Below are 143161 nucleotides of genomic sequence, written 5' to 3'. Positions count from 1 at the left end.
GAAGAGAAACAAGTGGTTCATGGGTAAGCAAAGGAAAACACAAACTATGGTAGAAAGTAGATTAAAGTTTATGAGAAATAGAAGGAAAATACGTTGTGCGTCATAGTAAGTTGTCTAATTGGATGAGCCTAGAGCAACTTCAGTCTTAGGCTTGGCAGTACAGTGGTGCAGTGGTAAGCTCTGCTGCTTCAAAGTACAAAGCTATTGGGTTCAAATCCAGTCGGGGACCTTTTGCATAGTGTTTCTATCCTCTCACTGGGTACTCTGGGTTCCTCCCACACTCCCTGAATTGAATAAGTGATGGCATTGTTTTTGAATTTTATTAAGGATTTAGAGATGGTGAGAAAAGTTCATTTAAAAAAAAAAAGATTTTCTTTCAGGAGTCACCAAAACAGGTTCTGTGCCTGAACTTGCCACAGTGTTTATTTATTAGGAACGAACTGGAAATACAGCAACAGCTTTTGCATTATGAGTTTTAATGACAATGAAGTATATCACTGTGTTCCATATAACATAGCATTTCATAATGTTTTACCTGTGTTGCTGTCCTCTCTCTGCAGCATCCGTTCCAACTCTTACTCTGTCAAGATGTCTGGAGACCAAAGTAACACAGGAGAAGACCATTGTATTCCTGAAGACAACAGCTTGGTCTTCACTCTAGTTCCACCCTACATCCTGGTCATCAGCGTGCTTGGAATCATCTTTAATGTGTTTGTGCTGATGGTTTTCTGCCTCCACAAGAAGGCCTGCACTGTGGCTGAGATATACCTCAGCAACCTGGCTGGAGCTGACCTTGCTCTGGTGTGCTTTTTGCCCTTCTGGGCTGAATATACAAGAAAGGGATTTGACTGGCCTTTCAGTGAAAGCCTGTGCAAAGTGACATCAGCTGTTATCTACATGAATGCGTTCTGTAGCATTTACTTCCTTGTTATGGTTAGCATAGATCGTTATGTGGCACTGGTGCACCCACTTTCCCATGAGAGGATACGCCGGCCGTTTTATGCCAAACTGGGATGTCTGTTTGTGTGGGGTCTTGGCTTGGTCTTTGCTCTCCCCATATTCATCTACAGGAAGTTAGAATTCAACTCTCAGTTAAATCTTACTCACTGTTCACTTAACCTAACTTTTCCAGAGCAATATCTGGCATCTGAGGTGACAACCATAACATTCAGCTTCATCGTCCCTGTTATCATTATTTTGTTCTGCACTGTCAAAATTATTCAAACTCTGAGAAAGAGGCTAATGGAGGTTTTAAACATTCAGAAAACGGATCAGAAGGCCACCACTCTCATCCTGGCAGTTCTCCTGGCATTCCTGATCTGCTGGGTGCCATTCCACGTGACAAAGATACTAGATGTGCTCCGAAACACTGGCATTCTGAAATGCCACATCACACTGACCATCGTCCAACAGATCTCTACGTACTTTGCCTTCTTCAACAGTGTCCTTAACCCCATTCTCTACGTCTTAGTAGGGAAAACTTTCCAGAAACGAGCAAAGGAACTCTTCATATTGTGGAACAAGACTCAAACAGCATCTTTCAGCCGACTGTCCACACGCCTGACAAGTTTTAAAATGTGATCATAGCTCAAAGTGATATGCGGGACTGCGATCTTTTGGATGTGTGCTGTGATGGTTTACCCAGTTAAATGGACAATTATTTACTCAGGCAAGGAGAAAAATGTTGTTTTTGTAATCTGAATGTTTGTTTGTTTTTTTGTTTAACATTGTGCATGCATTACTTTTTCTTCAGAAAGGGATATTTAGCCATAACATGTTTATTTCCTAGAGGTGATACTGAAAGGCTGTCAGTCTGACTCTGCTTGGTGTAGTGAAGTCTGAGCGTTCTTTGACCGTTTCTCCAGTTGGAACATAACTCCTGGCTTTGGCTAAGAGAAAGTAGCATGCAGAAGACAGCTGGCATGGATGAAAGGCTAAAGATAACAAGCAAGTCGCCTGAAATGTGATTCATGCAACACTCCTGAAGTTAAAGAATGAAAATACACTGTTAGAAGAAAAGTCACCTTTTTATTGTCTTGGGCTTTGTTCCATGTTTCGTCAGACTCTGACAGAGGAGTGAATAACAGGAGACATTACCTCATACCTCAAACAAGTTTTGTTTTACCAACCGTCCATGAACCCGTATTTGTTTAGATGTCACATTTTGAAAAATATAATTATAAAACTATAATTACATTTAAGGCCATATTTGAGCTTTTGTTTGTGCTAAATTTCAATGAAGTTAAAATTCAATGGCAAGTAAGGGTGTGGTTGTTCTTCAAAACCAGTGATCCAGTATAGCTTTCTCTTGACATCCTGTTGACATTCGTAGCATGACAGGATATGAGGCTCAAATTTCAAATGTGTCATTCTACTGCTCATCCTCTAATTGATATCTATTAGACACAATTTCAGATTTAATGCCATAATAACCCTGCTTCATAATTGAATAGCATTCCCACCTTTATTTTATATTGCACATGTGATAAACACAAGCTGAGATAATGAAACAAATATGCAAAAGAGACGGCAACAGTTTAACAGTGTTTATACTATTAACATAATATTTGCATGGTTAGATTTTCCACTTCACTTGTGGGCATGGTTATGTAGTTGGAGTGCTCTGTGCTGTGGCATGATGCAGATTTACTGCTACCAACTTGGATTGTTTCAGTGATGAACTTAAAGTTCAAAGAGGGATTTTTTTTCTTTGCATTATATTAAAGTATTGTGCTTCTATTCCCATTGCATCAAAAAGAAACTCTGCGTGTATATATGTAAGGGTTTTAACCTCCTAAGACCTGAACTCTTTCATGGCATGCATTTTTAATTTCTCTTTGGGCTGATTGGGACCTGATGATTGTAAAAAAACAAAACAAAGAATTATGTGATTTTTTTTTTACCTGATTTTCATTTCTAAGAAAAATGAGATCCACATATGAGGACATTCGCTTTAAATTTTGATAGAACAGTAGCAATATGTACTCGCAAGTGGATATTGGGCCCTTGTAGAGAAAAAAAACGTAGTATTGTGGTCTAGACAACCCTAAAATGTGATGTCCTAAAATGTATGTGGACGCCAGGTCCTAGGAGCTTAAATTTACAGTTTAAATACAATTAACAATGCTTTAAGTAGTTTATTTATGGTTTAAAATCACAGATCACTGCTGGACACTGAAATGCATACCTCTTTTTCACAGCACTTTTAATGTAACACTCAATATTAATCACTTGTAGACAATAAATTAATAAAACGCTCCAGACTTTTGTTGTCCCCTGTGGTGTGGTTCTTTGTTACTTTTAATGCTTCTTTAAGCTGTCCATCACGAGTCTTACACTTTTTAAAAACAAGTCTGTATCTTCTATACTTCAGGTTCAGTGAGCTGCTAAAAGTAGCTGTTCTCAATCTGTGGCATGAGCCCCCCCTGGTGGGCCAGTGACCCACTACAAGTGAAGATGTGGACAAAAAGTATGGAATTAAAGCTTGAGTAGGAAAAATTAACATTTTGCAGATTTATAAGCGGTCTGCAGTTACTTTATATCTGTGCAATGTCAAATTCTATTAGAAACCACCAAAACATTTTAAATAAAATGCACTTCCTAAATTTTGCAACAGTTAAATGTCTGTGTTCCACTACATGGGACATTTAGAGCAGATCTGGCCACAAATCAGAGATGGCATGAGTTTTATACACTGGACAGCAGCAACTCCAACAAGCCTTTATTTGGTAAGCAGGAACCAGCTCTCTATGCAAGATATGTGGTTAGTGGGCTGTCCATGCCTGCTTTGTCTCAAGAGTGCACATTGCAATATCCAGAGGTGGGAAGTAACGAAGAACAAAATATTTCATTACTGTACTTAAATTTTTCAGGAGGCTGTACTTCACTTGAGTATTTATTTTTCTGACAGCTTTTTACTCCTTACATTTTTAAACAAATTTCTGTTCTTTCACTTTTTACATGTTCACAACAGGCTCATTACTTTTGGTTTAACAGATTTGAAGGCAGTTATTTTAGGTCACTGTGGGCCTTCGAACAGGAAAGAGATTAAAGCCTAAACAGTAACACATGAAAGGCAGTCCTGTTCACCTATTAATCAACAGGGTATGTGGCACACAAAGAGATGAAAAGGGGAACGCTGCATGCCATAATCAACGGTTAAAGTGGGCTGGCGTTTTTATTTATTAATTTCTTATATTTATGTTTTGTGGCACAGCACCATGACAACTGCAGGTGTCCACAAGTTGTGGTTGCAGAACTTCAGTATCCAGCTGGCCCTGCAGGGGCCAGTTCAGAGGGAACTGTGGTGAATTCAAAGTAAAGTGCAGTGTGTGACTGCCGTGTGGCTGTGGTTTCATGGTCAGAGTTAAGTTGCATCAAGTGTAGCAGAGATGAATTTGAAGTTAAGCTGATGATGCTTAGATTCAATCAATGATTCCAACTTCATGCCACCTAGAAAAAAAAAAAAAAAAAAAAAGACAGCACGTAGTGTACGGTCAGTGTAGAGAATGGAAATACAGGACAACTCATGAAACATCTGCAGACATCTCGCTGTCACGATGCTACCCTAGAACAATAACTGCTCAATAAAATAACTAAACAAATAGTGGAGAACGACCACTTGAGGAGGCAACCTACCTCAAGTGCCCAAGGGTGCCACCAATTACTGACCCGTATAGTTCCACTGCAAACCTCACTGTCACTCACACTGAAATCTAAATGGTGCAGTCTACCTATGCCCGGTGTGTACACTCTCACACATCGGGGAGGGGATTCCACCTCACGTGCCTAGCCCCTCAACAAGCGGCCGCACCTCCACTAAAGCAACAAAACAAAGCATAAAACGTTAAACAAATTAATAAAAGAGATAAATAAAACAAACACACCCTAAGATACAGTTCTTTATAAACACAAGATTAAAATATATCAAACAATTCCGAGTAAAAGACTATAAAGCCAGGAGTCAGTCAAGGCCAGTCCATAAGATGACAACAGGCCACAACAAGACAGAATAAAAGCGAACAAGACAGAACAAGGGACATGTATGTATATATATATATGTGTGTATGTATATATGTATGTATATATATATATGTGTGTATGTATATATATATATATGTGTATATATATATATATATATATATATATATATATATATATATATATATATATATATATATATATATATATATATATATATATATAAAACACCCAGCACGCCCCTGCGGGCGGTTTATCCTTCAAGCTCGGGTCCTCTACCAGAGGCCTGGGAGCTTGAGGGTCCTGCGCAGTATCTTAGCTGTTCCCAGGACTGCGCTCTTCTGGACAGAGATCTCCGATGTCGTTCCCGGGATCTGCTGGAGCCACTCGCCTAGCTTGGGAGTCACCGCACCTAGTGCTCCGATTACCACGGGGACCACCGTTACCTTCACCCTCCACATCCTCTCGAGCTCTTCTCTGAGCCCTTGGTATTTCTCCAGCTTCTCGTGTTCCTTCTTCCTGATATTGCTGTCATTCGGAACTGCTACATCGATCACTACGGCCGTCTGCTTCTGTTTGTCTACCACCACTATGTCCGGTTGGTTAGCCAACCACCATTTTGTCCGTCTGTATCTGGAAGTCCCACAGGATCTTAGCTCGGTCATTCTCCACCACCCTTGGGGGCATCTCCCATTTTGACCTCGGGACTTCCAGGTTATACTCGGCACAGATGTTCCTGTACACTATGCCGGCCACTTGGTTATGGCGTTCCATGTATGCCTTGCCTGCTAGCATCTTGCACCCTGCTGTTATGTGCTGAATTGTCTCTGGGGCATCTTTACACAGCCTGCACCTGGGGTCTTGCCTGGTGTGATAGACCCCAGCCTCTATGGATCTTGTGCTCAGAGCTTGTTCTTGTGCTGCCATGATTAGTGCCTCTGTGCTGTCTTTCAGTCCAGCTTTGTCCAGCCACTGGTAGGATTTCTGGATATCAGCCACCTCCTCTATCTGCCGGTGGTACATACCGTGCAGGGGCCTGTCCTTCCATGATGGTTCCTCGTCTCCCTCCTCTTTCTTGGGTTTCTGCTGCCTGAGGTATTCACTGAGCACTTGGTCAGTGAATACCTACATATATATATATATATATATATATACAGTATTTTGTCCACATCATCCTCTTCATGCATGTTGTCTTACTCCAAGCTGTATAGGCTCGAAAGCCTACTACCAATTAAGCATATTAGGTGATGTGCATCTCTGTAATGAGAAGGGGTGTGGTCTAATGACATCAACACCCTATATCAGGTGTGCATAATTATTAGGCAACGTCCTTTCCTTTGGCAAAATGGGTCAAAAGAAGGACTTGACAGGCTCAGAAAAGTCAAAAATAGTGAGATATCTTGCAGAGGGATGCAGCAGTCTCAAAATTGCAAAGCTTCTGAAGCGTGATCATCGAACAATCAAGCGTTTCATTCAAAATAGTCAACAGGGTCGCAAGAAGCGTGTGGAAAAACCAAGGCGCAAAATAACTGCCCATGAACTGAGAAAAGTCAAGCGTGCAGCTGCCAAGATGCCACTTGCCACCAGTTTGGCCATATTTCAGAGCTGCAACATCACTGGAGTGCCCAAAAGCACAAGGTGTGCAATACTCAGAGACATGGCCAAGGTAAGAAAGGCTGAAAGACGACCACCACTGAACAAGACACACAAGCTGAAACGTCAAGACTGGGCCAAGAAATATCTCAAGACTGCTTTTTCTAAGGTTTTATGGACTGATGAAATGAGAGTGAGTCTTGATGGGCCAGATGGATGGGCCCGTGGCTGGATTGGTAAAGGGCAGAAAGCTCCAGTCCGACTCAGACGCCAGCAAGGTGGAGGTGGAGTACTGGTTTGGGCTGGTATCATCAAAGATGAGCTTGTGGGGCCTTTTCGGGTTGAGGATGGAGTCAAGCTCAACTCCCAGTCCTACTGCCAGTTTCTGGAAGACACCTTCTTCAAGCAGTGGTACAGGAAGAAGTCTGCATCCTTCAAGAAAAACATGATTTTCATGCAGGACAATTCTCCATCACACGCGTCCAAGTACTCCACAGCGTGGCTGGCAAGAAAGGGTATAAAAGAAGAAAAACGAATGACATGGCCACCTTGTTCACCTGAGCTCAACCCCATTGAGAACCTGTGGTCCATCATCAAATGTGAGATTTACAAGGAGGGAAAACAGTACACCTCTCTGAACAGTGTCTGGGAGGCTGTGGTTGCTGCTGCACGCAATGTTGATGGTGAACAGATCAAAACACTGACAGAATCCATGGATGGCAGGCTTTTGAGTGTCCTTGCAAAGAAAGGTGGCTATATTGGTCGCTGATTTGTTTTTGTTTTGTTTTTGAATGTCAGAAATGTATATTTGTGAATGTGGAGATGTTATATTGGTTTCACTGGTAAAAATAAATAATTGAAATGGGTATATATTTGTTTTTTGCTAAGTTGCCTAATAATTATGCACAGTAATAGTCACCTGCACACACAGATATCCCCCTAAAACAGCTAAAACTAAAAACAACTTCCAAAAACATTCAGCTTTGATATTAATGAGTTTTTTGGGTTCATTGAGAACATGGTTGTTGTTCAATAATAAAATTATTCCTCAAAAATACAACTTGCATAATAATTCTGCACTCCCCTGTATATATTTAAATACACACACACACACACACACACATATACATATAATTTCCGTTGAATTAATGACAAAATTATTTGCTGAAATGTTTATTTATTTCATTTCGGTGTTCTGGGAATTTCTCCTACCCTGTAAACCATAGGTGTCAAACTCTGGCCCGCGGGCCAAATTTGGCCCGCAGCCTACTTACATTTGGCCCGCGAAGCCATACCAAATTACTATCAGAGCTGGCCTGCTGGTATTATACAGCTAATATATACATTGTTTAGTATTAAGCTTTGCTTCTTCCATATTCAGTTTTTCAGCAAAATGTGTTTGAGTCCATAAGAAAAATTCATTCTTATATCTGGAGGAATAAATATATTTCAATAAATATTAACGTTAGCCCGCAACTTTGTTCCAGTTTTGAATTTTGGCCCACTGTGTATTTGAGTTTGACACCCCTGCTGTAAACCGTCCTCACCGTTGTTCCTGAGCATGTGCGCGCATGCGCACAACGCAAAAAGGGAAGCTAAGCGCATCCGGCTGTGATTTCACGCTACTCCGTTGTCATATTTGCAGGAGAATAGGTAAGTAATAAGTTTTAGTATTTTTTTATTGACGTTGATAATTGATTTTTTAAGCCTTTGTGATTGTTTGTCAATATTAAACTATCTGCTTTCTGAACAAAACTGTCAAATTTGCAGCTTCGGTGAAGTCTGCTGTCAAGTTACTGGACACGTGGTATTTGCACAACACTGTTGAGTCCGCAGCTTCTGTGTTTTAAGGCTGTTTCGGTAATGTCGTTATTTAATAAGTTAAATTATTTGCATTGTTAACTGCACATATTGAAGCTCATAAGAAAATGTTTACTTACATTCCTAGATATGGAGAAGAAGTGGGAAGAGATTTACGCGTTTATTTCTGCGGGCTCCTACCCTTCAGGATATGACAAGGCTCAGAGGCAAAACCTCAGACGATATGCCTCAAAATTCAAACAAAAGGGTCAGTAATTTATTGTTAATACTAACAACTCATATATGTGGTTAAATTAATTCCTAAATATATATTGTTTTACTGCAGATGGAGAACTCTTTGTTGGAACCAGGAGAGTAGTACAAACCATGGATGATGCCAGGAAGATATTTCATGAGTTTCATTCATCTCCAATTGGAGGACACACTGGCACACACAAAACGCTAAATGCAGTGTGTTCCAGATTTTACTGGTTTGGTATGACAGTTGACATTAAAACATGGGTATGTATTAACTGTTTGTACTGTTGTTAAACAGCGTTTAAAATAAGCAAATTTTTTGATATCAGTTAAAAGAGAAACTGTACACTTGCAAAATATAAATAAATATGGTTAATTAGTGATATTACAGTAATAACCTGTAGGCCTGGCAGAGATTTGAAGACGCACACAAAGTATTGTTGCTAAATTGTTTGTTCGTTAGAGAATATGTCATTAAGTGTTTTTGTTTGGTTTTTGTTTGGGTTTTTTTACAAATGAGAATGTTGAACATTTACGTGAACTCCATAAATATTTTTACCTTAAAGATTCAGGAATGTGACCAGTGTCAAAAAGTTGGGAAACCGCTGACTGCTGTGCAACCGTTGCAGTGTATTCAGGTAAATATTATGTCCCGTTTACCCATCAAACTATGCTTGTAGCTCATATTCATAACGGCAGGAGGGTTTGCCAACTAATTTTAACCATCAATGTTAATGTGTACATTATACAAATTGTTATTCAAATTATTAATTTGTCCTTGATGGGTGTCTGAAGTGTGAGAACTTATTGGTATAGATCTTACTGGACCTCTTCCTAAAACTTCAAGCGGCTTCCAGTATATACTTACTGCAACTGACTACTTTTCAAAATGGGTTGAAGCTTTCCCATTAAAAACAAAATCTGCATCTGAGGTAGCCCAGCACTTGTGCTCCATTATATATAGACATGGCTGCCCCAAAAGGATTTTGTCAGACCAAGGCAGAGAGTTTGTGAATGAAGTAAGTGTTAAATAATTTTCAGTTACATTTTGTAACTTTACTTCACTGGGGTCAAAGATTTTTTCTTGTGTGCTTGTATAAGAAGTATAACCTTGTCCTTATCTGTTGAAGCTCAACTCTGATCTTTCAAATTATTGCAAATTGAAAGAAGTGTCACAGCAGCATACCATCCACAGACCAATGGTCTAGATGAAAAGACCAATGACAACATAAAAAGGTATGCCTAATTTTTATCTATCAGTTTTTAATAACATTACTTATGTTATTCAAACTTAATTGTTACTTAATAATTTATTAATTTTTTTACTTCTAATTAAACTTTCTGTCTTACTTACTGTCTTTACATATTTCTATGCCTGCATTTAGAGCCCTCCGAAAACTGGTGAATGACCAGCAGAATAACTGGGATCTGTATCTAGATCCCACCCTGTTTTCACTCCGGTCAAAAGTACACACCACAACAAAGTAGTGATGGGATTTCCGGATCTTTTTTAGAGATCCGGCTCTTGAAAGAGCCGGATCTCTAAAAAGATCTCTAAAAAGATCCGGAAATCCGGAAATCTCTTTCGGCTCTTCGGGTTGTTTTGTTGCTTTAATTAATTTATTATTAACAATAATAAAAAATTATGCACAAAAGGAATTACTAACGTAAAAAAAAGTGGTTTTATTTATATATGTTTATATATAAATATATGCGGTGGCCCCTAGAGACAAAACACGTACAAACTCCAAAACACATTTCTAGCATGAACTGAACTTCCAAAGCAGAGCTACTAGATCACTTAAATTACACAATTGAAAGCATGTGTGCATTGTTTGTGTATACACAGGCACTCATATATATTCAAATAATTTAAAAAAAATTAATTTACCTGTTACTACCACACACCAAATCCGGTCGTTGGTACTTGCTGGCTTGTGTAGCCACAAGATAACAAAAGCTCAACACTGCGCCTAGCATCCTAGAGCACTTCTGTTGTCTTTTGTACGTGTTTTGAGTGTTTATGTGCTTCTGAGTTTTTACGTGCTTCTGAGTTTGTACGTGTTTTGGAGTTTGTACGTGTTTTTACGTGTTTTGGAGTTTGTACATGCTTCAGAGTTCGTACGTGATTTGAAGTTTGTATGTGCTTTGTCTCTAGGGGCCACCGTAAATATACTTTTATTTATTCACTCCACATAAAATGTAATAAATAAATCATATAATACAAAAATCAACTATTCACATTTCAACATTTAACTATTTGGTCCTAGTGGTGGTCTGTAAAAATAATCTTTTAATCCAAACAGGTCATTGATGCATACCTGCACTGCCTCATTAGGAAACAAAAGGCAAGTAAGAACGTATGCCGGTTATTTCACAAAGGTATTTTATACAATTTTGTAATCTTTTTTAAAAAAAAAAAATCTTGCATTTTTCAGAAACCCGTGTATCAGTTGTCTTGCGTTGTTGCAACCTCTCTGTTTTCTGGGAAGTTTAAATGTGTCAGCAAGGTAATGTAGATGTTATATTGGTTATATAGTGTATGTTATGTAAATAAATCTAAACCTTTATAAACTTAAAAATATTCCACAGATGTTGTTTCCGGCTGAGGACATTTGGTTGTGCCCACTGAACTCTGGTGCACACTGGATCCTTGTGGTACATGTTCACACCTCATGTGTTTTTTCTCTTTTTTGTTTTACTGTTCTTTTTAGCAGCATATTCTTATTTTGAAAATGCTTACAATTGATTATGTTTACTTAAGTGAGTGTAATACACATATTCTACTAAATACAATTTTTATTTTAGGTTGTCAAAATCTCCTCACAATCTGTACTGCTGTTAGACCCTCTTGGAAATGAAGGTTGTTATGAAAGGAAAGTTATGCGTAACTGGAGGTATTCATCATTCATAAATTTTCTGTCATGGTCCTGGGTCGAGTGACCCAGTGTTTGAGTTTTATGTATCTTTTGTATTCATTTGTGCCCTGTTATGGCCCTGTCCATAATCTGTTTTGGTGGCTGTTGTTGTCTGTGCCTTTAAGTCTTTGCAGGTCCCGGAGTGGATGAGCTGACGGCTGCTGATTGGTCCCCTGGCCATGTGATCTTCTTCAAATCCCTCACCAGCAGTTGTCCCGGGGCAGTCACTGACAGCAGCAGCAGACCTGACCCTGTATGGCGTTATTTTTGTGCCACTATTCTGAGCGCACGTAAAAAAGGTTTGCAGGTGCAAGTGTTGCATTTTGAGGAGAAATTTATTTTGAGCGAAGAAAAGCTGAATTTGAGTGAACAAAATTCATTGCTGCGTGCAAAAAATTTATTTCAGTGTTTGCTATTATCCACACGCACAATAGCAGCCCCTCTCGCTCAGTTTTTGCATTTGCGCTCGCTCGCAATGTGTCGCTCACGCTCTCAACATTTCTGCCCGTGCACGCTCAACTCTTTCTGTACACCGTTATATTTGTGATACAAAACCAGCCAATCACAGACTTGGATGCAAAAATATCTGATTGGCTGTTTTTGTCTCCAATCAGCTCGAAATGACGAAATGCAATATCCCAGAATCCATTTCGTCCAAAGCTCAAACGAGGCAGTAGCGGAGGAACACAGAGTGGCGGAGTTTGAAATATTACTCTTTCTGGGACACAAAATAAACTTTTAAGATATTTTCATGTTAGAATGTAGCTGTGTGAACTTCAAATATCTGCTCGATTTATCAAGACATCACATATTTGCATAAGTGCTCCAACGTTTTCGGAGATGCCTGTTACCCACCAGCTGACCGGGTGGGAACTCGGGTTAAACATAATATATAAGGCTGAACTGACAAAAAAATCACCGACTACACCACCAGGTATTATTGGAAAAACCATAAAGCCTTTGAACGAAAACAAACGCTGTTGTGACAGTGATGTGCACTGTTTTGTTGGTATATATGTATGATTTGTATCACCTTCATGTTTCCAGCTTTACAGCTGTGGCTCCAGCAAATATCAGCTGATACTAGAAATTAATTTTAAATAAATTCTAACAACAGCTGATCAATTTTGAACGTGCTGCTGTTGTTGTTTAGCGCAACATCCGCTGGTTTCCTGTTTCTGGCGCAAAGTGGGAGATAAACAAACGAGAGACGATCAGCTGATCATTGATCAGTTTCATGATTGAAGTAGCAACAGGAGAGGGAGGGAGAATGAGGAGAGAAGAGGCAGCTAAGACACAGAATAACTCCAGCTTTGTGTCTTTTTTATTCTCGCTGAAGTCTTTTCCCCTCAATACGGATGTATTGTAATTGGTCCAGCCCAGAGTTGATTATTACCAGCTGGCTAATCCACCACCTTTCATTGTTTATACCATTACAAAAACAAACAAACTAACATAAAAATGAAAAATCACCATTGGCCCACCGGGCAAATGCCGGGTAAATGCCCAATGGCCAGTCCAGGTATTCGGTCAGCTGGTGGGTAACAGGCATCTCCAAAAACGTTAGAGCACTTATGCAAATATGTGATGTCTTGATAAATCGAGCAGATATTAGAAGTTTACACAGCACCATTCTCGCATGAAAATATCTTAAAAGTTTATTTTGTGACCCACAAAGAGTAATATTTCAAACTCCGCCACTCTGTGTTCCTCCGCCACTGCCTCGTTTGAGTTTTGGACGAAATGGATTCTGGGATATTGCATTTCGTCATTTCGAGCTGGTTGGAGACGAAAACAGCCAATCAGATTTTTTTTGCATCCAAGTCTGTGATTGGCTGGTTTTGTGGCACAAATATAACGGTGTACAGAATGAGTTGAGCGCGCACGGGCTGAAATGTTGAGAGCGTGAGCGACACATTGCGAGCGAGCGCAAGTGCAAAAACTGAGCGAGAGGGGCTGCTATTGTGCGTGTGGATAATAGCAAACACTGAAATAAATTTTTTGCACGCAGCAATGAATTTTGTTCACTCAAATTCAACTTTTCTTCGCTCAAAATAAATTTCTCCTCAAAATGCAACACTTGCACCTGCAAATTTTTTTTACGTGCGCTCAGAATAGTGGCACAAAAATAACGCCATAACCCTGGCCTTCAAAACTTGAGACTTTTGTGCTTGTGATTTGTGCGGCTTCTCTGAGTTTTGTATATAGTGTGTATATTAGCTTTCATTGTACATAGCACATTGTAAATAGCACTGCAACAGAAGGGGTGAGCTGCCGTATTGTTTTTCCTTGCACTGTTTTCTCCTGTTTATTTCAGTTAGAGAGTTAGGTGTAGCGCTTGTCTTTTGTTTGATGTTTGATTTCACATAGGGTTTTAGATAGCACCTCCTCCTGACTTAGCTTGTTTTGTTTGTTATTTTGGCCTTTGTTCACCCTGGAGCTTCATTTTTGCAGTGTAGATAATAAAACACGATTCACTAAGGAATTGGTTTCCCTCTGTGTATGGTTTTGGGGACCAGGGCGGGGCAGTCTTTTCAAACTTATGTTGCGTTCCTATACCCCTAGACTGGGGCGTAACATGCCCTAGTTTAGCTCACCTAGTTAATTTCTAGATTGCTGTTTAGTCTTGTTCCTTAGTTGTTTATGTCATCTCCCCCTGTACTAAGTCTCCCTGGTTCATGCGTCATGTCTGCGTGGTTATGTTTAGTTCATGTCATGTCTAATCTCCATGTTTCCTGTTTTACTTTGTAAGTCTGTATTCAATGTCAGTGTATTTAGTTTCACCTCTCCTGTCCTGTCGTTAGGTTCATGTGTGTCAGCTGTGCTCCCATGTGTGGCCACTTCCCCTGATCATCCCTCATGTGTATTTAGTCTTTGTGTCAAAATCAAACTCAAAATCTCCTCACAATCTAGACCCTCTTGGAAATGAAGGTTGTTATGAAAGGAAAGTTATGCGTAACTGGAGGTATTCATCATTCATAAATTTTCTGTTTTGGGTTGTTTGGTTTGTGGGGGTTTTTTTCTTTTTATTTAGAGCAAAATGCTGGCTACATTTTAAAAACTTGTTTTATTTTTATTAGGAATTTTCTGAGGATGAAAGGAAAGGAGGAGTCCCGAGTGGACCATATCAATATCAAGTCATTCTGATTTTGCTTTCAAAAATAAAAGCCCTTTCAAATTGTCCACAATTTACCTAACTTTCTGTGATTTCAAAATGCTCTAAAATGGAAAATTCCTGTTTCCACAGGGTAATTCCACTTTAGATCAACAGTATACAGACCCACAGTGATACCATATCAATATCAAGTCATTCTGATTATGCTTTCAAAAATAAGTCTTTTAAAATTGCCCATATCTGACTTACTCTTGGAACAATTTCAAAATGCTCTTAAATAGAATTTTGCTGTTTCCACAGGCTAATTCCACTTTAGATCAACAGTATCCAACCCCACAGTGATACCATATCAATATCAAATCAGTCTGATTTTGCCTTCCAAAATAAAAGACTTTTCAAATTGCCAAGATACGACCTACTCATTTAAAGATTTCACAATGCTCTAAAAATGAAAATTGCTGTTTCCACAGGATAATTTCACTTTAGATCAACAGTATACAACCTCATAATGTTACCATATCAATTTCAAGTAATTCTGATTTTGCCTTCCAAAATAATGGCCTGTTGAAAATGCCCATAATTTACCTAACTTTCAGTGATTTCAGAATGCTCTAAAAAGGAAGGTTTCAGTTTCCACAGGGTAATTCCACTTTAGATCAATAGTATCCAACCCCACAGTGATACCATATCAATATCAAATCAGTCTGATTTTGCCTTCCAAAATAAAAGACTTTTCAAATTACCAAGATACGACCTACTCTTTTAAAGATTTCAGAATTCTCTAAAAATGAAAATTGCTCTTTCCACAGGATAATTTCACTTTAGATCAACAGTATACAATCTCACAATGTTACCATGTCAATTTCAAGTCATTCTGATTTTGCTTTCCAAAATAAAAGCCTTTTAAAATTGCCCATATACGACCTACTCTTTTAACGATTTCAAAACGCTCTAAAAATGTAAATTGCTGTTTCCACAGGATGAATCCATGTTAGATCAAGTGTACAACCACACCATGGTACTATGTCAATTTCAAGTCATTCTGATTTTGCTTTCCAAAATAAAAGCCTTTTTTTTAGTCCTGCTACGTGACTCAGCAAGATTGAGCAGTGACATGTACTTTACTGTGGCAAAACCATCAACTTATATAAGTCTTGTAGAAAGTAAAAAAAAAGAAAAAAAAATCAACTTATATGAAGACATGAAAACCTGCCCTGTCATGATTTGAATCCACTGTTGTGCCAAAAACATTTACCTAGCCAAGATGAGCTCTATAAACTCTCTATAGTCTGCTCTTGTTAGCCAATTTACTTTTTTATGTAGGAAAAGGTTTTTACTTTAGTGTTTATTTATTTATTATCATTAGTAATATTAATAGATGTATAGTGTACAACCAGAGTTGAAAGACAGGGTAAAAAGACACCTGTCTGTTACTAAATACTGCTGGGATGCATGAATAATGAATAATAATCAAATGAACCTTTTAACATAAATGACATGGAGTACACAGTATTTGCATCCAAAATAAAGGTTCGCACAAGGAATGGACCCAAATCCCGACACAACACACCAGGGAACTTTTTACAAGAGTCTTTATTGAACCGTGAAGGCTACAGGGAAGTAAGGATCTGGGTAGGGATGGCAATGGGAACAATCACGATGGGAACTGGAGAGAGGGGCGGGGGAGACTGCAGCGATAAATGTAGGAACGAGAGAGAGGTGCAGGTCAGGCCGGGGGCAGCCAAGCAGGCAAGGAGGGGAGATAGATGTTTACAGAACGGAGGAATGAGAAGTCAACTCCAGGTGAGACCAATCACAGGAAGCCACACCCTTTGTACGCAGGGAAGACAACATTACATGAGGAAAACAGGTAAAACAATTTCCAAAAAGAGCTGCCTAGTTACCACCGAAGAGTGCATAACGAACTGGCGAGGAGTGGCAGGTTGCCCTGTTTTAAGAAACCCTCCTGCTGATTACTTGTAAAGGCCCAGCACTGTGAATCTGATTGCTAAACCAGCAGCGGGGAATCTGATAGACTAGCATTCCCATCCTGCTTCCCAATAATAATAATTCCCTACTGCAACTTCATCTGTCATAATTTTTTTTCTTGTTGCTAACCATCTTCTCTGCTGTTATGTTTTAGGTAAATACAGAGAAGGCAATGACAATAAAATAAGCCCAGCTCCCCACCTGACATGTGACAGTTTCCCAGATGCTGTTGAACACATCCTGCAGAATCTGCTTTGAGCATCAAATAAAAATAACCTTCCGGTTACATTTGCACAAGTAACACTGCTAATGTTTCAACAGTGGAGAGACTTAAGATTTGAAATTATTCTCCGCAGAACATCCTGATGAATCAAAAATAGTCATGCTATAGTAGTTTGACTCAAAGTACCAGTCACCAAAGTTTTATTGTATTAGGTTGTATACTTTTTGTTTTCAAATAATAAAAAAGAAAACAAATGATCAATGAACAAATATTTCCTCCATGTCAAAAAGAGTTTTTCAAAACTCCGCAGTGATTAAAATGTACACCGTTCCAACCTGCAGTAGCTTGTCACAAATATCCAAAGTATAGGAAACATTTTACGCAAATATATAGTCATTAGTGTAAATTATTAGTATAGTGCAGGATAAATTTGTAACAGTAAAAACAAGTTATCATCACTTTTATTGCGTTAGTATGACAGTCTTTGCATTCATGTTATGTGTACTAGCGTCAGACAGATTGGTACTCTCTCTCCCAGGCTGTGTATCTGTCCATCAGGTTTCGTGCTGAGGGTTTGGTGTGTTCAATCACATTCAGGAAATCAGCTGTTGTTACAGTTTCCAGTTGGATGGCGGGCATGTCTGTGTCATCTGTAAAAGAGAATCACAGTAAGTCAGAGAAGATGGCTGTTGTAGGGGTCAATCTTGACATTGTGTGTGTGTTGTCCTACCATCCTGATGTGACTCCAGAGCATCAAAGATCTTTCGAACTGGTCTCATGGTAGCTTCCTTACATGCCAATCTTATATCTGAGCCAGAGTAGCCCTCCATCTCCTGGAAATAAAACACACAAATATACAGATGCACATGAGTGAACACATTTCCTTCCAGATAACATATATGATTTATGAAATTATATTAATTAAAGAAAAATTGTTAAGCATAACGATTAAACACTTGACAAACTCCATACACACTTTTGCCAGTGCTTTGTAGTCTAGCACAGTGCGTAGCTCCATCCCTCCTGTGCAGCTGAGAGGAGGCAGCCAATGAGAAATCATGGCTTGGCGAGCTGGTGAAGAGGGAAGACTCACTAGAATCCGCTTCTCTAACCTCCTCAGCATTGCGTGGTCCAGTTCCCTGAGAGATTTATTAGAAACAAACAAAGGCAGATTTAACTGTCATAATTTTATAGCTGTCTTAGTAGTCATCTTTTTTTATTTAAACAGCTATGACATCATAACATCATAATCTTGTGTTTGTCAAGAAAATGAAGGGTCTTTTTCAAATGCATTCAATGCAAGAAAAATAAATGAATGTTAAAATCAGGCTGAGATGATGCTGGCAATAAATGTACGAGGAGGGTTGAAACAGCAAAAATAGTGAGTTGTATTTTTCTGTCTTCCCATTCATTTGTAAATGCAAAAGAAGGTGTCCCACCACCTCTTCTGCCTGAGGTGCCACCTTTCCCTTTTACACAGCTGACTCGCGTCAGTAATCAAGGAGATTTAAGCCCAGGGAAAGGTGAGCTCTGGGCCAGAGTGTGGTTACAGCTAGTGAGCTGTATTTTTTTTGGTGGGTTTCTGCACGCGCGTGTGTGTGTTTTTGGTGGATTTCAGCGGATTTCAGCTAGTGAGCTGCTCTTTCTTTTTGGCTTATGTTTTACTTTATTGACCAACGCCTGAGTTTTGTTTTCTTAAATGGTGATAGCGGCTTGTCCGTCTCTTTTAGTTAGTATTAATAGAAACTTTAAAACTCTTTAATTTAACCCTTTTGCCTCCTTGACTCCTTTTTCCTGCTTCTGCTATTCTTCTGATAAGTTTGGGATACTTCTGGAATTTGACGTAGTGGTAGCTCTCATACTCCCTCAACACCATCTCCAGATCGATGTTATCGCTAACCTCGAACCTACTCACACCTCCATTTATCTCTTGATCCAAGGCCACTGCTGCAGCTACATAGCTGGTGGACCGACACATTGCAAGGAACAGATTTTTGATGTGCTTGTCTTGATGAATTGCACTTCACTTTTTCTATACAGTGTCGAGGAGGGAAATTATTTTACTGCTATTGTTAAATAATTGTTATTGCATTAATAATATAATTTGCAGCATGGATATTGCATTCCAAGGTTTAGACAGTGTCTCTTTCAGAAAGACTGAGTTGCAGGCTGACAGGAAGTTGTATGCAGAAGTGAAACCAGGAAGTTATTTTGAGCCGCAGGCTAAGACGAGGCTTTAACAATGTAACAGATAGCTTTAAGAAGGCCTTAAGATCAGATCATTTTATATTAAGGTTTTAGTAGAGGTTCTTGATTAAAACATTTATTTAGTAGAAGACATACACATAGTCTCAGTGAGCTTCTGGTCTGGTAAAAGGTCAGAAGTGCAACAGGTGAATTGAGAAAGAGCATGTGAGGTCGTGACACACACACATAGAGTTAAATTTATTTAGAGGAACCGTCCTTGTTGTCTCAGCAAGAAAGAGGAACAATTCATTTTAAGATAAGAACGGAAAGTACCACGCCATGAAAATAGGAGATGATTTTCTAGGTGAAAAGTCATGATGATGTTGATCTGATCTATGTATAAAATGTACTGGTGACGTATGAAGGGGCGTCAGTAAATAAACCCTGATGCTATAAAATATCTGTTCATGCTTTGATTAAGTCGAAGACTACTTCCTGTCTGCGTACAGAGTTCTCTTCCCACGCGTGTATTCATTAAAATCTTCGTTTGACTTCACCCGGCCGGACCAGTGTGGTTATTCTTCGATCACCTCTTGTACCCTTCCTCAATATTGAATCTTAACATTTGGGGGCTTCGTCCGGTTATTGGGGAAGGAGAGTTGGAGGTTTGGACGGAGAAATCCGGGGTCTTGGGTGGTCTGACGGGCAGACGTGAATTCCAGTGGTCTAAGTGAGTGGGCATAAGCCGGCTTATCCAAAAGGTAAGGCACTACCTGTTGAATTATTTCCAAAGTGTGCCAAATTGGATATGATAAAATTTAAGTCTACTCACTGAAGTTACTGGTGGATGTCTGTTTTGATTTTGATGAGAATGTCATGACAGTACTGAGGATTTAAAGCAGTTGGACTGCTGGTAATGATTGAATGCGGTTGGACCGTTTAGTATGTTAGGGAATCTGGTTATTTTTTGGTTATAAGGTTGGACCTGCTTCAGTCTTACACTTTGTTGGGTGTTTTATTGTTGTTCCAAAGTATTATAAATTACTCAAGAACGCCAGTTGGACTGGTAGGAAGCGCAGTGCTCAGAGGTAACGCTTGCCAATGCAAAGGACGCTTATGCATTGTCCTCGAAGAGGGATAGTCAGTTGGTCACTGTGGAGCTTGGGGCACTCCAGAATAACTAGGAGTTAGAATCTCCTTACCGTTTGGAACGGTATCTGCGCTTTTTTGGGCAGCAAAGGTTGGACCTTGGGTGTTGGACACTTTTAAATTGAGTTAGGGACTTTAGAGATGAGGCCAGAAACTGTTGGACAGATACTGGTTAATTGATTACAAAAAAGTTGGACTTTTATCGGTTAGACCGTTAACTTAAATTTTTCGAAATTCGGTAGGTGTTAAAAGGCATAAAATCTGTGCAGTTGTAAATATAAGACGTCTCTGTATTAAAAAAGATCTCTGTGGGTCGAGTCAGCAATGCACTGACTGCCTGCTGCTATTCTTAGATGAAGAGTGTGTGTGCATGCAAATGAGGCAGCTGATGCAGAGCGCATGAGAGGACTATGCTTTCGGTTTTGTGTGTCATTCAGCTCTATAACTATTGTTTGCAAATGTGGATAAATGTCTGCAGTTAAAATGCTGGCTTAGTAAATAACAACATTGTAAATATATGAATGGTGACAGCGTTTCAAAATAGAATATAAGAATTGTTTGTGTTTAAAACCAACGGTTAGGTAAAGAAGATTTAAGGTGGATTTGAAGGCATAAACAAAAAATAAAAGGGTTACAGTCTGCAAGGGTTGTTAATTCATGAGCTGACTGGATGCAGAGTAAGTGGAGTGGTCATCCTGAGAGGATTGAATGATGCTCTAACTCTGTGGTCAAGTCAGACATAGGCTTTAAGCAACCATGAGCCACTAATAAGCGTGACAGATTAATGAGTATGTGTAAATTGAACTTGTTAAATAGTTTTGATAGGAGTAACTCAATGAGCACGCAATAAAGTGGACTTTTTAGGGGCAGTTTATCACTGACACCATAAAAAGCAACTTAATTAGTAGTTCAATAACAAATTGTAAAGATAACCTTTGTTATTTGATAAGAGAGAGAAAATTCAGGTTACATATAGTGAATAAATAAGGAAATGTTAATCTCTGCGTCATTCCACACTGAAATTTCAATTGTAGGGGATCATTTGGAGGTGAATTGTGTAGGACACGGGGAGACAGAAGAATCTCCCCATGAGTTTTCAGTGTGCATAGAAATTGAGGAGGCTGAACTGGAAGCCTGCCTGGGTCGTTGTTTTTGTTTATTTGAGGGTCTGCTGGAAGTTTGTGAAAACGACCACCTTGATATGTGGGAGCCTTCTCGGGCAGCGATTTTTTGTTAGACCTGTGGCAGGCTGTGCAACATGGAGAAAGCTTTGACATAATGTCATAAAGGTGATTTCTTGGTTTTAGATTTATTAGTACGGGATGCTTGAGGGTGTGTTGCTGTAAAGTATATAAGGGACGCGCAGCGCAGTTAATGGGTTTAAAATAAATGAAAAACACTAATCCGAGGAACTATTGGAGAGGTAAGTATACGGAGATGAGCGCGTTGCGCATAAGGGTTGCTGGTGTCATATATTAACACTTTGAGGGCGAATAATTTTGATTGAGTGTCAACGCTTGAGAACGCGAGGACAGCGTCTAAAGGGCTGGGTTAAACTTTGTGTATCACCAAGCAGGGGAAGAGGAGCCAGTGGTTGCGAGAACAGCGAGACGAAGACTGAAACTGAAAGTTAAGCGTGTCTGGGTGACCTAGACCAAGAAGGTGGAGTCGACCAACGCCATTGGAAGAGGTAAGTCTGTGTTTCAGAGGATGGCTGACAGCTCGGGTGCGACACCTAGTAGGAAAAGGGGATGCAAACCTCTGAAGGATCAGCTCGAACAGCTTAAGAAAGCTGTTCGCTTGGCTTCCCCTGGAGTATCAAAATCAGCAGAGAAAGAGTGCCAAGCGATGGAGGTTGAGGTAAGTAAACCTATTATATCCCAACAGAAAGGGCTGGGTGATAAAATACCTCTGAGCTTGGTGTTAAAAACTGAAGGAGAAGTGTATGGACAAATGCATGAGGCCCTACGTGCGTCCATAGAGGCATTAACGGCATTGGAGGTTATAAAGCAGAGAGTGTTTAGCTAAAGCAAAGGAACAATGGTTGTTAGGAACAGGAATACATCCGGGGAAGGAGGGTGAAAGTGGAGCGTGGTGTCGTTCGGCAGTGCTGGCAGGGCTGCCCAATCAGGTTGCAGTTGACTTGGAAAAGAACCCAGATTTTGCCGTTGCAGACTCGGTGCAGTGGGAGAGACATGTGACCCACAGACTTCAGCAGGAACAGGATTTGACGAACAAACAAAAGAAAGAGTTAGATGAAGCACAGGCGCAGCTGCTTAGGCTGCAGCTGGGTGAGGCTCGCGAAAAATATAATGCGAAGAAAAAAGAACCGAAAGAACTAAATAAGACTATAATGGTGGCAAGGCCTCAGCCCGATCCTGTGCCTGACTGGCCAGATCAGGATCCGGGTCTCTACCCTGATGACCGTTGGCCCGCCAATGCACCAAGGCAGCGTCAACCAGTAGGGAATTGGGGGACCGGTGGACCGCAGAGAGGGCGTGGTGGATCCGTGAGGGGAGGACAAAGGGCTCGGAATCCGGGGAATCCTGGCAGAGTGTCTCGGACTGCGTGTCTGAGATGTGGAGCAGAAGGACACTGGGCCCGAGATTGCCCTGAACCGCCGCAGAACTATCAGGGGCGAGGCTATCAATCCCAGGCACGAGGAGGCCCAAGACAAAGAGCTGCTTACAGGGGAGCACATCAAGCTCCAAACCCGAATGCAGCACCAGCCCCCCAGTACCCAGTAGCCGACTGGGGCTGGGAGAGGGAGCAATACTGACGGAGCCCGGAGAAACTGAACAGCGTGGGGGCGGCAGAACCCATGCTGTCGATGACCGTGGAAGGCACTGAATTGCCCTTCCTGGTGGATACTGGAGCAACATACTCAACATTGAAAGACACACCAGACAGTGCAACACTCTCCTGTCACACAGTTAATGTGGTAGGCTTTTCCGGGATTCCAATGACACTGCCATTGACAAATCCAGCATTGACACAGCTGGGAAAACAGACTTTGAAGCACCAATATGTGGTGTCCTCACAGGTGCCTGGAAAATCTCATGGGCAGGGACCTGCTTGTGAAACTGGGATCACCTTCAAAGACTCAATATTTAAGTCCAGAACTCTGAACAACCCACTGCCAAAATCTACTGGGGAGGCTAGTGGAAGAAGGTATTCTGAGACATTATCAGCTGTGGAAACCCTGGATAATGAGCCTGGCCGTCTATTCCCCTCCGCGAGATCCTTTCCACGTTACACTCTTTTATGATAGGGAAGATAACGATATCTATCGGGAACAGTTCCAGTCTGATCTTGAGGGACAGACGTGGAATGTGCAAACACATAACATTTATGTTGGACCAGAAGGTGTGGCCGCGGCTGTGAAATTTACTGATGAACAACTGCCTTGGTACAATGTGGGAGAGGATTCAGCCCCTCACATTACATTGGCGGTCCACGAGGGTCATGGGCCAAGGGATCTGGGACCAATGGTTAAGCGGGCGCTGGACAACGCATGCTGGCAAGGCACCCAAATTCCAAACGTCTGGTATGCACCAAAATGTAAAATATATCGCATAACTTGTTTGTCCAACGATGTAGTGATCTTAGAACATAAAGAAATCTCCAGAATACATGACAGGGAAAGAATGGATCATCCTGATGCAGTAGCTGAGCTCTCAAAATTGCCTGGTACTTTGTGGTCCGCAGGGCCCACAGATGTGGGTCTAGCTAACTGTTCGCCTGTCCTGTTCCGGCTGAAGTATGACATACCATTTAACAGACCATAATAGAAGCACAAAACTGAAGACCAAAAGTGGTTCACATGAATTGACCTAGCGAATGCATTCTTTTGTCTCCCACTGCACGAGTCACTCAGAGACATTTTCTCATTCACATACAGAGGCCGCAAATTTAGGTACACACGCCTACCACAAGGCTTTGCACTCTCACCAGGAATTTTTAATCAGGTGTTGAAAGAGGCATTGTCCCCATGTCAACTGCCAGGGGGCTGTAAATTAATACAGTATGTTGATGATCTTCTTATTGCAGCCCCGTCAGCAGCGGCCTGTACGGCAGCATCGCTCGTGGTGTTGAACAGATTGGCGGAGTGTGGCTTCAAAGTGAGCAAAGAAAAACTGCAGTTGGTCCGGCCAGAGGTAACATTCCTGGGCCGGGTGATCGTACACAGATCAGTGGGGTTAATGAACACACACAGAGACCAAATTCTGACACATCCAAAACCAAGAACTGTGAAGGAGTTGCTTTCCTTTCTTGGCTTGACAGGTTACAGCAGGCAGTTCATTCCGAACTATGCGGGTAAAACGGCCCCTTTAAGGGACTTGATCAAGAAAGTTGGTGTTCGAAATCTGAAGGCTGAATTGCCTTGGACGCCGGACACAGAGACAGCGTTCATTTCACTAAAACAGGATTTGTCAAGAGCCACAGATCTGGCCACACCTAACTATGATGAGGCATTTTATCTTGATGTTTCAGAAACAAAGGGAGTTGTGAATGGTGTGTTGTTTCAGAAAAAAGGGGGAGGTAGGGATGTACTTATGTATGTCAGCATAAGATTAAATTCAACAGAAGTAAGGCATCCCACATGCACACAACACGCAGCAGGAGTAGCAAAGATAATTCAGAAAACAGCACATATAGTGAGGGAACACCCACTGAAAGTGCTTACTACACACAGTGTAGTGGCCTATGTGAACTCACAGGCATTCACAATGACTCCACTGACGCAACAAAGGTTCAGCAAAATTTTAGAGGCGCCAAATCTGATATTCACACATGAAGGAATAAATATGGCGGACCTAATGGGGTCAGGAGAACCACATGACTGTATTAAGAAAGCCCAGGTTGAAGGAAAAATCGAGGGACAACAGTCGGCCCAGAGAGCTGAAGTGATAGCCCTAACTCGAGCCCTGAGGTTGGCTAAAAACATGAGAGTGAACATCTACACTGACTCAGCATATGCGTTTGGAGCAGCTCATGTGGAACTGGCTCAGTGGAAGAGAGCCGGGTTCAGAACGGCCATAAATGCACCCATCTGTCACAAAAAGGCCCTGGAGGACCCAGACGAGGTAAGTATTATAAAATGCAAAGGCCACTCACAAGCAGACAGTATGGTGGCAAGAGGAAATCAGAAAGCTGACGAAGCCGCAAAGGAAGCAGCGGGCTACAAAGGACAGAGACAACTGGTGCAGGTAACCCCAGAAGAGGAGGGTAGCACTAATAGCATGGGAGAAGTTAGACAGGCTCAGGAGGAGACATCCCCAGAGGAAAAGGGGGTGTGGGAAAACAAAGGAGCCTGGCAAGATGGCGGTTTGTGGAGGGGGCCAGATGGGCGTCCCGCTTTAACGGCCAAAATGGCGGAACAAAAGGTGAATGAGGCTCACGGGCTTGGTCACGTGGGAGTGAAACAGATGGAGAGAAATTTGTGCCGATGGTGGCATCCTGATTTGAGAAGGATGATACTGGAAAAGGCCAGAACGTGCCTAATTTGTGGGGCACACAACCCAAAGCCAGCAGTAAAACCTGAAGCTGGTAAGGTTCTCATGCCAGGAAGGCCAGGAGAAGAGGTCGTGATTGATTATACCGACATGATTGATACAGGCCCAGGTGGGGTGAGGTATTTGTTGGTGGGTGTGGATGTTTTGACTGGGTGGCCCGAAGCATGGGCGACCAAATGTGAAGATGCGAAAAGCGTGATTAAGTGCTTAATCATTACATTCCAAGGCATGGGTTTCCCAAGAGAATTAGATCAGACAATGGTACTCACTTCAAGAATAAAGATTTGCAAGAGGTAGAGAGGATGAACCTAAATTTGAAAAACAAGTTGGCTAAAATTTGTGCGCAGACAGGGCTAAATTGGGTCGCAGCCCTGCCCATTGCTTTGATGACCATAAGATGTTTATGATGATGTTAACTTTGTATTTCAGGTGCAGTTATAACTATTTTATACATATTGCATTTTGTGCTTTAAAAGGAGTTGTGGCTCAAATTTGTCTCTGGAGGGTCATGAGCCTTTGGCTAGCGCTATGATTAGCCAATCTACTGTGAGGATAATATGAGTTCATGAAGGATTGCACACGCTTACAGACACAGAGTTAAGAAACACACATGACAGTATTGATTCCAGGCAAAAGGCCCTAAATTCATTTAGCTTTTAACTGAACTTAAGAAGGACCAAAGAGGAAGGAAAGCATATATTTTGGTTAAGTCTGATAAATTAGAATTAGAAGGTATTGTTACATTAAGGGAGCAAAATGAAATAAAAAGGTTATACCAAAACAGGTGATAACATAGGAAATGTGAGGTTTTAAAATGAAGTTAGTGTTAACACATAGGAGTTGTTTCAAGGCAGCATTTAGCTATGATGAAATGTATACAGGAGTAATTGCTTATATGCTTAAACTTAATTGATTGAAGTGGTTGTTTTCTTTTGGAGTAGATTAACTTGCAGCAGCGACAACTTGTGCATAGGATGTTGATGATCAGATAAGGGAAAATAGAGCGAGCAACTGGACGTGAAACCAGCGCTTAAAAGAATTTTAAAGTGATGAGTAACGTTGAAGAGTATACATAAATACAAGTCAATAAGTTAAGAAGATAATTAGGATCAGGCTTTTAATTAAAGAGTCCCAGATAGGATAAGTTAGGGAGATGCAAGAAAAGGTGTTTTGTTTCCTTTGCAGAAGACCGATCTCGGCGACCACAGGAGGGGCGAGGATCCTGGAGATCTCGAGGTTCGAGACCACCAGAGAAGGGTCTGCGTGAGGACACAGTGTATTGTGACCTCTGGTTTTCAGAGGTCAAAAGGGGGAGTGTCGAGGAGGGAAATTATTTTACTGCTATTGTTAAATAATTGTTATTGCATTAATAATATAATTTGCAGCATGGATATTGCATTCCAAGGTTTAGACAGTGTCTCTTTCAGAAAGACTGAGTTGCAGGCTGACAGGAAGTTGTATGCAGAAGTGAAACCAGGAAGTTATTTTGAGCCGCAGGCTAAGACGAGGCTTTAACAATGTAACAGATAGCTTTAAGAAGGCCTTAAGATCAGATCATTTTATATTAAGGTTTTAGTAGAGGTTCTTGATTAAAACATTTATTTAGTAGAAGACATACACATAGTCTCAGTGAGCTTCTGGTCTGGTAAAAGGTCAGAAGTGCAACAGGTGAATTGAGAAAGAGCATGTGAGGTCGTGACACACACACATAGAGTTAAATTTATTTAGAGGAACCGTCCTTGTTGTCTCAGCAAGAAAGAGGAACAATTCATTTTAAGATAAGAACGGAAAGTACCACGCCATGAAAATAGGAGATGATTTTCTAGGTGAAAAGTCATGATGATGTTGATCTGATCTATGTATAAAATGTACTGGTGACGTATGAAGGGGCGTCAGTAAATAAACCCTGATGCTATAAAATATCTGTTCATGCTTTGATTAAGTCGAAGACTACTTCCTGTCTGCGTACAGAGTTCTCTTCCCACGCGTGTATTCATTAAAATCTTCGTTTGACTTCACCCGGCCGGACCAGTGTGGTTATTCTTCGATCACCTCTTGTACCCTTCCTCAATATTGAATCTTAACAACAGACATACAAATATGACCTTTTGGTTGGTTTGTTACCACTTATCCAATAATAAACCAGCAATGCCATTTTGCATTATGCCATTCTGTTCTGAAGTAACAAAGAGTGAATTTATGTATTCTACCTGCTCTGATCAAAGAAACTCAGCCACCTGTTTTAAAAGTCCGTATCTAAACCTGATGCTAAAAATGTACTTAAAAGAAAAGTTAATCTTTTTGATCACCACTTGATGCATCCACACACACACAATTTTATACTGACCCTTCCCCCAGCAGGTGGTGATAGATAAGGATGAGGAGACTTTTCTTCCTCATCTCAGTCTTCTGCTCATCCTGTTGGACAGCAACAAGAACAGCAGCAACAAGAGGACAAAAGGGGAATTCAAATGGAGCTGTTATATGAGAAATAACTACCAAATAATATTGTTCAATTTGTCACAGGTGTCATGAAGAACAGATATGGTCTAATAAAGACCAATACAGTCCCCCCAAAAGCAACATATTTTAGAAGAATATTCCGATTTTTTTAACAGAAGGATATGAAGTGTCACAACTTATGGATAAACAAAACCTAACGCAGGGCTAACACATTCCTATCTTATGATCAAGTTAAGAGTCATTGATTCAACTAATGTCCATGTGTTTGAATTGTGGGAGGAAGCCAGAGTAGCTGAAGAGAACCCACACAGACACGAGGAGAACATCCAAACTCCACACAGAGACACTCCAGCTGGCCTGTGGATAGACCTCTTTGGGAGGCAAAACTCTTTACCACTGTGCTACCCATGGGCTTTAACTGTATGCCTAATTTCAGTAAAGATGGAAGTCTCAAGAACTGTACTTCTTTAAGCTTGTGAAAATTCCCACTATTGGTTAAATACCTTGCACCCTCCACCTGTTGTTTTTAGAACTTAAGAAACCTCTTGGGTGAAAGATGAAAAACATCATCAAACTTAAAGAAGTCCAACTGCTTTTCTTTTTTTACAAGTTCTTAAAGACTGCCATGACCTGGATGACTAAGAACCTGCACAGACAATAAAGATGGAAATGACACTCCCTAAAGTATTTATGTCTGTGGTCTAACTAAAAGTAGCCACTAATTATCAACTAACGAGTTAGCCTGTGCTCATTAATGCTTCAGTTCTCTTCTCTTCCCTGGTTCAAACATGTGGAGGAGGAATATTTTATATTGGGCTGGAAATAAAGGGAAAACACAGTTGCCAGCAGAGGGGGCCAGTCAACAACAAACAACAACCAGTTGAGCTGTCTCTAGGCAACCAGTGGACGCAGCCGCTTTATTGTCACACAGTGCATGGAGAACTTAACGATTAGCTCGACGGCTAACTACCACGCTCGTGAAAGCGACAATATAGAAATCCCATCACATGTGCAAAATAAATCGACCAACACCTGGATACATATGCCTTTAGCTTAACACTGCTTACAGTACCAGACAGTTCGGTGCCCATCTGTTCACTGCCACTGCTTGTTAGATAGCCACAGGCTGATATCTGAAAACAGTTGTGCGTCAAATTTGCGTAAAACAACAAGAAACAAAAGCCCGTGTTCACTCACCGCCTCTCGGGCCTGGTGGGCGACTTTCACTGATTGATAATTGGGCTCCATTAAGTGATGGTGAAGTTGGTCCACCGCGTAGTTCGCGTTCCCCTCGGGGGCACGTTAGGCCCTCCGTACCACAACGGTACTTAAACAGAGAAAAGGGAGGGATTGACCGAAGTGTGTGGCAGCAGCGCGAGCCATCGGTTTACTTTCCCCTCGAAGTCAGCGACAGCCACAGTCAGTAGCACAAGGTGTTGGATGTGTATAGTTGATTTTTGGGACGCTTTCTTTTTTACCTAGAGGACAGACTCTTGCGTACAAGGTATGAACAAACTTGTTTTTTACTTTTCTGTCTGTGTTTTTTTTGTTTTTGTTTTTTTTTAAACCTTTTTTCTTCTGCAGTTTAAGGTTAATTAAATCACAACTACAACTTAACAGTGTGCATAATGATTTATAATAAAAAGTGTTTTCTGCTTTATATCATTACTTGTGACAAATAACAACAAAGTTTTGAGTTAATATTCTGGCTGTGCAGGTTATGAACTCTGTCAGGTGTAACTGCAGATTCTTAACTGGATTTGTCTCAACGCGTTTAGCGTTTTGAGAACCTTTAACCAAAACGAGTAAGTACGATTAAACATTTAGACTAATACAAACACACACACATGATAACGAGTTTTTGTTTTTTGCCACTTTTTTTTGTTTTTAAGCGTTCATGCATTTCAGTTAAAATTGTTTTAAAGCTGCTGAGAAAACATACAGAAACTGTGGATGCCCCGCAGTTATACAGTGGAGGCGACATGCAGGCAAAATGTTGTTGGATTGGTGCTGATAACCGTTAATCATCCTTTTGTGCAATTGCTTTTCATATTATGCAGCGTTAAGTGACAGATATGGAAAAGTTCTGCATTCAATGTGGTTTCTGTTTTGCTGAACCGCAGTAAGTTCAAAATGTGAATACCTTTGGGTTGTTATCGTTTATGTGCAAAAACAAATACAAAATACTACATAGGCGTGGGGGACAGGGGGGTGTTAGAATTAAGTACTTTTAATACCAAAAAAAGTTTTTAAAAGCAACAAAAACAAAGAAAATTGATTTTCTATGAAAGATTGAGGTGTTGTTGGTTTTTTTTGAGGAGGGTTTTTTTTTTTTTTTTTTTTTTTTTTTTTTTTTGTTTACTATTTTAAATGTCTAGGCAAGGGGAAAAATCAGTTGATTTTTATTTATTTAGCACCAGTTTGCACAAACTGTTCCCTTAAGGTCTTTATAGTGAAAGATGAAGACTATGATAGAGAAAAACCTGACACGCATACAAGTCCCTGGGGGGAAACACTTCTTTGAGACAGGAAGAGGCCTTTGGCAAACCCCGATTCAGGAAGGGCTAGCCATCTTTACTGTGAATAGTTGGGAGATGAGTGGAAAAAGAAGAGAAACAAGTGGTTCATGGGTAAGCAAAGGAAAACACAAACTATGGTAGAAAGTAGATTAAAGTTTATGAGAAATAGAAGGAAAATACGTTGTGCGTCATAGTAAGTTGTCTAATTGGATGAGCCTAGAGCAACTTCAGTGTTATGCTTGGCAGTACAGTGGTGCAGTGGTAAGCTCTGCTGCTTCAAAGTACAAAGCTATTGGGTTCAAATCCAGTCAGGGACCTTTTGCATAGTGTTTCTATCCTCTCACTGGGTACTCTGGGTTCCTCCCACACTCCCTGAATTGAATAAGTGATGGCAAAAAAGTATGAATGGTTTGCTGTCACCTGAACCAACCCTAATCGCAAGGGTTGTTTTTGATTTGATTTTTTTTTTTTTTTTTTTTTTTTTTTAAAAGAGAGGCTTTAATCCTAATAACAAAACTAAGAAAATTAACTCTTGTCATTGTTTTTGAATTTTAGTGAGGGTTTAGAGATGGTGAGAAAAGTTCATTAAATAAATAAATTTAAAAAATGATTTTCTTTCAGGAGTCACCAAAACAGGTTCTGTGCCTGAACTTGCCACAGTGTTTATTTATTAGGAACGAACTGGAAATACAGCAACAGCTTTTGCATTATGAGTTTTGATGACAATGAAGTATATCACTGTGTTCCATATAACATAGCATTTCATAATGTTTTACCTGTGTTGCTGTCCTCTCTCTGCAGCATCCGTTCCAACTCTTACTCTGTCAAGATGTCTGGAGACCAAAGTAACACAGGAGAAGACCATTGTATTCCTGAAGACAACAGCTTGGTCTTCACTCTGGTTCCACCCTACATCCTGGTCATCAGTGTGCTTGGAATCATCTTTAATGTGTTTGTGCTGATGGTTTTCTGCCTCCACAAGAAGGCCTGCACTGTGGCTGAGATATACCTCAGCAACCTGGCTGGAGCTGACCTTGCTCTGGTGTGCTGTTTGCCCTTCTGGGCTGAATATACAAGAAAGGGATTTGACTGGCCTTTCAGTGAAAGCCTGTGCAAAGTGACATCAGCTGTTATCTACATGAATGCGTTCTGTAGCATTTACTTCCTTGTTATGGTTAGCATAGATCGTTATGTGGCACTGGTGCACCCGCTTTCCCATGAGAGGATGCGCAGGCCGCTTTATGCCAAACTGGGATGTCTGTTTGTGTGGGGTCTTGGCTTGGTCTTTGCTCTCCCCATATTCATCTACAGGAAGCTAGAATTCAACTCTCAATCAAATCTTACTCACTGTTCACTTGACTTGCCACAAAATCAATATCTGGCATCTGAGGTGACAACCATAACATTCAGCTTCATCGTCCCTGTTATCATTATTTTGTTCTGCACTGTCAAAATTATTCAAACTCTGAGAAAGAGGCTAATGGAGGTTTTAAACATTCAGAAAACGGATCAGAAGGCCACCACTCTCATCCTGGCAGTTCTCCTGGCATTCCTGATCTGCTGGGTGCCATTCCACGTGACAAAGATACTAGATATGCTCCAAAACACTGGCATTCTGAAATGCCACATCACACTGACCATCGTCCAACAGATCTCTACGTACTTTGCCTTCTTCAACAGTGTCCTTAACCCCATTCTCTACGTCTTAGTAGGGAAAACTTTCCAGAAACAAGCAAAGGAACTCTTCATGTTGTGGAACAAGACTCAAACAGCATCTTTCAGCCGACTGTCCACACGCCTGACAAGTTTTAAATTGTGATCATAGTTCAAAGTGATATGACTGCGATCTTTTGGATGTGTGCTGTGATGGTTTACCCAGTTAAATGGACAATTATTTACTCAGGCAAGGAGAAAAATGTTGTTTTTGTAATCTGAATGTTTGTTTGTTTTTTTGTTTAACATTGTGCATGCATTACTTTTTCTTCAGAAAGGGATATTTAGCCATAACATGTTTATTTCCTAGAGGTGATACTGAAAGGCTGTCAGTCTGACTCTGCTTGGTGTAGTGAAGTCTGAGCGTTCTTTGACCGTTTCTCCAGTTGGAACATAACTCCTGGCTTTGGCTAAGAGAAAGTAGCATGCAGAAGACAGCTGGCATGGAGGAAAGGCTAAAGATAACAAGCAAGTCGTCTGAAATGTGATTCATGCAACACTCCTGAAGTTAAAGAATGAAAATACACTGTTAGAAAAAAAGTCACAATAGGACCTTTTTATTGTCTTGGGCTTTGTTCCATGTTTCGTCAGACTCTGACAGAGGAGTGAATAACAGGAGACATTACCTCATACCTCAAACAAGTTTTGTTTTACCAACCGTCCATGAACCCGTATCTGTTTAGATGTCACATTTTGAAAAATATAATTATAAAACTATAATTGCAAATAATTACATTTAAGGCCATATTTGAGCTTTTGTTTGTGCTAAATTTCAATGAAGTTAAAATTCAATGGCAAGTAAGGGTGTGGTTGTTCTTCAAAACCAGTGATCCAGTATAGCTTTCTCTTGACATCCTGTTGACATTCGTAGCATGACAGGATATGAGGCTCAAATTTCAAATGTGTCATTCTACTGCTCATCCTCTAATTGATATCTATTAGACACAATTTCAGATTTAATGCCATAATAACCCTGCTTCATAATTGAATAGCATTCCCACCTTTATTTTATATTGCACATGTGATAAACACAAGCTGAGATAATGAAACAAATATGCAAAAGAGACTGCAGCAGTTTAACAGTGTTTATACTATTAACATAATATTTGCATGGTTAGATTTTCCACTTCACTTGTGGGCATGGTTATGTAGTTGGAGTGCTCTGTGCTGTGGCATGATGCAGATTTACTGCTACCAACTTGGATTGTTTCAGTGATGAACTTAAAGTTCAAAGAGGGATTTTTTTTCTTTGCATTATATTAAAGTATTGTGCTTCTATTCCCATTGCATCAAAAAGAAACTCTGCGTGTATATATGTAAGGGTTTTAACCTCCTAAGACCTGAACTCTTTCATGGCATGCATTTTTAATTTCTCTTTGGGCTGATTGGGACCTGATGATTGTAAAAAAACAAAACAAAGAATTATGTGATTTTTTTTTTTTTACCTGATTTTCATTTCTAAGAAAAATGAGATCCACATATGAGGACATTCGCTTTAAATTTTGATAGAACAGTAGCAATATGTCCTCACAAGTGGATATCGGGCCCTTGTAGAGGAAAAAAAAAATGTAGTATTGTGGTCTGGACAACCCTAAAATGTGATGTCCACATATGTGGACGCCAGGTCCTAGGAGGTTAAATTTACAGTTTAAATACAATTAACAATGCTTTAAGTAGTTTATTTATGGTTTAAAATCACAGATCACTGCTGGACACTGAAATGCATACCTCTTTTTCACAGCACTTAATGTAACACTCAATATTAATCACTTGTAGACAATAAATTAATAAAACGTTCCAGACTTGTTGTCCCCTGTGATGTGGTTCTTTGTTATTTTTAATGCTTCTTTAAGCTGTCCATCACGAGTCTTACACTTTTTAAAAACAAGTCTGTATCTTCTACAGGGAGAGCAGAATTATTAGGCAAGTTGTATTTTTGAGGAATAATGTTATTATTGAACAACAACCATGTTCTCAATGAACCCCAAAAACTCATTAATATCAAAGCTGAACGTTTTTGAAAGTAGTTTTTAGTTTTAGCTATTTTAGGGGGATATCTGTGTGTTCAGGTGACTATTATTGTGCATAATTATTAGGCAACTTAACAAAAAACAAATATATACCCATTTCAATTATTTATTTTTACCAGTGAAACCAATATAACATCTCCACATTCACAAATATACATTTCTGACATTCAAAAACAAAACAAAAACAAATCAGCGACCAATATAGCCACCTTTCTTTGCAAGGACACTCAAAAGCCTGCCATCCATGGATTCTGTCAGTGTTTTGATCTGTTCACCATCAACATTGCGTGCAGCAGCAACCACAGCCTCCCAGACACTGTTCAGAGAGGTGTACTGTTTTCCCTCCTTGTAAATCTCACATTTGATGATGGACCACAGGTTCTCAATGGGGTTGAGCTCAGGTGAACAAGGAGGCCATGTCATTCGTTTTTCTTCTTTTATACCCTTTCTTGCCAGCCACGCTGTGGAGTACTTGGACGCGTGTGATGGAGCATTGTCCTGCATGAAAATCATGTTTTTCTTGAAGGATGCAGACTTCTTCCTGTACCACTGCTTGAAGAAGGTGTCTTCCAGAAACTGGCAGTAGGACTGGGAGTTGAGCTTGACTCCATCCTCAACCCGAAAAGGCCCCACAAGCTCATCTTTGATGATACCAGCCCAAACCAGTACTCCACCTCCACCTTGCTGGCGTCTGAGTCGGACTGGAGCTCTCTGCCCTTTACCAATCCAGCCACGGGCCCATCCATCTGGCCCATCAAGACTCACTCTCATTTCATCAGTCCATAAAACCTTAGAAAAAGCAGTCTTGAGATATTTCTTGGCCCAGTCTTGACGTTTCAGCTTGTGTGTCTTGTTCAGTGGTGGTGGTCTTTCAGCCTTTCTTACCTTGGCCATGTCTCTGAGTATTGCACACCTTGTGCTTTTGGGCACTCCAGTGATGTTGCAGCTCTGAAATATGGCCAAACTGGTGGCAAGTGGCATCTTGGCAGCTGCACGCTTGACTTTTCTCAGTTCATGGGCAGTTATTTTGCGCCTTGGTTTTTCCACACGCTTCTTGCGACCCTGTTGACTATTTTGAATGAAACGCTTGATTGTTCGATGATCACGCTTCAGAAGCTTTGCAATTTTGAGACTGCTGCATCCCTCTGCAAGATATCTCACTATTTTTGACTTTTCTGAGCCTGTCAAGTCCTTCTTTTGACCCATTTTGCCAAAGGAAAGGACGTTGCCTAATAATTATGCACACCTGATATAGGGTGTTGATGTCATTAGACCACACCCCTTCTCATTACAGAGATGCACATCACCTAATATGCTTAATTGGTAGTAGGCTTTCGAGCCTATACAGCTTGGAGTAAGACAACATGCACGAAGAGGATGATGTGGACAAAATACTCATTTGCCTAATAATTCTGCACTCCCTGTATACTTCAGGTTCAGTGAGCTGTTAAAAGTAGCTGTTCTCAATCTGTGGCATGAGCCCCCCCTGGTGGGCCAGTGACCCACTACAAGTGAGGATGTGGACAAAAAGTATGGAATTAAACAAAGCTTGAGTAGGAAAAATTAACATTTTGCAGATTTATAAGCGGTCTGCAGTTACTCTATATCTGTGCAATGTCAATGTCAAATTCTATTAAAAACCACCAAAACATTTTAAATAAAATGCACTTCCTAAATTTTGCAACAGTTAAATGTCTGTGTTGCACTACATGGGACATTTAGAGCAGATCTGGCCACAAATCAGAGATGGCATGAGTTTTATACACTGGATAGCAGCAACTCCCACAAGCCTTTATTTGGTAAGCAGGAACCAGCTCTCTATGCAAGATATGTGGTTAGTGGGCTGTCTATGCCTGCTTTGTCTCAAGAGTGCACATTGCAATATCCAGAGGTGGGAAGTAACGAAGAACAAAATATTTTGTTACTGCACTTAAAATTTTCAGGAGGCTGTACTTCACTTGAGTATTTATTTTTCTGACAGCTTTTTACTCCTTACATTTTTAAACAAATTTCTGTTCTTTCACTTTTTATATGTTTACAACAGGCTCATTACTTTTGGTTTAACAGATTTGAAGGCAGTTATTTTTAGGTCACTGTGGGACTTCAAACAGGAAACAGATTAAAGCCTAAACAGTAACACATGAAAGGCAGTCCTGTTCACCTATCAATCAACAGGGTATGTGGCACACAAAGAGATGGCACAGCACCATGACAACTGCAGGTGTCCACAAGTTGTGGTTGCAGAACTTCAGTATCCAGCTGGCCCTGCAGGGGCCAGTTCAGAGGGAACTGTGGTGAATTCAAAGTAAAGTGCAGTGTGTGACTGCTGTGTGGCTGTGGTTTCATGGTCAGAGTTAAGTTGCATTAAGTGTAGCAGAGATGAATTTGAAGTTAAGCTGATGATGCTTAGATTCAATCAATGATTCCACCTTCATGCCACCTAGGAGAGGAAAAAAAAAAAAAAAGACAGCACGTAGTGTACTGTCAGCATAGAGAATGGAAATACAGGACAACTCATGAAACATCTGCAGACATCTTGTTGAATTCAGTTGTGTACATCCACAAACAGCAGCAGATCAGGTTATCAGAGCCTGTACACTAAGAAAATCTACTGGAGCCCACAATAGAAATGATTGTGAGTTGCTGCCTACTGAATCCCACAAACCTCTTCCCTACTCATTTTCCCGTTTAGAAGCAAAGTCACCCTCCACAATATAGGCAACAGAAAATAAAGCTTTTTTTCATTACTTTACTGATTCAAGCCGAGTACCTTTGTTAATGTGGTGGCGCGAAGGAGGATAACTAGTTAAGGAGACCACAGGATGTTGACAACGCCACCTGGGGAGGGAGTTACACTCCAGGAAAGATTTCTATAGCCAATGTAAATGTTACACTAGCTATCAAAGCCCACAGGCTCGTTATTAATAGCAGAGGTGAGGCTGATCAATTTTACAAATCAAAATTTATTACGGAAAATACTAAAAAACAGAACTGTAAAATCAGAAAAGTTCTTAAGGTAACAGGGCTGAGACCGCAAGACTGTCAATTAGAAGACTTTATTAACAAACAGTGATTAAAATGACCAGGCTCGCTGTCACGATGCTACCCTAGAACAATAACAGCTCAATAAAATAACTAAACAAATAGTGGAGAACGACGACTTGAGGAGGCAACCTAGAGGAGTTCCCAAGGGTGCCACCAATTACTGACCCGTATAGTTCCACTGCAAACCTCACTGTCACTCACACTGAAATCTAAATGGTGCAGTCTACCTATGCCCGGTGTGTACACTCTCACGCATCGGGGAGGGGATTCCATCTCACGTGCCTAGCCCCTCAACAAGCGGCCGCACCTCCACTAAAGCAACAAAACAAAGCATAAAACGTTAAACAAATTAATAAAAGAGAAATAAAACAAACACACCCTAAGATACAGTTATTTATAAACGCAAGATTAAAATATATCAAACAATTCCGAGTAAAAGACTATAAAGCCAGGAGTCAGTCAAGGCCAGTCCATAAGATGACAACAGGCCACAACAAGACAGAATAAAAGCGAACAAGACTGAACAAGACAGCAGCAGTATGGCACAATTCTGTAACAAAAGAGGGAAACAGTCGTCAAGTTCCACCCTTGACGACTGAGTCCCACTTAACACTCTCTAAGGGCAGTACTAGAATGAGCGGCTTTCCTGAAGAAATCAAACCGCTCTGCAACGCTTAACCACTTAACGCGCTTAGCCACCTTGGATAGAACAGACTACCAAATGCCTCCGTGCATAGTGAAGCGCAGCTGTTTCTTATAAGGCCGCTAATTATCAGCTGGGAAGGTGTGGATGTCAGTGCTGCATTCGCGGACATCACGTAAAATCCTACTCAAAATCTACTTCACTACATTAAAATTAGATTTTAGACTTAAATAAACGCAGTATTCCTATTTTCTTTTTCACTTTCAGAAGTTGAATTAATCAACCAGAATCAGCATACTTTATTAATCCCTAAGGAAATTATGTGGGTTACAGTTGCTGCAGTATAAATAACAGTAACAGAAACAGACTACACTATTTAACAATAGCATATGTTACACATTTAAGACATTTAAGCAATAGCCCAATATACACAGATCACTCAATAATAAATATCAAGGATTGACGGAGTTGATTATAAATAAATATCAAGAACGTTAACAGGAATATTACAGAGTAGAAAAGAGCGTGTGCAAAAAGGATGTAACTGTTGCAGTGTTTACAGTGGCCATATCCCACTTTAATCCTCTGAGCTACACTGGCAGAACGCCATGACATGCAAATATATGCTGTTCCTGGAAAGTTATACAGAGTGTATAGAATGGGGACACTCTAATAAAGTAAATGATACATTTTGGCACATTTCCACGGTTTAAAAAACACAAACATATACTTGTGAAGTGTTTTCTAATTCTGTTGCATTTGTGGGATTTTACATTCACCAGTACTCGGACACGGAATTAAGAAACTTGATGAGCACATTTTGCTTAGTACTGTAAAAACAGGACAGCTTCCGTAAATCATCAAACACTGTTTTTATTTTGAGCACAACAACACTTCCCCGTTATTTGCATTTTCAGATCTCGAATCGAATGAGCTTCCCATTCGGGCTTCAGTCACCGCTGTGTCAGGATGGACTCGACGATCACCAACAACACAAACTCATGCACGGCTAACTCCTCGGTGCAGAGGTACATGTATCCAACGGCGTACTCTCTTTTTTTTAGTGTGGGCTTTCCAGCCAACTGCCTGTCTCTGTATGTGGCCTGGATGCTGATGAAGAAGGGGAACAGCATGGCAGTCTATCTTGTCAGCCTGTGCATTTCTGACCTACTATACACAGTCACTCTGCCTATTTGGATAGTACAGGCCATGGGGCAACACATAGGTGACGAACTTTGCAACCTCATGGCTGTAATCATGTACAACAGCTTTTTTGTTGGTTCTGGTCTCCTTTGCTGCATCTGTGCTGATCGCTATCTGGCAGTGGTCTACCCACTCCACTTTAACTGGATCAGGGAGGTGAGGACAGCAGTGCTTGTGAGTATAGTTGTCTGGGCTTTGGAGATTGCCATCCACATTGTCTTACTTCACCACATGGGGGCGCTGCAAGCTTCAAGATACTTGTGTGATCAGCAGATACCCATGACACAAGAAGATGCCGCTGTTGCCCTTACAAGGTTCGCCTTGAGTTTCTTGGTTCCTACCTTCATCATGACTTTTTGCTATCATAACATCATGCGCTCTATCAAATGTAACACCTCCATCCAAGTGGAAGACCGCAGGAAAGTGGGATGGCTGTTATTGCTACTCCTTCTAACCTACATAGTGTCTTTTATGCCCTACCAGTTGGTCATGCTGCTCAGGGCTATACTGGAGCCTGGGTCCTGCGTCTGGGCAACTAGGCTCAAAAGTGCATTCATGGTGACAGTTGCCACCACAACGCTAAACAGTACACTGGATCCTATAATATACTGTCTAATCAATGAGAGCGCAAAGACAGAGATTAAGAAAACTGCACAAAATGTGAGGTGGCTTTTTATGCGTGGAAAGCACAGTGATAGCTCTGTTTGAATGATTTCTTTCCCCTTCTTTCAACATAAAATGTAAATATAATGAAAATCTAACTATTATTTGGGGCTGTGCAACCTATATGTAACCTACATGTGATCTAAGTTTAGGCATATTAATTATTTTTTTTATTTCTTCTGTATATTTGTCTTTAATGTGATGTTTAATTTTAACTGTGATTTGTGTAATTTGAAATATTTGGCTGTGGTGTTAATAGTTTCATTTTGATCCAGTGTTCAGTATTATTGTGTATCACTGCACTTGAATATTTGAGTGTATTTTTGCACAAAGAGAAGCACACTGTGGAATTTTCCTACTAACCACTTGTATTTATAACACTTGACAGCTATTCATGCTTCCATGAGATACTAATAAAAAAAAGCATCTGTTCTTTTAGAGCGTGCAGTCATTGAAACAAAACCATAAAGACATATCTGCGCTGTTCAAACAACGAGCTGAAAAGACATCTATCACTTTATGGGACGATTATTGGCATCACCTCTACCTGAGTTCATGTCTGTTGACACGCCAAACAGAGACACACACTTTCATATGGGCTTAAATTAAAATCACCTGGTCCTGTAGTTTGTTTTGTCATATCCTGTCACCCAGTAAATGATACAGTTGTTAAGGATAAAATGCAGCAGCTGCTGACCCTTCCTCTTCTTTCTAGCAGATTGATTAAGCGGTGAAGACGAAGAAACAGAATACGTCAGCCTTTCATCTGTTTTATTGGTTTTATTCTAAGAATTTATAGAAATTTGAGTGGAAATACAACTTGATACAGAGTAAGTACTTTGTTAATATGACTTTATGGTTTAAAGGAATACTATAAAAAAAAATTTAACAAGCCCCTATCAAATAATTCCATTGCAATAAAAATGTGACCTTAGGATTTTCTATCATGTTGCAATATAACTGAGAATTTAGAGTACTTAGGAAAAGTTGTATTTGCAACTTTTCACATGTTTTTCGTGGTAGACAATATCAGGAAATGTAACTGTGAGGAAAAGTGAAACACAGTGCCAGTGTAGCAAGCTTGTTCATTGAAATAGCACACAACCAAAGCCTAAACAAATCTTGTAAAAATGACAGGAAATTGTTTTACAGTAAGGTATATGGTGAAACGTGATAACAGGGAAACAGACACGAATGAGTTTGTTACAGGGGAATTGACATAGGAAAAAAAAAACTCTAAAGCAACCAGGAACTGAGAACAAGACTAAATGGGGAAATATATATAGAACAATATAAACAAAAATAAATGGTTACTAAGGAAAAAGTGGGGTCGGGGCAAATAAAGCAAACTAAGAGCGAACAGAAAATATTCAAATATAACTAAAAACTCCATGAACTCAAAACACTGGGTAAACAACCCAATGCTGCAAAAGCGAGGCTATTGTAACAATTTAATTGCACTTGCATAAGGTTGACTTACACTCATGCTGAATGTCAAATCAATCCGCACAATTGAAACACTCTGCCTTTTAATCTTAAACTACCAAAACAAAAGGGCTTACACTCAACAGCATCTTTCAACTATTCTTTCTAAGTAGTAAATTTTCCTCTTTTTAAAAAAATAGTGCATAGGTAGAGTTCTCCATTTTCACATTCCATTGATAATTTGTAGTTCCCAGTGGTGTCAGACTTGCCAACTTTAAAAAGTCCTTTCATGAGTTGAGATGTAGTCATGTGGCAGGTCTGTGAACTTGGTAGAGACTCTTACAGGTATTGTGTATTTACATCCATTCATGTATTGCTTCCTTATTTTTCTACAAGGTGTAAGCATATGAACACAACCTCTACAATGGAAAACTCAACCTTGACCAGTAATCATTCAGAATGTAACCTGGTCGACGACGCAGCCGGGAGAAGTTCATTTCTGTTGTTCTACATGGCTGTCGTTGCCATCGCCATCCCTTCCAACACCTTCTTCCTCTACGTATCCTGGCAGCACATTAGAAGGAGGAACGAGCTCGGTGTGTATCTGTTCAGTCTGGCGCTGAGTGACCTAACCTTCACTGTTTGTTTTATTCTCTGGTTGGACTTCCTGTGGCGAGGAGTTTGGATCCATGGGCGTTATGTTTGTGTGATGTCCATATACATTCTCTTCACCAACTTCTACACCAGCGAAGCTCTCCTCTGCTGCATTACAGTTGACCGCTACTTAGCAGTGGTTCACCCATTAAAGTGCAGATGGTGGAGGAAAGTTAGCACTGCAGCAGCAGTCACTGTTACCATTTGGTTGTTGGTGGTCTGTTTCAACACCAGCACCATCTCCTGGGAGGACTCATACCATGAAAAGAAAAACTTTTCAGTGTGCTTTGACATTTTTAGTCCACTGTCAGCGACTCTCCTCCGGGCTAATGTAATGCGCTTCTTTCTGGGGTTTATTATTCCAGTTCTCCTAGTGTTCTTTTCCACCTGGAGGATTTGCACAGCTGTAAAATCCAATCAGGCCACTGACAAGCAGGAACAAAAGCAGATTTTAAAGCTATTAACATTGGTTCTTCTTGGCCTTTTGTTCTGCTTCGGACCTATTCATGTCATGATGCTTCTTCGCATACTGGTTAATGACTGCAGGAACATTGCATGGATCCTCTATCCCTACAAGATCAGCGTTGCCCTATCAAGCCTTAACTGTCTTGCCGACCCACTGCTTTACTGCTTCATTACTAGCACAGGACAGGCATGTGCCAGTCAGATTGTCCTCTTTTTGCAGGAAAAGAAGAGAGGAATTCTGTTACCTATTTAACCATAGGGATTGAGGCATATAAAACTTTTTGTCAGTAAGGTTATGCAAAAAAATACCAGCAGAATTTCACTGAACTTTGTGGATTGGTGGAGCATGGCCAAAAATAACAAAAAAGGCATTCAGAGAGCACATCTTTTGCAGAGTTCAGTGCAGTTTTGCAGTTTTAGAGGAAATGATCGGGAGCTTTTTTTTATTATCCTATAACTTATATTTCAGAAAACTGATGAAATGTTTGCTCTTTACTTTAATAAAGCTCAGTGACTACTCAGTGCAAATGGTTACATTGTTTTGATCGCACCTTCTGATTTTCATTAAAATCATAAAAATCCTTAGCAGTGACTTACTACTTCCGTGAGTGGACAACAAGACTGGAAAAGAGATATTTAAATGCCTGTGCTTATTTGCAACTGCTGATCTGATTTTGTCTCTTATCAGCGAGTTACTGGTCAGAGTGGTTTCACTTCAGCTTTTTAGTCACGTTGTTTGTATTTTCTGTCAGACAACTGTCTGGGTCAGGTGCCATGTGGAAAGAACATTTGCATTTAACAAACCAAAATAAATTTGCTCTTTCCATCACCACGCACACAACATTATGATCTAAAATGATTCTTTTTCAAATAATGCACTTTTCTCAATTGTCAAAGTGAATGATATATTCATGTTTGCACTCTTAAACTTTAACTGAAAGCACTGTAAATAAAAGAACTTTGTGAAATATTTGTCAGTGTTTGTTCTCTTAGCATCCTAGTCTCTGGCAGATTTGCTGGTATCCATATGGGAGTTGAGTCATCTTAATGTGAGCATGAAAACTTAGAAAGAAAAAAGAAGAAGTGCAGCTCCCCCAAATGACCGCTTGAGTTCTTAACCAACAGTGAGTCGGTATCCATGGACTCCCATTTTAAGAGATAAGCTTTGCAGCATTGTGCTTTTTGGAGAATTTGCACTGTTGTTATCTCACAAATAATTTGGCATGATATGCAGTTCATTGTCCTGACAGCTCATCCAAGAAGTCTGTGCTCATGTGTTGGTGAGTGAAATTCTCCTACTTCACTTGTGTGTTTCAGAAAACTTCAGAAAAACAAGATTGTGATGGTGATAATCCACATGTCCACAGACAAATCTTAAAATAAAATAAAAAACGATGGTAAGTGTTGTTCAAAAGAAAGAAAAGAAAATTATAAAAACTCAAAGGTGCTCGATGGGAAGGCTTTGCTTTTTTTTCCACATGTATTTAAAGTGACACACTCCTCAGGTTGCTGTTACACAACAACAAAGGCTGGAAAGTGCATGTGCTCCACCTGAGTGTTCTTTTTGCCTCTTTTTTTCCATCCAGACTATCAGATAAGCATCGCCTATCACTGAATAGCCTTCACCTTCAGTTCCCCTTGACTCTGTAACAGACTGGCATCTTTGTAAGTAAAGTAAGCACATCAGAGAAGACAAGTACCTCTGGATCAATAGGTTTTGTTAGTGAAGCCCTTCCTCTGCCTGGATGTTGGCAGCGTTTCAGCAGTGGCACGTGTCAGACAGCCTGCTCTCTCAGGAATGATGGATGAATGAGGCAGTAAATTGCACTGGTGGTCTGACTGTACAAAAATGTAACAGGATGAAGCAGTGCAAACTGAGATATGGTGCTGCAATGAAGACCGCTGACAGCTTGGCTTAAATTGCTCCCATTATGTGAGGGTCCACCTTACTGCCATTTGGAAAGCTAGCATTGAATCAGTGTGTCAGGAAGTATAACTACACTTTGACCAATCCTAGCGCTGGAAGCTGTGGCTTGCAGGTGTACTATGGGAGTACTCAGGGTAATATATACATGTACATGCACTCGATCCTATTCTATTCAGAATCAGAATCAGAATCAGAAAGGGGTTTATTGCCAAATGTTGAGCAGGTTTACAACATTAGGAAATTGCTGCGGTGCTTCAGTGCAAACATAGTGTCATAAATAGCACTTAAATAGACATGAAAAAATAAAAGTAGGGATAAGAATTAAAAGTGCTACGTAGAAAGATATATACATGAGTGCAGGTGGTGATCAGTGCCAAACATGGAATGATGCAGTGAACACAGCGTAGGGTCATGTGTTAGTAGCGGGAACAGTCATATGGTTATTGTTCATGTGTCCAACAGCAGAGGGGAAGAAACTGTTCTTATGGCGAGAGGTTCTGGTGCGAATGGACCGGAGCCTCCTGCCTGAGGGGAGCAGGTCAAACAGACTGTGTCCAGGGTGAGAAGGGTCAGCTGAGATCCGAGCTGCACGCCGCAATGTCCTGGAGGTGTACAGGTCCTGAGATAGGTCTCCTTTTTTCGTGGTTACTCTTTTTCTTGGTACTTATTTAGACCATTAATTAGTAAAATCAGTTACCCCTAATTAGTCCATCTTTCTCAGACACATTTTCTTCAAAGCTACAGAAATAAAATTGAACTGAAATGAATTTTTCACTTAAAAATGTGACCTCACTCTCAGTTTGATATGAGCCCCCCTGACATGACCTCACAGACTCGTGCTCCATTAGCTGTTTTTTCAAGCAGAAGAATTTTTTTTTTTTTGGTCTGTGTCTTGTGCTTTCTAACAAATAAATTTCTGTACTGCTTGATTGATGTCAGCTGACATTATAGTCAGTGACAGGAAAAAGAAAGAACTCATTACGGACAAAGAGCCTGTGGCCACCTGACAAACCCTGGAGTTGTTTTTTTTTTTAGATATTTCTTTTGGCACTATTGGCTTAGACAGCTCGCGCAGTGTCACTTAAACCCATCATATACACTCACCAGACACTTTATTAGGTACACCTGTTCAATTGCTTATTAATCTAGTCATCATTAATCTAAACAGCCAATCACATTGCAACATCTCAGTGCATTTAGGCATTTAGACACGGTCAAGACAACCTGCTGAAGTTCACACTGAGCATCTGGACAGTAGATCACATATGTGGCTTTGAATGTGATAAGGTTGTTGGTGTCAGGTGGGCTGATGTGAGAAATTCAAACCTCCTTATCTACTGTGATTTCCCTGCACAACCATCACTCAGGTTCATAGAGGATCTGAAAAAATAGCAAAAGCCATTTTCACCTAGAAAATGAAAATGGTGAAAATGACTTCTTGTTGTCAAAGGACAGTCAAACAGCTTCTACCTGATCTGAAAATGACACCAACTCAAATAACCACTTGTTACAACCAAACTATACAGAGGAGCTTCTTTAAATGCACAGTGTGTGGACTCTTGAAGCAGATGGGCTACAGCAGCAGAAGACCACACTGGGTACCTCTCCTGTCAGCTAAGAACAAAAAACGGAGGCTTTCCAAAACTAGACATCAGAAGAGAGGGCAAATGTTTCCGGCTCTGATGAGTCTTGATGTCTGCTACAATGTTCAAATGATACTATCAAAATGTAGCGTAAACTAGAAGAAAGCATACATTGATCCGACCTTGGATCAGCTGCTCAGGCTGGTGGTGTTGGTGCAATGTTGTCAGATTTTGGCCCTCTTAATACAAGCTGAGCACCAATTATACCCCACAGCCTACCCGAGTATTGTTGCTGACCGTGCCTATTCCTTTATTACCACAGTGTGCCCATCATGGGTACACTCATCTCAAACTGATTTCTTGAATTGTTTCCACACATGTTTGGACCATAAACTGAGAAATGATTCCATTACCTTGTTGAATCTATGCCATGAAGACAGAAGCTCTGAAGGCAAAGAAGGGTCCACCCCAGTACTAGCAAGGTGTACCTGTAAGTAACCACAGAGTGTAGCTATCTCTGTGATGCACCTTTTTTCCTTGACTTGTATAAATGACATCATATTACACTTTACTTCATTATTTCAGTTGTCAAGCAAGTTGTTATGCAGGTTTCATATCTCCCTCCTGTGATATTTTATGTCAAGCTTGCTCTGCTCCTCTAGGCCCTGTCTGACACTCCCTCCAACATTTCTTCTGTGTTATCCTTCCTGTCGCTTTTAGCACTTTCACACTTGTCTCTTCCTCACAAGTATTTGTTCTGAAAACAACCCCACAAAGCCTGGAGGCAAGATATAATCACATGTCCAAGTAGGGGAAAGAACCTATGAGTACTGTAGTGGAGCCCTCTTTATGTATTAGTTTAATGTATTTGATGAAATTCTGTCACAGGTGACAGGTTTCTTTCCTTGAAATGAAACTTTGTTTGTATGCACTACATATTTGATATATCAGCAACATATGAAATATGTATCAAATAGTAGTTTTTGTTAGGTTAGGTTTTTTTGTCTTGTATGAAAGCGTGTTAGAGGAAACAACCAGCAATTCAAATGTCGGAAAATTTGCATATTCCTTTAGCTGGTATTGGTTACTCACTGTGATAAATTTAGTGCTTTAAATTTGAATGAATTTCTTTTTGGGAATTAAATTCTGCATATCATTTTCAAGTCAAAAACCATGGCATTGTTTTGGACCATTATCTCAGGTTGCCATAGCTGCTTTCTATCACTTAAAAATATATCAAAAGTTACATAAGTCTACTGTAATAGTAACTATGAGAAATTGTTCCGTGTATTTATATTAAGTAAGTTACACTACTGTAAAGGTCTATTTGCAGGATTATCCAAAACTTCAAAGAATTCTGCATGCTGCAGCCAGAATCATGACACATACACAGTCATTTCCACATTACCCCAGTATTGAAGTCACTTGATAGGCTCCCAGTTCAATACAGATCACACATCTCTGACTCTCTCAGTGTCTATAACCAATCAGGCCTCTCAGGTCATCAGGTGCAGTTCCCAAATTTAAATTGTGCTGAGGGTGTGTGTGAATGTTCAGTGGTGGTTTACTTCTTTTTAAAGTTTTATTTCGCTGTTTTCACTTCACTACATTTTTTTTTTTGTTTGTTTTTATCTTCTGGTTTAATCACACTGAGTTCAAGTAAAATGAAATTTGCTCATCAATGCAGCATTTAAATTAGGAGACAGAGTGCACTTACACCAACATGGACTTGAGGATCCGTCTAGCTGGCATTTCAGTTAAAATTAGCCAGTTATTGTCACCTAAAATAATTTCTCTAATCTGTAAACATTTTTATTTCATAACGTGGAGAGCATTATTATAGCGTCAGGGTCAATGGACTCCCGTTTTAAAAGCTTTGTAGCATTGTGCTTTTTGGAGAGTTTGTACTGCAGTTATCTCACAAATAATTTGGCATGATGTGCAGCTCATCCAGGAAGTCTGTGCTCATGGTGGGTGAAATTCTCCTACTTCACTTGTGTGTTACTAATTAGCATTTATCAGTGCCTGTGCATTGCACCTGGTCTACAGATAATGTAGCACAAGATGTAGTACGCTGCCATCATGTGGTGATAATATTCTCACACATCACTATCGGGAATTTTTCTTTTTGCTAGTCCAAATGTCAGACCAGAAATAGAAGGCTAAATACACTGTACTGTAAGCTTTTCTAAAAAGTTATTATTACAATTTAGGCTGTGTTAGCTATTATGCAATTTCTTTTCTGCAGTGTTGTTTGTATCTTCTCACTCATGCTGTTGGGAAATTACCAAAAATGTCATAGATATTCCAACCATTCTGAATAATGAACATGAGGCAGGCCTGTCTCTGTCACATAGTTTGCTGGGCTAAATTTTAAGTTGGAGAAAAGCCGCAGTCTAGACTGCAGATTCTTTTTGTAAATGACTGTAAAGATATGATACATAAATAGAAATAAATAAAAAGTGTTGACCTCCACTGATGCTTTCATTGTGAGTCATTCATGGTCATTTTAAACATCTGCAAACGGGAAGGAAACTGAGCAGATTTCTCCATTATAATCCATCTTCTGGATCTGTTTACAACAGTGTGTGAATTTATTTCAGACCCGCTATCCTCCCATTGATTACCCTTGCTAAGATAAGGATGTGTGCCCACGCATGTTATTGGCCGCTTTGGATGGGATACGCATGCTCTCATGGACATTCATACACGCACTAACGCTGATGGATGACATCAGTCACAGTCTCCTTAAATGTCATTGTGCATGAGGGAAAACTGAAGCCATAAGAAATGCTTTTGGCATGAGGGAAGGTTTAAAAGCTTGGATGTTCATTAGTCCCACTCATTAATGTTTGCAGCATCAAAAACAAACAACACATTTGTGTGTGCAAATTCAATTTAACCTTCAATGAATTTAACCCTGACTGCGCCATCTAGTGGCCATTATCCGGTTGTTCAGTCTGACGTCACTAGCCGTGTCTGGGTCTAAACTCCGCTGCAGGTCCATATATCAAACGATCACTATGGCATTACTGAGAGTTGAAAAACTGTCTAAAGTCTTTCATCTTTAATAAAATTATCAGCGTTCTGCTCTACCAGGTGTAACAATTGAGTTTAACATCCAGGCATCCATGAAAACGGAATTTATGACATTTAAAGGAGTTAGAAGTTAGCAGGGAGTTAGCTCGCTAGCTTCTATCTAAATACAATATAGCATGTCCTGACTGCGGGTTTTTGGAAACAAATTAAAACGTACAGCTCTGTTATCACTTCCAGCATAAATGAAGACAGAAAACTAAACAGCAGTAACGTTTGTAGGGTAGGGTTACTGAAGTTGGGCTAGCTGGTATATAATGATGTGCTGCGTGACCGCTAGCGACACAGCTACGTTAGCATAATATAAACAAGCTAACTTTTTTTCCACTCGATAAAAGTTACCGTGAGTGTTCTCGGTGGTCAGGAACAAATGTAATCGCATGGCAGGATGCTGTAAAAGGACCAAACTTCAGCCAGGAGAACAACTGAGATAATCCATCCACAATACGAGGTTAGTCATTCATATACTGCTGCATGGGCTGGGCTGTAGTTACATCCTAAGGTTTTAAAAACTGAGCTTAAATAAATGATTAGTGGTAATAAAAGCCGAGGGAGGTCAACAGTGATCACTGACTGTTTTAGGAGCTTTTTGAGATCAAATAGAAGAAAATACATAACATTAAACATGTTAACAACACAAAAGCCATATTAAACGCAGACTACTTTAGACCCGGAAGTAGGATTCGTCGCGTCATCACTGAACAACCGGATAGGGGGAGCAGAACAGGAAATGAGGTGTAGTAGTTTACAGAGTCACAAGCTTGGCAAAGGTATATCATTTAACCATGATATTTACTCTTAACTCTTAATTACGCAGCATCATGACTGTTTGACTCTGAGGGATAAAAATGATAAATCACATATCAGTTCAATAGACATCAAAGTCAAACATCCCCACAACCTTATTCTTACTTACCTTTAGGACCATTTACACAAAGGAGGCCTTTGGGTGAAGCCAGATTTAAGAATCCACTCATCATGATGCCCCAACTGCGAGATTTAGAAGTATACTGTCAGTAGATGTAAGCATCACGCTAAGAACGTTTACTTATTTATTTAAGTTTGGGGGAAACTGTTTGTTTGTTTGTTTGTTTGTTTGTTTGTTTGTTTGTTTGTTTGTTTGTTTGTTTGTTTGTTTGTTTGTTTGTTTGTTTGTTTGTTTGTTTGTTTGAGTTTAAAGCACTTTAGTTTTAGTTTAGCTTTAGAAATAAAATTTACTTTCAGGAAGTGACCTGATCCCTCCAAGAGTCAATGTAAAATTACTGTAAAGTTATTATGTCCCAACTCTTGACAGTTATTTCCACTGTGTTTTGGTAAATTGTGTTTTATTCATCCAGTTTTCTATGTGTGACTTGGCATATTAACCTTAGCGTGTACATGTATACCATGCTGCCGTACCCACGTCAGATCCTCATTATATTCAATTGAGGCACAAAGTTAAGAATTTGTTAAAAATATTATAATATTTAAAAGTGAGACAATATGAGGATCTTTTTCTTTGCTTTCTTTTCTTTTTTATAGTTTTATGTTGAGTTCGATGTTGTTTCTCTCGTGTTGTAAGTGTGTGTGGGGTGAAAGTATGCTGCATATTATTTTTTAGCATTTTTGCTGTGTCAGATTTTACATACCTAACTTTATATGTTTGGTTTGTGAGTCTTACTGTAGGGCATTTTCATTACCAGCTCAATCACACACAGACGCGTCCATCAAATGAGTTCACCGTCCTCTACAATATAGACGACTCTGATTAATTGTTTGAACACATGAGTAAGTAGACTAATGACTGACACAGAGCAATAATGTTCAAGAGTGAGATTAAAATCTGCTGGTGATTCATCATGTGTAGGAAAGCCATTGAGATAAGGGGACAGAGAGACAATGAAAGACAAAAGAGAAAACAAGGAGTGCAGCAGGATGAGATCACATCACTATCTGAAAGAAAGTTCCACAGATAACACCAATTGTTAAATGCAGATAATTTCTCTTTCTTCACTGACCTGTCTCCATGGCATTTTCTTTCTTTCTTTCTTTCTTTCTTTCTTTCTTTCTTTCTTTCTTTCTTTCTTTCTTTCTTTCTTTCTTTCTTTCTTTCTTTCTTTCTTTTAGGGCTGTCAGCTATTTTAAAGCAGGGTGCATGTGCATGAAGACCATGGCCTTCAGTTTTCTGCAACACTTTTCTGAAATAGTGTTGTATTAAACCACCCATCATAAAAACAATATATACAAACATTTTAGAAATTTGTCAAAAACTAGTTTAAAAGTTTTGTTTTATTTATTAAGGCAAATAAAACTGAATGCCCAAACATAAATCAGCACAAAGGACAAAAAATAATTCAGTGCCTAAAACTGCAGTTTCTGTTCTGTAAATAACTGTAATTTGACATCCTAATTTGAAAATAATGTGCTGTGGGCAACAATAATAATTATATTTAGCATTAAAAATATAATTTGAATGAAAGAACTTGTGCACACTGATGGACTGACAATTACAAAAACAGAAGAAAATTATTTTGTGCCGTTAATTAGGGCAGCTTTGACGTAAACCCCACATTAGATGGTGGTTAAATAAATTTGTTAAGCTCTGTGCATAATGTGCATAATATTAACTGCAAAAAGCTTCACAGAGGAAGATTCACTATCATTACATATGTTATTTAAACAATTATAATAAAAAGTTTAAATGTTAAATGGAAATAAGAAAATGTAACTTAAATATATATTATATATTATAAATAAGAACTGTCAAAAAATGAAAAGAAGAAAAAGAGTAAATCAGCAGTGCTGATGAGGCTGTTGGTGTTCACACACTGCCATTTTCACTCTTTATTTTTCCAGCTTTGGTGTAGTTATCACAACAGTGCTGCTATTTCTTTGTTTTTATTGGTGCAAAACCTTTAAAGCAAGCATCATTAACTGTAGTTATCAATAGAATATGTGGTAAGGAGCACATTATGGAGGAGAAGAAGAATGGCTGAATTATATGTTTATATGGCTACCTTTAATCCAGAGCCTGACCAATCTAGGATCGTGAAGACCAATACTGATATTTTGTTGATGTGAAAATCTGATATTCCAATCATCTAAAAATATTTACATTTTTTTCAATATATATATATATATATATATATATATATATATATATATATATATATATATATATATATATATATATATATATATATATATATATATATATATACATATATATATATATATATAAACATATTTACTTGCTTACACCCAGCTTTGCTCGGATCACATGGTGTTGCCTTCCAAACACGTTGCTTCGTCCTAAAGGAAGTTGCAGTGTGCCCTCTGGTGGACAAATTATGCAATGTCAACACTTGCGACATGGTTGAAGGGTGTTTCTCTCATCTTTTATTGCCTTTTTTTGAAAGGCAATAAAATATGCTATTATGTATTGTATATAATACTGGCCCATTAATAAATTGGTCAGGCTCTACTTTATCTTAGTCCAAATTTTGTCGATACTGCATTCATTTTCTGTGAGTACTTACATAATGAATATACCTCTTATGTTTTGTTCATTTATTCAGTTTTAAAAAGGCACTCACTACATTTAATGTGACAAAAATAAACTGCACACAACAAACAGCCGCTCAGTGTGTCACAGGTTAGGGTCATGGAAAGGTTAATGCTATCATATCAGACAAGCAGGCTACTGGAACAATGTGTGTGTGTGTGTGTGTGTGTGTGTGTGTGTGTGTGTGTGTGTGTGTGTGTGTGTGTGTGTGTGTGTGTGTGTGTGTGTAATGTTCACCTTAAGGAATGCATGCAAAGTACAACAGTGGTACATTTAATCCTGTAAAATTTAAAGCTGTTTTTGAGTGTCAGTAAATGTTTGCAAAATACAAATCAAGTGAAAATGGACTAAAATTTTAAGAAATGCCCCCGTCCACACATAGCAGTGTCAAGATGCTTTGTGAGTTGTGTTGTTAAAAAAGCAATACAAAAAAGAAACACGTTCAGTATATTTTACAGTTCAATGAAAAATACAACTTGGGTGATTTAAAAAAAGAAGTAAACATAGATGTAAACATGCTTGGCAAATACAAATTAACAGCATCACATTCATCAATTAAAATCCATCCAAACACTCTCAACGTGTTTGTGATCATTTGAATGTCATTAAAAAAATGCAATTGTGTTTTACATTACCGACAGTCTGTGTTTGTGTATGTTTGTCTGTGTTGATTCACAATTCAGAAAATGGTAACAATCATTACAGAGACACATTGTTTGTCTGTTGAGAGAAGAGTAGTAATGAAAGAAGTGTATTTTGCTCATTATGATAGCTGCAAATTCAAGCTTTCCAGTTAGTTTATGCCAGCAATGAATGGTTATGGTTGGTACCATGCACTTCAGATTGTTTTTTTTAAGCTGTTAACATATTGTAGTTTTTCGCATCAGGCTACATTTTCAAAGCCAAACATAATGTAGCAATCGTTCTACATGTCATCTAGGTAAATACGGCCTGTTGATCCAGCAAAAACACAACCTACTTTCCTCTGTTCGATAAATATTAAAGTCACTTTGTAGCATGCTGCTGGGCTAAAAATAGACCCCTAGAGTATGAGATGACAACCCATAGATCAATAATAGTACTGAATGAATGGCATGAATCTAGCTCTCAAGCGGTCCTGCCCACATTGTTAAAAAAATAAGATTCAGCATGAACAGATGGAAGAAGAGCCTTGAGGGCTAAAAAAAAATCAACAGAGCGGTTCAATACTGCTCCTGTAGAAATCAAAGTTCTTAAGTAGCCTATTTAACAGCAACATCTCAATGAGGTATTTCTACTACACCCTCTTCTGCACCGTTAGTTTTATTCATTTTTGGCAACACATTTTCTTCCCATAGCTATGGCATGATGACTGACTTCTTGGGAGCAGTTCCAATCTAAGCATAGGAAACAGAAAGGCACATTTCTTGACATCTCAAAGGACTGTGCACTCTCCCAGTCTGAGTATCTTTCACTCTTCCTGTCTCAACACTCCTTGTATGTGGATGAAGTGTTTGTGCATTCAATACTTAATTATTCTCACTGTCTTTGGCCAGTGCCGGTGTGAACCCATTCAACTTTGAGCGCTCCATTGTGTACTGCGAGAGGTTTGTCAGACTGGTGTTTCCCTCTTTTCTTTCTTTGTTTTCCTCATCTGGCTCACCATCTTCTTCTTCCTCCGTTCCCTCCTCCCCGAGCATGGCGCTGCCATTGTTTATGCTTAAACTTGCCCGCCGAACATCTTCAGGTATGTTCCTCCGCAGTTCACGGTTCTTGTTGCGCCTGGCCAGCTTACTGAGGGATCCGAATCGTAGGTTGAAGAGATTTTCCTCTGAAGATGATGCGGTCTCTTGCGTTTGCTCGTTTCCCTGATGATCGTACGGCTCGCATGCCCCCTTCAACCTCAGGTTGTTCAGTTTGCTGTCGATGCTCTCTTGGGAGGACGTCTTGAAGCGGCTAGCATCCAGACTGGCGAACAAAGCCCGTTTCTCTGGTGACAGCATGTCAAGGGAGTGAGCTCGCTGCTCTAGGCCAAGCTGACGGCGCTCCATGCTACGGATGGTGGCTGCTCGCTGGAGCTTGTCGTGGATCTCAACACTCAGACGTCGTCGAGTTTCACGAAACTCTGCTCGGACATTTGCCTTCCATTCAGCAGCATGTGCTTTAAACTCCCCAACCTATGAAATATGAACATGGAAACAAAGCAACAGTTAAAGGATAATATACAGATTAGCAACAGTATCCCATATATACCATTCAATATAGCACCATATAACATCTACTACTGACACAAAGAAAACGTAATTTCATAATTACGAAAGTGGTCAAAAGTAGCTTTTTACAGGCAAAGTCTCCCTGCCACTTTCAACTGTATTTGCTATTCTAAAGAGGCCCTATTATGCTTTTCTTTATCACATATATATATATATATATATATATATATATATATATATATATATATATATATATATATATATATATATATATATACCACTACACTGTTGAATACTTATATTTAATGTGGCAAAAGTTCCAGTGAAACATTGATTCTCAAAGTTTTGAAGAGTGTTTCATTCATTTCAGAGAGCCAGCATACTGTTGAGAGAAAAAAACGAACCCATCAAAATAATTCTAAAGCCAATAATTTGTTAATTGAACATTAAGCTGTCAGGGAGCTTCACTGCTGGGCGTGAACTCTTCCAATATATCACAAAAGGTCCTTTCATTACTAACTTGGCACAAGCCTGTTTTCAGTTTAACACAAAAGTTTAGTAATGTAATAAATGTACGCTCGAGCAAAAGTGTTTAACCCTCATCAGGTCTGTGATTTAGTAGTCATTAATTACTAAGTTTGTGTGTTGCTTTTACTTAATATCTGAAACCTGTTTTGTTCATTCTAACTGTTGTGCTAAATTATAGCTTTGTAGCCATTAGTAAGGTTGGATCTTACATTTACCAATATCAGCCTTGGAAATATTAAAGAAAAGCTACTGTCTAAAAGACTGCACTCATGAATGTTAGACTCAATTGACCTATGCCCCATTTTCATTGCCCTTGCTTTAAATGCTTCATTTCCAATTATTCTTCTTACTCTTACGCCCAGCTGGCATCAGGTTAATATTGATTTTCTTAAATGTTCATGAAAAGACGAGATGCTTTTAAAGAGAAGGGTCACTAGGGAAACATGCATATCCACTTGTTGGTTGCTGATTGGTTGCTGGAGGTTGCTGGAAGTTGATAGAGTGAAAACATTTGCAAACACCCAAACAATGCTGCATGGCAAACCTCTTTGTGATTGCTTTGGTGACAAGTAGTTTGCTGAGTCATTTGCAAATACTTGTAAACTACTTGCCAAGCAGTGGTGAAACTGAAAAGTGGAACATATTGAAAAGAGAAAGCATCTGCCTTCAAAATAAAAGTTGTCTTTCTGAAAAGTAAATGGCGAGGGTTTGCAAAATTACAGATGTTGGTGGAAATCTGCATTCAACCAAAGACATCACAAGGAGGTTTTTGGTGCAGCACCCTCTTTGTAACAGATTTTAATTAGTGGCACACAGCAACCTCCAGCAAGCATTACCAACCGCTTGGGGAAATACATATTTTTCCATCGTGAAACACTGCTATGCCAGGGGGATGCCACCTGGTCTCTAAGCTTGTGCGACTGAGGTCTTTAAGAGATGGAAGCACAAGACAATACAAGGAAAATAAGAATGCTTTTAATTCTGAATACTGCAGCACCGTAGTGAGATCCTAAAAATAAAAAAATTGAGACACAAACCACAGATCATTTTTAACTCACTATAGATATTTTAATAATTATAACATATAAGATGCTGCCTCTGAACCTTCAGATCCAGAGTAGAGTTGTAAAATAATACATATACAAGACTTACCTCCTCTTTGGTCTTTTTAGACAGTACTCGGAGCCAGTCTCCGATCATGCTGAGGACGGCTGCAAAGTACGCTAAACCTATGAGGATCCAGAACCACACCAGAGGCTTGTACCACTTCATGTAATCGATCTTGCGATTTCCACCTGAAGAGGAAGGAAAATGTCGTTATGGTCAGAAATTAAGCCCAAAACTTCAACAGAACAGCTTATTGTGCCCGAATTTTGGAGCGTAGCTCTACCTGCCACGTAGTCTCCTATTCCCACTGTAGTGAGCGTGATCACGACAAAGTAGATGGCATCCAGTGTGGTCCAGCCTTCAATGTGTTTGAAGATGACAGCAGGGATGGTGACAAAGACAATGCAGCCAGCCAGGATGAACAGGATAACAGATGTGACCCTTATCTTCGTCTGGCTAATCTGCTTGTGTTTTTGCTGAAAAGAACAGGAGGTGCATTTAGAACCAATATAAGCAACTAAAAAGATGATGTAAGAGTGACAGTGTGAGCCACAAAAAGCAATGAAACATGGCTCACAAACAAAAAAGAAGACACCATTACATATGCCATTAGGGTAAGAATAAAAATGCAGCTAAATGTTAGAATGATATCTGCATATTTGACTTTTTTACACAGCCAGTAAAGAAGAAAACATCACAATGTGTTACTTGTATCTCACCCTGAATATCTTTTCAACTTTTAAGACACTTTTTACAAAGATGGTCCCCAGCTGGTCTCCGATCCCCGCCAACAAGAAGCCAAAGAGAGGGATGCCAAATATGGCATAAAGGATGCAAAAGATTTTCCCGCCTTCCGTGCTCGGAGCTATGTTTCCGTAACCTGTTGAACAATTGAAAGCAGAATGAGGAGGAGGGAAGAAGAAATGAAGAAACAGGACAGGAAGGTCAAAAAACAAAGCAGGGCTGAGAAGAGTGAGTGGTAAGATGAGAAGCAGAAGACAATCAAGACCTCCTTATGCAACATAATCAATTGAAGCTCTTATGTAATACCTTTCAGTTCCAGGAGCAGGGCTTGAGGTAAGTAATGCAATAATTAGATTCCCCTTAAAGAAAATTGAATTAATAATGACATACTATGATACAGGGAGGTAAAAGGAAGGAGCTTGAGGAGCGTCAGGCAGGAGACACAAATCACTATCTCCTGTTTTAACCTGCTGAAAAGCAGAATATTAGCATAATACCTGTTCTTTGTGTAGAATATACTACCTTTATTGAGAGAAGTAATATGTTTACACATGTTGGACAACATACAGTACAGTGCAAAAGTCTTAAGCCACCTCTCATTGCTTTTTACTTCTAATTGTGGATATTGGATCAGAAAATATTGGTATATTAGTAAAAGAAAATGGAGTCAATGGCTTCAGCATCAGAAAAAGAAAGCATGCAAGGATCTATTTCAAATTTCAGTCTCTTTAAGAGAAACACATTAACAGTATATATATTGCTCATATAATTTTAAAATGAGTGTCTTCAATTATTCAAGCCACTGGACATAATAGATCAAAGGAAAAATATGATGTCCTTAAGGAGGCTTCAATCTTATCCTGTTTATCTGTAGAGTTAAAGCCTCCCTGTTTTTGTTTCTGTGGAATGTCTAATTAATATTGATCGTATCCTGCTATCTTTGAAGGTCTTCTCAAATATTTTCTTTTTCTCTTAATTAAAAATACATATAATTTGCTTTTTTTTATTATTAATGGAGGGGGTCCTATGGGGTGATATTTGTGTTGATCTTCTATTTGTGCACTAGATTAAATGAAGCAAGCTACCAGGTTAATTAAATTTCTAGACTACACCATTAAGGAGGTCAGGGACATGCTGTTTTTCCAGTCACCTAAAGGATGGTACCCACAGCTGATAGAGGGAATACAAACAGTAGTGCCTCAGCTTTGATTTTGTGATTGTATATCAAAATGTTCCATCTGATCAAAGCCAGGTACCCAAAGTCTTTTTACTTTCATTTTAAAAAGAATTTCAGTGAGTCACAATTTACTGTTTCTCTTTAAAAAGCAACAAAGGGCAAAATGAGACAATTAAAAAAAACTCAACAGTGTCTTCATCATACACTGAATAATGAGTCAGGTCTCACATACATCTTCAACAAAATTACATCAGACTGAATTCTCGTGAAGGGGACTCCCTCTCTCTCATATATACTTAAGAATGGCAAGGCTTAACATTGATGCCATTTAGTAGTCCTCACTACTACAAACTTTTTTTCCTTCTCGTACATCCTCTTACATCTGTTCACGCTGTATAAATGAAGACTGTGCTTTTGAGAGTACCTCGTGCATGTATTTTTTATGAGATCTGAGGTTCGCCTCAGTCTACATTATTCTTAGATTGTTAAAATTGAGTTCAAAAGGAATTTTGATGGTTCACACGTACAATGAAAATTGCATGGACTGTCAGCAATACCAGGTTCATCGTGTTTTAGAGTAATAAAGAGAGCATTATCTAATAGTTTTACCGATAGTTGTAATGACAGTTCCAGCGAAGAAGAAGGCACTGCCCAGGTCCCAGTGACTGGAATTGTACAATGTGTCTCCAGTAGGCCTCACTCCTCCACTCACAGAATCTATAGCATGCTGGAAAGTAGAGAAATATAGAAATTATATGGATTAAAAGTATTTAAAATTGCTTAAAACTGAAATGTGTACTTTGACATAATTAGTGAAAGTCATGCCAAAATGCTTAATAGCAGCTGGCTCCTGTTTTGCCGCTGAGCTTTTACAAACTAATCAAAGCTATGACTGTATGCCAGCTCAGCTGATGACAACACAACAAACACGTGTCTGCTTTGATTTCACTATACACAGCCCCAATGGTGTGAACAGAGTGAGTAACAACGTCCTACTATTGTTTCTGTTACATGCGCCTCTATGTATTGCAATTGATTGCGTAACACTCGTGAGGAAACTGAGATTAGATCCAGTGCAACGATCTCCAACATCAGCCCAGAAGGTCACCACCTGAATACAAAGAAAAAAGGCTCTGAACAATAGAGGAAGGGAATGCAAGTTAAATGAGGTCTGAATCATTCTTATATCCGTGGAACGAGCAGGGGCGCTACCAAGGGGGGTCCTTGGTAGCGGAATAAATAATTTATTTATTACTGCATATGTGATTTTTGTCATTCATATTGTGTCACTTTGTAGGTCCCTCACAATTTATAGTCATCACCCCATCACCTTCGGCACTCCTGCACTGTTTTGCTTTTGGTGTGCCACCACAATATTTTTGGTGGTGCCCACATGGCCACCCCCATGAAGAAATTCTGGAGACGTCCCTGGCCTTGAGGCTGTGGATTGAGTTACACTTAATTAAATCAGCTGATAACTGTTGTAGTTCAGTCCAGACTCGTATTGTGTTGAGCTACCATTTTCTGACTGTTGTGAACTGTAATTGGAAACTCAATAACTAAGCATTGCAATAAACATGTATAGTTGCTCTTTTTTTAATTTCCTCTTGATCATCTTTGGCTTGTGAGTTTAAAAAAAGACTTGTTTGTTTTTTTAAATGAGAGAAAGGCAGTGAAACTTAAGTAAAAGGTGGTGCAGCAGGCTCTTCTGAGCCTTTCGAATTACTAATCGTGTGCACATCAAGTTGATCTGACCACAGGATGCGTTTAAACTGTTCAGTGTCTGGCTCTCTTCGAGGAGCTGTTTCTCCACACACCCAGTTTCCATGTTTTCACAGTTCACATGGACCAAATCCACACAGACTCTCACTTGCAGCCCAAACACTGCTGTTTCCCTGTTGTTCGTTCACGTCAGCCTTTTTTTCTGCGTTCCATCGACTAGTTTGTCTAGTGCAGGGAAAACATTTACTGCTTCATTATTTTCATTGATTGCCTTCTGTGCTCCATTATGCTGCCATGAAAAGTTAATTGACTATCATTTGGTCTTTCTACATTTTCTGTTTATGGGCATGCTGTGTTCTCTACACAAGCATTTATAGTTCTTTATCTTTAGGCTCAAAACTTCTGCTGACATGAAAGTCACACAGAGCAGCCCCCATTTTATACAGTGAGATGTGAGATAACCTTTCAGAGAGTGCAGAGCGGTATAATAAAATATGTATGAACTGCCGTGATACGCATTTTACAGCAGAGAGTCTGGGACCACTAAACACATAGCTGCACATGCCTATTCAGAATCTTACATGTGATTACCTCGGCTCCATCAGTGCCCTCTCTCCCTAATGAGACAGATTTTTTGTATCTATAATTAGGCAGTTTCAATTACGTTACTTCATAGGTTTTAGCAGACACAGCTGCTTTATGGGGGCAATATCAAAGTGGTAATTATATAATAAACCCCAAATAACCTAATTCTGGAGTCAAGGGAGAGCTATATATAGCCGCACAATGTATCTGAATACTGTATGAGGAGATCTATTTTTGGCACTTGTCTGTTTCTCAGCCATGTTCATGCTTCATGAGAGAAAAATCCTCCTTTTGCACATGCATTTTGGAGCCATGAGGATGGTGACTTGTGTTGTGTTGCAGTACATTAATTAGCAAGACAAATGGTGTTTTCGTTTCACGCCTCGTGCTCCTTTCTATTTTGATTTCACCAAAGAATCACTGCAGAGTGCTCACGAGTCCTCGTGGCTAATGTGTTTTCTGTTTCTTCAGTGCAGGATCATTACAGAGCAAACACACTCACTGCAGATTTTTATCCTCTCGGTGTGCCTTTCTACCCCACAGCGGGGGACAGCGGTGATCCTGCCAGCACGGTGCCTTGCTCTATCCTTCACCCAACCTCATTGTGATACATTGCCAAGCACTGTCCTCTGCAGCACTTTCAACATTACTAATATCTAAAGCTTTAACCTAACCCCCTTGAAGACTTAATGCTTGTTGCAATGAAGGACACTGAGGTCCATCATATACAATCAGGGTAAAAAGAAAGTGCACGGTCTCTTTCTAAGGTTACGTATCACGGTATAATAATAATATAAAATCATCTGGTCCTTACCAGGTCCTAAAATTATTTTAGTTCCAGCTCAGATGAACAGCATCACATGATATATTATACCATATTTTTTAACAACTAAGCCAAAATACAGAAACAGTGGATTTAAACTAATTACATATAGTGATCCAGTAGGTTACAGAACCTTTAGCACCAGTAGCTTGAGTAATCCTTTTCAGTAATCATCATCAGTCTCTCACATCATTGTGGAGGAATTTTGGGATACATATAACTACAACATTACTTCAGTTCATTGAGGTTTGCAGGTGTCCCTTTATGCACAGCTCTCTTAAGGTCCCAGGACAGCACTTCAGTCCATTGCAGCACATTGACTCTTTCCCTTTTTAGCCGTTCTGTTGTAGTTTTGTTGCTGTGCTTGTAATCAAATCTTGTTGCGTGACCCAGTTTTGTCTAGAATTGATATATACAGGTTTGACTCACTGACTATAAGGTGCCCAGATCCTGTGGCTGCAAAACAAGTCCAAGTCATTACGCCTCCACTATCATGCTTAACAGTTGGCATGAGGTGTCCTGATATGCTGTTTCGTTTTTGCCAAATGGGGCATTGTGCATGTCTGTTCAAAGCACATTGTTCCAAAATCGCGTTGTTGTTTGTTCAGATGCAACTTTGCAAACGTAAGCCAGTTTTAACATTTCACCTGTTAACTTCGGGCCTGTTGACTCATTGTCTAAACTTGTGAATTTGCTGTGATTTCCACTCCTCGGAAACTTTGGAGCTATCTTGAAAGCTTTCCACGTATGAATAATCTTTCTCACTGTAGAATGATCGATCTCAGATTGTTTGGAAATGCCCTTGATGAGCAGTAACAATTGGTTCTCTAAGATCATTGCTGATGTCTTTAATCCTGAATGCGCACACATCAGAATGCTCCACATAAGCAAACTACCAAAACCTTTGCTTTTATAGATGTGCTCACACTTTTTCCTGATTAATTAATTTAAATGCACTTTTTTAGATTATGAATAATAGCATTGTGCAAAATATCATGTGATTTTCATTATGTCTTCACAGAATGGTTGTATATGGCTGGTTTTTATGATTGACTTTTCATGTGGAACAGGTGATCAGATTCAAATGAAAATAGCAATATAATAGTGAGAAAAAAAAAAGTTTATTATTCATGCTTAAAAGCCCAGTGTTAAGCTGTGGGGGTATTTTCAAGGAAAACCTGAAATGGAAATGAGTAGAAATGAATCTTTTTTGCCTTTCTTTTTCAGTGCAGCCATCTAAAGAGCTTAGCCTTCACTAGTTAGTGGAGCATTTTGATTTCGCATTTGATCAAGTATGTAGAATTTGCTTGACGTTTTCCGGAAAAGCACAATTTGTGCTACATAAGATTATGACGGAAATGGCAGCACAACCTGACGTAGATTCTACTGCAGGTAGCTCAGTGAATACAAAAGTTTATTTTAAATAAGTGACTCATCAATAAATGAGACCTGACTGGTGTCAGTAACAGCACGGCTTCACATCGTGCCATAGTGTGAGTCATCAAAACAGCAACAGGAAAGCCAATTAGGTCTGCTGTCTTCGTGGGCGCACAGTGGGTGCGTGGACGACACAAATATTGAAGAAGACACGAGGAGGTCAACAGACGTGCATGGGCACACACTCACACACATTAAATCAACACACGCTGTGCCCTAACAAGAGCTTGCGATGTGATATACTGTCTGCTTCCATCTCAGGCATGCACATGCTTCCCAAGGTTGCCATTTTTCTGTCAACTCCTCCACCAAACAGTTTGACAACAGTGAGTCACCGCTGCTGTGTCCCCGCATAAAGGCTTCGGCTGAGTGACAGGCTTGACATAGCACACACAGGCCGATAATGGAAACTGTTAGAGGACTGGGCATACTTTTTGATGGAGTACTTGTGAAGCAGCATGTCCTCCAGGCTTTTGCTTGAGACACCAGGGAAAAAAAGTGTTATTTGTTCATATGAACTTCACACATGGCTTACACTTAGTATTGGAATCCCATAACAACTCAGCAGATCAACATTATATCTACTGATTTACAGAAATTTACATATTATGTTTTGATTATGTTAGTACATCACTTATGAAGCTACGATAGAAAGGAGAGGAGTAGCAGTAAAAAGCTCATCATTATACACATAAGTGCACAAACCGAGCATGACTAATTTGCCACTATTCTTAATTAACTATATCAGATCAATGACTTGACATGCCATTAAACATTTTCTCATCTATCTGAATTAGATGATTTGTCTAGAAGAATCTCATGTCTATGATTCCAGCACTTTTACTTTGAGCAGCAGGAGGTGTGTGTGCCTGCTGGTCTGTGTAATGAATAATTGATTCCCTCCGGACCCCAGGCACTCCATGCTAAAGGTTCTAATTTCCACACACTCCTCCATAAGACATACTGTTATTGATTTTTGAGAGCTCTTGATAGGGCTTTTGTGGCTCAAAGGTTGAGCACTGCTAGAGAAATAAAAGAAGAAGCTAGAAGCAGAAGAAGAAAAGAACAGAGGTGGGTGTGGAGAAGGAGAGAGGCAGTCCGATATTCACTAGAGTAGTGTTGAAGATATTAACGTCAAATGGAGCCATCCTAGTGGAAAGTGGAACACACCATTAGCATTGCCATTTGGTTGTTTCCAAGTCTTTACTATTTTCAAGCTACATTCGAAAAACAGGAAAGCACAAGATTTCTAAAAGGCTGTTTTTTTTTCTCTCCATTGCCAAAAAAAACCTATTTTCAGTCTCTTTTGATTCCTGTTAATTGTGTGCTTGTGTTTGTATTTCAGCTCTTGTGTTACTCAGTTCTTTTGATTGTCCAGAATGTTTCTTTCTTTTATTTCTAGATGTTTTCTGCAAACTGATTGCTTTTTCCCATCACTCCCTCACAAATCAAACTTCCCACTCACCCACTCATACATCTCAAATCATTTTCCACTCCCCTTTGCAGTTGTAAGTGTCAGCTGGGTGTAGTGACCTTAAATCTTGATCCATAATTTTGGATGTGGTGCTAGAGAGCAATGTGAACTGCTGCCATAGTGTGTTATAAAGCGGCTGACACCATAAAAATGCATTGTAAAATGCGCCGTTAAGTTTCAATGAGATGGGAATGGTTCTGTTTTGTGGGTCTGCTTGATAGTGCGCACAATTATAAAAAAGTTTCACAAGCTGGCTTGGTAAAATGTGGAACACTCTAAAGACAGCGTCAGACCATATGCCGCAGGTTTAAGAGTTATCAGGCGAGTTTTTTGGGCAAACAGCTGTGCCCAGTAAAACACCGGCACCCTGCTTCTATGCAGCAGATGCTGTATTGAGGGGGAAAGCAGATAGTGACGGGATTTTGGGGAGACTGTTTAGAATATTGAGTTTCTGAAATCTCTCTTGGGTCTTTAAAGATTTTAACAATTTTTGTATGTCATAATAGAGCAACATCACACAGTATTAAAAAGAAAACATTGAAAAAAAACTTGGTTCCTGACATTTCTCACAGTAAATATAACAGCGCTGTCACAGCCATGAGCTTGTTTCCTTATTTAAAACATGTGGGCGTTGTTAAAGCTGCACTCTGGAATTTCATATCACACTAACACATCTATTATTGAAGGTTTTTTAGCTATGCAAATACAAGTTAGTTATTTGTCAAATAAAATGGGAGAAAATTGGCCTTATTGCTATCATTACTCTGTCTTTACACAGCAAGAAAACTAGAGAGAGCTGCAATTAAATAAAAAAAATGTTTGTTGTGAATATAGCATAAAGGTCATTGTGAAGACATTTTTTGCCCTCTTCTCAATGATCATGCTGTCTTTTGTTATGTAATATCAGGCTGCATGTACTGGTGTATGTGTTCTAAAAGATCCGTGTTTATTAGAAAACTAAATGCATTTAGGTTTCTACGGGAGGGTTGATTGTTATCAGTTATCAGCTGTTACTCAGGAAACCGTCATTCAATGGGAAGGGCAGAACAAATGTCTTGGTCAGGCTGTAGCAAGCAGCAGCCATATAATTTGATTAAAAGTGCCTCAAAAAGCCCTGAGAGCACAAACAATTTTTAAATTGTATAAAATTCAGTGGCTCCAAATCCCTTACTTTAGTGCAAAAATGAAGGAGTTCACCCACTGTAGTTTTTATTAAGAGGTCAAAACTATTTTTGTGCCAAGCTGTAAATGTGTTCTTTAACGCTGTAAAGTTGGGCATTTTTCCATGGGAGTCTGTGAGGATTGACTTTTGGAGCCAAGTTTAAGAGGCCATTAGAGTAACTGCAGTTTTTGGCACTTCCACATTCCCTTTATTTAACAGAAAGGAGCACTGTGCAGTCTTATCGTAGCTACTTCTTAATCACAAAATAGGCCCACTGTAAAGGATACCATGCTTTGCCATCCTTTTAAACTCTGCTCCGATCCAGGGGGCCCTGCCTCCTGCTCTACGACAACTGGGAATAGCGCCAGCTCCCCATCCTTTTACCTCTACCTAATTGCTCGGTACTATAATAAAGTGCACAGAGGCTGCCAAAATGCCTGGAAGAAGGAAACAAACACCAGACAATCATGTCCACTTTCAAGCGCTTACCTTGATGATGGCATCCAGCTCATTGGGAGTAACACATGGGTGCCTTTCGAGGAAAGAGGCCTTCTCCAGGGTGATGCTAGTTTTCAGGTTGCTCTCAAATGGCTGCTCCAGAGCCTTGAAGGCAAGACCTCCACAAACCAGGTAGAGAACAACCACAATGAACACCGCCAGCACCGTCTTCCACTTCATCACTGAGTGGAGCCCTGTTGTCGAGCCATCAGAGTTGGTGTCCATGCTAGCCACAACACTGGCAGAGCGAGATGAGATGGACAAACGTGGCAGTGGACAGTGACCACTGGCTTTCGGGTCGCAGCCCATTGGGTTTTGCATGGTGGCAACACTTGCCTGGACCAGGGTTGACTTCACCATGCCAGGCTGGACCTTTTTGGGAGGGACCAAGTTGGTCTGGACTGCCACTAGCAAAGAAAGTAGGAGGGAAGAAAGGGCTGTTGTAACACTTTTTTTTTTTTTTTTTTAATATAGATTACAAAGATGGAAACACCAGTGGTTTACTGCACGTTTGTCTCTCTGATGGTAATTTATGATGTGTTATAATAATTGGCTAAAGGCTCTTTTTGTAAGAACCTTTTACCTAAATCAACAGGCATTTGGACATTTCATTTGTTGATTTATGCGCAGATTCTTTTTCTTTTCACCTTTTCTCTCACCTTCAGCCTTTCTTTTGGTTTATATTTCGAATTTTGTGTTGTGGAGACATTAACATAGGTTTTAAACAGTTGTAATGAAATTATGTGTCCTTTATGAAGCTTTGAAAACATTTTATACCTCCTACACTGGGCTAATAAAAGGCTTTTTGCAAAGTCAAACACTATTAGAAAAAAATCTAGTTATCCAGCCTACAGCTCCGCCAAACATAACAAGACTCCTTTGTCATCTCAGAAGCTTGTTATCCTGAGAATTTCTTCATATAAAATGTATTTCAGATTTCACTTGTGAAAAGGGGTCCACAATCACTTGGCCTCACATCTGCCTTACAGATCATAATTTGTACTCTCATTTTAACATCTGATTTCAACCCTGCTCTGTTACAACACATGGATGGATGGATGGATGGATGGATGGATGGATGGACACAGATATATAAAAAGCACACCAATGAAAACCTTACAGTAATGTTGGCAGAGGTGAAGGTGAAAATTGAGTTACTCTCTTTGAATGGAAGCAGGATCCAATTTTTCTAATAGACTGTAAGTGAGGGATAAGTGCCACTTTCAGTTATTGTCTTCCAAAGAGGTTTCATAACAAATGCACGTGTACTGTAGCAGGTCAACCATCAAACATCACCTATGGAGATAGCCAAATTTCGACTTCCTTAATGTATATAAAGCACTGCGTGAGCTTTTTCAGAGCTCTAGACTTCACCCCTGCCCTGACGCCCCCACAACTCCAAAAAGGGAAAGCATGGAGTGCCTCTGAGCCATGGGTGGAGCTTGTTGTCTGTGATGTAACCTTTGAAGGTAGGGATGAGAAATGTATTTGTTTTTTAAATGGGGTGATATTACTTTTGGGATATGCTAAGTACAATGCACACATGCTTAATCAAGTATTTATGACTTTAGAGGAGGGGACATGTATTTCTTTAATATTTCCTGGAGACTTATTCCATCTTGCCTAAACCTCAACTTAACACATAAGGGACTTGCTTTCTGTTCCCGTAGTGTGAGTGTTTAAACAGATTCAGGTCCCCACAGCATGATCATGCACTCGCGCGCACACACACACACACACATCGACCCATGAGTCAAAGAATGTCCAGGAAGTGGCTTGTTCCCTGATCTAAGAGCTATTCATCTTCCGAGTCAATTCTTATATAAAAGACTGAATCAATAACACCAATGTGATGTCAGCTTAAGGTGGAGAAAAACACTTTCGGTTTATAGTATCTGTCTTTAAAGGTGCTGACTGCAATAGGGCACAAATCTATTAGAAAAAAAAAAAAAGACTGGGTGGTGAATCAGCTGGAAGACTCAGTATAGTATGCTATATTTGGTGCAATGTTTTTTTAGAGATGAAGTGGAACAGTTACTGGTTAGTGAATTTCAAACTAGGCCAAGTCCATGACTAATCTAACTAAGATTTTAATTTTCTTTTTATCACAGTGTTTGACTGCGTGAAATTAAATAAATTAACTATGACTGAATGTCATATATTTAGTTTATTTGGTTCATTTCAAAGTCAACTTCATGCACTTCTGAGAAAAAGCAGAGAATATGAAACTATAATCTATATTTTACAGCTAGAGTTGAAACCAGAAGTGCAGTGAGCACTATAAGGTTTGCATTTCACCTTTCTGAGGCTATGATCCATTAATGCAAAATCCTTTTTGAACCATGCAACAGCTTCGAATTGATTTTTGCAAATTAAATAAGGCTTGAGTGGAAAGTGGTGTTTTTTCTTTTTTTTATCTGATCTCAACCTCTCAGCCCTCCCTTTGGATCCAAGTATGTCTGGCCAAAGCAGAGGAAATGTTCTCATGTAGTGATGCCCCACAAAGATGGACATACAGAGCATGTGGATACAGATAAGGAGTTTGATGACAGTATCTATCATATTTACATCTGATGTACAGTTAAGTGTACAAAAAGAAGTCTAGTGGTATTAAACATAAAGGCTCAGGCAAGCTTTAGGCCCTGTGGCACTGGGCAGGTTGTAGGCGTTTAATTCGGCAGCTGAGCCTCAAATTTCAAACATTAAATCAAACCCAGTGCACCCCAAACACTTCCGGCAGTGACTGATTTCAAAATAAAACCTCTGTTAAGGGAGGCGCAAGCTTCCTCAACACGATACCCATGCATAGTGTATTAAAGCAGAATTCCTTTCCAGCAGTGACTGGAGACTTAGCACGACTCTTATATGCTTTTGAAAGGGCAAGGGGTACATGAGCCATGATATTATTTAAAACAACAACAACAACAACAACAACAACATTTCTCTTCAAATAAAAATCGCATGTCTGAAATTCTTATAAATTCTATTCCTAAGTATAATGATGTCTTTTAGATGGCGACATTATTTTTAAGTAGACACATTTTACAGCCTAGTTCTCTTTTGAAATCTCTTCCGCTCTCATACTGGTTATTTCTGCCAGCCTGTCACTACCAGAGCTCCGCATCCAGCAACGTTGCTTTATACGTCTGAGCGGACAGATAGTGCAAACTAGAAAAGCCGCGTTGTCGTATATGAATGGTAATTTTGCATCACAAAAGCAAATAAAGGGACCGCTCAATTAAATGAAAAGAAGCAAAAATATGAATTTCTGTATACTGAATCTGTGAATAATGCAGCCTGATGAGATTGTGTATCAAGTATTTCCACTGACATTAAGAGTACTATTTAATTGCATATCTGAAGTTATTCCACAGTAAAACAGCAATATTCACCAACCTTGTTCTGGATCCCAGTTAACTTGTTTTCTCGGGTTTTCTATTGGAAATTTCATCTCTAGGTTTGGCTCAGTGAAAACGCAGGTAAATTCAGTCAGCGTGATCGCAGAAATACAGGAAAAAATGGACAAATCACAAGAAATTCATGTTGGACACATCATCTTTTCATCGAAGTGGGAGTGGATTGCACAAAGGAATAAAGGCATCGCAAAACCGCATTGTCTGTCTTCCTTTCTTGCACCCCCTCCTTTTTTTTCCTTCTCCACCTCGCCTGGACGCGTGGTGTTCGCCTGACAGACTGACAGAGATACGTGTGGCACCTTGCACTGAGCAGTGGCTCCACTCCGCGGTCCAAACCACTTCCAAACTCACACTAGAGCACGCACGCAAATGGTCCGGTCCAGAAACACAGCCGGAGTGTGGCCCAACCTAGCAACTTTACGCACGCGTTACACCGGCAGCGAGAACAACGAGGGAGGATGCTGTCCCCTCCCTTTAATTCAAATAAGCGCTCTCCTCCACCTGCCTTCATTGTTAATGTGCATCGAGCTTTGCATCAGAGGCATTTTCTCTCATTGTGGAATCCGATTTTCAATACTCACTCTTATATTTTCCCCCAAAACCAGATGATCCTATTATCGTTACCGTAACCAGCGTCTGACCACATGGCGCAAAGATGATCACCAAATCAGAGGCAGACTTAACCCATTACATCATTCACGCATGTGAGGAAAACTGTATTATTTATGAGCTTCAGTGGTACAGGGAGGTCACCTCTTCCGGCAGCCCCCCCCCCCCAAATCATATACTATAGATCTGATGATTTGGCGGGATGACAGTTTAGACAGGGGGGAAATGAACTGTCTCGTTATCTATTTGTTATGTAAAAGCGCCCTGCAACACACACATGTACAAGATCAGAAATGAATCACTTAATAAAAGAAGATGCGGTCTTATGGTAAAATCAAAATAGATCATCGTGTGGATACACTGCAAATAAACAAATATACATTATTGTAAACTGACGTCTTTACGATCCTAAATGATCAAAGTCAGCTCTTTGAGCATCAAAAATATTGATCACTTTACAATAAAGTTATTGTCCAATGTAGTCATTGACCAGTTCTCCTTTGAACTTATGCCCAATTCAAGTGCCAGTAAAATGTGTTGCCTGTCACACTATATTCTTTTGTTGGTAAATGACGCAAGGGGTTAAAAGTTAAATCAAACAATGCAAGGAAAATAAGAGAATTAACAATATGATGCTGACAGAATGTTCTCGTGGCCAACACGTACTCAGATGAATCATAACTTATATTTGTGGTACTGTAGTTTCCCACATTTTACTGTAAAACTAGGTCACTGAGGATTTGGCTTTTTATGATAACAGCACACCATGGTCAGAGTTTGTTGCAGTAATGAAGAAGAACGGCTACCATTAATGATATGCTTATTGATGATTTTGGTGCAACTGGAAAGGATCTAGTGACCCACACGGTGAATAAATTATAATGTTTGCTCTTGAACCAGCCACATAAACAACCAGAAAGCTGTTTTAGTCCATTGGAGGCAGTATTCTGTCTGCAAAGCCACAAAACACATTAACCTCACCTAACCAAACATGGGCTTTCAAGGATGATTTCTCACTTGATGACCTTTGAGAGGGTCAAGTGGTCCTGAATTTACGGCTGTATATGTTTTCCTGTTTTGTTTTGATTTTTACACTAGCCCCACTTGCTCCCCCTGTTAGTCTGCAACTCCACACCCAGAAATCCAAGTACTGAAACACAAATATTCACAGGAGATCTTTGTCAGGTTGTCTATTATTATGTTGTGCATGTCATATCTTTATCATATGTACTGTACTCTTCAGACTGTTGAGATAACTATTTGACATATTTCATTTAATCAAGTTTGGATTTAAGGGCGTTTTTCTTAGGTTGTCATTTCGATTCAATTTTCTCATTCATGTTGTGTGTGTGCGTGCTCCTGTTGTGCATCAACGTGATGACGACAGCAATCATAGCAACCAGCATGGCGACGGGGAAGCGTTTCTTCGCTCTTCATTTGCTAAACCTTTGATAGGTTATTACTTGTACGATATTTGATTGTATCACTACGTCAGCATGTTTACGGTTAAGTACAGTGAATTTTCTGGATGGATCCGAGCTCTGCCATCTCTCCCTCAGAATATTTCCGAGGTTGGGATATGCTGAGTGTAGTATTATGGACTCAAGAATAGGTATGCTAATGCTATTAGCATTGGTTAGCCATGTAGCTGGATAATGAGTCGGGAGACGTTAGCACATTTAGCTTTTTTGCTTAAGCAGCTACCTAAAGATAAGCTCATGTCCACCGTATTTACTGTTAATAATATGGCTTCAAGTCGGTCAGCACAGTGGTTACTAGTCCCTTGTCTGTACCGAAAACAGCTTGTAAAACGATGCTTCAGTAAAGCCAGCTTACGTTTAGTGACATTTTAACCTGTTAAATCTTTATTCGTTTCTTCTTGTTTCTGGTTTGAAGAGATCCACGATATCAGCTTAGTACTGCCCTCTATAAACTTAAACCAGTATGTACTCTTATTGTTTGCTGGAGCTTCGTCTTATTTATTTTCAGTGTTATTCAAACATTTACTTCAAATTATGTTACCACTTTTTGAGTATTTACTATTTTTATTTGTAAACAGTCAGTGTTATGAACATTAAAACCTATAGCACAGAATTTACCCCCGAAAGTCTTGGAACCCCTTAACAGTATATTGCCAGGTCCAAAAGAAAATACTCTGTACTGTAATGTGTTATTAGTTAAATGATCAAAAATAAATAAATACTAGGAAACGCATAGATTCCTGTTAACTAAATTAGCATTGCCTTACTGTGTGTCTTGCTGTGGTAAACTTGCTGTTTTAGTTATCTAAAAATTATTTAGTCTTGAGAAGCGCTGTGCACCACATACTTATAAAAGGAAATGATAAATGAAAAGTTTTTAATCATAAAAAACCTGTAACTGATAAAGTGTGAGTCATAACACTTTTTTACATTTTAGGAAGTGTGTCATCTGGACTGGGGTACAGCCCTGGTGTGAGAGGAAAGGCTTTGAAAAGTAGTCGTAAGTATTATTACATGCTCATGAGTACTGGTCATCTGTAAGAAGAGCTTAATTTAACAGTTTATCATATATTGTTTTGTGTTTTTAGCTTTCTGTCCACTCTCCTCTAGCAAGTTGACACAATCCATCATTAAAGACCACATGGTGTCTCATTACAAAAAGGTTTACTCAGCTAAAGGTGAGCTGCATGGCAGGTATATTTTACAGTTGTGGTCATGGTAATTTGGGGCTGTTAATGATTTATTTGAACTGTTCTTTTTTCAGGGTGCATTGATTTTACAGCATACATCTTTAATTACTTTTTTAAAAACCCATTAAAACCCATTGAGGATGGATTTGTTCTGGATTGTCTCAAAAAAGTCAAAAGTTTGCATACACTCAGATACATACACTAACTTAAATTTCTTAATAACTTGTGCTTAAGGTTCTTTTAATTTGACAAGGTCAAAGCCTATTAACATCTCATTGGCGATCATGATTGACAACTGGTAGTTTTTCTTTGGAGCATAAGAAGGTTGGTTTGACAGGACTCATTAGACTGATATTCAGAACAGGAAAGTCCAAAGAACCCACTGAAGATCTAAGAAGAACAATAGGAGTTTACTCTAGATTTACACAAGTTGGAGCCATTTCTAAACAACTGCAGATTCCAAGATCATCAGTTCAAACAGTTATAAGGAAGGTTTTATGGTTAGATCAGACAAAGATTAAGCTATTTGGCCACAATGACAAGACTTAGGTTTGGAAGATTAAAGGTGAGGCTTTCAAACTTAAGAACACTGTACCATTTGTCAAACATGATGGCTGTAGCATTGTGCTTTTGAGCTGATTTGCTGCCAGTGGTACTGGTATACTGCACAAAGAGGATGGAATAATAAAGAAGGAAGACTACCTCAAAATTCTTCAACTTCACCTCAAATCAACAACCTGATGATTGAAACTTGGACACAATTGGGTATTCAAATGGGAAAATGATCTAAAACACACATCAAAACTGATTTTGGAATGGATAAAGCAAAGCAAAGCCCCAGTCTCATATTAAATGTGTGAACTTTGTATAAAAACTGGTTCTGTACCAGGAAACCAACATGTGAATGACCTCAACTGATTCTGCCAGGAAGAGTCAAATATCCACCTAGAATTGTACCCAAAGCTTTTTTGTGTTTACCCAAAGGATCTGGTCCAGGTGCAACATGCTAAAGGATATTTAACCAAATACTGGTGTAGATTTATGTATATATTTGAGCCTGTCTGTATACTTCAGACCAAAACTAAGTATTGTGTTTAATTCTGTTGTGTAATAATACTAATAGTTTCTATCTTATCCACCAGCTGCCATTGATACCTCAGTACCCAAAAGCTTGCTGTGTAGTGTGAAGTGTAAGTATACATATATATGGTGGCCATACTCTGTTCTTATGACTCATACAGCAGGAGATGTTGGGACAAAATAAATTTAGATTGTGTCATAAGTTTAGCTAATAATTAGACAAATAATGCCATAATTAGCAGTGCGTATAATAAGTAAATAATAGGCAAATAAAGTAAAGTACATGCTTTGCTGCTGGTGATAGTTCTGCAGTGCAGAGAATTGTATCTGTTCAAATCAAATCACTTTTATTGTCACATCACATGTGCAGGTACATTGGTACAGCACATGTGAGTGAAATTCTTGTGTGCGAGCTTCACAAGCAACAGAGTTGTGCAAAATACAATAATGTAAACAAGCAAAATTCAAGAATGGCTACATCTGAAACTAATAAATATATGTACAATATATAATAGTATATGCATTTCTGGATGTGTATACTAAATATTTTTCTACGTGTGTGTGTGTGTGTGTGTGTGTGTGTGTGTGTGTGTGTGTGTGTGTACATATTTTACAAATTAAATAGAGTAAACAATAAATAAAATATATAAAAATATACAGAGTTGAGACATGTGCAAAACAGTGGCATTACTGTACAGTATGGAGTGCATAATGTTAAAGTTCCAGTAGTGAACTGTTGTGCTACTTCAGTTGTTTTAATACCTCTTTACAGACAATGACCAGATCAAGCGGGATAGGTTGAGGAAAAATGGCCGTCCTCAGTCAGCACCTGCACAGAGGAATAGCAGAACTTCATACTCTTCATCACAGGTAAGAAAATCTGGCGTTGTCATTAATCACTGCTTCATGTGATGCTAACAATTTTTTACTAGCAGATTTCAAGCAAACACAAAGCCAACTTTATTTGCTTGGAATCTTTTTCAGTCTACACAACAACAGATTCACCCCATGTGTGTTTTTTAGAGCAGATTATCTGTGCAGTATGATGACAGCACCTACCTTTGCTCGAGGAGCTCCTTGGTCTCCAGCCCTAGGTTCAACACCACCTTTAAAGTCAATGAGATGGTTTATCCATCGCTCAATGTCAGCTCTCATCACACTCGCCCAGCATCAGAATTGAAGCATCGGAGCCCGGAGGCAACTTTTCGAAGAAAGTCGTCAGCTTGTTCATTGGCAGCTTCTGGAGATCAGAGTTCCTACAAAACCTTCCAGGACCCTGTCCGGAAGACATACAGCGGAGACTTGCTACTGAAACATTCACAGCACTTTACACAAGACAAACCTTTCACTCCTAAGACCTTAAAATCAGATAAGAGCTCATACTTGTCAAAATATCGCTACTACAGAGCACCACAGAGAAAACCTACTCAGGACTGCAGCAACTCAACATCATTTCAACAGGAGATGTGTGATGGAAGGTAACGGCTGAATGTCTTGATGAGACTGCAGATCTAAAGACGTGTCTTGGGAGATTTTTTTTCAGCATGTGCCGCTTGTGTCTTCACGTGTCTTTTGGTTGTTTTCATACAGCGTAAAGAACAAGGACTGCATGCTGGATGTTGATGAGCCATCTCAGGTAATTTGGAGAATTTGATTTGATTAATAATGCATACATGCATACATGTGGGTGACTGTAGCTCAGGTGGTAGAGCAGGTCATCTACTGATCGGAAGGTTGGTGGTTCGATTCCCGGCTTCCCCTAGTCTGCATGCCAAATGTCCTTGGGCAAGATACTAACCCGAAATTGCTCTCCGATGCATTCATCGGAGTATGAATGTGTGTGAATGTCAGTTGTGAATGGGTGAATGCACAAGTTGTGTAAAGCGCTTTGAGTGCTCAGAAGAGTGGAAAAGCGCTATATAAGAACTAGTCCATTTACCATACATATCACAATTTATCAGTAATACTTTGATCACAAGAACGCTTTGACAGAATCGAATTACACTTCCCATTTTCCAGCCTTCTTTTCTTTTTTCTGTTTTTTTTCTACAGGGATTTATTACAGAGCATGAGTCGTTTGAGGATGAGCTTAATGGCACATATTCATCATCAAGACAAAAGAGTCGAGCAGCCAAGGGCAGAGAGTGCGGTTTTTTCGACTCCTTGTCCAGGTGAGCTCATGCAGTAGAAAAGGACATTGCATTTTATTATTTATTTAATTACTTTGTTCAGTAAGATTCTTAAAGTGTTTCATCTTCTAGGGTCTCACCAGAAAATAGGAAATCTCCCAATATGATGAGAGTATCCACAGAGTAAGTTCACCGACCTTCTGATTAGTAGACATAGACAAATTTTAACAATCTAAAGTAATACATTATCTAATAAATGAATTATTGTGTTTTGTCGAGGAATAGAGAAGAAGAATTAATGTACCTTGAATTCATTTCTGCTGTGACAGAAGATATCTTGTCCAGGAGACACATTTCTGACAGGTTGAAACATTTTAATTCTTTTACATTTTCTGTGCCATAGTTGGATGACAGATGTACAGACGTTTGCACAGCTTCTTAATAAATTTGTATGTGACTGATAAAGGAGTTATTGATTAAATAGTAGCTATGAGTCTTATTTTGAGTAATTACTGACATGTAAGTGTCTGTGTCCTCTGCAAGGGTCCTAGACCGTGTGTTAAATCGGCACATCGACATGAATCGTCATCAACTAGATGAGGTCAGCATGTAATTTCATGCATAATACAAAACATTTTAGGCAAGTCATGTTCATGGCTTTTTAAGCTGTTCTTATAAGCCCGCTTTGCTTGTTTTTAGGGTAAAATGCGCCACCTGCTGGAAGTGTTGTGTAAAGACTTTGAAGAACCAACCAACATATCCAGCTCCACTGCAGAGCTTGAAAAAAAGAATTATCTGCTTGATAGCCTCCTACCGTGTCCGGAATCAGCGGGAAAACATGTAAAGACCAAAGAAGACAATGACTTGTTTCCTTATGTGTCCCCAATTAAACACTGTGATTTCCCAGCTTATACTGATCCCTTATTGGCTTCTACGCCCTTACACTCTCCTACAAGAACTCCTTCTCAAACTGAAATAACTGAAAAAGATAAGAAGGGTGACAGTGAGGGAAAGTTTATTGACTTTTCTTTGGTCAGTGAGCATGTCCCTGATAATACAACAGCCAGTGAAGAGGATTTCCATATAGTAGGCACAACTGTTACAACCAGCGTCCACAGTGAAACCCAGGAGAATTCTGCTATAGCCAGTGAACAAGAGCAAGCTGATGGACAGTCTAATGAGCTTGAGGATCTAGGGAAAAGTTTGTCAGAGTTGTTGCATGTGTCCAGCAACACACACTGTGAAAGTGCTGCCAGTGAGCAGCGTTCAAATGCAGGGGATTCTGGCAGCGAAGATGAATTTTAAGTTTTTATTGTACTGTGGGATTTTATGTCCATCTACATTTTTACCGAGTGAAGTGTGTTCCAGAGAATGAAGTGATATTTCACATTTTTAAAAGGTGTCATATAAAAAGAAATAACACTGGTTATTTACGAGCCTCACTAAAGAGTGTTGTACTTCTGCTTTGTTTTCGATGAATTTTTAACAACAAAAGCACAATGAAAATGTCACAAAAATAAGTCTGAGCTTTAAAGTTCTCATTTAGGATGGGGATAAGCTTGATCACTGTAGTGGCTGAGCTGCAGTTTACCTCTGCAATTAGTTTCAGTATACTGCCCTGTCAGTTTTAAGTATGATGTAGCACAAGTTAACATTTTCAGATAAGGTGTGAAGTGTGTTCAACCTGAAAAGTCCACTGTTACCAGAAAGTGTCTTTACAACTGCAATAAAATTTGCTTTTCATTCACTGCTTGCTTCTGATTATTGAGACTATCATTGAGGTTCTTAACTTGGGAAATATTGCAACTGGGAAACTATAAAAAATAATCTATTATATGTATATAATAGATTTTATGTACACTTCACAGGTAATCTGCAATATTCTGCTGTTCAGTTATACATGTACATCCTCATACACATTCATTTTAATAACTCATTTTCAATGCTAATGTGCAACATCCTCAAGTAAATTCTTATTTTTTAAATCTTTTAAATACGTACCAATGTTTACGGTGCTTAATAAATGTACACACACAAACACACACACACACATTCTGTCAGTAAAGGTTTTATATTTATCTGTTATTTAATTTTCGTGCACTGTGTCAGGGATTTCGTTATGCTTGAATCTTGAAACTATTTATTTTGCAATATCGTGTGTTTGCCATTAGCTATGGGTCGATGTAAAAAGTAAACAGACAGGTCCTCGCCAGCAGTGCCTGACAGCTGTCCCATTTCTGGCATTTTCACTGCTCGGCATTCCAGCTGTCTGATGTCATCGCTCTGAAAACCTGCATGTATCCTTCCGCTCCAGAGGAACTACAATAGATTTTAAACAGTTTGCTTATGAAAATACACCTAACCAGCTAGCTTGTATAAATGTTTAGTTGAGTTGGTGTTGATTTCAGTGTAGTCCAGGAATGTATTGAAGGCTGATCAAACAAACGCCAAAGCAATAGCGCCGCGGATGAAGACCGAAACACTTGTTGCTCTTCTAATCCCAGGAAGCGAAACACGCTTGGAACTTGGAGTGAACACTTGGACCAAAAGGCATGTGGGCTCTGTTAGTTTGGATCCAGAACAAACTACAGACAAACAAACTGCCTGTTAATCTAATATCCAGTAAGCAGCATCCATTGACTTTGGTGGTGGAATCCCTAAGGACTGACCAATAGTTGGACTACCAAGTTGCATCTGGTGGCTAACGGTAACGTTGATGTTTTTTTCCCCAAAAAATTATTTACCGGGGGCGACGTCAGCTTCCCAAGGGTGTCGTCTATTTGCTGGAAGTTAGCGGGCTAGCGTAAACGCTAATTCCAAGCCAGTTGTAGTGAATGTAATGGATTTTCTTAAAGTGACTTAAAAGCAGCTAGATAATACCAAATATGTAGACCAAGCGTTTAATTGTAGCAGTAAAGAAAGTCCAATTGTAACTATCAATAATTTGAAATATAATGGATGCATGGTTTATGATTTTGAAGTGCCTGCTTCTTATAGAATCGGTCGCACTTGTTGGTGTTTGGATCAGACTATTCGCCGGAAAGTGATTACTGTAGCCATAGGCGTAGTAAAAATGACCATTGTAGTTAGCAGTAAGTGCACAGGTCAGAGGGGATATCCGTAGGATTTGCCCTTTCTGCTGTGCCCAGATTGTTAAACAACTCAAGAGGTGGAGGAATTGTAACGTTACTGAGACCCAATTGCTGTCAAAATGAAGCATTAAGGGGATTACTTTACGGTAATCCCCGTGTTAGTCTAGTCTTTAAGGGTAAGTATCGTAATATATTCTTTAGTGATGAGTAAGGCCACGCTGTTAAAGCTAGATTTGGTTGTGGGTTTTGGATGCTCATCTGATTTGATTTTTCCGTCTGACTTTTCAGACCTGTGTGCTGATGATGACCCCCCTGACTTGTTACATTATCACAACTTTGTGGACATCAAGGAGAATACTTCCTCTGGCCTGAGTGGAGACCCCCTCTCCACTGTTTAAGACGCCTGAAACATGCCCTTGCCGTTTGGCTTAAAACTCAAAAGGACTCGAAGGTATACTGTTTCAAGCAAGAGCTGTCTTGTCACACGGATTCAGCTTCTCAATGGAGAGTTTGTTGAGTTTACACTCTCAGTGGAGAGCACTGGACAGGAATGTTTGGAGGCAGTAGCCCAGAGACTCGAGTTAAGAGAGGTATGTAGGTGTTTTTCACGCAATACAAGTGCTGATTGTTCTCTCTTATATGGACTCTTTAAGACCTGCCATCTCAGCAACAAAGTATTTTTGTGACCATTGTCTGCTGGTCACATTCTTACTTGAAACTAGTAAGCAGAACAACAGAAACTATGATAACCAGTTTGTCATTGTCTACTCATATAATGTCATTTCCCATAATATTTCCCAAGATGTAATGACTCAATCATTTCCCAGTTAAATGCTTTACATACACATATATGTAACTCACGTTGAGAAACATGAAAGATAATGTACTGAGGTTCATGTCCAAGTCTGGCATTTATTTAGCATGTTTGGTTAGTGATGCTAATGCAAGGCCTCCACCTTCATTTACTTTATGTCACATTATTTGCTTTTTTAGTGTTAGTAGAGTTACTAGGCGAATCATGTGGTGAACTAGTCAGTCTGTTAAACTACAAAAAGCACAATTCACTGTTGCATTTCAACCATGGATGTATCTGGGTTAGTAGGTCCTTTATTTTGAATATAACTTTTTAGTATTGCTATAAAAACAAATTTCTGTAATGTTTACACAGTGCTTACTCATAGACAGCAGCTATTGTCCAGTGTAAAATGCCAGTAAACACATTTCTAGTTGTTTTTTCCAGCTGCTCTCTTACCAGTGTTCATTGTGGGATATTCGGATAGAGAGGGCAGCACAATCTAGAGAAGTCTTCGATTTTAGATTTATTTTAGATGATACATAACAGCTACATAAAAAGAACCAGACAATTCGTATTAATGTTCCTATTTTTTTGAGAAAATTTCATTTCACTGATGACGTTAAATTAAAACAGAAGAACCTCGTGTCTCTAGTCTTATTTCTATATAGATAAGTTTTTAAGCTCCTCTGTCTGTTTTCATATTGGTAATTATATAATTTAGCCTTTCTAGTTAATCTAAGTTTCCTAAGTGGGATGATATAAGCGTTTCATTATTTTGTAAATTTATCTTGCTGTGCTTATAACAAAAATGGCAATCTTTCCATTGAGTAGTTTTCATAAATGATTTTTAGCCAGTCTTCAAATTGTACTCACGTTTTACTGGATTTATTTCCCCATCATAAAGTAGTACTGCCATTAAGCATTTGCCTTCATTCGTTGTTCTATGCTGTGACCCACATATACACTGTGAAAGTGTCAAATGGAAATGTGTTCTTAAATACAGTTTCTAAACATTTGTGGATATCACGCCAACATTGCCAGAATTTCAGACATTGCAACTTTGGATTTTAAGGTCTGTGTTATATTTATAAACAGGAGAAGACGAGCAGATTTACATTGGCACTGAGCTCTTAAGCGGTAACCTATTGGTCTAGTCTTTAATATGTAATATAAGTCTAAATGTGCCTGCCTGGATTACAGTTTACCCTAGAATGGTTAATGTTTAATCTGTCCTCTTGCATTTTTTTTAATTTTTTTTTGGCTTGTTAGATAACATACTTTAGCCTGTGGTACTTAAACAAGCAGAACCAGCAGAGATGGATTGACTTGGAGAAGCCACTGAAGAAGCAGCTGGACAAGTATGGGCTGGAGCCCACCGTTTACTTTGGAGTCGTGTTTTACATACCCAGTGTCACCCAACTGCAACAGGAGATCACAAGGTGATCAGTGGCAGGAAGTGTCTTTACAAAGCCACTGCTCTTTTTTTCTCTTTTACTGTTTGTCGCTCAAGACTACTGGCAAGAAAGACCTTAGAGAATTTTAGACAAAATTTAGTGCCGCCACATCAAGTATTAAAAAGTTGTACTGACTATCAGCTACAGTAGTTAAAACACTCTTACTTGATTGTACAGTTTTTTTGTTTTATTTATTGATTTGGCCATTAAACATTGAGTGTTAATTTATCTGGTGCTGTATGCTAGATGTTTTGTAATTAATGATGTTATATCTGAAACATGAAGATAGTTCTTGTTTTGTTTGCCAGTCTTCTGCTCCTAACAGTTGCTTCCTCTCTCTACAGATATCAGTATTACCTGCAACTGAAGAAAGATGTTTTAGAGGGCAGGATATCGTGCTCACTCGAACAAGCTATACGTTTGGCCAGCCTGGCAGTGCAAGGTATTGTGGATGTATTATACTAGCCTGATGGCAGAATTTGTAGTTTGGTAAGTCCTGTGTTCCTTCTTGCCCTCACAGATGGCACAACGTGTTCAGTGTGGTGTCACGTCTTCTGGTGCAAGCTGCTCTGTGTTGTTTCAGTTGTGCACATTGCAGGGTTTTTTTGACCCGGTACAGTGCTGCTGATACTGCAGCCAGGAAGAAGACATGAGTATGTGTTCATGTCAGTTTTCACTACCAGTTTAATGATGGATGTGTCATTACAGAAGCATAGAAGTTACAGCATCAGCACTGGTACAAGACTGCTCCTCCTGTACCAGGAAGAAAAAAAGCAAGAGGACAGATTAAACATTAACCATGGTCCGCTTTAAGCTGTGGCGACGTTATTTTTGCGAGAAACACGACGAGTGCTGTGAATATAAAGGGGTCTCAAGTCTCAAGCAAAGAGATTGGAGTTGTACTGGAAATGAGTTTTCATCAATTATTTCTGAATAGAAGTCTAGTTTTCCACCTAAAGCACAGCTAAAAAACATTGAAATCAAGTTGCATACAAATTGTTGGGATTAATGGTACTTTTTTTTTTTTTTTTTTTTTTAAATCTCAGCATCTTGTTTTAGAGGTTTGCTCCTCACAGTAGTTTGTCAGAAACCTCCGTTCAGCTGTTTAACAGATAGATTATAAGAACATCTTTACAATTTTTGTTTTATCTATATATATATATATATATATATATATATATATATATCAGAATCAGAATCAGAATACTTTATTGATCCCTGGGGGAAATTATTTTTTGTTACAGTGCTCCATTTTAAACCAACATTAAGACAAGACAGACAATACGCTAGCTAAGAATAGTACAATATATACATATATATACATACATACATACATAAGTCACTTATAAATAAATATTTGGAAAAGAAACATGTGTAGCTGTAGCAGCAAACAGTGTGTTAAGTGGATGCGTTGTACAGGGAGATGGCCACAGGCAGGAATGATTTCCTGTGTCGTTCAGTGGTGCTTTTCGGTAATCTCAGTCTCTCACTGAACGAGCTCCTGTGACTGACCAACATGTCATGGAGTGGGTGGGAGGTGTTATCCAACATTGTCTTTATCTTTATCTATATATCTATATCTATATCTATCTATATATCTATATATCTATATCTATCTATATATCTATATATCTATATCTATCTATATATCTATATCTATCTATCTATCTATCTATATCTATATATATATATTAAAAAAACACTGAAGAAGAACTCTACATCCTAAACATATCTATGAAACTGATCAACAGTGAGTGAATTTGAACACTCTTTGCTTGAGTTTGAGCTCCTGTAACGTTCGCTCAGCTGGAAGAATCTCAGACAGTGCTGGCAGAGTTATATCAGGCGCTGCAGCTTACTTGCCTGGGTGTTACAGCATAGCTGTGCTGCTGAGATCACTTACTGCTGCAGCCATATTCAAATGCCTGACTAACATTCAATGTTTAGAAAAGCACACTGAATCTTCTTGCAGTTGCCCTTCATATTTAGTCTGTGCTTTGTTTGCAATGAAAACTTGTGCAGTGTGCCGCGAGTAAAGCTGTTTTGTGTAACGTGCAGCAGAGTTGGGAATGGAGGACAGTTGTAGCCTTTAAGCACAGCTGATGTCTGGGGAAAAAAAGAAAAAGAAAAGCTGTTAATGTTGCCAGAAGGAAGCCTGAGGCTGTAACAGTTTAGGACCTCTACGTTATCAGACGCTGGCGGGCTAACAAACAAACATCTCCCCTTCTAAATTTAGTCCATCATGTCATCATACACTACAGCTTTCCAGAAGGCATTACAGCGTTCTGCAAGTCCTGAATGTCTATTTTGAATTGTACTGCAAGCGGAAATAGACATAGGATTTATTGAGAGAGCCTTGGAGTCTGCTTTGCTACAAATGTCTGTACTTTATGCTCTATTGTTTCTTCTTGCCCACAGCTGACTTTGGAGACTTTAATCGATATGATTCCCAGGAATTCCTTCAGAAGTTTGAACTGTTCCCCATTGTAAGCATTCTCCACTTGTTCTCCATTAAACTCAGATGTTCTTTTGTGTGGATTGGATCAAACACGTTTCTCTCGCTCTGTCTTTGCAGGACTGGATTCAGGATGAGCGAGTGCTGGAAGAGGCCATTCAGAAAGTGGCTCTTCTTTATCAGTCCTTCAAGTAAGCCAGATTTCGAAGTATCAGTCTACCCGGTCACACAAATGGCGAGCAGAGGAAACACACTGGCTCTGATTTGGTCTGTTTGGAGATTGGGGCTTTTGGTTCTTGGTCGTCTCTATTCTGAGTAGAATGTATAATGTAAATGTTTAAGGCAAATAACGCATTTGGTTGATTTTTGTAACAACGGTAAACACAGTTAATTTAACAAACTGTCATTCATCAGATTTTAATGACTATCTTTACCTCATGAGATAAAAAAAAAAAAAGTAAACAAATTGTTAATAAAGCTGTGTCACTTCTACTTATAATGTCATTAACTTTTTAGTATCTCCTAGGAAACATGAGGTGATGAAAGTTTCAGAGGACAACAAACTGTTTTACACTCGAAGCCTTTCTGTTGATCCTTGACCATTTTACAAACTAGGGTTCCCTAAATATCTGACTGAGGATGCACAATAAGGGGCTAAATGTTGTTTCTCCTAACAACAAAGCTGTTGTTAGGAGAAAAATACCTTTTAGTAGTGGTACAGAGGTGAGAGGTTGGGCACTGTCACCACACGGCAAGAAGATCCTGCGTTTGAATCCACTGGGTTGCATGTTCTTCCTATACCTGTGGCTACAATGGCTTCCTCCCACAGTCCAAAGATGTACAGGTTAGATTAACTTAAGCGTGAGTGGTCATCAGTCTCCGTGTGTGTCCAGAGTGTGCCTGGCCTCATGCTTCATGACAGCTGGGATTGGCTCCAACCCCACCGTCACACAGAATTGGAGCAAATGCACAAGCAAATACATATAAAGTCTGTTTCGATTAATACACATCTCTTCTGATTAATATGTTTATATGATCACAGTACTGTTATCATTTTCTTGATATTTTTTAAAAATCTTTTCAGGGGTTTGCCAGTTCCAGAGGCAGAGATGTTGTACATGCAGGAGGTTGAGAAAATGGAGGGCTATGGCCAAGAAACCTTTCAAGCCAAGGTAGGTCTGTGAAAGCCACTGGATCATCACTGGATCCTTTAACAAGTATGACACTGGCTTACAAAATTCTCCTTTGGTCATACCAGGACAATACAGGTGCAGATGTTACCCTGGGTTCCTGCCTTGACGGCATCTTTGTCAAGCACAAAAGCGAGCGTCCGCTTGTTTTATACAGGTGAGCCTAGGAAAAATGATTGCAATTATACCTAAAGAACTGAAATCTGATTTACTTCTAAGAATGGGGGGGGGGAAAGTGTGACGGCCACACAACTCAATCTGGAAGACAGAGTTTTGTGGCACAGCTTACTTACAAGCTATTCTTGGTTAAGGTTGTCTCCTTAATGTTCTCCAGCCTTGAATATGGCTCAGGAGGTAGTGGGTCAAGTAGACTGTGATAGCTGATGAGGATGTTTGGGAATGTTATCTGTCAGTTTTGTAAGTATGTGAACATTAAAGTATTTAGCTATGTACCAGTATGAGTTCTAGATGGCTTTTGATTGACTCCCACATATGCATGTTTTTAAAGCAACCATGTCTGTAAAAACGCCCTGAGGTTTTGTGACCACCATGACATCATGTGTTGTTTTTTTTTCCTTTCTTCCCCCCTCCTTTCTTCCTCTGTGCCGCTGTGCTTTAATTGGCTGTGTAGGTGGCATGATATTAACAACATGAGTCACAACAGGTCTTTCTTTGCCCTGGAGCTAGCCAACAGAGAAGAGAGTGTTCAGTATCAGACCGTGAGTAACTGCAGTGTCTTTTCCATCCCTAGTGACATTGCTGTCTGTTATTGGATTTTGATAATTTGGAGATGGCCTTCATCATTAACCTTAGCATAGTGTGTATGTGGGGCCATGAAATCACACTGGCATTCCCAGGATTGCCTTTATTTGTCCATAACTAAGCAAATACTAGTCTGTACCACATGTTTAGCCATCTAATTTTTGTTTTTCTTTCTCATGTGTAGGAAGACATGGAAACCTCCAAATATGTGTGCCGGATGTGTCTGGCCAGGCTCAAGTTTTATAAGATTAACATGAGTAGCCTGTGAGTGTTTTTTCTCTCCACCCGTCTACCCCAAGCTGTCTCTTTGTTCATCGTTGTCTCATGCATGGGTGTCATCTTTGGTGTAGTCTCATGTCTGTACTCCTTTCCTCCTCTCTCTTCAGAGAGGAGTGTGACCCCCTGCCTTCTGAGGGCTCCCAGAAGTCCCTTCTCTTTCTATCCTTTCCTCGTTTTCCAATGCTCTCTCGTCCCTCTCTGCCTTCTAATAAGGGGTGAGGAACACAGTCAGCCAACGCCTACAGTATGCCTGCCAGACAAGTGCCATTATTCATTCCTTTCAGCTGCTTACCCAACAGTGCCACCACAAATACGCTTCCTGCATATTTGAAATGGGCCTTGGGTTTTGAACCACACAGTGATTCTTAATTTAAGTGAAATACATTTTTAGATTTGAGTTACTACTTAGAGCCAGTACACAGGGTTGCACATTTTATTGACTTTTAGATGAATTTCAGCATCTGTGAATCTAAAAGTAATGTAACTGAACTGCGTTGGGTTGAATCAAGGGACTATTAAGAGTGTCAGAACTCTATACGTGTTGAGTAATGAGTCAGATACATTCATGAGACGAAGAGCTTAGTCACGTTCTTTCACTTCTGTGTTGCATATTTTCAAGTCTAAAACAAGGTTAGACTGCATTTTATTTGGGCAGTGCGTTGTTGTTAAGACAAAATCTAACTTCTGCTAAACTGTCTTTAACAATTGGTAAATGAAAAGTGAATGTAAAATCAAAACATGACTCATCAAGCATGTACACTGGTGTGCTGGAGAAGAATAGCACGACATGTTTTATGGACTTAACCTGGTCTGCACCTTTCCAGGTGTGCCATATCAGTGTCCAAGAACAACATCAAGTATTGCAAAACACTTTTTTTGTAACAGCAGTAGTGGGTAAGTTCATCTTTGCTGACTCACGTTTTGTTTTGGGGTTTTTTTTTTCCTCTGCTAGCCAACCCCAGCCCACAGTTGTCAACCCAGTCAGACGGAGATCCTCTACTAGGGTATCTCTGGTAATGCCCACACTCACTTAAAACACACAGATTTAAAAAGTTGCATCTTTGCTTTATTAAAAAAACAAACAAAGAAAATGTATTTAATGTGGGGGGAAGGAAAATACATACAGCTTACAACATAATGGTCTTGTAAAACAGTAGTTTATTTTGAAACGCGTCCTTAAGAAAAATAATTCTGCATTTGTTTTTAATTGAAAAGTTGACAAATTTTTTCACTCTTTCTCATGGGTATTGTTATAATGAATAATCATTGTTTAGAAGCAGTGTTTGATTCTTTGCTCCTTGGCAGCGTTTGGCTCATATTAGCACTGATTAAATCCCTTTATTCCTTTTTTCTTTTTTGATTTCCAGCCAAAGCCGCAGACCTACATGATGCCCCCTCCACAAATGCACTACAATGGCCATTTCACAGAGCCTTACACATCATCACAAGGTAAACTCTTCTTCTTGTCTTTTTTGTTTTGGTTACGTCTAAATGCTTAAACTGTTCTTTAGTTATAATGGAATTTTCTCACTTGCTCATAGACAACCTGTACATGAACAGTCAGAACGGTTTCTACTACCACTCTCAGACCAGCCTGGACTGCTCTCCTCTAGAATACAGTAGTGGAGGACGTTTACGTAATGGCAGTGTGTACAGTGCCCACAGTACCAGCTCCCTAACCAATCCCCAGCACTACCTTCAGCCTTCACCCATGTCCTCCAACCCCTCTATTACAAGCGACATAACCAGACCAGACTACGTCCCCTCTCACCGGCACAGCGCTCTCATCCCACCTTCTTACCGTGCCACTCCTGATTATGAGACAGTGATGCGTCAGAAGAACCGAGGTGCAGGGGGAGGAATGGTTTTGTCTCAAGAGCACAGGCAAAGCCACTCTATGAGGAACCTAAATATTGGAAACTCCTATGCCTACAGTAGACCAGATCCTCTAGTTTACAGCCAGCCAGAAATCAGGGGGGAGCATGGCGGGGCAGCTCAGCACCACCACTATCTCTTGCATTTGGGCTCCAGCTTCCACAGCCCTTCTCCATACCCCTACCCTACAGAGAGGCGATCTGTGGTGGGGGCAGTAAGTGTCCCAGAGCTCACAAATGTCCAGTTACAACAGGCACAAGAGTATCCAGCCCCCAACATCATGAAGACACACGTGTACCGATCACCTCCACCTTACCCATACGCTCATCCTAGACCAGCTAACAGCACACCTGATCTGTCACGTCACCTGTACGTCAGCAGCAGCAATCCAGACCTGATTATAACAAGGCGTGTGCACCACTCAGTCCAGACCTTTCAGGAGGACAGCCTGCCCGTTGCACACTCTTTGCAAGAGGTCTCAGAGCCTCTTTACAGCGGACCTCCACAAAGGCAGCAGTACCATGCTCAGAAACGTAACTCCATTGAAATTGCTGGGTTGGCGCAAAGTTTTGAGGGGATAAGGGTCAAAGAGCGCACGGCGTCTTCTTCAGCAGCTGAAATGGCCACACCTCCTCCAGTGCTGCATGGCGGGCGCTCTCAGGGATCCCAGCTCAATGTGTTTTTGGAACAAAAAAATCCAGAAGACATTGAAGACATTAAGGAAGATGTGCAGTACGGACATAAAAAGTCCCTTTCAGACGCCACCATGCTAGTTCACAGTAGCGGAGAAGAAGAGGACTTTGAGGATGACAGTGGACGTCACACACCACTTTCTCAGGAGGCATTAGTTCCCGAGCAGCCGCCACAGCAGCATCACAGTCTGACATCTCTCTCTTCCCTGACACCTCAGCAGCAGCAGACTCCGACAGAGCCTCCTCCTGCATATCCCATAGGCTCCTCTCTTGACCCCTCTATAACCGGCAACTTAACCTATAAGGTTCATACCCTGATCCATGAACGTGAGCCACTGTACCTAGTATCAGAGTTACAGCAGCCCAGGATTATGCCTTCGGTTTCAGAGGGAGACTTGAGTGGTCAGGAGAAGCCGAGGCCCAAGAAAGACTTCAAGAAGAGGCCTGTGTCTGATGTTCCTCCTGGGAAGAAAGCAGTAGAAGGTTTACCTCCTGCGGTGAGTCTTGTTTCCAAATTTCCCCCGTTGTTCAGAGTATTTTAATAATATGCTGTTTCTTTTTTGATTTTTTTTTTTTTTTTTTAACTGGGAGTTCTCCCAACCAGTCCACATGTGTTTTGTGGACTTGGAGACTGCGTCCTTTGTAGTATCCTGTGGGGATGCGTCATGAGTATGGACTGACTGCCCTGTTACTACAAGCCATTTGAACACTATAACTGTTGCAGGAGCTTGGAGCCAGCAAATAAGTCAGACTCGTTCTCAATGCATGTAGGACTCCGCCAGGGCTGCCCTGGTCACAGATTCTGTTTATAATTTTTATACAGAACTTCTAGGTTTAGCCAAGTGGCAGAAAGCTTCCACTTTGATGGCCTCAGGATTTCACCTCTGCATTTGGCAGCTGATATGGTCCCACTGACTTCATCAGGTGGTGGCCTCCAGGTCACAATGGAGCCGAGGACAAAGTGGCAGGAATGAGAATCAGTCTGGAGAAATTACATCTCTCAGCTGGCTTGGGAACGTCTTGCTACTCCCTCACATTAGCTGGTGAGAGGGATGGATGAATGGACCTGCATTAACTATAATACATCAATGTATTTCTTTACAGTAGGAGCATAGTACGGTAGTGCTTTAATAAAAAAGTTGGAAAAGCACTCTTCCTGGGCTTTTCTTTTTTTGGCCATCGTTCCAGACCAATTTTCTTCTCACTCCACCTTGCTCCAAATTAGCTCTTTTGGTGCCTATCCGGTTGTTCAGTGATGACGCGACGACTCCTACTTCCGGGTCTAAAGTAGTCTGCGTTTAATATGGCTTTTGTGTTGTTAACATGTTTAATGTTTTGTATTTTCTTCTATTTGATCTCAAAAAGCTCCTAAAACAGTCAGTGATCACTGTTGACCTCCCTCGGCTTTTATTACCGCTAATCATTTATTTAAGCTCAGTTTTTAAAACCTTAGGATGGAACTACAGCCCAGCCCATGCAGCAGTATATGAATGACTAACCTCGTATTGTGGATAGATTATCTCAGTTGTTCTCCTGGCTGAAGTTTGGTCCTTTTACAGCATCCTGCCATGCGATTACATTTGTTCCTGACCACCGAGAACACTCACGTTAACTTTTATCGAGTGGGAAAAAAAGTTAGCTTGTTTATATTATGCTAACATAGCTGTTTCGCTAGCGGTCACGTAGCACATCATTATATACCAGCTAGCCCAACTTCAGTAACCCTACAAACGTCACTGCTGTTTAGTTTTCTGTCTTCATTTATGTTGGAAGTGATAGCAGAGCTGTACGTTTTAATTTGTTTCCAAAACCCCGCAGTCAGGACATGCTATATTGTATTTAGATAGAAGCTAGCGAGCTAACTCCCTGCTAACTTCTAACTCCGTTAAATGTCAAAGGAGCTTGCAAAGAAAAGCGTCTGGACTTCTTTAAGTTGCTTGAAGACGTTTCACCTCTCATCCGAGAAGCTTCTTCAGTTCTAAGGTCAAATGGTGGGGAGTCCCAGATTTAAACCCAGTGGGAGTTTTCCCCCAAAGAGGGACCAAAGGACCCCCTGATGATCCTCTAATCACATGAGCCAAGGTGTGAAACTGGGTGTGGGTCCCAATCAGCCAGGGTTTCGGGTGAGCTCATTGTGAAACCTGGCCCTACCTTATCATGCGAATTCCTGAGGTCAGCTGGCCCAGGATGTGAGTGGGCGTTTTAAGGCGTCTGGGAAGGGATCTCAAAACTGGATTATAGATGGCAGAGAGTTGGTGTCGTAAACCCTCGCCTCTGTTCAAAGATGGTCGCTCACAGTGGACATAGATGGCTTCTTTCACTCCTCTTTCAAACCATCTGTCCTCTCTGTCCAAAATGTGAACATTGGCATCCTCGAAAGAGTGTCCTTTGTCCTTAAGATGCAGATGGACTGCTGAGTCTTGTCCTGTGGAGGTGGCTCTTTTGTGTTGTGCCATGTGCTTGTGAAGTGGCTGTTTGGTCTCTCCAATGTAGAGGTCTGAGCATTCCTCGCTGCACTGTACAGCATACACCACATTGTTAAGTTTGTGTTTTGGCGTTTTGTCTTTCGGGTGAACCAGTTTCTGTCTGAGCGTGTTGCTGGGTCTGAAATACACCGGGATGTCATGCTTGGAGAAAACTCTCCTGAGTTTCTCTGATACACCGGCTACATAGGGGATGACAATGTTGTTGCGTCTGTCCTTCTTATCCTCCCTCGCTGGTGTCTGGTCTTCTTTTCTGTGCCTCTTTGCTGACTTTAAGAACGCCCATTTAGGATAGCCGCACGTTTTGAGTGCTTCCTTTACATGTGTGTGTTCCTTCTTTTTTCCTTCAGGCTTAGAGGGAACATGTTCTGCCCGGTGGTGTAGGGTCCTAATTACTAGGGCTGGGCCATATTATACCGTTCACGGTAATACCGGTATAATGTTAGGCAACGATAGGAAAATGAAATATCGCGATAGAATATGAGTAAAACGCGCATGCGCAGTGCCTTTGTTTTCATACGCACATGGCCGATTGTTGAGTGAAACAAATGAACCAGAATTGGTTTGTAAAAATGGTGCAACTTCAGTGATGTGGAACTGGTTTGGTGTTTGTCCGTCAGATACACGACAAGGCACATTTTTTTGCAGAACATGCAAGCGGCCGTTGTATTTGTCGGACTAAGATGCTCTTAAATCTGGGAGTAATCTGGGTCCTAAACTCCGTACCTTCAGGTCAAACGAACACTGCAGCATCACTGAGAGTTAAAAACTGTCTAAATTCTTTAATAAAACGATCAGCATTGCTGCTTTACCAGGTGTAACTATGAAGTTTAACTTCCAGGCATCCATGAAAACAAAATTTATTACATTTAACGGAGTTAGAAGTTAGCAGGAAGCTAGCGGAAGTTAGCTCGCTAGTTTCGCTAGTTACCCAAGCATGATATTGCATGTTCTGACTGAGAGATTTCTGAAAAAAATCAAACGTACAGCTCTGCTATCACTTCCAACATAAATGAAGACAGGAAACTAAACAGCAGTGGCGTTTGTAGGGTTACTGAAGTTGGGCTAGCTGGTATATAATGATGTGCTACGTGATCGCTAGCGACACAGCTATGTTAGCATAACATAGTGAAGCTTGAGGACGAACACTAACACTTTTCCACTTATAAAAGTTAACGTGCCTGATAGTTAGGGACAAATGCAATCGCATGGCAGGATGCTGTAAACGGACCAAACTTCAGTCAGGAGAACAACTGAGATAATCCATCCACAATACAAGGTTAGTCATTAATATACTGCAACAACATGGGAATAGAGCAGCTGCCAGAGAATTCAACATTAATGAATCAATGGTACAGAAGTGGAGGAAGCAAGAAAAATGAGTTTAATAAAGTTTGATTTATCTGACTGCTTTGTTTCGCTTAATGTGCCTTATAATCCCGTGCACCTTATGGTCCGAAAAATGCGTACTGCACACTGCAGTTTAATGTTGCAAAGCACCTCTTTTTAACTTCAGTGGATATTATACATGGTAATGCTCAGGATATGTCAGCCCATTTCTACTGGAAATGCCTTTTGGTTAAACTTTCAGCAAGGAATTTGCATTTGCACTGTTACATTTTTATAAAGCTTTAATGTACATAAAAACCAGCTTCTTGTTTAAGTGAAAATAAATGGAAGGTTGTCTTTTTGCGCTAGTAATGTTGTGGAGTTGTATTTTGTCTCGCATCAATTATATCGTCAGTTATATCGTTATCGCAAATTTTCAAATATATATCGTGATAAATATTTTTGGCCATATCGCCCTGCTCTACTAATTACTCCAAGTTTGTGTTCCAAAGGGTGATGGGAGTCGAAGAGGAGGTACTGGTCCGTGTGTGTGGGCTTCCGGTAAACTTCGATGTTGAGTTTGCCGTTCTCTTCAATGTGCACGGCGCAGTCCAGGAAAGGCAAACAGTTGTCCTTTGTGTCTTCCCTGGTGAACTTGATGTTTTTATCCACAGCGTTAATGTGCGCAGTGAAGGATTCCACTTCTTGTGTCTTGATTTTGACCCAAGTGTCGTCCACATATCTGTACCAGTGGCTGGGTACTTCTTTGCAAGCTCCTTTGACTACAATGACCTGGATGACTGAGAACCTTCACAGACATATTTCCGTTAAATGTCATAAATTCCGTTTTCATGGATGCCTTGATGCCAAACTCAATTGTTACACCTGGTAGAGCAGAACGCTGATCATTTTATTAAAGATGAAAGACTTTAGACAGTTTTTCAACTCTCAGTAATGCCATAGTGATCGTTTGATATATGGACCTGCAGCGGAGTTTAGACCCAGACACGGCTAGTGACGTCAGACTGAACAACCGGATAGCCTTAAAAGTATTGAAGCTGAAGCCACATATCTTTCAGCAAAAGGAGCGGCCAATGGGAGTACAGCACATGTATATGACCTGATTGATAGAAAAGACGTGAATTAAACATTCTAACTTCTTTTTTTTAAACAGAGCCCTAATTACAGTAGTTGTTTGGAACTAACCCAAATGTTGATTTTGTCAGCAAACAAGAGAGTTATAAAAAAATAAAATAAATTTAATGCAGAGAAACGGCTTGGGAAATAGCTTGTAAGAGGTGGCTGGTTTAAAAATTAAACAGATCCCAGCTAATGGGTTGTGTTTGTGTCCCCATTTTATACTCTTCCCATAGTTTTATTGGGAACTCAACTGCATTAAAACACAGCAAATAGGAGCACAGAGCAGGAGAGAAACAAACATCTAACGGGCCGCGGGGAAAACAAGCCAGCTGAGTTTGGCTTGTTCTGAAGCATGAAAGGCGACATGAAAACCAGTGACCCAACCCAGTCCTTGTTTATTGGATTCAGATCGGTTTTAAAGTTTCCACAATTTCTGATTATCCCTCAGGGTTATAATTACGACATAGCTCTGGCCTGTGGGAGTACAATCGGAGCTAATGTAATGTTAGCCACAAGTGTTTCACTGTTGTTGTGGTGACATTGCCCTCAAAAAAATCAAAGTAATCTGCTGGGTCTTCAGTGCCTCAGATGGCAGAATCGCATAAAGATACTTGTGTTCGCACTTACAACAAAGAACAGAGCATTTGCTCATAGCTCAGACATTTTAGAGCTCGCAGAGCATCTTTTGCAAGAAGATAATAATGGCAGGCTGCAAGGCTGCTGCCTGAGGTTGGAAGGTGTGTCTGGATAGCCATAATTGTATAGCTGTGACACACAGCCTTATATAAGCCCTGATGGCATGTTTACAGGCAAAGTTCCTGAATATGGGCTGTGTGCATTTCTTTGTATCAAGTGTTTTTGGTATTTAAATAGCTCCTAGACCCACTTGATGATCAACAAAGACATGGTAATATCATTTTCTACAATATGCAGTTATTTTAGGTTTATTTGTTATTTATTTTAGACATTTAATTTTGTTGTGTATTGCTTCATTTTTAACAACATTGTCATAATTTCACAATGATGTACAAATTACTAACAAGAAAACTATTTTTTACGTGACACTAGCTTGGTTTGTCTGAGACGAGGGTTGTTGTCTTTTGGGGTTTTTTTCCTGTGTTGGTGTTCCTATAATAATTACCTACACATAAAACTGGTTTTACTGTATACCTAATGACTTGTTACTGTCGCTAAGCACACTATGTATTTATGGTGAATACATTTGAAAGCAAAGTGGTTTGGAGTTGTGCAGTTGCAGCAGACTGTAATGTAAGACTGTAATGACATTGAAGACGCAGTCACCTGTGCTTATTAACAATAATCACCAATAAGGGAAAAACATACAAGATTTTCTTTCTTGAATCGTCAGTGTTATTGCCAGTAGTACAAGCCTAAGTCTGTTTCTGTTTTGGCCGGTTGCTGCACTGTTAATGTCAGAAAACAAAAACTGCTTTCTCTGTAACCTGATGCCTCTGCCCTACATCAACATCACATGAGTCCAGATCCTGAAAGAATTAGAAGAAGTTTCAGTGGCCAGCATGTAATGACGCAAACGTATTTGAGAAGAATGCGGTCGGTCTACCTTGGTAAACCAGATAGGTGACATTCCTCTAGAAACGCCCAGCGAGGCTGCATTGTCCCCGCCTCTTGTCCGTCTGTTCTCTGGGGTTCGCTGTCATTCTCACTTCTTCTCTGTCACCACTTTAACGTCTTTCTAGGGCATGAAAAAAGGAGCCAAGTCAGAGGTGAAGAAGATGGGCCCTCTGAAAGTTGCCCACCTCAATGGCCTGTCCATATCCAGGCAGCCAGTCCACAGCGAGATTAAGGATGAGCCTGAACGAGCCTCGAATGATGAAAGGGTATGGCATATAAAAATGTTTGAATTCGTGAGTGATTTTCTGTGTGAATGGGATGTGTTTGAACTTCGTTTAGACTCTTGGAGGACTTTTTATGGAGAGGGTACGTGTTCTTGTTCAGAGCTTTGAAACACAACTGAACTCGTAAGGATTGCTAATCTTTATGGTTGTTGCGCTAACAGTGAAAGTAAACCCAAAAAGTTGGGACACTAAATAAATGCGGAATGATTTGCATATCCCATAAACCCATATTTTATTCACAATGGAACATAGAAAACATCAAATGAGAAAAAGAAAATGTTTTGAATTTGATGGCAGCAATGCGAGTCAAAAAGGCAGGGACAGGGGCATCTCCTCTTCTTCAAAAACAGTCTGTAAGTGTCTGAAGAACTGAGGAGACCAGCTGCTGGACTTTTGGGAGACGAATGTTGTCTTTTATCTTCTAGCTGCTGAACAGGTCTTCTCTGTCATATTTTTCATTGATGCTGTGATGTCAGATGTTTTTAGTTGGTGAAATATCTGGACTTACAGGCAGGCTAGATCAGCTCCTTCTACCACGAAGCCAGGCTACTGTAAAAGATGCAGTATGCATATGCCTTTCAGCATTCATGCTGGCTTTCTAGAAATATTCAAGATGCCATTTTTATAGGCACTAATGCAGCTACTTGTCATCAACAAGCATGTCTGGAGGACATGATGTGAAAAATAGACTTTGCATTTCCAATTAGTCTGTGAAAAGGAGCTTTGTCCCAGAACAGACAGTGGTGGTTGTGGATTATGATTACACATCACTTCTTTGAATTTGTGGGAGACACGGTGAACTCTGTTCAGGCAAAAATTTCTGGATGTGTTCCTGAGCCCATGCAGCACCACACGAGTGTAACCGCAGATTAGACATCCAGTATTGATTTTACAGTCATTGTTGTGACCTGTTTGTTAAAAGAATGCATTTTCTCAGTTTAAGCATTTGATATATTTTCACTTCCATGCAAAATATCTTCTTTGACAGCATTGTCCATGACAGTGACATATTTTCCGTTTGCATTTGTCAGTGCGAAGTGTTGGAGCAGCACATGGAGAAGGGTGAAGTGTTGAAGGAGTACGAGAGCATCCCAAAACGTCCGAGAGGGGAGTACACGATCGCCCAGCTGCCAGAAAGCGGAGACAGAAACCGCTTCCAAGACGTCCTGCCTTATGACGATACCCGAGTGGAGCTGGTTCCCACTAAAGAGAACAACACGGGCTACATCAATGCATCACACATTAGAGTAAGTTGTTTTGGGGATGTATGTACATACATTTGCAAACCAGATAACTAGAAATACTGTGCAAATAGATTTCTGCGACTCTTAAATTTCAGTCGTGCTTAATGGTTTGTGGTAAGGCAGCGTGTTAGTCACCTTTACTTCCTCTTTCTGGAGTTTCAGGCATGACAACATAACATCTTCCATAGATGAATAATATTTTCTGCTGTACTGGCTCTCCCTCTTTAAAAGAAATGACTGAGAATGCTCCTTATGTCTTATTTCTCATTAGATGACAGTAGGTGGGCAGGAGTGGAATTACATTGCCTCGCAGGGTCCCATGTCGCACACGTGTCAGGATTTCTGGCAGATGGTGTGGGAACAGGGTGTCTCCATCATTGCCATGGTCACTGCCGAAGAGGTACGTTGATTTAATTTTAAACCCTTTCATATTTTTTTCCCTCCTTGTCTCTATGCGCACTTACATATGCGCATCATCTCCTTTGTTCAGGAGAGCGGTCGAGAAAAGAGCTTTAGATACTGGCCCCGACTTGGCTCCCGGCACAACACAGTGACGTACGGGCGCTTCAAGATCACCACGCGGTTCCGCACAGAGTCCGGCTGCTACGCCACCACTGGGCTAAAGATCAAACACCTCCTGACGCAACAAGAGAGGACTGTCTGGCACCTGCAGTATACAGACTGGCCTGACCACGGCTGTCCCGAGGACTTCAAAGGCTTCCTCAGTGAGTGGATCAGTATCAGTTTATAATCAGATCTTTACCTTTTTGAGCCTAATAACCTCTGCTACATTCAGGTTTCCAGAAATGTAGTTAAATATAAAGTTTGCGTTCTCATCTTTCTCCAGCCTACTTGGAGGAGATCCAGTCTGTGAGAAGACACACAAATAGCATCAGTGACCCAAAGAACTCCAACCAGCCTGTGCTGGTGCACTGCAGCGCAGGAGTGGGTCGGACTGGAGTTGTCATCTTGTCTGAGATCATGATAGCGTGTCTAGAGCACAATGAGGTAATTTTCTTACCCTAATGAAGGTTTTTTTTGTTTTGTTTGGTTTTTTTAAGTGATTTTTTTTGGGGGGGTTTCTGTGTATTATCTTTGTATTATCAAAAATGAATATTTTCTCTTTCAGCCATTGGATGTTCCCAAGCACCTGTTGGCGCTACGCAATCAGAGGATGCTGATGGTTCAGACCTTGTCCCAGTACACCTTCGTGTACAGGGTCCTCATCCAGTACCTCCGCAACTCCCGGCTGATCTGACCACGGGCATCAGCACAGATGATTGCAGTGGATTTTGCTCCACAGTTGTGCCAAACTGCAGTGATGCAGATGTTTGAATCTGTTCTGAAAGGTGGCTGCTTACATTCTGTTCTGGCCGTGTATTAGAGCCGGCAAGCCGGGAGGTGCCGATTGTTGAGATGTGCAAGACGCTGTGCCACATGAAGGGGCACAAAGACTTGTGACCTGTCTCTAAACAGTATTATATATTATTTCTTACATATATTGGCTACTTTATAAAGCCCAGCACTTTCAGAGTACCATGCTGTACATAAAGAACCAATATTAAGCTGCATTAAATTCTTTTAGATATCTATCAAAAATCATTGGTTGATTTTTAACTTGCCTAAGAACACTTTTATTGTCAGTATGTTTTGAATTGCTGTTGCTTTATTAATTCCGATAATGAAGGATTTATTTTTTTTAAGTTTGGAAAAGCTTGGAAAATGTGTTTGATATGAAATCCATGGATTTAAACTTTATTTAGTGACCTCTGCTGGTGCAGACAGAAGGATGACAATTCATGCAATAAACACAGATATGGCTGTGTGATTTAGTGTAGTCATCTGTATTATTAATAGTACTTTTTTTTTTAAAGACGCCATACCTGCCCAATATTTGTTTACTGAACCAATACACCTGCTGAAAGAGGCATGGGAAGTAATGGTGAAAAAAGAAAACACACACTGGACTGATCAAAGTAGAAATTTGCTGCATGGGTTTAAAAAGCTAAAATAAATGCTGGGTTTGGAGTAAAATTGGAAAATCTTTTTTTTAATACATTCGTCTGTTTTTATCTTAAACTGAAGATGAAGTGTTACGTTTCTGCGCTGTAATGCTGGCGGGCCGCCGTAGCTTGGTAAAATATGAAGGAGTGCAGTGATGCCTTCAGAAACACGAGGGTTGATATCATGACAGCAGCGTCTTTGTTTTAATGAAAGGCAAAAAAACAAGGAGGTGGTGTTGCAACAGTGTTACCATAAGAGTGCATGCAGTGTGTTGAGTTTTGCATCACCTCTGTTGGCCATGGCCATGGTGCTCGGTTTGAAGTGCAAACTTGTATGGATGGTGTATCTCTAGTTTCAGTATTCTGGCTGCCACACTTGTCCCGACTCCAATGAGAAATGTCACTCTGTAGATACACTTCCTGCTTCCACAAATGGCTGCCAGACTGTTAATGAACACTTGTGCAGTCATATTAAACCGGAGTTGGATTTAGCTGCTCTGCTGCAGCTGTGAGTTGCATCCAGATCCATTTTTTTCCCTGTGCAGAACAAAATTGTTCTGGATGCCAAAGTAATACTAGTTTTACTGACCTGATGTTTGGGGGATTTTTTGCATCAAAGGAACATGTTACTCAACAGGAGGGGGTGAAATGTTGCTGAGATTTATTAAGTGGAACTTTTTTGGGGGGTGGGGGATGACCATAATTTCCTTCTGATTGTTTGGTTCTGGCAGAAAGACGGAGTCTTAGTTTGGAGACTGAAAATATGATGTAAGCGTTTTGTCCATGTACAGGTTGTTCATAATGTACACAATGTAAAAGTCTGCTTTGATGAATATTGGTTGTTGTACAAACTGTATCTATTGAACTGAACTTGGTATGCCATTGGACAAAAACAAAAAAAGTGTAAAAATTATTTTCAGCCAAGAATAAAAACTTGGAAATAAATTGTCGTCTGTAGCTTCAATTTATGTGAGTCCAGGCTGCCACCTTGTGGTAGAAATGTGCTATACCACTTCTGCTGTTTTTTAATCATTTCAATACAACATGATTGTAGAATTGAAAGAGGTTTATTAATTAAAAACAACAAGAAAAGGCTTCTCACCATTATATAAATAACTATTACAGGATCCTGGAAGGGGAAAAATAAAAACAGTCTCCTGTGCTTAAAGGGGCATACTGAAGTATCAATCAATGGAACTACAGTGTAGTTGTCCTCATTGTAATCAGGTTATTCAGATAGTAGTGGTTTCAGTCATCAGAGTCCATGCAGCATAGGGAGCTATTCATTTATAAAGGTCACATTTAAAATGCAGTCATCATTTTAAAAATCCTTCAATCCATCTGCCTCTTAATATTCCAGATGTGCAAATTTACAGTAATATGCACAAGAGGCACGACATTACATTTTGTTCTGAAGCATGGATATGGTATATGTGCTGAGCAATGTTAAAGATACAGGCTGTGTCCAACTACTGCAACACTAAATACTTAACACCTGAACGCTGCAGAATGTGTTTTTGTTTTTGTAGTATATAAAAGGATCTCAGCTGGATTTATCATTTAAAGTCACTTTGCCAGTGTTTAGAATGCAGTCTTCATTTGGAGTGTAACTGCAATATTATGGCCACAGTGTTTGTGTTTGCCACTTTTGTATGAGTGAAAACTCATGTACTGAGTGCTACTTTCACTTTAAAAACACTGATGACAATAGTGAGGGGGGGGGAACGATGAGCACAGATAAAAGCTTAAGGTTTTCCACCCAATACTGACAACCATCCATCAGCTTTTCATCCATAAAAACCAAACAAACAGTTGAGGTCATGTGAAAAACTACGTCTAGTGTCGCAAGAAAACAAAAACAACAACAAAACCCAGCAAAGGACAATGAGTGGAAGCTAATACTAGTACCGTCCTCGCTTCCCTCCGTGCCCACTGTGTCCTCCGTAATCTCCGTGTCTGCCGTGTCCTCCTTGATTCCACCCACCTCCTCTCCAACCACCTCCACCCCCTCCTCTTCCTCCTCCTCCCCATCCACCTCCACCACCTCGTCCTCCTTGTCCCCAGGCTCCTCCACCTCGTCCCCCACCACCACCGCCACGTCCTCCCCAGCCACCACCTCCGCCATCTTGTCTTTTCTGCCAGGGGGGCATCTCAGGAGGCGGGGCTTCGATCTCTGAGGGACGTCCTCCTCGATCTGGTACTCTTCCCATCAAGATCTGCAAAAACAGGTTAAACAGAACGTCTATGAAGAAAACGTCCAAATCGGCCCAACTATTCTGACCGTGGGAAACGTTTGCTGCACCTTGTTGACAGCACAAGCGGTCTTCTCCCTGCTCGAGCCGCTGCTGGTCTTCATCACATTGCAGAGATCTTCTCTGGCAGCCAGCAGCGCCGCTATGTCCACAAAGGACTGAGGCCTCAGAGAGTGTCTCTTAGGCTGGTAGGCTCCTGCCATGCTGTCCACCTTCACCTAAAACACAACACAACTATCTGAATGCTTCCCGCTATTCGGCAAATAACCACAAAACATTCTTCAAACAAGCAGACGTTAGTTTGAAGTGTGACTGTAAACATACCTTGGCTCTGTCTGACCACCCAAATGACTGAACAGTGACGTCGAGCCGTTTGATCAGCATCCTGCGGCGACATTCGTACTCAGACGATAGAGTTGCGTTGATGCTTTGTAATTTTTCCTGCAAGCATTAAAAAGAGACCTGTAACAACAATACAACCAGATACATACACAGTACAGTGTAGCTACTAGCCGATCATATACATACCCACTGTTCACTACCGAGTGATTTCTTCAGCACTGGGTTTCCAACAGAGGCACCAGGAAGGGTTTTAAGCAAGTTTTCAACCTGTTAAACAAACAACAACAACAAAACGATCAAAGAGAGACAGTGATGTAAAAATACAATGATTAATGTATCACACACAACAATTTCCTCCTAACTTGCTATCTCAAGTATTGACAGCTAATGAAGCAATGCAGGAAGAAAATGTGTCGATGTCTGTCTGTGCCACCTAATAATAATGAGCAGAGAGTGCTACACATTTAAATTACACAGCCAAGAGGTTTTTTTTATGTGTTACTCTGATTATTTTGGAATGGGTGGGACGGTAGTTGCCTCACAGCAAGAAGGTCCTGGGTTCGACCACACCATCTCCCCAAGGCCTTTCTATGTGGAGTTTGCATGTTCTCACTGTGTCCGAGTGGGTTCTTATCTACAGCTTATAGAATACTTTTTTTAAGATTGCATCATGCCTTGTGTTAAAGAAGGAGGAGCAGATCTTTGTTCATTTTCTTTTTTTGTTTGATCGTTTTGCAATTACCGTAAAAGAATTGCGCACACTGCTACTACTATACATACATTTTGATCAGTAAATTGAGCCTTATTCTTGCTCATCCTAACTGAAATCACGTGCAGTTTAAACAGCCTCACCTTATTTTGAAGTTGAGAGAAAACTCCTGCGGCCTCCTGTCCCTTTGGCACAGGTAGTTTCAGAGTTTCACAGATTGCTGTGAGCTCCTGGTTCACTGGACTCTGGCCTTGTTTATCAGAGACTTGCCTGCTTCTCACAATCTGGGCGGCCTGAAGCTCAGAGCTTAAAAACACTGAAAAACAGACACAAAAATCTAATCTTCCTACTTACTTACAGTTTACAGCCCACAGAGTGGATTACACAGAATGATACATACAGACAAACTTGAGATGGTCTTTTGTTTTCTGCCCAGTGCCCTTGAGAATCCCTGAAACTTCACAGGGGCAGTGCAGCTCCCTCAGCAGACCACTCATCTCCAGCTGGAGGCTGTCCATATCGTCTTGGAGGAGAAGAGCAAACAAAACAGATGTGAGCGCAAAGATTAGACACTGTTTTTTAGATCAGATTAAGGTGAGAATGGATGCTGCTCACCTGGGCCTGAGGTGATGCTCTCCTCCAGGTCACACAGGAGCTTTAACCTGGCTGACAGCCACTTGCAGAGATCCACATATTCAAGCGACTGCAGGCCTCCTTCCGCGGCTCTGAGCAGCGCCTTCTCCTCAAGCAGAGGGCCGTCATAGCTACGGACCAGCACACACCACCAAAAGTCAAACACATCCAGGAGTTAGACGGGGGTCTTGGCTGCTTTATTTTGATTGAAAACACGCCGCAGGATGTGGAAGCTAAACAGTTATGCTAGCAATGACTTCGCTTACCCAAGCTGCTCTAACGAGTCCAAAATGTCACACTCCATCGCTGAAGCCGCGAGCTGTTTCACGCGCGTGTATCAACTAAAAACATGACGGCACAGGGGGCTTTAGCATCCATTCATTCCGTTATCGTGGATATCCGCCTCCACTGTGGTCCGACCAAGACAATGACCCGGAATGAAACGGGCGGATTTCAGAACTACGTTCCGCAACTTTGGTTCCGCCTAGGTTCCGCCAGTTTTAGCAAAACTGTAAGTAAAGCGTGTCTATTAAAACAATAAACTTTGTGCATTGATGTCGGAAAATAGATGACAAATACAAATGCTAACATCTAATCAGCCAATTATATGGCAGCAGCTCATTTAGGCATTTAGACCTATGACCAAATTTCGCATCAGAATGGAAGAGAAAGGTCAATTAAGGGACTTTGAACCCATGTCTAGGGTTTACAGGGAATGGTCCGAAAAGATTGTAGCTATAGATAAATGGCTCCAATCTTAACCTGGGGGTTGTCTTGTTTGTTTTCTTGTTCTTTCTTTTTTTTTTCACAAAAATTGGTTCTTTTATGTGCGTGTAACCTTTAAGTTTAGCTCGAATCTGTACTTTTGTGTGTAAAGCTCTATGTCCAGGCCCGGATGCAGGGGAAATGGACGAGACTGGTTCGAACCACCATCCAGTTCTTCCTGGTGTCGTTCTGTATGTGGGATACACGCGCGTCTCTGACTACAAACACCACCCGGGCGACGTCCTGGTGGGACTGCTGCAGGGCCCTCTCATCGCTGTGCTCACAATGAGTGCATTTCTGAGTCACTTTTATTGATGTTTATTATTAAAGCTGAGGATATTTATCCAATTATATAAGGTGAACACTTAAATCCTCTATTTTAAAGTGTAGATAAACATATGAAAGCATCTATAATGGGGCCATCAGCATCAGAACTGAACTGTCAGCCGACTGGTATGATGAAAGTGATGACGGCTGGATGCACCAAAGGAAGCAGCCAACATCATGGAGGCAGTGTGATGCTCTAGGGAATGTTCTGCTGGGAAACTTTGTCCGGACTTCCATGTGGGTGCTACCCCCCACCTAATGTTCTAGACCACTAACAACCACTTATGACAACTGCTTTTCCTGATAGTGGAAACCTTATTCTGCAGGATAATGATGAGTCTGTAATCCTATCAACATCACTGTTAATTATACTACTGCCCATCTAAGTGAGAATAATTCTTTTTAAATCTTAGCAAGTTCTAAAGATTTAAAAAAAAAAAAGAAAAAAAAAATCAGGAATCTTTTTGAAGACAACACGATGTTAAAAGGCCCTCTATATAGACAGAAAATTCTGCCTTCATGGCTTCTGAGAAACAGCTCACATTTCTATTGCATACCATTACCGGCAGACGTTGCTGTGAATTTTGTAAGAATTTAGCACATTGGATCTCTCAGCTGTTGATAAAGTCTTTTCTGCAGCGTCCTTTGCAACCACTGGCATCGACTCAAAGTAGAACAGCTACTCCTCTGTATCGAAAAGAGCCAGTTAACGTGGTTCAGACATCTGATTAGGATGCCTCCTGGCCATGTCCCATTGGGAGGAGATCCAGGACATGCTTGAGAGATTATATCTTTCAACTTGCTTGGGAATGCTTCAGTGTCCTCCTGGAAGACTTGGGGAAGATGTCTGCAGAGAGTGAGGTCTGGACATTTCTGCTTTGACTGCTGACCCATCAACACTGCCCCAGATAAGTGACAGAAGACAGATGAATCGATGGCTAGATGGGTTTTGGGCTTGAACTAGTTCTACATTTTGTGGTCCCACCTCACAACGTATAGAACCTAAAGGATCTGTTGCTGAAGTCTTGGTTGTCAATCTTCAGAGGTCCCCACCCATTTAATGTTGCGGTTCACTAAATGTATGTCTTCTTATATTTTGTCTTTCTCTATGCAACATTGTATATGTTGGCTGTGATCAAGAAATCAATCAAGCGCAGGCAAAAAGATTAAAACTCACCATTTTATTATGATAATGTTATTTGATATGTCAAATTACAAGTGTATGATGTAACATAAAAACAGTTACAAACATATGTATGCATATTTACATTATATTTATGAAAAGTAACAAGCTACATCTGTATAAAGAAAATACAACTATGACATGAGTTATTGGTACTATAAATTTTACAACAGATACTTGGTATTCTCGAACCATGATAATACCTAGACGTGTAGAAACCAATAAAACCAGAACAAGAGACGTTAAGATGGAAACTAGGATGGACGTGAGGCACTTTTTTGAGGTTGTCAGGATGTGAAAGCAGATGGCACTAAAGGGAAACAAAAAAAAAAAAAAAAAAAAAAAAAAAGATGCACAGGAAAAAGAAATGTGCACAAATAGAGAAAGTGAAAGAACGAAAAGTAAGAAAACAGGCAGTGTTTTACAGAATAGTTAAGAATAGTACCATTTATACTGCAAGTTTCAAAACACAAATGTCTTCCACTATTTAGAACTAATCACGTAAATGTTACATCGAGCGCTGTAAGATGAAAAAAAGCTTACGTATAGTATCATCAGTGCACCAAAGCATCGGAGAATTGAAACATAACCACTCAACTGCTGTAAAAAGTAACCGTTTTTAAAACAATACACTGAAGAGAAACAGGTTTATATAGCTTTTTTTTCATCTTTCTTAATCTACACAATGTCAAGAATGTACACTTGTATGCATTCCCAAAGATATGCACAGTTTCCAAGATTGAAAGAGGATAAAAGACTAGCAGCAAAGTGGTTAAAACTGAAGTCTTTATATAATGCAGGTCAAAAAAATATATATATATTAAAGCGGACAGACACATGTTGCATATATAATACAGTACATGACAGGAAGTTGCACTGTGCTGGTTAATGCAGAATGAGAAGTGTTATTTCAGCATTCTCTACACTTTGTATAAATGCACGTCCTACATTTTGCTTCTCAGCCAGCAAGTTTTAATCAGGTTCATCAAACCTTGGTTCAGCTTGCAATAATGCAGGGTAATCAGATTACAATGGGAGAAAAAGACAACCAACCAAACATTTGGTTACACACACACCAACGCACATCGCCAACCTACCTGGAATCTAGCACGCACACACATACAAACACACAGCCGTGGGCACAATATAGTAACACTCTCGCACCCACACACATGCACAAGTGTCCACTTCATCACACAGAGCAATCAAACATTGCAAAACTGACCGTTGTCGTTATATGCTGTTGGAGAATTAAGGTTTAACAGTCGTTCATAGCTGATTTTCTCTGTCAACACAATAAAATTAGTGATTGTATCTAGCAGCTTTATACGTATGTGTTTTTTTTTTTAATTTTATATATATATATATATATATATATATATATATATATATATATATATATATATCTCAAACTTAAAAAACAAGTGGACTGCCACTACTGTACCGTGTTAGCACTATCCTTCCTTCTACCATACAAAACTAGAGAGGAACTCTATTAGAAACTCAATAGTCATTTCCATCACAAACGCCCTCTACTTTTCAATGTGAAATAATACTAAAAGGTGACCTATGTACAAATGCTGTCATTTCAAGCTACGGTATATGCTGACAGCAACGATAAATACAACTCCATCTTTAAAATTTCAAAGACAAAAAAAAGAAGAAACGAAAAAACAAAAAACTGGGATTATTATCAGTACTTAAATATAGTGTTACATATTTACAGGTGTTTGGAGTTTGGTACCAGGGGTTTGTCGTCTACCTATATATAGTATTTAAAATGTCCTGTCTAGTCACTGACTCAGTCCGCCAAGAGGTCAATGCGTTTCCCCACATTCGAAGGTTTGCATAGAAAGTAAAGGGAGCATTGGTTAGGGAGGAATCTGGAAGATAAATTGTTCTCTTGTACTACTAAGTGAGGTGTGGTTTCTCTCTTCTTTTTTTTTTTTTTTTTTTTTTTTCCTTTTTTGAGTGACAGGAGGTGGGAAAACATGCATATCTGATAATAACAGCATTTGGATGTTGTACCAAATTTGCTATTTTAAAAAAACCCCCACTGAGGTGGATTACACTTTGCAGTTAGGGAGCATTTGGGTTATTGCAGCCAGATGTCCAAACTAAGCTGTTCTTGTAGTGACTTTTATTCAAAGTTCAATTTTGAATATTCTGTTGGGTCAGACTGCCAAACAGTCCATGTAGATACTGTTTCCCAAAGGGTTTTAAATTTGGACATTTGGGTGAGGAGTGCAGGATAGTGTCTTTCTTGCCAAGAGTTAGACCAGAAGATTATCATCATTCACATCTGTTTACAAAATATGAAGTGTAGTTAAGACTGAAATGGAGGCAAACATAATCCATCTCCTGAGGTTACCAATTTACAGGTCATACCATGTTTGTGCAGTGGACTACAGATGTCGACATGCTGCCCTCGTCAACCGATATTGGCCTACCAGGAAATCCAATTGGACAATATTTCTGGTCATTAATTTTGGCTATAGCCCTGTCCATATATAAAGTGATTTTCGCTTGCCACCTCTCGCTTTGCAGCGGACAGCTGCTAGCAGACTTTTCAGACACTGGTTGCATAGGAAACCTTATTTCCTGCCCCATCTTTTGTCAGTCAGCAGTATCCCTTGCCATCCCATTGGTAGTTGTTTCAAATTGTTGCTTCTAGCCATTTTGCACCGCTAACTGTTATTCCATCTGTCATCACTACAAGACTCCGAATTTCACTGACATTCCATAATCCCTGGTCTCCACGCCGCCTTTTTTTCTTCTTCTTGTGAGTATTAAAAACAAAACAAAAAAAACCCCAATGTGATGAAGAAGATTTTTAACAGTCTTATTTAGGGTGAAGATTTCTTTGTTTCCCTGGACAAAGACGGAAATAAATAACAACAAAAAACACATTAAAATGTGGAAAAATATCATGCTGGCGTTGGCCAATTTATTTTTAAACATCCGTGCATCCATATGTAATTCATTTTTTTAAAAATGCGCTTTTTGATTACTTTTTTTTTTAATTTAAAGGGAAAAGGGATTCATGCAATTTAGAGATATCGGTTAGCTGCTTCCACCTGCTTTCGGTCTTCATATTAACAGAACGAGCGTCACTCTTCTCAATCTAACTTGGCAAGAAAGCCGATGAGTGCATTTCATTACTTTGTTTACTCTGAAGCCAGGGCTTCCAAAAGCAGGATGGTGGTCAGTACTGTTATGAGTCAAAGCCTGAATCACGTAGTCACTGGTGACGTTACGTAACATAAAACCACCTCTGCGTATGCAGACCTATGCACACACACACAGAACATCTCAGGGTTTAATAGCTGAGATGCTCAGCGTTCCCAAAACAATGCATTCATTCCTTCACTCGTTCGTTCATTCATTCATTCATGGAAGGAGTGGACTAACTTTCAAGGAACAATGTAATAACCACATTTGCACAACATTTGAAGGGGAAAAACAGAAAGATTCAGAGGTCAAACAAGGGAATTTAAGAGGGTGCTGCAACCAAAGCTTGGAGAGCAGTGCTTTAAAAAGAGGGTTGTTTTTTTGGTTTTGTCTCTTTTATTTTTAACCCACTAAAAAAACAAAACAAAACAAAAACAGGATTTTAACTTAATATATGAACAGGCTAATTCCAAAATCTGGAGTTTTATCAGTCAAAGAATAGTCTAATTTAAGTGCCATGTCATTTTAACCAAGGAGCACTGTAACCCCTTACCTCACCAAAACAAAACTTGCTGGTTGAGCAACATTTTAACACTCGATTAGGAACTAATTGTAAAAATGAGCAGGAAAATAAGAAAAGAAAATAACAACAAACAAAAAACCCCACCAATTTCACTACAGCAGTAAATAACTGGACTATAACTGAGATTCACTGAAGTAAATGAAACTGTTGTGTGTTGGTTTCTATTTATATGGTTCTAAAATGCAATTTTCTTATGAGGAACTAAAAATATATGGGGGGGAGGGGGTGTTTAATGTAGTGAAGTTGTTACCATATTTTTCCCTTCTAATCGTAGAATCGATCCCTTTATTTTGGAATGCAATCAAACGATCTAAATCACCTCAGGAAGGCGAGTTAGTCATTTTAACGTCTTTTAAATGAACTGTGCAAGCTGTGCCAAGGTGGACCTTCAAAATCAATCTGTTACTCTGCTTAAAAAAAGTGATGGAAAGGAAAGAAGGAAATCAAATGGCCAGACATCCACCACAGCAACTACTCTCAAGCATTAAAATTACAATAGAACACGGTGGTTAATATACCACAAGAATTTCAGAGGATTACCTTTACTCGGGGGGAATATCATTTTATAGTGCACTTTTCTCTGTCTAATAATTACATTGTCAGCGAATGCTTAAGCCATGAAGGAAAGGCCACTGTTACCTAACTGCAAATTCACAAACAAGCAAAAACATATCCCTTTTAGCATACCCAAACAGCAAGTACGGTTTTTCCTCAGCGCAGAATAGTTTTGATTTCTTTTTCTTTTTTTTGTCGTGAAGTCGTCGCTCTCTGTACAAAAGACAATTTTCCTTCATGAAGTTACACATAACTTGTACTAGAAGTCTGATATTTGTGGCCTGGCTTATGAGTGTGAATGTGAGAGAGGTGTGTGTTTGCATGTGCAGATGTGTGTAGTAACATCTCCAAGTCTATTAATCGTGACTTCTCCTCCTCCTCTTCTTCTCCTCAGCTTAAGCTCCTGAGCTTAGCTTGATGCTCAGAGCCCCCCTACCCCCCACAAAGCATATGGTTTTGTCCTCCGCTGCTGCTTGTCGGCGACAAACACAAACTGAAATCTCCAAAAGCCCTCAAAGTGGGGATCAACAACATATCACCCCGTCTGAGAGGGGAATGAAAAAAGGATGCCAGCTTATAATTTTCCGCTTTTATCCACTTCCTTTGTTTGCTAGCTTTGATGGCGTCCCAGTGTCCGGTGTCGGGTCACCCCGCGGCCTTGTGCTTGCCCCCACAGCAGCGGCAGGCCTCGCCACAGTGGTGGCACGCGCGCAGAGGCAGGTAGCAGCACATGCAGGGTGCGATAAACGAGAGCGCCACCAGGGCCAACCAGCGCAGACAGAACTGCTCGTCAGAAGTGTCACATGAACAGGGGTCTGAGAAGTCACCCTCTGAGTCAGACATGCAGTGATACAGCATGCTCTCGGCGCATAGCATACAGCTGACTTTGTAGATGCACTGTTTAATTGGGTCGGGGGCATCCTGGCACTGCCCCCGCCAGTTGTCTTCGTGGTTGAACATCTCCCGACAGTAGATGCACCGTGAACGCTCGCCGTCCTCTCGCCGCCGTCTGCTCTTTTTGGACTTCATGAGGGGCGACGGCTGAGTCTTGATGGCCGTGTCCTTGCCCAGCCCAAGCCCTATACCTGTTCCTATACCCATTCCGGGGCCTGAGTGGGAGTCTCCACCGGGGCCATCGGGGAAGAGGTACTCGCACTTCTTACTGTCCAGTTTGTGAAATGCAGTGGGGAAATCCAGGTCCTCACGGTCAGGTTCAGGTTTCCACATGACAGGGTGACGGTAGTCCTCGTAGCCACGGATGAGCACGTCTTTGCGTGGGTTGATGCGGACGATCTCTTCTTCATCCATGCGAAAACTGACACGGCGAGTTGACTTAAAGAAGAAAATCAAAAGAGGAATAAGTCAGATTGCTAGAAAGACTAGAAATCAACACTTTGTGGAAAATACTACATAAAAAGTACCTTAATTTAAAGAATTATATATTGATATAAGCCAGTAAGGCAAAGGCAAACCTGTGGAGGCAGGTAGCGCCTGTTGCTGGAGGGGAACTCGTCAAAGGGCTGGGCGCGAACGTAGCAGCCCCTGAATGGCTCGGTGGAGACGACATTGTTCAGAGGAGAGAAGGGCTCTTTCATCGGGGTACAGATGGAAGGAGGCTCATCACACACCTACAGGTATACAGAATCAGGTAAGTATGCGAAACAGGATGAAACTTAAAACATGTTCAAATTTCTTCCTTAGTAACACGTCACAAAGAAAATCTAGTGAATTAACACTCTGATGATGCAATAACAACTTTTGTAATTATTTTTAGTCACTCTGCTTACCAAAAAAATCTGCAAATTATCAATTTTTTTTTGTTAATCCCCCCTGAAAAAAGCCATTCTCACTTTTCACGATACTGCTTCACTGTTAAAAGCTCTAATGGTCAATCAGTTCAGTTTTCATGATTACAACAGCTTTGACTCAGTGTGTGTAGGCTGTCGTTTGTGTGTGTGTGTGTGTGTGTGTGTGTGTGTGTGTGTGTGTGTGTGTGTGTGTGTGTGTGTGTGTGTGTGTGTTCCACTTTAACCACCAGGGGGCATCCTGCACCCACGCTTGTCCAAATGACTGAGCTGTGTAGATGACTCAAGACCCTTCTGTTAAGAACTCAGAGTTCCCATCAGCCTTGCATGTGTTCCCACAAACATTTTAGCTGATGCAAAAATCTACAAACACTGGCCTAAAAAGGCTCTTGACAATGCCGAAAAAAAGAGAGATGTTGGAAACCATGCGCTGCAACGTGAAAGCGAACAATTAATTCCTTCCAACAATTACAAGAAGAAAGCTCACTGTTGACATCAATCGGCCTATAAATAACATCTTGTGAATGACACAGAGGACATCAAATGCAGGAAAAATATTTTTACACATCTACAGAAATTATATTTAAAAAAGGAGCCTCCAACAGCAATAGCCTCATACTTTAAGTACTCATGGCAACAAAAATCAAAAGCAGCAGTGATTTTCATGATTCATGCATGCAGAGGTGATGAGAGTTGGGGGAGGATAGTTATTATGTTAAGAGCCTTGTGATATTTTGTGGAGCTTGATTTCAGTGCAACTATGTTCACAACTTCCAGCTTATTCAAACGTTCACGCGAGATACGGGAAAATAAGCAGAACTGTGTACCGGTCGCCCTCAAAACGAGGCTAAACTTCACATTCACGGACGTGCCTGCCTATTTCTAAACGTTCCTGTGATGTCTCAAAGTGACCCCGCTAAACTGAAGGTTCTTTCTCTCTGCGTGTCGCAACCGAAAATACACAAACACAGATGGATGCATGCCGAGGCGTCTTCGAGTTCGATCGGACCGTATTCGAGCCTCGTATGCACTGGCTAGCTGACCCTCTTTTCCCCCCCCCACACACATCTCGACCTCATCAAAGCAGGGTTAGTCCTCCTCTCTTCTCCTTCTCCCACCTTCTCTCCCTCTCTCTTTTCTGTGTGTGGAGGTGGTGCTGGCTGTAGTTAGTCAGTGCCGTGTGTAAAGTAGCCCACGCCAGTGCTTTAACGCACAGCGGAAATCTGGTTTGCTCCCAGCTGCTGCTACAGTAATTACTGTCCTGTGGTTGCTAAGAGATGCTTCCTTTGACCCCCCTTCCCTCCACTAGCCCCCTACCCCACCCACCCCACAGACTGCTAACACATGGTCTGTGTGCGTGTGTGTGACTTTGTTCCTTCATTGCCTCCAAACATACCAAGTGGTGCAACACACATCGACAGCGTCTGCAGGGGAATGTGAGGAACAGGAGACATTGGAGGCAGAGGGAAGAGAAAGAACAGAGCAGGAAAAAATGAGATTGTGTTGTATTTGTGTGTGCGCGTCTGAGAGAGCTGGAGCGAGAGAGAGGGGGGAGAGGGAGCGAGAGGCCAAAGAGTCTGCCGAGGGAATGTCATAAACCAGCTCCAGCTGGAGAAATGCAGCAGAGAACTTAAAAAGCCAGATGACAGCTGTATGTGTATGTGAGAGAAAGAGAGAAAGGAGCGAGGGGCGGCGGGGCAAATGGGAAACAGACTTGGGCTTCCTTTTAAAGTGCTAGCCCAAGCCCCCACTATTCAAAGGCATGCGTGGGGGCCAATCTGGAGCTGATCTGACCCTAGAGATGTGGCTGTTTGAGGGAGGAGACGAGAAGGGGGAGGAATGCAGAGAGGGCGTTGTAGGTGGTGCGGAGCCACGGGCAACCTGGCTCCACACCAACATCAGGGATCCATGCACTTCCGCCCTCAAAGGCACAGGGGTTGAGGACAGGGAAGGCTGGCCCACATACTAAAAGCTTACGACACACACTTCAACAAAGCAAAGGAACGTTTTGTGTGCGTGCCTGGATATTTGAATGCAAACATGAATACATGCTTTACTTCTCTATGAGCTTGTTTCTCACAGGCTAGAAAGAAGCCTGATGGGTGCTCATCTCTGGGTCCTGCCAGCTTAAAATAAAAAAATGTAACATTTTAAAAAAGCCCACTCCTGATGTGTCCTAAAGGAGTGGTTGGCTGTTTTCGGAAGTGAGTCTTTATTTGTAAGAATGAGGTGAGATGTATGTAACCAACTTCTGGCCTGCTGAGTTACATCAATCTACAAATACATTTTTGTAGATTTTTGTCAAATTCACAGCAAAAGAGAATAAAAGGCATATTTCATAAAATGTCAAATGGCTACTTTAAATTACTTTTCTTCACAGCTTAGAGATGTCTCATAGAAAACGACATCATCGGTCAGAATGAGGCTGTGAAACTCACTGGCCAACAAAACCCATGTGTACAAAACAGATAAGAGAAAACTTCCTGCCAGTTCTAAATTAGATGTGGATGTTTTCCTGTGGTATTCGAGAAAAGAAAAAAAACAAAAGAACAAAAAACCCTCACATACATATTTTACTTAGTACTAGCGGAAGGACTGTAGCAGTACAGCATAATTCCTGGCAGTGGGTCATCACAGCTGAGTAGGGTGTTGTGCAACCACTTTTCTCTATGGGTGAAATATGTTGCATGTTCAGTGTGTGTGTGTGTGTGTGTGTTTTTTGAGTGAGAGGAAGAATGTGGTAAGCTTGTGAAGGGCATACATGTGGGTGCTCAGCCTCAGTGGGCAGGATGTGGGTGGAGAAGACCATCTTCAGCGCACGAACACTGACAGTTCACGCGTGTGTGCGTGCACATACACGACGCACACAAATCTTTGTAACAATGCAAGGCTAGGATGAATTCCAGCAAATTTTGATACCCGTCGATTTTTAGAGCCATTTAATCAAGGAACAAAAACAAGGCTTCATGGTACCGGTAACCTCTGGCATCTGTTTTTGGCACAAGGTCACAGCAAATCCATAGAGAGCTGCTACTGCTTCTAAAAAGACCTACCACTAATAAAAACTACACGTGTGGTCAACCAGGGGTGGGACAACATTTTGAAATCTTGATGCATCATCACACCGCTTCCTCTTGTGATACAATTATTAACATTCTGGTGCCAAATATTAGCAGAAAGTGCACACGCTCCAAATACAGCAACTAATCTGACTTACTAGAGTGATTATTTCATGACTCTGTGTGAAGTGAATGAAATTACTATCCATTTCCCACCTCTAGTGGTCATAACAATTTCTTTCTTTCTTTTATGCTTTTTTTGCATTTTGCCTTTTACACACCCACACATGGCAGATGGAGGGAGCCACAGAAAGGTTGGGAGGGGGTGACATGCAGCAAAGCTTCTGTACTTTTTTTTTTTTTGAAAGTCATCATTTATCTGCACAGACACTGACGTGACTTCGTGATGGAGCTTGGAGCCACACAGCTCGGCTAACACTTTGCTGTGTGGTGGTATTTGCTGCTTCTCTGGCCGCAGCCTCTGGTTCACTTCTCTTTTTCTGTAGCCCAGGTCTCTGACCGCAACATTCGGATGCCAAATCACCATGGTGACACCCTCGGTGGCTTGCTGAACACCCCCTTTCTACCCCTCTCTGGCTGCACCCCTTACCCCTCCTTCCCCCCCGCTGCCTAGCAACAGCGGTGCCATTGGATTTCCTGTATGTTCAGGCTGATTCCTTAAAGAGGAACTTTGCCACAAGAACTGGAACACCACTTTCTTCTCCATCACTGCTCTTCTAGTCTGCATCATGCAGATGGGCAAGTACAGAGCAGATCAGAGGTAAGTATAAGCCTCTGGGAGGTTCATAGCTAAAAATTTAATTCACATGAGGTCCAGCATGAAGTCAACAAGAGACCACAAACGTGGTTCTGTCTATTCCATATACAGTGTGCAGAGTGGAGGAAATGATCAGAGGTGAATCAACACACCTCAGTGTTGCACAACAGTTAATCATTATTATGTGTAGGGTTTCTTTACAGCACTGGCGCATTGGATTGCTTAACAGTGTCAGAGGCTTCTATACTGTCACTAAATGTGTCCTACAAGAGCTGCCCTTCCTACTAATGTGCCTTTATCAAATTTGCAATCAGAAGCAGAACAGGTGGGTGGCTGGCTTTCCTGTAAAAGGACAGATATCTAAAACAAATTACCAAGGGTGTGTTGCCTTGAACTATACACCTGCTGCCTTTCTCTGCTAAAGAGAACGTGACATTCTTAAACACACATGGTGACAGTCAACCGCTGTGCAAAGGCACTGAGTGTTGTTGTTGGTACAATACATGGTGCATGCAGTTATTGTGTACAGGTTTAGTTGGTCCCAAATTTAGTTAGCTAAAGTCAGAGTCCTATCTTCACGCAAAGGAAGAATAAAGAGTCTTATGAGATGCGACCCTGACGTCAGCATCATGGAGAGATTAGCTTAAACAGGCTAAACGCGAGTTCACAACTATCTACTGAGCACCTTAAAGTACCTTGTTTTTTCAGCTAAGACAACATCAACATCCTAAAGCCTTATTTGACTAGTAAAGATGAATGCTCCAGGTGATAATATATCATCTTCAATCTCGACAAGACTGACAGCTGCAGAGTTAGAGTACACCACATTTGCTGGCCAACACCCAGCTTCACCTCAGGGTCTGGCTGACACTGGTTAAACATCTGTAAATCTCTAAGAACAACTGTGAGACAACAAAGGCAGGTGTCAGCACCTGGCTGGGACAGATCAGACCCCAACCAAACATGTGGATCATGTCATTTCAGAGTCGGTGACAAAGCAGAGAGAACTTCACTCTTTTCAGTCATAGCAACACAGGTTTTCTTTACTAAACCTTAATGTCACTCACCGGTAGTCCATCCTCTGGATTATCGCCCTCCCCAAACGGTCGACAACCTGAAAGAGAGAAAGGTACGAGAACTCAACAACAGCTCAAAGAGGCAAAGTATACAACACAAAACTCTCATAGCTAAATTTGATTGACAAAAGCAAGGGAAGACTAGAGGGTAAAAATTCAAAGAACCCAGGCGACAACCTGCGTCAGTCTGAATCTTTCAGCAACTTCCTTCTACCAACAAAATATTTCTATTTGTTTGTTTGTTTCTCAAACTGTTCCCCCCTAAGCATGGTTTAAAGTTACCACGCTGACTCTTGTCGGGCCGGAATAGTTCAAGACTTCTGCTTTCTTCTGCCTGTGGCCTAATGGGGAAATGAAAGCTGCTTTGTGTTAGTGGGGTTCACAGAAGTTAATAAAATAAGCATGCAGAGAATAATGTAACCGTGACCTCGGCTAAAAACCCACGTGCCATTTTCGCACCCCAAACACCTCAGTTACCAAGGTGCAGGAAAGAGCTAACGTTTTTCATCACTGCACACATTACACAATCTACAGGAGAAGTCAATCTTAAGAAAGACACGTACACTACTTATATTTTCATAGTGTTTTGCTGAACACTATTGTCACAAACATCACTTTTAAAAAGAAAACATTTTAATGGTGCTTATGTCAACAATGTGAAATAACTTGTTTAATGTATGCAGTCTGAATATTTTTTTTAAAGCTTGGTGAAGGTGTAATTGAATAAAGTCTGCCAATTTCCCTGCACATAGTCCAGTGAAGTCTTGAGGTTTGTCAGATCACAACAAGCAGAATGCAACACCACCGTTTTGTGACATAAGATAAAAACTTTTCTTGGAATAAACCTACATTTTTAGTATGTGTAATATATGGCTGTTAATGTAACCAAATCCAAGAAAAATAACCAAAAATAAAGCATTACACAACTAAAAGATGCCACCAGTTAACCACTCATTCGTGCAGGTGTGTGTTGCTTTACAGACAGCAGACATTTACTCTTACAGAACAATAATTGAAGTAAATCTGAGTTAATATGTGCATAACGTTGTATAAAGAACTGTTAAATCACATTTAAAGTTAATAATTTGATAATATTCACCAGGTAATATCATCAGAAGTATAAAATCTAAAAGCTGAGTTCAGAACGATGAGTTATACCTATGCACTTCCAAGCATATGGTCAGAATTAACATAAAATGCAGCCATTTACTAAAAAATATCAGTGCACAGGTACAGCCAATCAAATTATTGTGGTTTCAGTCAGCTTAAATTAACACATAAAAACCACTGATGAAAGCACCAGCTTATACATTGAAAAAAATAAATTAAAAAAAAGAATCAATGTTTAAGGACATTTCAGTTTGGCAATGCTGTAGAAAGCAAGAACAAAACTATCTGAATGTGGGGAGGGGGGGGTGGTGAATATATTTGCACCCAAGGGGGAAAAATAGGTTCTTTTTCAACTTTGGTTCACTTATTTAGGCTGAGGCTGAGGCTTTATTTAAAGCACTGAGGCATCAATCTTCCTGTCTGCATTCAGAGAGAGAATGCAGAAAAACACAGTAATGTGATCTCTGTCACAGAGAGGACAGAAGAATTCACTGAGCTTGTGTTAGACACAGTCTGTCCATCAGTCTGTCTGTCTGTCGCTGAGTCACATGGAGAAAGGTGTGTGTGTGTGTGTGTATGCATTTCTCCACTACTGAGAGAAAGAGGCCTCCTGCAGCCCAACTCTGGCAGCGCTGGGCCACAAAGCTGCCTGAGCCATGTGCCTGACGTTGCCATGGCAACAGAGGACTGCAAGACTGATACACACGTGTGCGTGCACGCAGATACGCGTGCGCACACACACACGCACACACACACAGACGCACACACACACACCCTTCCTGCCTCTTCTCTCCCCCACACACATTCACGCAGCAGTCCAGCAGCAGAACGATGCAACTGGAATACAGAAGAACTGAGGAGAGGCATTACACAACACTGGCAGAATACAGAAGATGCCAGGAGAGAGAGGAGAACGGAGGGAGGAGAGGACAGCAGGGGTGGGAGGGGGGAGAGAGAGAGAGAAAGGCAAGGGAATGAAACCCCACCATCACCTGCTGTAGCTGACATTCACAGGAAGAAGCCGAAGCATTTATTAGCACACCAAGACTATACAGTCTCTGAATGAGAATCTTCACAATCACCCGGGCCCTGCTACATGAGATATCCATGCCTCTTTGCCATCTGATTATGTGAACAGTACTGAAACGGCCTCAAATCATGAATATCAGATATGTTACTGATATTTTGTTGTCAAACTGTGACAAAAGACCATAACAGCTTCCCAGCTCACATCTTCAAATGCCAACACCCCATTCAAAACAAAACCCCTCAGGTTTCCACACATCATTTTAGCGTACCAAAATAGAAGACATTTAAGAAACTGGGAGCGAATTTTGGTTTGTTTAAAAGAGACACTAATCATCCTAGAAGATGACCCTGTGATAATGAAGTACGCTATTATTGCCGGTTCGTTATCTTCATGTGAAATTTACAGGAAAAGCAGCTTGCAAAGCAAGTTCTACATGACTACCTTTTACCTAGATGGTGTGGACTTGTGCCCAGGAAGTTCAAATCTCAGATAAACGGCTGTGGGCAAGAAGCAACTGATGCTCAGTGGCGATAAACCTTTACAAATGTTCCGCTGTACCTCCTCTATGCTCCCCATGATTCCTGGGTCTAGAGTGTAAAGGATATTACAGCTCCTCAGCCAGCCAGCCAGCCAGCCGGTCGACCAGCATCTTGTATAACACAGGGCTGGATAGCAGATTGCTGAGTTGGCAATTCTCCTACTAATTGGATGACTTTGCAACCTCTGGCACTGTGCTGAAAAATAATGCTTATTAGGACCTAAACCTGCCCACTCAGTTCCACGCATAAAGTAAATACCTATCTTAGCTTTAAAATATATAAATGCCACATTCAGTCCAAATACAAAATTTTGTTAGACTAGTCTAGCCAGTCCTCAAACTATCTTGCCAAGACAGAGAAGGACAAAAGCCCAGTCTGGTCAAGTTTCTTCTGAGTGAAGCTCAGCCCATATCTCAGGTTGCGATCCATTCTATGAGTTTCTTGTCTTTCCCACCAACCCTCTCCTGCCCTCTATCACCCACTGTCTGAGCAAAGCATTGCATTGCCAGTCTCTACGGATGTGGCAAGCTTATCTGGGCAGCTGGGCTTGATAAGATAACACAGGAGGGTTCAAGCTTGGGTGAGAGAGCAGGTAGCATTGGCGGAGGAGTCATCAAAGGTAATCAACGGCACACATCTCTTCTAGAACAGATGCTAGGTCAGCCTTTACAAGCCAAGATAAACAAGCAGGAATGCAGGCTGTGAATGCACACCAGTAGAATACACACCACATTCATGTGCATACATCCATCTACATCCAACTTTTACATGTACTGAATGGTTGCTAAGACACACAGTGCAAACTCTAGGTGGGAATTCTAAACAAATGTGATGTTTTGTCGATCGAGTAAGAGTTTGAAAGGTGGTGAGGGTAGTAGAGGGGAAAAAATCTGTGGGCTGCCTTGATTTCTTGATATGGAAACAATAGCCAATGCTGGCTGATGGACTGTTAAGTTAAGGTGCATTCTGTTGGCTTTCTATTGGCTTTGTTATCTGGTTTGACCTGTTCTAAACTAGCAAAAAGAAAACAAACACACACACGCATGCAGACAAAAAGGCAAAACACACCCTGGTTAATGTCCTCAATGGCCCTCCGTATTCCCCGGTCAAAAGCACGAGCATCAGCAGGGCTCTGAAAGGTCAGTCCAAACTTCTTGTCGTTGATCCTCCAGTGGTGGAAGATGGGGTTGACCTTGTTGTATACTAGGTCTTTCTGCAGCACACACTCCAGTACCACCTGAAAAGAAACAAACAGAAGAGTTTGAAAGTGAACCAAGGCATGCTGGTGCTCTTTGAGATGTTTTAATATAGCTGGATACAGAATTTGACCTGTGTGGTTTAATCCAACCCCATAAGCTGTTGTAATGTGTCAAATTCAATTATTCCAACACAACAGGAATATAACGAAAAGACATAGAAGATTTCTGCCATTTGAACTACACATATGGGCAGTTCCAGAGCTTCTAAAATCAAAAATAGAAGAAAAAAAGAAAATCCCCCCAAATCCAATACTCAACATACTTCTTAGATAATTTGTAAAACACATTCTAAATAGTGGGGTTTAAAGTTAAACTTGAAGAGCAGTGGTGGCCTGAGAGTTGGAGTGTGTGGAGGTGTTTTGGAGCCAGGGAGCCCAAGTGTATGGCAGAGAGAGGCTGCGTTTCCAAAGCCTATTATTAATCAGGGCTACTGGGCCGCCTCCCGGTCTTCCTCTAGGCAGATTAAATGAAATGAGAGACGGCCATTAAAGTCTTTGAGGTTTTTACTGACGCGCACGAGAGGTGGCTTAATGGGGTGTGAATGTGTGACTGTGCGCACCGCGATCTGCGTGAGAGCATGCGTGAGCGCAGGAGCTGGTGCGATGAAAAGCTCAATGACCCAAGTGCTACGCTGTGCATCTTTGCGGTTCAAATGTCTTGTCGGAGGATAACGGTCACAAACAAAGTACTCGATTGCTGAAAGCAGATGGCACCGTTCCCCGTGGATCTGGACAACAGTCAACATGCACACTTCAAGAGGCTAATACGTGGCAGCTGTACAAGAGGTTGATGATATGTGTGTATGTGTGTCAGAGGGGGGGTGCTCAGGTCTGAATTTCATTCTGTCTGTGTGAGTCGCTTTGCAAGTGTGCTGCACATAATTCAAGCGTCTGTCTCCATATCATTGTTTCATACATGTCTCTAACAAGAAAAGGAGGCAGCGAAGGTTAAGCCTGCGTGACTACCCTAGAGCTACTGGATGAGTGCACAGAAGAAGGGAAGGATGGATGTGAGAGGCTGCTGGGGTGACAAGGACAGGGGAAGGGAGGAGGGGTCCGCTGTGCCTCTGGGGGCGATTGTGGAGGCGAGACTGAATGGAGCCGGAGCAGGTAAGGTGAGCGCACAGCAAGGCCGACTGAGGAGGAAGTATCACAGTTGCATGGAAGGTTGATACTTAACACCGCATTCCATATTGTGCTTAGAGAAAAGAGAGGAGGAGGAGCCTTGCTGACAGAAAAAGAGACAGAAAGGGAACAGAGGCAAGTGATGTTAATGGAGGAGAGTGTCAGAGAGAGAGAGAGACAGACAGAGAGCAGTCAAGACAGTGTGTAAGAGAAGAAAAGAGGAACAGATGGAGACTATGCTCACATGAATGCAAGAAATCAGGCTTCTTTCAGAATGATGATTCCAACCTTGCTATTATTTTAAGACAAAAATTGTAAAGAATAATGCAACAGGGTGCATTGATTCATAGTGAAATAACCCAGCACACCCTCACCCCCTCCAAGACTTAAAGCTATAAATGTTACTGGTAAGTCAAAACAAACAAACAGTGTTAACAATTATTTAAATAACAAACAAACAAACAAACAAACAAACAAAACAAAAAACAGTCAAATAGGGCCTTGCCTCCAAGGCAATGCCATTTAGAGTAAGCCTGGAATGCACGGCTGTACCAATCTGCAGGGAGTTGCAAACTATGAATGACAGGAAGCAAGGTGGAGTGAAAGAGCTTAACTGGATATTTGTCATAATCCAAGAGCCAGCATGGTAAGTAATCATCAACCAATTAGAGCTGTAGTTTTAAGAGAGTCACCGAATAGCAGCGAGAACGAGAAAGAGAGACGGAGGGGAGGTGGGGGGCCAAGGAGGAGAGTGATTGGTAGCTATATGGAGAGCCAGCTGAGTCATCACCAGTACACTCTGTGCCGCATCACTGCGCTTATAGACAGATCCCCCTCCACCTCTCCTCTTCCGTCTCCCATCTATCTGGCTCCACCTCCATTTCCTGCTCTTTGACTACATTCGGCTTCCCGAATTCCTCTAAATCCCACCCCCCACATCTCCAGTCACCTCAGGAAAAAAAAAAAAAAAACCTTGTCTTTTTTATTTCAAAATAGCTGCATTTATGATTCATTTTCCTCACAGGTTTCTATCAGGGATCGGTGATGTCACTGCCTTTTTTCCCTTTGTGTCTATTTCTGGTTGGATTAAAACACCCAAATTGTATCCTTCAAAAAAAAAAAAAAAGTCTAAATAAAAATACATCTAAAACCTTGCAGACCACTGTCCTATTTTGTATGTCAGACATAACCCAAACCAAGGAGCCTTAGTGATATTCATCACTAAGTCTAAACGTCACTCATACAACATAATTACACAGTTCATATTCTTATGTCCTTTTTTTTTTTGGGGGGGGGGGGGGGCACTGTTTTCTTCTTGGACGCTGCTTCTGATGCCCTCACACTGCCGGTGGCAAAGTGGTTGATGCCAACACCCTGGCACTGGGTGGTATCCTGACAGACCTACATATGTCTGGGTGTTTGTTGTGGTGGCTGGGGATTCTGGTGGTGATAGGGGTGTTTTACCACATCCCAGAACAGTTGTCGGGGTCTCTGAACCATGTCTATACCCTGTCTGAGCAATGCCGTTCCCATCACACCCTTTTTCTGTGCCACACACATCCTGGGTTACCAACGCACAAAACACAAGGACTGTAAATACGAAACATACATAAAATGTGTTCAGTGAAAGAAAAAAAAAAGAAAGAAAAAAAAAAGGTCATTTAGGCACAGTGCTGTAAGAAGGCTCTAATAACCATCTGCCAGAAAGCACCAGATTCTGTGCATCATGGTGGCCGCCTTTTGTCATCTGGCATTTGACAGACAAATAGATTTACACTCCCGATTACCACAGACCAAGGATTATCCCAGTGCATCTACTGGGTCTGTTTTACATCTACAGCACAGAATGAGTCTCAGGAGCTTTACAGCAACTACTCCATAAGCCAAACAGATTAAAGCCACAACACAGCACTTGATATTAGGGCCTCATTGTTACTTTCATTACGAAGAAGCCGACAATACCAACTAAAAATAAAATAACTAAATAATAACAACAAAGGTCGATCAAATGGACCAATACGGCAAGGCCATGATGATCCACTTGGTAACGCAAATCCGTTGGGTATTTTTGCTGGCCTTCAGACAACAATTCTGATGGCTAAAGAACCAAACGGGTCAGGTAAAAAAAATTAAAAAAAAGAAGAAGAATCTGACAATACATGTAGAATGCAGGTCTAGCGATTTCCTGTGAACATCTTAGGCAATGCCTGCTGACACAGCTTCATATATTCATTGTTAAACGAATCCTGTGGCTAAGGTAGGGTGCCACTGTTGCTGGTCAACTTTCTTAGCTTCAATCTGGGACTTTAAGAGAATACTTTTTAGACACAAGTAATTGTACTACCCTATTAATCCAACTCTGTATACTATAACATTACAAACAGGCAGAACTAATGTTTGCCTGCGCCAACATTAACGTTATAGTTTTATTATTAGCTCCAGCTGCTAGCCACAACTTTAATGATAACTTAACCGATGTGGCTATCCGATAAATGTACCTTATTTCCACAGCGTGTGCTTTCTGATGCAACCCTCCCATTTATCCGAGCCTGGGAGCGGCACTGAGAGTATACTAGTTTATGCCCAGTGAGGCAGGGTGTGTGGCTATCGGATAATAGCTAATAGTTAAGCAACTAACAGTAACGTGCGCACCAGCCAGGTTAACATTTATGATAACTGTTCAGTACTTCATGATGTTGAAACTGGAGCTTTACTGACCTCTCAATAGTGTTGGATGAATGTTCATGTGTTCAGTAACTAGTGAGGGGAGGTGTTATGTGAAGTTGTGTCAGTTGCATGAGACAGAAACGGCACTGTTGGTATCAATACTGTTGAAATGAGTAGCTAATTCCACTGTATCAATTAAGATCTGATTTTTTGTTTGACAACCCTATTAGAAAACTAGCATTTCTGGCTACAAAGGAAAATATAAAAGTAATTGTTAGGAGAAGCTTGACTGTAAATGGTTTTATTGGGAAAAAATAAATATTTTTGCATATATCTGAAATGAAATATTTATCAGAACTTTCAAAAATTATTCTACTTTTATTTTTACCACACTAACTACGGAGTGTGTTGTACAAAGAAGTATTTATGGGTTAAAAAGGGACAGATTAACTTTAAACAGTCTTTACATCACAGTCAGGAAGACTGTGATGTAAAAAAAAAAAAAAAAAAAAAAAAAAAAGAAACATGGGGGGGGGGGGGGGGGGGGGGGGGGCAAGTAGCTGAGTACTGATAGAAAAGCAGAGTGAATGTGCATTTCCATCTCTCACATTCTATTCTCTTTAATAATTTCCTGTTTTTCCTGATGATTCATCACAGAAACACGCAGTGTGCTCCTATTTTCAGATACCTGTGCCATGGAGGAAAGCCTAACAACCACTTCCTGTGTCAGTACATGTATGAATGACAAAGCAGTGGAGGGTCCCGTCTGTAACAACTAAAAATAAAATAAATAACAAGGACAACAAAGGTCGATCAAATGGACCAATACGGCAAGGCCGTGATGATCCACTTGGTAAAGTAAATCCGTTGGGTATCTTTGTTGGCCTTCAGACAACAATTTTGATGGCTAAAGAACCAAACAGGACAGGCGCAAAAAATAAATAAATAAATAATAATTTCCTGTTCTTCCTGATGATTCATCACAGAAATACGCAGTTTGCTCCCATTTTCCGATACCTGTGCCACGGAGGAAAGCCTAATAACCACTTCCTGTGTGAGTACATGTATGAATGACAAAGCATTTGAGTGGAGTCCAGAACAGCAGGGTTTGCAGTGATCTCATTCAGATGAAGAAAAAAAAAAAAAGAACAACTTTGGATGTCTGGCCATGTAGCATAAAACGCTAATCGCATTTATGAACTTGAGGTTCTCTTACCAATTTGTCTTTGAGCCTTTCGCCTTTGATGTGGAACTCCACAGCGGTGGGACTAGGGCTTGGACTGGGACTAGGACTAGGGCTACAGGGGCTAAGGTTGCTGCTGCTTCCTCCACTGCCTCCACTGTGGGTGCTGTTGGTGTCCTCCGCCCGGGTGACCTTATAGACAGTGACACAGCTAAGTCCTCCACCGCCCAGGGGAAGCCACCCACCACTGGAGTCATCCCGAGTCATGACCACTGCTCTCACACGCGCATAACTGTCACTGTGGAGAAAAAAAGGAGGAAGAGAAAGAAGAAGGAAAACCCAGTGGTGTTAGTGAACATAATCTAGAATCATTAACATATTTTCAGTTGTCTCCTGGGTTCTTTTCTTTGCTTAAATCTCCTTTATTACAAAAGCAGAACTACACAGCCTCAGCCTTGACCAGTAATACAGTTTAAGTGCAGCACAAACAAAATGTTGAGCAAAGAGAACATACACAAATGATAACGTGAGAAAATTACAATTTAAACTAGGGATGGGGCAATTAGGAAATTCTGGGCCAATGTCTGTCTTTTGCTTTATTTGCCATTTACTTACTCGAAAAAACTGAACATAAGAGATTAAATTTTGCATTAAAGATACGTTTTTGGTTTTAGTACACAGCAAAACAACAGACTGTCTGAAGCGCCCAGTGTGTGTGTTTAACCCCAGGCAGAGGGTGACTGACCGTGTGGCCAAGTTAAGTCTGGCCACAGCTGATTCCCAACCTTTCTCTTGAAACAGGTGGTTTTAAACTAGACAGCACATGACCTGGTTTCCAAACAACATCATCCGCTTTCCTTTAAATGACTATTATGAGATAGCCGTTTAAGATAATTAACACTGTGTATGTAACAGAAGGCAAACACACTAATAAAAAGTTTAGGTTTTTTTTGTTTTTTTTTAAATGAAGCAGAAATAAAACATGGTGTTGATCATTTACTGTATTATAGAAGTTTCAGATAATTTATAGAGAATTAACATGAAGCAGATGGTTGAAAAGTACCTAAAAAAAAAAAAAAAATCATCTTCTTTGAAATATCAATAAGTCACAAACTCTAAATTAACAAGAAATTCAAATCAGAAACACAACTCACAAGAACAAATTGCTATTTTGTGCCAATGTATCAGTAATAAAGTAATAAGAGATTACTATCCCAATTACATAATGTAACTTTAAATCTGCTCGCCTCTCATTCCATGTCTTTTTCTGTCCTCTCACTTGGAGACAGATGTTCCGTGATTAGATAACACAGCACTGGGCCACCGGAAATGACAAAGGTCAGGGGGTGTTGAGGGCAGCGTTTTGCACAAACTACTGGTAACATATTAAAGACTTGGAAAGATCAGAGCGCAGCCAGAAATAGTCAAAGAACTGAAGTATATAACTGCCGGATGTCTCCCTGTGACACATTGCTCTCTGGCCAACGTCCGGGTTAACCAATAAAGATGACATCAGAGTCTGAAACATTTGCAAAGAATGTCTTTTCAATCAGCGGCCAAATCTCAAGCATTGACAGAGGCAGAGAAATGTCACTATGAAGAACATGTAATATGAAAACAGTTAACATTTAGCTCTTGTTCTAAAAGAGGAATAGCATCATCCTGGCTTCCCTCTTGGCTAACTCAATGAGGCCAACCTTTGGTCTCATTCCTTCCCCACCCTTGGCAAATCTCAGTGTTCAGGATATTGGTTAGTAATTAATCTAAGAGCCAGTGAGCATTAAATCTGAAGCCATCTTTTTCTTCATGTGAAAGCTTTGACCTGCCACCATGTAATAATTGACCAAAGTTTCCTCAAAAGAGTGATGAGTATGTCAAATAAGAGAAACTCAAAACAAGAGACAAATACAGAAAGTGATTTGAGAGTGGGGTAATGGCTTTAAAGAAATAAATGCTATATAAAGAGCATACATTCAAGAGGTGATCAAAAACATGCGTGTTCTAAATCTGCTGGTTGTGTAGATAAGTGCCTGTCTGCCATCAGAAATAAAAAAGAAAACCAAAGAAAGAAATTTCTGACTAGCAGAAAAACAACAGAATTAGCTGCCAAATATTAGTTGTCTTCCTTTTACACTTTTATGGTTCTACAACAGCTCATAGTGCATGAGGGGATGAGACATCTGCAATCAATAATTGTTGGTCGTCATCATCAGTGTGAGCCGAGCTGAGTCTTCTACTACTGCTTCAAATCTAAGGATTTGTCTTCCTTCTCTGTTTGGACAAACATGTCACAGTCAAAGTCAATCAGACGAAAAATGAGGTTCACTTTGCAGAATACTGGTGGGTAAAAACAAAAATGAAAAAATAAATAAAATAATAACTTTGTGCGGACATGTTAGACTCCAAACACATGGTGTAGACCACAAGCAGCAGAACAGGCTTTAAACCTAAACAGGCTCAAAGCACTTTAACTTAAACTGCTATTGTGGTACAAACATTTACTAGCCAGTGTGGTCAATGGCTTCCTGATATTCACTTGCCAAAAGGAAAATGTACCAGCATCTGGCAGGTGTTAATTTCTAGCCCTGTTAACGTTATAATCTATCAAATGCCCTTTATATCCTTAGCTTTTCAAATATAGACCTTTCAATTACTACTCAAACAAACAATCTCTCCATCAAACTGAAAAAGTTACATCAAATTCTTCTGTGATATTAAATTAAGCACATTCTGTCTGTATCTGACGTCAATTTTATTTTATTTATATAGCACTAAATCACAACAGCAGTCACCTCAAGGTGCTTTTTATTGTAAAGTAAATGCTCTACAATAATACAGAGAAAACCCCAACAATCAAAACAAATCCCCAATGAGCAAGCACTTGGCGACAGTGGAAAGGGAAAACTCCCTTTTAACAGGAAGAAACCTTCAGGAGAACCAGGTTCAAAAAGGGGCAGCCATCTGCTACGACCAGTTGGGGTTGAGGGAAGATTAAATGAAGAGCAGTGTATAAACATACACTTGTGGGGATAGGTTAATTGGATAATCCAAATTGCCACTAGGTGTGAATGTGCGAGTGAATGTGAGTGTGAATGGTTGTTAGCCCTGCGACAGACTGGCGACCTGTCCAGGGTGTACCCTGCCTCTCGCCCTATGACAGCTGGGATAGGCTCCAGCGCCCCCCGCGACCCTGAAAAGGATAAGCGGAAGCGAATGGATGGATGGATGGACAGTGTATAAACACACAGCGAGTGAAAATGGTGAGCATGAAGAAGCACCGCCTAGGTCTGCTGCAGAAAAACTAAGGGAGGATACAGGGTCACCTGATCTTGCCCTAACTATATGCTTTATCAAAATGAAAACTTTAAAGCCCAATCTTAAAATTAGACAACTACATGTCTGTCTCTCGAATCCAAACTGGGAGCTCCTTCCACAGAAGAAAGGCCTGAAAGGCTTGGAATCTCCCAGTCTACTTTTAAAATACCCTAGCAAGCCAGCTATCGGTGAACAAAGTGCTCTATTGGGGGAGATATGGTATTATGAGGTCTTTAAGATAACATGGGGCCTGATAATTCAAGATCAAGGTGCAAAGCTTGATGTCAGGAAGATTTTTAGGTTTTACTGAAGTTATCTAATTTCCAAAGATATTTTTAAATATTATTTTGTCAAGTTTATGAATATTACTTTGTGAATTTGTGATTTTTTTCCCCTCACCTGATGATTCAACCAAGCCAAAAAAAAAAAAAAAAAAAGTGTATTTAGATATATTTGAATAAAATATGCATATACACTCACACACACCACTTGTCAGTTCTGTTCCTAACGCCCACCCCAGGCTTATTAGACAGTAACTGGCCGTGGGAGGATGCAGGGTGACAAAACGCAAACACAACTAATTTCCTCTTTGCAATCTGCTACAAACACCCTTTTCTGGCTTAACCTTAGTTTAACAGCAGTGTCACTAAATTTGTGCATGAGAACCCATGCCACACACACAGACACACAATGTACTTCTGAGCAGCCAGTAAGAAGAATATGCTGCTGGTGTTATACCTCTCTACAGCCCCCAATAAAGGATATGGGTGATGGGTGCAGAAGGGACTGTCAGTCAGGAAGGGGTCCCTGGGGTGAACAGAAGGCAGGCGGTGGTGTCGCTCAGCCATGACCAGGGCACAATGACCAGGGCCTGACCCTTCAGACCTACCATCACACACATGCCAGCAACCATGACACTCACAGGGAGGGGGGCAAGGCTCAGAAAGGAAGTTAACTGAACTGCATACATGCATTTATGCATCTGGTCTAAAACACCCATGTCACCCAAGAGAGACTCCTGAACAAGAAGTATTGTTATTACTGCACTTACTTAACATTTATAATCAAATAGACACACCTACATCCTGGAGACCAAGAAGAAAAAAAAAGAAAAAAGAAAAGAAAAAAAAAAGAAAAAGCAAAACTCAGCCAACAAGTTTTAGATCAGTTTTTCACAGCAGTTTCTGTTCATTCTTTCAACCCCTCTCATTCTTAAGAGGAACACTAGCCCCAAAACAAATGTCACTGCAACTTGCTGCAACACATAATGCGTATATGCAGGTGCACACACGTACAAAGTTCAGAGTAGCCCCACGCCCCTTGCTGAGAGCACACAGTCGACTGGACACACAATTGAGAGCGGAAGCAGATCAGCTGGCCTGGGCCTGCAGGGGAGGGGGCAAAAGAAAAGAGCCCCCCAATTCTGAATTATTCCAAGTTGTTCTGCTGGATGACTGACTTCATTTCCGACCGAAGCAGGAGAGGAAAAAAAGGAGGGAGGGGTGAGAGTGTAACAGAGGACTGCTGGTGGGGGTGATGAGCATGATTGCTGGAGACCAAGGTGACAATAAACAGCCCACAACCAACACATAAAGAGGAAGCCATAATCGAGTATCTCACTGTATCAAACCTCATTTGCGAAAAGAACACACAGAAGGTCTAAAATTATAACTTAGCTTCCACTTGACGCAAACTGTAGTTTCAGTACTGTAACAACACTGCACACAAAATGTATTCAAATACATATGTGTACTGTGTTTGTAATTCGACAATAGATGGGCAATACAAAAACAACAAAAAGACCCTTTTTTTGGCTGAATGACAATACAGTTATGTAATTGTATCACATTTTGCATTATTTTTAGTGGTAGCTTTTTCCATGTTTATAAGCATAATAAGCATGAAACAGCAACTTAAGTTAGCTTGCATGTTGCTACAGTGAAGTCAATGAATGTGCTCCTGTTGCTCACAGAACCTAGTAGATAGAGAGACGCAGCACTAGAAACTCTCTTCTTTGAAACTAGCCAGCCAAGGGTTTTTCAAAAAGCATGCTAAACAAATCACAAAAAAATAAATAAAACTGGAAAAAATAAGGAGATCTTTCGAGTGAGAGTGAGTGAGATAGGAATGTGGATGGGGCTGCACAGACTCAAGAGATCCAAATACTATAGCACAGACTTAGCTAAAGGGGAAGGATTTAAAAAAATAAATAAACAAATAAAAAAAAAAAAATACATTAAAAAAAAAAAAAAAGGCTATGTAAACAGTCTTTTTCCACATCTTCTCCAATCAGTTTGCTAGGGATGTGCATAACTAGTAGACTAGACAATGAAATGTTGCTGCTCCTGCTAGCTAGTACCTGAAATACTAATAGTGCAAAACTACTTATTCATATTTATTAACGTACAATAGCAGCTAGCTGTTTGAAAAGTTACAGCACCACTTGCTACTATTTGAGAGAAGACAACTGCACACCTCTTTCTACTTGACAGGAAGGCCTACACAAGCAAGGTGTAGCAAAGACAGAAGATAGCCACATAAACCAACAGAGTTCTGCAGATGTAGAAGATGAACAACTGTGTCAGAGTAAAACAGAATGTAAACACCAAGATTAAGCAAGAACCACATACAACACAGACATGTGGACATTAGCTTGTGAGGAAGAGGGCTACTTGTGTTAACACTGTTAATGATCACAATCTGATAGCCACTTCTGTCCGCGTGACAAGCGCTGCAGTGGCATTTGAAAAATGATTTGATTACTGAAGAATACAATTAACAGTTTCAAATATGCACAAAATATTTTGATTTTCCTTAATTTTGACTATTTTCTTACTTTTAGACTAGTCGGCTATTTGAACAACTAAAAATGAATCAGTCGGTCAGGAGCAAAGGAGTTGATATACAGTCCAGCCCTATTTTTTAGTGCATGAATATGTAAATGTGAGTGTATTTTGTTACTACATAAAGGAATAACTAAAGCTGTTTTCACACATCCGCATACACCTCTGAACTTTTCTAGACACGATCTGGCTGAGTTGTATGTGACAATGCAAAAGACCAAATCAGGCAGATTGGCCGTCCTACTCTCCATTAGAGAATAGAGCAAGTACTGTAACTGTCTGGACCAAAACAAGTAAATGTCTCTCTTGGATTCCTACTTGCTGTGAGAACTAGAATATCGATAATTGCACTTTTTATTCATCTGCTATGTCTCAGAGTTAAAACTATGTCACTCATGATAAATGGCTATTTACATACTTTATACATTGTGTACAAAATTACAGATATCACTTGCTCACAGAGAAGAGAAGAGAAGAGAAGAGAAGAGAAGAGAAGAGAAGAGAAGAGAAGAGAAGAGAAGAGAAGAGAAGAGAACAGAACAGAACAGAACAGAACAGAACAGAACAGGGGAGCATGTGCAGTGCAGGCAGGCGGGCAGGCCTGGGCCTCGAGGCCGGCTGCTCCAGTGTGGTGGAGAAGGGGGATCTTGGGACAACCATTTCCTAAGTGGACAAAGTGGCCGTTTGTCTGCTCCTCTGGCCCATGGCTCGCTGGACTCCAGCATGCCATCATGCTTTGCTCCTGTCTCAGCTTTGGGCCTCCCACCCCAAAGGGGAGTGGTAGAGAAGAGAGCAGGAGGATTGGGGATATTTTTTTTTTGGTGGGGGGGGATCATGAAAGAAAGACAGGAGGGGGGAGAAGAAGGGAAGGAGAAGAATGAAGACGAAAGCAAGAGACGAGGGGAGAGAGAGAGAAAGGATGTGGCCTGAGCCCTGGGTGCTCTCCAAGTCGCCCTCCCTTTCCACTCCGTCTCCCCCTCCAGCCCAGCCCCTCCCTGGCCTGCCTCACTCTACACAATGGCCGCTTCTCTGCTGAAATTTCACGTTATTGGATCCCGGGCCTGGAGTTTTGTCCTCCCACAATGTCCAAGCAGCGGAGCATGCTGCAGGGGAGACACACTCTGCAAGCTAAAAGCTGGAAAACCATTCCTCCTTTCATTAGCATCAGAAAAGGGGAGAAAAGCCCCCTCGACACCACCTCTTTTATTTTTTTCCCCCCAATCACCCCTTTTCCCTCACCATCTCTCCTCCATATCAAAACTGGAGGAAGGCTATCAAGCACAGTCAAGCTCCACTAGACCACTTTGGCTTGTAGGACTTTTTATATTATTTGGTGGGAGGTCATTAAAATACCATTGGGAAAATAAACACAAGCTACTTATGCCAATCCGATTCCATAGCTTATCCTCTGAGAAGAAAGTGATCGCTAGGAAAGTGGGTGGGACATGGAAGATTTAGCAAAAAGGAACTCTGGCCGTTTGAGTCGCTTGCTTTACTTCAGAGGCTGTTATCACAGGAAAATTGTGATATTTTGACATTTCCTTAAGTACTTGACCTAAAATATACCAAGTGTAGTAGTATTAAGAAGGGGGAAATATTTTACCTTTATTTAACAAGTTAAGGCGAGTCTTCAGAGTGTATATTGCAAGTTTCTAATAAAAATACCTCACAAATCATTCATTCTGCAATGCCAGTAGGGCTGGGCCATATTATACCGTTCACGATAATACCGGTATAATGTTAGGCAACGATAGGAAAATGAAATATCGCGATAGAATAAGAGTAAAATGCGCATGCCCAGTGCCTTTGTTTTCATACGCACATGGCCGATTGTTGACTGAAACCAGAATTGGTTTGTAAAAATGGTGCAACTTCAGTGATGTGGAACTGGTTTGGTGTTTGTCCGTCAGATACATGACAAAGCACATTTTTTTGCAGAAGATGCAAGCGGCCGTCATTATTGTCGTATTTGTCGGACTAAGATGCTCTTAAATCTGGGAGTAATCTGGGTCCTAAGCTCCGTATGCTTCAGGTCAAACGAACACTGCAGCATCACTGAGAGTTAAAAACTGTCTAAATTCTTTCATCTTTAATAAAACGATCAGCATTGCTGCTTTACCAGGTGTAACTATGAAGTTTAACTTCCAGGCATCCATGAAAACTAAATTTATTACATTTAACAGAGTTAGAAGTTAGCAGGAAGCTAGCGGAAGTTAGCTCGCTAGTTTCGCTAGTTACCCAAGCATGATATTGCATGTTCTGACTGAGAGATTTCTGAAAAAATTCAAACGTACAGCTCTGCTATCACTTCCAACATAAATGAAGACAGGAAACTAAACAGCAGTGACGTTTGTAGGGTTACTGAAGTTGGGCTAGCTGGTATATAATCATGTGCTACGTGATCGCTAGCGACACAGCTATGTTAGCATAACAAACAGTGAAGCTGGAGGACGAACACTAACACTTTTCCACTTATAAAAGTTAACGTTCCTGATAGTTAGAGACAAATGCAATCGCATGGCAGGATGCTGTAAACACCAAACTTCAGTCAGGAGAACAACTGAGATAATCCATCCACAATACAAGGTTAGTCATTAATATACTGCAACAACATGGGAATAGAGCAGCTGCCAGAGAATTCAACATTAATGAATCAATGGTACAGAAGTGGAGGAAGCAAGAAGAATGAGTTTAATAAAGTTTGATTTATCTGACTGCTTTGTTTCACTTAATGTGCCTTATAATCCCGTGCACCTTATGGTCCGAAAAATACGTACTGCAAACTGCAGTTTAATGTTGCAAAGCACCTCTTTTTAACTTCAGTGGATATTATACATGGTTATGCTCAGGATATGTCAGCCCATTTCTACTGGAAATGCCTTTTGGTTAAACTTTCAGCAAGGAATTTGCATTTGCACTGTTACATTTTTATAAAGCTTTAATGTACATAAAAACCAGCTTCTTGTTTAAGTGAAAATAAATGAAAGGTTGTCTTTTTGCGCTAGTAATGTTGTGGAGTTGTATTTTGTCTCGCATCAATTATATCGTCAGTTATATCGTTATCGCAAATTTTCAAATATATATCATGATAAATATTTTTGGCCATATCGCCCTGCTCTAAATGCCAGTATATCCCACCTAATGCCATACTAAAGATCAATTCAGTACCTGTATCTTTGAAACCAGGTGGCCTACTGCCACGGCAAGAGTTTGAATGAGAAAGAAGAGCAGCCAGTGGAAGTAACACGACTCAGGCTACGTCCACACTAATGCTATTTCGTTTGAAAATGCATCGTTTTCTTTCAGTTTTGTCCTCCCGTCTACACTGAGACGGCGTTTTTGTCAAGGAAAAACGCAGCCTTTTGAAAACGCTCTCGAAAACCATTTCAAAACAGAGCTGTCCCGTCGCAGTATGGACACTGGAAAACGCAGACTTTCTAAAACGATGACGCATTTTAGTCATGTGATGCAGTCACGTGACCAATTAAACAAAGATAGCGGAGTGCATTATACAGCAGTTGTTTTGATTGCTCTCAATTTTGACAGCCCTAAAAAAGATTAATATCAGTTTGTACATGCTCCACGTAGCTTTTCTTCCAATTCTTTAATTCTCACTCGCATTTGCGCATGCGCAGGACTGGAACATAAGCATTTTCGGCCATTTCAATGTGGACGCACAACTCTGTGAAAACGACTGAAAACGCTAGTGTGGACGCGGCGCGTTTTCAGACGAAAACGCAGTTTTCAAATCTATCCGGGCTAATGTGGACGTAGCCTTAGGTGAAGGCATGGCAGTCGACAAACACGAACAAGATATCTTCTTCTTTTCAAACATCTCTAAGTGTAATCATGTAATTATAACAGGAATTTGCAATGTCAGTTATAAAACTGAAGCAGTGTGTATTGCGATTCTGTCTGTCAGACAACAACATGGTTATAGAAATAATAATTAGAGCCGTGCCAAGAAGCAACTGGAATGGCTTGAAGGGCTATGTTTCTGTTGTCATGCCATTGTCGTTCTGCTGTCTGACAACAGGAATACAAAAATATTTACATGGTAACAACTTTGTTTTAGTAAAGCTGAATTCTAATAAAGTAAATGTGAGGACTGAGAATATATGAGAGGTACAAAGATGGAACAGAAACCTAGCATAGTTAAGACCACACCTAGTCCTTGTTTAGTCATTGGAAATTGGGTCTTCCTCAATTTATGCTCTTTAGCATTTCAAAGACATTCTGGCCAGTTTTTGGCCTTACATTCAAAATGAGTGAGTGACATTTGCTTTATGACCTTTGTAATGTGCCAATTTAAAGGTTCTTTTATGTGCTTTAACAACAGGCACTTGGTCTGCTTTGCTCGCAAATGAGACATTTCAGAGTTGGGAGTTTGCAGAAGAGACTCCTGTAAGGATATAACAATGGCCAACTGCAGATAGTCATTCAGAATTTATAAGGGTAGGTCTGTGCTACTCAGACGAATCTGTTCACCAGACAGGGGTTTGCGCTTATCTCCTTTTAATGTGAGAGGGGGCTGCAAATCTGAGTGGCTTTTTAGAGAGCTTTTCTGATACATGCAGAAAAGGAAAAAATAAATAAATAAAAAAAATAAAGGATGGGAATCTCTCATGTTTCATGGATCTCTTGGTTCACTGAAGACACAAAAGTGTGTTAAAAGTTGATGAAAATCTACATTTTACACATCTCCTTCACCATTTCATGAATGAGAGGTTCGTACATGCAATAAAACAAAAGAGTATGTTATTCCAAGGCTGAAAAGACAAACTAATGGCACACATTCTTTCACTAGGATCATGCCTCATTGAAGAAATAAATAACATGCAATCTGGGACTCAGCCATTGATTCCAACAGTGCATCTAATCTGAATGGTGCAAACTAGCTAGCCAATTAGTGATGGTTCAAATCTCCCAAATAACCAGAGGCAAACTCAAGGGCACAGACTTACCCCAAAACAAACACCAACATGGCCAAACATGGATGCAGTGCAAATTATGACATAAGGTCAGAGCAAAACACTTTTAAAAAGCCCATCTTGTTACTCATTAACAGAAGTAACAATAGGACAATGCCTAGAGAAACACCAGCATCACAAGCCTGCTTACATTAACTGCAGTGAAAACCAATACGCTTGCTATAGAAAGAGAAGTGAAAGAGAAATTTGCCCTATCTCCTCTCAACACCTCAGGCTGCTGGTGAGTCATCTCGCTCACAAGAACATTCAGCTTAGCTACCAACTGACTCAGGGGAAAAAAAAGAAAGAAAGAAGAAAAAAAAAAATTTTTAAATTAAAAAAAATAAAATAAAATAAACAGGCTTACTCTGCTGCTGCACCACACAGTGAATCTCGACTTCAAAATGTCTCACCATTCTTTTATACAAAAAATAAATAAATACCTAATGCATACGACAAATTAACCGCTCATTGTCATGTCTGTTGTTATCTGTCACATACATCCGTTAGTGGCACGGATTACCCTGGAGTCTAATCAAAGATAGACCAAACCAGTGCACGAATGTCAGATCTACTCACTCAGACGGCATTTCTAACACTGATTTTCAAACCAACCCCTCCATTACTGGATTGGGCCCACAACCCCAACAGCAATGTTGTAGGTGCCGCTGCACTGTGGCACTATAAATCAAAAGATTCCCGTATGTGTATCAAAAGCCAAAAAAACTATTCTCAAACATCAAAGCCACATATTGAGATGATCTTAATTTGAACCACAAGCATTTGGAAAATTAAAACCTCGTGCCTGCCATTACAACAAAAAGAGGAAAAAGAGGAACCACAAATTTCGACTGCTGCAGCGTCTCTGGGCTGCTTTGATGTAAGAGTAGTCCCCAAAGACCAACCATCTACTCGTCATAGCTACTTTGAAACTAATGGGGAAACAGGAAGCTAAGGGGACAAGGCAGCCATCTAGCTGTGGGAGAAACTATTGATATATCTCAGGAGGAACTTGGGAAGGTCAAACCACCAAACCAAGATGATGGCCCATGAAGGTTAAGAGAAACTGCAATGACATGTTGTACATCATCGCAGCACGCCCAGTTGTTAGGAGTACTATAACATTATCATCATTATGAATCGTGCATTTTTCAAGCAGCTCTTACATGAACCTCTTCCTCTCAATAAAAGTCTGTTCCAAATTCTAAATATAGCCTCTAGACAGCACAAAATGTGATCAAAACTTTCCTGAGGAGATAAAAATACATATCCTTACAGGCCTCTCATTTTAATCCTATTTAAAAATGTGAATCATTAAGCAATTTATTTGATAACACGTTATGTGCACATAAATTCCCTCATCTAGGATCTGGCTCGATCTTTCCCAGAAACCCATATACACGCCAAATGTTTCCAGAGAAATACCGTAAACACTGCAGTGTGTCTACACAGACGCACACACAGAAACCCCTTCCTGTTTTCAAAGCGTTTGCAAACTCAATCAAAGACACAAGGTTTAGGATTTACATCTGTGCCCTTTTATGTCTGTGACCTCACAGGAAAGAACCATCTTAGACCAGCTGCAGCAGAGAGCTCACTACAAGGCTCAGCCTTCATGCTCCCGCATACAGCATAACTAAACTAAAAACAATATCCACAATTCAGACACTTAGTGCTAAAAGCACTTCTTAGAGGCATTAGGATATGGTCTGTGAACATCAGAGGACCATCCTGACAAAGAAATAAAGATAATCACTGCTATGTGGATGCTGTGACGGACGGACAGACGGACGGACACACTCTCTCTCTCTCTCTTCTGGTGGCTTAACAGTATATGTATTAGGCCTGCCACGATTAGTCGACTAGTCACGATTACGTCGACTATCAAAATCGTCGACGACTAATTTAATAGTCGACGCGTGGTTTGAAGCTTTGTAAGATCACAAAAGACGCAGGAATAAGTAGTAGGATTTATGAGTGTAATAACAGACTGAAACAGAAGATGGCAGCACTGCATGTACAAGGATGCCAGCTGCCGTTAAACCCCGAAGAAGAAGAAGAAGCTCTGTCCCAGAATTCATAGCGCAGCCCAGCTCAGTTTCCAACAATGGCGGCAGCTAGTTAGTTTTAATATTACTCTTATTATTCTTTCTGGGTCACAAAATAAACGTTTAAGATATTTTCAGGCGAGAATGTAGCTGTGTAAACCTCAAATATCTGCTCAGTTTATCAAGACACCACATATTTTCAAAAGCGCTCCGACGTTTTCGGAGACGTCTGTTACCCACTAGCTCGATAGCTAACCGGGGGCTAGGCTCACTAGAGCCGTGAGAACACCGGACTCCGGCAAATCGTTTTCAAACCCACCGCAGTCTTTCGCTGCTCAGGTTAAACATATATAGGTCACTTAGATAACTTAACAATGTTATTGTTTGGCTTTTTTTACTATTTTATTTGTTCCGGAGTAAATCGGTTTGGCTGAGATTAAAGTTATAGTTTTTACTCAGCTGAATAAACGTCAAGTAGACAGCTGATTATCAGAAGTGTGAGATGCTCCAGAATTTACTCCGGTGTCCTGTTATATTTTAGATAGCAAGGAGTTTATTAAACTTCACCGAAACAATCTGCAAATTTCATTACAATTTAATAAACTATCATCTTGTCTTTATTTTTAGTTAGCACATACCTTACACACAGCTGTAAGCTAATGATAGTTATATAAGAGCAGATGCTGCTGGTGCAATAAGTTGTACGCTGTACGTCCAATGGATGATGATCTGATTAGTCGACTAATCGCAAAAACAATCGGTGACTAGTCGACTATCAAAATAATCGTTTGTGGCAGCCCTAATATGTATATATCTACACATGGCATACATTCACATCAGGTCTTTCTCTTAAAAGTCTGTAAATTGGTTTGAAATAGCCTCCAAATAAACTGCCATAAATGTCAGCAGTGTATGTGTGCTCCTAAAATACTTCAAGAGGAAATGAAAAACTTAAAAGAGGGAAGTGGCTTGGGTTTTAAATACACAGAATCCAGGACCAAATCTGGCCATGGGAATGGAACAGCCCAACACTATACAAGGCCTGTTCGTATGTTAACATGTCTCGGTTACAGCCAAAGCCCACTGACTGTACAAACGTTCATTGTCATTATTGAGACAAAGCAGCAGGTTCTAATAAAACAGGCAGACGTTCAGACATTGATACTCTCTACACAAGATAAGTTTTAGGATTACAAAACATTTTATTAGGTGGACACTGTGTCAAAGTCTGTAGAAAGACATTGTAAACTTCCCATTATAGCCTAACATATAAGACATATATGTACGTCCTAAATCTGCCATGCATCTAATGAAATATGAGAATGCAACCATTAACCAGTCAAGTACAATACTTTTATAAGTGCCCTTACATATCTATATATACATATTTGTCAAATAACACCATTTCATTAGCCTATTAACTACTGCAGCCACAACCATCACTTCCTCAAAAGAATACAGAAGCAAAACCAAAGACGTGGTTAGCTCAGCAGACTTTGTTAAAGGTAAGGTGTGTCTGCAAGCTTAGACTAGTAATACAAAGGTTTTGGAGGAGTAGGTGGTGGAGGTCAGAACTAACAACTGGCAGTAACCCCAAATAATACTATCTATAAAAAGGTCCAGGAAATTGTTTAGCTTAACATGAGGGCCACAGGATATAGGCAATTACCCAGGCCATAAAGCACTAGCCCTAACAGCTGAAGTAGCTGTCTCCCTTTGTCGTTTCAGGACATGATGGGGGTTGTTTGGGAGGAATGTGTTTGGAAGGCTCCGCAACAGGAATGGGAGTGTAAACCAGCCCACAGGTGATAAGATCACAACAATGGCAGATAAAACGCTGAGCTGTCAAATCAATCACACAGATGGGAAGAGGACACAGGGAGAGGAATCACTAAAAGATCACACTGACAACAGACAATACCACAGCACTACAGGAATCTAAAACAATGAGCCTATACCCTAGACATGTTTGGTGAGGTACTGAGGCAACTGACCTTCACTGATGAGACAAAAAAAAAAAAAAAAAAAAAAAAAAAAAAAGAGTCCTTCATCCTTTTTAAGTAAAAAAAAGAAAGAATCAGACTATATACTTGGACCAGCTAAACTATATTAGCAATATTAGCATGTGTTTATTAAAAACTGGAGGAGGATAATAAAAAACGGTAATTTGGAAAACAAGAGATATAAGCACAGTACACCTCAAAAGGCAGCCGCTTTGGTAGAGATGAATATTTTAGATAAACGTGACATTCACAAAGAGACTGCTTGCACATACTGTGCTTGCATAAATCTCCCACGTCTCCCAGGAAGACCACAGTCCTCGTCTACAGAATTCACATTAGCCTTACATCACAGCACACATCCCAGACGAGACGCAAACCAAAATCTCACAAGGCTTTAAGTGCGTTCTTGTCATTTCAGCCATGTGAACATTGTTGCACCAAGGCCAAGTAACATGTTCTCAGCAAAGGGCGTGCTGTGTGTAAACCAGCTCGGCTTACCACCTATCATTTAGACTAAACCACCTCAGGGCTATCTGTTCACAAACCATGTGGATACTTTCACATTAAATGTTTAAAAATCGAGGCTGTGAGAGCAAAATGTAAAAGAAATTAATAATAAAATAAATAATACATCCCTAGTTACATTTGTAAATGATCCTACGCTTGTTCTACATATGAGAAAAAAGGCAGTTTGATTAAGGATTCAGAGGCTCAAAGACCAACATTTAATTCATCAGTGGAAAGTGGCTCTATTTCACAATGTAATATGGTGAAGATTACTATGAGGGGGGAATGATTATCCTTGACTCTTTAAAAAAAATAAAATAAAATAAGTGGCACACCAAATCTTTTCTTTTTTTTTGGTCAATAGACGTGTCATGAAAAATATTTCATTAAATTGATGCTTTTCAGCAAAAATAAATGGCTCAGGCAGCGCTCAGTATTCCGTTCACTCCATTACTATGAATCATACAAGAGGAAAGGTGGTGAAATCTTAGCAACAATGTTTGGATCGCTTCGCCATTTTAGCTGCTGCCATCATGCTGAGTGGAACTGAGGATTTTTATTTTTTAGCCTGTGGCAGTAGTTCTGAAAAATTGGGGATCTGGGGCATGGATGAGTTCCCGAGATTATTGAAGGGAGCCGAATCAAATTTAGGAGATGAGGTTTCACAAATTCACACAATTCAAGCTGAATCAAGGTTTAAAGCAAATATAGCCTGGAATGAATTCATGTGTGAGCTCCTGTGCTTTGACATGAGGAAAGATAAATAAATCCATGACACATGTTACATAAAAACAAAACAGCAGTGTAGTTCAAGGACAAAACCTCCATGCATTAAATCAATCAGTCTCACAAAGGCCAGAAAGATTGAATGGGGAAAAACAACCACAACAACAAAAAACATGGGTGTGTTTCAGACATTAAACAGTGACACTGTAAATGGCTGAAAAGAGCATATGACAAACGCATTGTGAAAGAAAAATCACGTCGAGATGGTTAAGAAAAAAAACATGTAAAATAAACGACTTGAAAACGAGCACAGGCGCTTATATGCGATGTATTGTACCGCGAATGCAGAATATGTGATCACTGTGTGACCGTCGGTGCAATGCGAAACAGTGTACAGTGCTGTGAATGGGCAGGCAGGTACTTTATGAATGGAGGGGATCATGTGACCGCAGCACCTCCCGAAGCAGATATTTCTCACTGACTGTCAACAAGCGCACACAAGGGATCAGCCCATTAAAACAATACCAAAATGCGACCTGAAATGGGCGCGACGTGTACAAAAACACAGCTTGCACATATTATAATCGATGCCCGTAGGTTGTGAGGCTCTGGACGTGAATGCGATGCCGTTTTTAAGCGTTTTTATGAATGGAGGATTGTGATATGTAAATGAGCATGATTGAGAAAAAAAAATGGCATCTTCGGCTTTTCAATGCCGACTTTGCCGCATTAACCGCGAAGAGCCTTCATTAAAGAAAGGCTAGACTTAAAGACAAATACAATCCGCAATATTTTAATCGATGATTATGTTCCGAAATCATGGCGGACAGCAGTTAGACACAGATCTGGGCTGTCAATGCAGAGGACTCAGATCGTGATGTACTGAGAAAGCACTCACATAAAATTATATTTAGATTACTGCCATCTATGCGTCTGCTCCGAACGATCCTTCGTGAATGAATACATTTCCCGAACATAAATAATAATACACCAAGCAAGTGCCTCGTAAATGAGCAAAGATTAGTACATGTTGTGTACAATGTTGTGGCTTTAATTTGAATTCTCACAGCATATACTGGTTAGCAGTATCATAAGCCTGCAAAAAAGTAGCAACGAGATTAATATTTTACTATGGATCGATGCCACTGTTTCCCCGGCACGGTTCTGTTTAATCTCACAAGGCAATCCTTTCTATTAGCTTGATAAACAAACAAACACGGGGGGAAAGTACAACGTGTTTCTTATTGTTGATATTAGTAAACCAAGACGATGTAATGGCAACGTTGCTCGGTTAGAAATGTCACCGGGAACTAACGTAGCTCGATGCTCGGTGTGTTAATATCTACACATATAAGCACATATTGAAGATTAGCTGTGTGTTTAGATGTAAATGATAAAATAATAATAAAATAATGTGTGTGTAAAACAGGACTCACTCGTTGTTTGGATTTGTTGAATCTTCACTCATTTTTTTCCTCACGGGGATCCAAATCCTAGCAATAGCATCGACGACGCAGTGACGGCGGGATAAAATACCACATATATCACCATTTTCCTTCACATACAGAAATAACCCCTATTTCGGATAGTAAATAAACGGCGTACAAGGGGCATGCCTAACTCAGCGTCCCTATGAAAAGCAAGTGAAGCTAGCTGGACGTTAGCTTTTGCTGGCTGGGCTGTAACGTTAAATCGCGAGGAGGAATGACAATCGTTGATTCATTTTATCCTCCCTGGAAGTAAAATCCGACCACAACAAATGGGCCATCTGGAGCATCCTCTTCAACTGACACAAATCCCCGGCTTGCAAAAAGGTGCATAGATCCTCAAAAAATGTAGAAATCGTTGTAGGTTGTATCGTTTGGCAGGTTAT

General features: G+C 40.4%; 8 protein-coding genes, 2 long non-coding RNA genes and 2 pseudogenes across 22 annotated transcripts in view; 8 read left to right on the top strand and 4 right to left on the bottom strand.

The window, feature by feature from the left end:
* The window catches only part of LOC113012647 (B2 bradykinin receptor pseudogene), a 4630-nt pseudogene extending 1363 nt beyond the window's left edge, over positions 1–3267 (top strand). For all 3 annotated transcript variants that reach the window (XR_013903570.1, XR_013903569.1, XR_013903568.1), the window contains one exon: positions 561–3267. The product of XR_013903570.1 is annotated as a B2 bradykinin receptor pseudogene, transcript variant X3 (transcript). The remainder of the gene's footprint in view (positions 1–560) is intronic.
* Positions 3268–11005: 7738 nt separating this feature from the next.
* On the top strand, positions 11006–11985 carry LOC113012296 (uncharacterized). Its single transcript, XR_003270679.2, has 3 exons — positions 11006–11141; positions 11224–11289; positions 11440–11985. It is a non-coding gene; the product is annotated as an uncharacterized LOC113012296 (long non-coding RNA).
* Positions 11986–17039: 5054 nt separating this feature from the next.
* Positions 17040–29527, bottom strand: LOC113012574 (katanin p60 ATPase-containing subunit A-like 2). Its single transcript, XM_026152859.2, has 5 exons — positions 29389–29527; positions 28076–28146; positions 17853–18015; positions 17607–17709; positions 17040–17526 (listed from the first exon to the last, which is right to left on the bottom strand). The coding sequence occupies exons 1-5, from the start codon at positions 29437–29439 to the stop codon at positions 17387–17389; spliced, it is 528 nt and encodes a 175-aa protein (XP_026008644.1). The 5' UTR covers positions 29440–29527; the 3' UTR covers positions 17040–17386.
* A 27-nt stretch (positions 29528–29554) lies between these two features.
* On the top strand, positions 29555–34230 carry LOC113012573 (B2 bradykinin receptor pseudogene; annotated as a pseudogene). 2 transcript variants are annotated; one of them, XR_013903566.1, is made up of 3 exons: positions 29557–29695; positions 29909–29996; positions 31512–34230. The product of XR_013903566.1 is annotated as a B2 bradykinin receptor pseudogene, transcript variant X1 (transcript). The 2 variants fall into 2 exon arrangements; XR_013903567.1 differs by lacking the exon at positions 29909–29996 and having other exon boundaries at positions 29555–29695.
* A 4782-nt stretch (positions 34231–39012) lies between these two features.
* On the top strand, positions 39013–40432 carry LOC113012486 (G-protein coupled receptor 4-like). Its single transcript, XM_026152732.2, has one exon. The coding sequence runs from the start codon at positions 39111–39113 to the stop codon at positions 40050–40052; it is 942 nt and encodes a 313-aa protein (XP_026008517.1). The 5' UTR covers positions 39013–39110; the 3' UTR covers positions 40053–40432.
* Positions 40433–41834: 1402 nt separating this feature from the next.
* On the top strand, positions 41835–43613 carry gpr65 (G protein-coupled receptor 65). The gene has a single exon (XM_026152901.2). The coding sequence runs from the start codon at positions 41839–41841 to the stop codon at positions 42802–42804; it is 966 nt and encodes a 321-aa protein (XP_026008686.2). The 5' UTR covers positions 41835–41838; the 3' UTR covers positions 42805–43613.
* Positions 43614–53131: 9518 nt separating this feature from the next.
* On the bottom strand, positions 53132–70281 carry kcnk10b (potassium channel, subfamily K, member 10b). 2 transcript variants are annotated; one of them, XM_026152621.2, is made up of 7 exons: positions 70148–70281; positions 66142–66557; positions 59059–59176; positions 57248–57408; positions 56812–57004; positions 56574–56716; positions 53132–54857 (listed from the first exon to the last, which is right to left on the bottom strand). In XM_026152621.2, coding segments are annotated over exons 1-7 (1680 nt in total). In that variant the 5' UTR covers positions 70149–70281; the 3' UTR covers positions 53132–54209. The 2 variants fall into 2 exon arrangements, with proteins under 2 accessions (XP_026008406.1, XP_026008405.1); XM_026152620.2 differs by lacking the exon at positions 70148–70281 and adding an exon at positions 69547–69845.
* A 1279-nt stretch (positions 70282–71560) lies between these two features.
* spata7 (spermatogenesis associated 7) lies at positions 71561–77802 on the top strand. 6 transcript variants are annotated; one of them, XM_026152912.2, is made up of 12 exons: positions 71561–71787; positions 72594–72656; positions 72745–72834; positions 73989–74036; positions 74699–74796; positions 74950–75404; positions 75517–75562; positions 75979–76097; positions 76188–76238; positions 76341–76418; positions 76599–76656; positions 76755–77802. In XM_026152912.2, exons 1-12 carry the CDS (start codon positions 71772–71774, stop codon positions 77358–77360), a joined length of 1728 nt encoding a protein of 575 aa, XP_026008697.2. In that variant the 5' UTR covers positions 71561–71771; the 3' UTR covers positions 77361–77802. The 6 variants fall into 6 exon arrangements, with proteins under 6 accessions (XP_026008697.2, XP_080149884.1, XP_080149885.1 ...); XM_080293758.1 differs by having other exon boundaries at positions 76335–76418; XM_080293760.1 differs by having other exon boundaries at positions 71577–71640; positions 76335–76418.
* A 738-nt stretch (positions 77803–78540) lies between these two features.
* On the top strand, positions 78541–99671 carry ptpn21 (protein tyrosine phosphatase non-receptor type 21). Of its 2 annotated transcripts, XM_026151546.2 has the most exons (20): positions 78541–78762; positions 79436–79737; positions 81213–81382; positions 81742–81839; positions 83816–83883; positions 83973–84043; positions 84937–85024; positions 85111–85199; positions 85674–85761; positions 85989–86068; positions 86191–86298; positions 87036–87096; positions 87451–87532; positions 87625–89147; positions 95321–95461; positions 96511–96726; positions 96995–97123; positions 97214–97448; positions 97571–97731; positions 97853–99671. In XM_026151546.2, the coding sequence occupies exons 2-20, from the start codon at positions 79558–79560 to the stop codon at positions 97979–97981; spliced, it is 3717 nt and encodes a 1238-aa protein (XP_026007331.1). In that variant the 5' UTR covers positions 78541–78762; positions 79436–79557; the 3' UTR covers positions 97982–99671. The 2 variants fall into 2 exon arrangements, with proteins under 2 accessions (XP_026007331.1, XP_026007332.1); XM_026151547.2 differs by lacking the exon at positions 86191–86298.
* A 106-nt stretch (positions 99672–99777) lies between these two features.
* Positions 99778–103090, bottom strand: fam98b (family with sequence similarity 98 member B). The gene is made up of 8 exons (XM_026151548.2): positions 102929–103090; positions 102645–102793; positions 102430–102552; positions 102173–102345; positions 101507–101587; positions 101303–101419; positions 101029–101196; positions 99778–100942 (listed from the first exon to the last, which is right to left on the bottom strand). The coding sequence occupies exons 1-8, from the start codon at positions 102964–102966 to the stop codon at positions 100628–100630; spliced, it is 1164 nt and encodes a 387-aa protein (XP_026007333.1). The 5' UTR covers positions 102967–103090; the 3' UTR covers positions 99778–100627.
* LOC113011798 (uncharacterized) lies at positions 103052–103775 on the top strand. Its single transcript, XR_003270614.2, has 2 exons — positions 103052–103173; positions 103540–103775. It is a non-coding gene; the product is annotated as an uncharacterized LOC113011798 (long non-coding RNA).
* A 5651-nt stretch (positions 103776–109426) lies between these two features.
* spred1 (sprouty related EVH1 domain containing 1) lies at positions 109427–142897 on the bottom strand. Its single transcript, XM_026151827.2, has 6 exons — positions 142725–142897; positions 124910–125174; positions 119712–119880; positions 115956–116002; positions 110719–110874; positions 109427–110578 (listed from the first exon to the last, which is right to left on the bottom strand). Exons 1-6 carry the CDS (start codon positions 142754–142756, stop codon positions 109892–109894), a joined length of 1356 nt encoding a protein of 451 aa, XP_026007612.1. The 5' UTR covers positions 142757–142897; the 3' UTR covers positions 109427–109891.
* Positions 142898–143161: the final 264 nt, after the last annotated feature.

Source organism: Astatotilapia calliptera, chromosome 19 (genome assembly GCF_964374335.1).
Source record: "Astatotilapia calliptera chromosome 19, fAstCal68.1, whole genome shotgun sequence".
NCBI lineage: Eukaryota > Metazoa > Chordata > Actinopteri > Cichliformes > Cichlidae > Astatotilapia > Astatotilapia calliptera.
The sequence above is the reverse complement of the archived record's forward strand: the minus strand, read 5'-3'. Positions and strand labels throughout refer to the sequence as shown.

Coding starts and splice junctions, on each gene's coding strand:
- ptpn21 (XM_026151546.2), top strand. CDS start 79,558: ATGCCCTTGCCGTTTGGCTTAAAACTCAAAAGGACTCGAAGGTATACT. Junction 97,124..97,213: donor CCATGGTCACTGCCGAAGAG/GTACGTTGATTT, acceptor TCCTTTGTTCAG/GAGAGCGGTCGAGAAAAGAG. Junction 97,449..97,570: donor GGACTTCAAAGGCTTCCTCA/GTGAGTGGATCA, acceptor ATCTTTCTCCAG/CCTACTTGGAGGAGATCCAG.
- kcnk10b (XM_026152620.2), bottom strand. CDS start 69,601: ATGAAATTTCCAATAGAAAACCCGAGAAAACAAGTTAACTGGGATCCA. Junction 66,558..69,546: donor TAACTGGGATCCAGAACAAG/GTTGGTGAATAT, acceptor TTTCTTTGCTAG/TGGCAGTCCAGACCAACTTG. Junction 57,005..57,247: donor AAGTTGAAAAGATATTCAGG/GTGAGATACAAG, acceptor TGTTCTTTTCAG/CAAAAACACAAGCAGATTAG.
- gpr65 (XM_026152901.2), top strand. CDS start 41,839: ATGAACACAACCTCTACAATGGAAAACTCAACCTTGACCAGTAATCAT.
- spred1 (XM_026151827.2), bottom strand. CDS start 142,756: ATGAGTGAAGATTCAACAAATCCAAACAACGA. Junction 116,003..119,711: donor CATTGAGGACATTAACCAGG/GTGTGTTTTGCC, acceptor TCTCTCTTTCAG/GTTGTCGACCGTTTGGGGAG. Junction 110,875..115,955: donor ATCCAGAGGATGGACTACCG/GTGAGTGACATT, acceptor GTATACCTGTAG/GTGTGTGATGAGCCTCCTTC.
- LOC113012486 (XM_026152732.2), top strand. CDS start 39,111: ATGGACTCGACGATCACCAACAACACAAACTCATGCACGGCTAACTCC.
- spata7 (XM_080293758.1), top strand. Junction 72,835..73,988: donor AAAGGTTTACTCAGCTAAAG/GTGAGCTGCATG, acceptor CTTATCCACCAG/CTGCCATTGATACCTCAGTA. Junction 76,419..76,598: donor AGGAGACACATTTCTGACAG/GTTGAAACATTT, acceptor GTCCTCTGCAAG/GGTCCTAGACCGTGTGTTAA.
- LOC113012574 (XM_026152859.2), bottom strand. CDS start 29,439: ATGGAGCCCAATTATCAATCAGTGAAAGTCGCCCACCAGGCCCGAGAG. Junction 28,147..29,388: donor CCCACCAGGCCCGAGAGGCG/GTGAGTGAACAC, acceptor GCTGTCCAACAG/GATGAGCAGAAGACTGAGAT. Junction 17,710..17,852: donor ACTACAAAGCACTGGCAAAA/GTGTGTATGGAG, acceptor TTTTATTTCCAG/GAGATGGAGGGCTACTCTGG.
- fam98b (XM_026151548.2), bottom strand. CDS start 102,966: ATGGAGTGTGACATTTTGGACTCGTTAGAGCAGCTTGG. Junction 102,794..102,928: donor GACTCGTTAGAGCAGCTTGG/GTAAGCGAAGTC, acceptor GCTGGTCCGTAG/CTATGACGGCCCTCTGCTTG. Junction 101,420..101,506: donor CACTCGGTAGTGAACAGTGG/GTATGTATATGA, acceptor TAATGCTTGCAG/GAAAAATTACAAAGCATCAA.